Source organism: Ursus americanus, chromosome 5 (genome assembly GCF_024610735.1).
Source record: "Ursus americanus isolate L20-20 chromosome 5, mUrsAme1.1.p, whole genome shotgun sequence".
Taxonomy (NCBI): Eukaryota; Metazoa; Chordata; class Mammalia; order Carnivora; family Ursidae; genus Ursus; species Ursus americanus.
In genome coordinates this window covers 21,531,189-21,675,367 of record NC_142131.1, presented here as the reverse complement: position 1 = coordinate 21,675,367, position 144,179 = coordinate 21,531,189, and the positions used below count along the sequence as shown (strand labels likewise).

The window sequence follows — 144,179 nt, the reverse complement described above, 5'->3', positions numbered from 1 at the left end:
ATGCACTCATTAGGATGGTCACATCTGTTATCATTTGAAAAGAAATACACATATTCATAAAACATATAATAGAACCTTGATATTTTATTAGCTATAAACAGGAAAGCTCTCCTTTCAACTACCTTACCCTTAAATGCTAATAAAGGATGGCATGTTCTTTAAGGTCCCTCCCTCAAATTCCATGAATCTAAAATAAAAAAGGAGTGCTGAAATGGTAAAACTATAACTTATACATTTTCATTATATACATGTTTATATGAAAAAATGCTTTCTGTTAAAAATAGTTAACTGAATACTAGAAGAGAATAATAAAAATGAAACAGGTATATTAGCTTATTCTTGTGACTTTATATGTGGATATTTTCTAAAGCTCCTGAAACAATAGGATGGTAATATCTTACATATAATTTTTCCCCTAAACTTTCTAGAATGTCTGCTCCATATGGACTAGTGTATGTGTGTGTGTGTGTGTGTGTGTGTATACGCATATTTTTTTTTTCCTCTAATGTGTCCAAGTAATGAGACACATAATAAATAGCTGACTCTTAGGTAGAATTCTAAGATGGCCCTCCAAGATTCTTGGCCTCTGATGTGGGTATATCTTCTCCGCTTATTCACTCAAATACTAATCTATGTATTACTATGAAGGGATTTTACAGATGCAATTAATGCCCTTAATCTGTTGACCTTAAGATAGCAGGACCATCCTGGTGGGCCTGACCTGATCATATGAGTCTTTAAAAACAGAGTTTTCTCCGCTGATCACAGAAGAAGTCAGAGAGGCACATCCTGACTGGTCTAGAAGAATGTAACGTTCAGTTTGTGGATAAAGACCATGTGGCAGGGAACAATGGGCAGCCTCTAGGAGCTAAAAGACACCCCCAACTGAGGGCCAGCAGGAAAACAGGGACCTCAGTCCTGCAGCCACACAGAACTGAATTCCACCAACCACCTAGATGAGCTTGGAAGAGAACCTGAGCCCCATATAAGAAGTATAGCTCCAGCCAACGCCTTGGTTTTAGCTCAAGGAGACTGAGCAGACAATTCAGTCATGTTATGCCTGGACTTCTGACCTACAGAACCGTGAGTTAATAAGTTTGTGTTGTTTTAAGCTGCTACGCTTGTGATAATTTGTGATACAGCAATAGAAAACTAATATATTGCCCTACAGTAGGAATTCAGGATTTGTGGAAGAAATGAATAAAATTTTGATATGCTACATAATAAGGGTAAAATAATTTTATAGAAAGGGCAAAGTATAAGACTACGTAGAGAAATAAAGCAGAGAGTGAAGCCAGCTGGAGACCATGGAACAGCTTCAGAGCCCTGGTAGCCTTCATACTGCTACCTCTCTCTGTCACCTTTATCCCCTAAGTTCGGTGTGCTATGGCAGCTGCTCACTCCAAGCAGTGACTATGCTGGAGTCTGAGGAGATTGTAGCTAGAGCTGGAGCCAGACAAGGCACAAGCGTACTCACCATAAAATTCTTGGGATTTTATTTTATTATTATTTTTTTTAATGATTTTTTATTATATTATGTTAGTCACCATACAGTACATCCCCGGTTTCTGATGTAAAGCTCGATGATTCATTAGTTGCGTATAACACCCAGTGCACCATGCAATACGTGTCCTCCTTACTACCCATCACCAGTCTATCCCATTCCCCCACCCCCCTCCCCTCTGAGGCCCTCAGTTTGTTTCTCAGAGTCCATAGTCTCTCATGCTTCATTCCCCCTTCTGATCCCCCCCCCCCTTTCTTTATCCCTTTCTTCCCCTACCGATCTTCCTGGTTCTTATGTTCCATAGATGAGAGAAATCATATGATAATTGTCTTTCTCTGCTTGACTTATTTCACTTAGCATTATCTCCTCCAGTGCCGTCCATGTTGTAGCAAATGTTGAGAACTCGTTCTTTCTGATAGCTGAGTAATATTCCATTGTATATATGGACCACAACTTCTTAATCCAGTCATCTATTGAAGGGCATCTCGGCTAAAATTCTTGGGATTTTAGAACTAAGTTCTTGGTATTTTTAATAACCACACATCTTCTCCTATTCACAAACATTTATGTGACATGAATATATCATCTTTAAATAGAAAATAAATCCTAAATTAAAATATTAATGACAATACAAGGAAAAAGCATGTATTATAATAATAACTCCATCAATATTTTACATTTAAATGAAAGAAGCTCAGAGTAAGTAAGTCAGTCTACAATCCCATCTCAAATCTATTTTGAATATGGTTGAACTATAACTTTTATATATATCTGTAGGATGTGAAACAGGATTTATTTCATTTAGAATAGCTATACTACTAAATTCAAGGTTGAATTTGCAATCAGTATGCTGGACTTTTACCCTATCTCCTTTTCAAATATGGCATACCAAATTGGTTAAGATTCAAGTAAATATGCAATCCATGCTCTTAGAAATCAGTAAAGTCTCAAAGAGCCATCAACAAAAGTTTGACCATAAGTTGTTAGAAATTAAATCAGTGTTGGGTGGCTTGATGTTACATATAAAATGAGGTTACAGGATCAGAGTGGATTTTAAAAGATGATACATAGCACTTTTTAAATATTATTGGCTTCTCTAGTATTATAGGAAATTGATACCTGTTGGTTGGAACAGTATTTATTTATAGAACACTACTTTTCAAAGAGGATTTGAGGGGAAAAATTAAGTCATTCATAAAGTAAATTTGAATAAGCATAAATAAAAAATTGGAAATGATGAAAAGAAGCCAAAATGTACATTTCAATATCTAATATAGTTGTTATAATTGAGCATTAAATTTAGCTCTGGCTAAATATGTTGCAAATAAGGAGATATACTATTAAGGCATTATTAAAGAAAAAATATAAGTGATCATAAAAGTTCATTGTGATCTGGCCATTTCTGTGATTTCTGTCATTTTTTAATCATGAAAGAGGATATATCACCCTTGGCAGGTATATTTTGGGCAACTTTACAGGTAGCTATTAGGAAAAGAAGTCAAAGAACATGTTACGAAAGTAACAAAATGATGGAATAAGAAATGTTAATAAAACACCAAGGCAGAAAGAATTGTTAAAAAACATTCTGATAGGATATGCTTCACATAGTCTTGCCTAATACGAGCACCAGAAGATTATCTTAATTTAATTATTTAACTATAACAGGAAATACCTGGCTGAGTTCTTTAACTATGAATTTTATAAAGGAGAAAGAATCTGTTGAGATTCCTGAGGCTGTATAGAACAATAACTATATTCCACTACATAGTTCATGTAAGTATATATGTAATATATTGTTAATTTAATGTTATATATAATATATTTAGTGTAACATATTTATTTAATTTAGTATTATTTATACAAATGAATTAAGCATATTGACTTTAAAAGCTAATCTAATGGAGTCCTCAATTAAATAATACTTAAAACCCATCATTAAGGACAACTAAAGAATAATTTCTATTCTGGTCTTCTCTGAATTTCTCTTTTTGTACCATCAACCTTACATTGATTCACTTGTGGTTAATTCCCTAGCCTCATCTTATCTCTCATCATGATGATATTCATACTGCTTTGATTTTATTAAAATAAGGTTAATAATTGAAGAAAGAGTGTTTTGGCTGTAACCTGAGCTGTTAGTCTTTATCTACCATTATGCCCTATTGAACAATGTCTGTTTTGATTGGTTGTTACCCATGCATTACTAGTAGTCAAATATATTGACTGTAGTCACCTAGATATTAGTATCTTCAAATAGGCCTGGCCTACAAAAGCAGGTTATGAAAATAATATAGCAAATATGAAAGTATTTTGAAAAAAAAATTAAAATATTTAAAACAAAGGTATTATCAATATTGCATTTAAATGTATTATGTTGTCCCATTGTACCAGAAAGCTTACCTCTCACATTGAGGGAATCTAGCATTAAAGAAGCTTAAACCAAAGAGATCCTAAAAGGAAACTGAAACATTCCTAGGATAATATCAGAACAAAGTCAACAGAAAAGCACAAAGCATTGCTAGAGACAAAGAGGGAAATTTTATACCAATAAAGAGATTAACCTACCAGAATATCATAATTCAAAATTTGAATGCACCTAACCATATAGCTTTAAAATATATACAGCAAAAAGTGGGGTGCCTGGGTGGCTCAGTCAGTTAGTTAAGCATCTGATTCTTGATCTCAGCTCAGGTCTTGATCTCAGGGTCATAAGTTCAAGCCCCATGTTGGGTTCCATTCTGGGTGTGGAGCTTACTTAAAACAAAAATATCTATAAAGCAAAAAGTGATAAATCTCAAAGGAGAAATATATAAAACCACAGGCATAATAGGGTACTTTAATAAACCTCTCTCAAAAGCCAATAAAACTAGAAGACAAAATATCACTATGGGTGTCGAAAATTTAAACAAGACAATGAACAAACGAACTAACCAGCATAGATAGAACACTACATCCAACAACATTAGAATGCAAATGAGTGCCTGTGCAATAAAAATAAATAAAAGGCTCAAAGATCAGAAATAAATAAAACTGCTATTTGCAGATAATATGATCGTGTACATAGAATATCCAAAAGACTACATACCAAAATCAACCCCAGATGAATTGTAGAGCTAAACGTGAAAGGTAAATTATAAAGCTTTTAAAATAAAACATAGAAGAATATCATCATGTCTTTGGAGCAGGCAAAGCTTTCTTACAAGGGACACAAAAAGTAATAAACTGAAAGGAAATAAAAAGATATATTGGCCTAGGAGCACCTGGGTGGCTCTGTCGGTTAAGCATCTGCCTTCAGCTCAGGTCTTGATCCCAGGGTCCTGGGATCGAGTTCCGAGTTGGGCTCCCTGTCCCGTGGGGAGCCTGCTTCTCCCTCTGCCTCTCTCTCTCTCATGAATAAATAAATAAAAACATTAAAAAAAAGATATATTGGCCTACATTAAAGTTTAAAACTTCTTTTTATCAGAAGATACCATTAAGAAAGTAAAAAGGCAAGCTCTAGGGTTGGAAAATATATTTGTTTATATATTTAACATATAACTCATATCCATAATATATAAAGAACTCAGACAAGTAAAAAAAAAAAAAAAAAGACTGGTAATCCAATAGGTAAATGAACAGACGACTTAAAAAGCCCTTCACAAAAGAGTGTATCCAAATAGCCAATAAAATATGAAGATGGTTGGCAACTGAATTATTTGTCAGGCTGATGTACATTAAAACCATAAAGAGACACCGCTCCACATCTCTAACACTGCGAAGATTAAAAAGAGACAATATCAGGTGCTGGTGAAGATGTGGAGCAACTGGAACGCGTGTATGTTGCTGAGAGTGTAATTTGGAACACTGCTTCTTTTGGCATAAACCCAACAGAAATATGTACATATGTTCAACAAAAGACATGGGTAAAAATGTTCATAGCAGCACTGTTTGTAATAGCTAGAAATTGGAAACAAGCCAAATGTCCATCGACAGTGGAATAGATTATTCCATATTCATACCAGAGAATACTGTATGGCAATAAAAATTAATGAGCTCTAATTACCACAATGTAAATGGATCTCACAAACATGATGCTGAGTAAAAGAATCCAGATACCAAAGAGAATACACTGCTGAGTCCACTGACTAGGCTGAAAACAGGGGAAATGAATCTGGCCTGTTGGAAGTCAGGTTAGTGGGTACTACTGGGTAAGGGGTGTCGGAACTGGAAAGGGGTTTCTGAGATTCTGTTATTATTCTGCTTGTTGATCTGGTTGCTGATCACTTGGGAGTGCTCATTTTGTGAAAACGGACTGAGCGGTACAGCTATGATTTATACACTTCCGTGTATGTGTTATATGTCAGTAATACCTTATTGAAAAGCAAAACTCACCAACAAAAACCCTCAAAATAACAGCACTTCACTGACCTGTTTCTCTGTATCTGAAAATGTAAATTGACTAAAATTGACACTTAAAAGACTGTTAAGGCTATTGCTAAAACTTCAAATAAAACTACATAAGCACTAAATATCCACTTGAAGTTACGCCAATAACTTATAGATCGCTCACTCACACACACACATATAGTGTCATTCTTTTTTGGTGATTATTTATAATTATATAATATTTGGACATCAATTTGCATCTTAAACATGTGACTAAAATGTTACTATTATTTTTTTTAAAGATTTATTTATTATTTGAGAGAGAGAGAGAGAGCATGAAGGGGGGTAAGGAGAAGAGGGAGAGGAAGAGAGAGAATCCCAAGCATCCCCCACTGAGCACGGAGCCGACCTGGCGGCTGGATCTCATGCCAAATAAACGAATAAAATCTTTAAAAAATCATTAGAAAGGGAGAAAACCATGTGAGACTCTTAACTATAGGAAGCAAACTGAGGGTTGCTGGAGGGGAGGTGGGTGGAGGGATGGGGTAATTGGGTGACAGGCATTAAGGAGGGCAGGTGATGTGATGAGCACTGGGTGTTATACACAACTGATGAATTATTGAACACTACATCTGAAACTAATGATGTACTATATGTTGGCTAATTGAATTTAAATAAAAATAAAATAAATAAAATCTTAAAAGTATAAAAATAGAAACCCATTTGGAGTACCAATATTTTTACTTTTTATGCTAGAATAGTTCATTTTAAGAGAACCCATGCAAGACTGTTACTGAATTTTTCTGGTCTTTTACAAAAAGGATAACTCTAGAAATCATTTGCCAAAAAATATAAAGAATTATATCGTAGCTAACATACCTGTGAAACATAAGCTGTTATGAACTTGTTTAATAACTACAAGCATGTACACAGATCTTAGAGCTTAAATTGGATTCAACATTTCTAAAATAAAATGCGGCATTTTCTTCCCTGAAACAACTCTTCCTTCCTAATTTGTCTATTTTTATTCATGGCATCACCATCCTCCCGGTCACTAATAATAGAAACTTCAAAGTCATCTTCCATGCCCTTCCCTACCGTATTCCTATAACAAATAGAGTCACAAAGTTTAATATCATTCCCCTCGTTCATTAAACAAACATTTACCAAGGGCCTGCTGACTTTAGGCACCATGCCAGGCACCAGAACTGCCACAATGAGTAAGTCACCAGTGGTTTTACAATGTTTCCTGTAATTTCCATTCTCACTGCACCTGCTTTATATCAAAAGCTTAACTACTTGTCCTGCCTCAAAACCCTCCTTATATCTGGTTTGTTCTGCATCCTACTGCCAGATGAATCATTCATTCCTTCCCTTCCTGGGCACCGCTATGAAGCCATAACCTAAACGCTAAGACGACAGCAGTGAATTAGACAGCTGAAGCTCCCACCTCAGAAGAATATTTTCTAGTGCAGGAAGGAAGATACATATATAAAAGAGCATTTCATATAATATTTTGGAGTGGCAATTATTCTATAAAGTCTTTTTCCCCATGTCACTGTCTCAATCTTCATTTGCTCCTAATGCTTAAAATAGAAGTCCTTGACATTCAGAGCTGTCCTCAATGGGCTTTTTCCTCCTTTTGACGAAGAACCCCCTTGTTAGGCTAGCCTTCTCAGTTCTTCATTTTGCTGCTTCCATGCTCATGCCTATCTTTCTTCCCTCTCTTCTGGCTACCTTCTGCCCCACTACCTAATTCTACCTAGTTATTCTCACATTTGCTGTAAAGTCTTTCCTGACTAATTCAAACCAAGGTGCTTTTCCTCTTCTGACCTTCCCATAATATTTCTTATCTGTAACCATTGTTTTTTTTTTTAAACCACATATTTTCTGGTAATACAGTCGGCTGCTTTTTTGCAAGTATGTATATGTTTCATATTTCCACCAGATTTCCAGCTTTTTTAGGACAAAAACTGCCTATTTTGTATCTCAGTATCTTCAGTATGAGTTTCAACAAAGTTATGGATAAACTTCTCCTTCTTTAGAATTAACCTAGAATTAGTATTCAATATAGTTTGTTTAGACAGTAGTTATTCTCAGATAATGAAGCCATTTTATATACTATTTTTCCTCAAAAAGGGTAGAGTATTTCATGTAAAAAAATCAGAATCATGAATATTAAGAAAATGAAAAGTTTTTGAAAAAAAGTATTGATAAATTCCTACTGAAACGCTACAAAAATAACAAGACATCTGTGTCCAACCTATTTTTGTTCTCCAGAGTACACTCTTTCTAGAGTTTTGTAATCTTCAAAGCACCATGGCTTTGACACTGTGGTCACTCACCCCACTATCTGTATCAAGCACTAACCATACTCCAAGCCCTGTGCTGGGCATTTTATATAAATATTAACCTTCAAATATTATCCTTATCCTGTGATAGCCACTCATATCTCCATTTCACTTAGAAGAAGGCAGACTTTGACTACCAGCAACATGGCAATCTATATTTGAAAAACCTCCGAAGAAGACACCCAAAAAATCCTGGTAAAATGAAACAAACATCTTTTACGTGCATAGCTGAGCTTGCCGGAAAGTAAAGGAAATCTCCAGAGATCAAATGTGAAGAAAAAACTAAGAATTAGAGCTAAAAGTGTGAACTGATGGTAGAGTTGTCTTAGATTGGGGCATGGGAGGTATTCTCATTTGTTATAAGCATAGGCATATGGGGAGGCAAGGCTTGGATGAGGTCAGACGGGGGATTAGAACTGAGACCCTTTGTAAACAGGTGGACTCATTGCAATCCAGCAAAAAGGAAGTAGAAAAAAATTAACCCTATAACACCAAAGACAGAAAAGCTTGTCATCAACTGCATTCTGGGTCAGATAACGAAGTCTCAGAATTTGCCTTAAGACAGCATTCAGATTTGAGATTAGTATTTCTCTCTAGGGTCTAAAAACCTTTAAGCCAAGAAATTCCCAGCCTCAGTGCCGACTTCTTGCCTTTTATTCAGCTAAGGCCTACACTCTTCTCCGTGTTGTCCATTAATATCAAAGCCAGCAATACTCATGGGGAGAAATGTAGAAGCAAACACCGAATCAGTCTGTAAGGTGATTCTCTTTATCCTCTGTAATGTTCTTCGGTGTAAAGTCTATTTTGTCTGCTATTAATACAGCCACACCAACATTCTTATGGTTAGTATTGGCATGGTAGACTATTTTCTGTCCTTTTATCTTTATGTTTTATAGTTTAAAGTGGGATTCTTGTAGATAGTACATAGTTAGGTCTTATTTTTTTGGTCCAATCTGTCTAAACTTTGCCTTTTAATTAGCATGTTGGATGTGAGGAGACTGTCTACTGATCTCTGGAATTCTCTCTCTGCAGCTCTCCTCCTTGATATTCTGATTTGTAATCTCTAGCTTCCTTGGTCTTCCACATTCCCAATTCCATTTTTTCACTTCAAAAAAAAAAAAAAAAAAAAAAACCCTGCTAGGCCTTTTCTGTGTGCCTTTTCCCTGGAAACCGTCCTAATCATGGAGCTTACCTCATTTATTTCCCATCTCTGAAAGACCATTGTCCTCGTTGCTTAATGTGTGTTGTCTTTAAAAACTGTTGTTTCATATATTTTATCCAAAATTTTAGTTGTTTCAGGCAGGAGAGTAAATATAGTCCCCATTACTCCATCTTGCCCACATGTGAAAGTACAAACCATTCTAAAAGGACATCATGCAGGATTGCCGCAAATAAAGCTCTGATTCAAATGTACTGACTATCCATAATTACGAAATAAATGAGAAAAATCATCCATCATCAGTTTAAGTCAACACACACAACAAACAGCATACTTAGACCCCAAGAACTTTAGAAAGTAGAATTTTTAGATATTGACTTCAGCATAAGTATGTTCAAATGATTCAAGATTAAAAAAACTTAGAAAAACAAATGACATTCTCAAACAGTATCAGGGAATTTTGAAAAGAAAAATACCAAATGGAACTTCTAGAACTAAAAAATATAATCATTTAATTTACATATGTAGAAATAGAAGCCGTTAAGTTCGATTTGCCTAAAATCACCGGCCTTGTATGTGGTGGATCTGGAACACAAGCTGTTCTAGGCAAAAACAATGCCTGTGATCTTTTTACCAATACTGTATCGGAATTTAGTGGGAAAATGAATGAGCAATGAGAGTTTCCAATATATAGAGTCTTCTCCCAGTCTTTGATTTAACATTAACTAATATTTGAGTCACTGATAATAAAATTAACTTCACATCTTTTTAAATAGTGACCTTAAAAAGCAGCGTCAACACTCATGCTTTAGGCTAACGTGAGTGAAGCTCATTTTATTGAACTGGAAGTTGAAGGAATCTGGGCCTACTTTATTTCAACTTCAGATAGATTCATGTCAACCTAGAAACACATCCAAAATAAATACAGATATGACTCTAAAAGCATAGTATGCATATTCCAATCACTCTTCAAAACTTCATAAAAGTCTTCTTTATACATCTTCTTTTCCCCAAAATTCCTTGCTCTCCCTGCCAGCCAAAACAATACAAACAATAACAAAATACAATTCCCTTCCCCACCTTCATATTGTTTATTTTTTCTCTTATCTATTCCTTCTGTTTGCCATTTCTTTGTTACTTAAAATGAGTCATTTTGTATTACAGTTCTTCTCATTAACATCTTTGTGACATATTTGAAAATGATTTTGATTTGGTATGTGTCCTGGTCCCTTTCAGCCATTGTCTATTTTTAAAAAAATTTTTTTCTTTTCTTTCCTTTCTTTCTTTTTTGGGGGGCTGGGTGGAGATGAAGATGAGAATAAACATGATGTAACATTTGGCTTCAGTCACCTACAAGAGGGATCTGGCTTAGGAGGAAATCATACCACATTCACCATTTTTCTCTTGTTCTTTTAATCACATTTTTGCAGAACTCAATATTGATAAAAAATGAAGCTATAAGATTTAGAAAAATTTGAGTGAGAATTCAACACAAATGTGGCTTTAATGAACACCAAGATGTTTCACGTTTCATTCTTCATTTCAAATCAAAGAATATTTGAATCTTAGAAATGAAATGGAAATCAGAGGATAGATATATGATAATATATTATATAATTAATATATGATATTTAATATCATTTATATTTGTTAATTAACTAGTCCTTAATAATCTAAATGCCATGCCGTTTATATTTTAGATTCTAAATTTAGAACAGCTCAAAATGATAGTGAAGAGAAAGACCCTTTGTTCACAAAAGAAATAATAAATAGCTGCAAAACTATGACATAATGTCCTAAAAGTTGGGGTGTGATGTTGACTCATAACAACTAGTCAGCTACACTCATGGAGTGATGTAATACAACTTTAGTCTAATGGAAAGACATTGTTTTCAAGAATGTTTGATGTCTTCAGATTCATTCTGTATTACATTTTGAAGATTTTGTCCTGTTCTCCTTTCAGGCTTTTCCTTCCTCTTGGATGGACAAGGGTTATTTCCAAATGCTTGGGAAATGATAACTTTATTTCCAGGTGGTAGTTGATGTGAATGCATTCTTCTGAAGTGAGCCCTCCTCACCTCTTGCTGGAAGTTCCTCCCCCATTGTTCTAAGAATCTTTATAAAAAGTTAGGCATCAATGATTAATAAATATTTAAAATATCACTCTTTTCATTATGGAGCTTTTCAAATGTACATAAAAGCAGAAAGAATAGGATGATAAACCTCCAAGTACCATCATCACCCATCTTCAACAAGTATTTGTGTTTGCCAGTTTTGTAAAAAATTGTCTTTTCTCAAATCTATTAATAAGGGTTCCTGTTATTTTAAAGGGAATCTTCCTGTAAACTTATGTTCCTAACCTAGATCTTAACTCTGAATGGTTGTATTCTATTTCTATCTGTAAAGAGAACCATGATCCATTCAGAGGAAAAGGGGATATACGAAGCATATCTCCTCTATAAAAAGCAAGAAGTGATTCCTTCCTTTGTTAAAAATACAGGATTTAATTTAAAAAGGTCTCTGTTTAGCTTTTAAAAAGTATAGGGCCAGAAATCTCTTTGACACCCAAAAAATTTTCAACAAAAATTTGGATAAATCATCATATTTCACATATATTTGTGGAAGTTTCTTTTTTCCTCCTTGGTATTTTCACTCTAACGTGGATGTTTACATAAAGGGGAGGAAGGAAGAGGTATTTCTAGCAGGTTGTTCTTGATCTCCCATTATTCAAACTTTAAAATATAATAGAAGCTTTCCCTGAATGCCAAAGATAATTAAAATATGAGAGTCCTAATGTTACTTCCTCCTTTTAATAATACCTCACTCTGAGAATCAAAAATGTTTTAAACCAGGGTAAGTGTGTAATGGGAAAAAAAAGTAAAGACAATGACTAAGTGTATGAAAGGATGAAGTTATATTTAGAGAGAAAGAAAAAAAGGTGGATGACTATTTCACTCCTTATACCAAAATAAATTCCAAGTAAGTTAAAGATTTAAACAACCTAAAATTGGAAACCATAAAAACACCAGAAGATAACTAGAGAAATTTCTAAAATTGGTGCAACAATGAAGAAGGTCTTTTTAACTGTGACACAAATCCAGAAACCATTAAGGAACCCAAGTGGATCGTAGGTCATGTTGAGTTGCAAGGGTGGCTGGAAAATTAAGTGTCTGCTAAAGGGGAACAGGATTGCTAAAGAGTGGCTTGGAGCAGTTGGGATTCATTGCTCAGGCTAGAATCATTGCCATCCTAAACAAAATCAAAATTCAGTCAGCAAGAAAGGAGGTAGGAAGAAGTTCATGGATAAACAACTAACAAGACCTGCCATAATCACGGTGTTCTTTTCCTACAGAATCCATAAATCTTGTCATAGCATTGCCTGGTTTTATCTTCTCCTAACACTTTATTTTAATTAAAGAAGTAAAAATAAATGTTGATATATCAAAAATTAAAAATTTATGAAATATTTTCTGTAACAGAACATAAGACTAATATAAAGTTTTTAGAAATAAGTACTGTTATTATAACATGGAACAGCAGAAAAGTCTTAAAATATCTAGTCTATATAAAATGAAATGAAATGTTAATATTTTGTCTACTTATCAAAAAGAAAATTTCAAATCAATTTTAAAAATAAAAATAATTACTATAAGGGACAGCAAATTGTTTTAGATGAAAATGAATCACAAAGTTTTAGTCCTTTAATAAATGTTAGAACTTTTCTTCACATCAGATGAATGATATAAAGCCTTTATAGTTGCAGAATATAGAAAAAAAATAATACATACAACCACATAATCTTTCAAAACTTCTTTAATTAGGTGAATTTATTGCTGTAATGTTATAATTGGTTTAGTAGAACATTTCAAAAAGCTGAACATACTATATCATCTAAGAATGAAGATTATATAAGCAGCATATTGTCCATGATCTCAGTCAGAAAACTCAGGAAATAAGATCATCAATACATAATGCATTTAAGAAACTTCAGGCCAAAATCATCTCATGCCTTGGTTAATGCCAAGTTTTAAAAGACTGAATATTGTACTTGAGTAAAGCACAATTTTAAATAAGTCAACCTATATGCATAGGTCAGAAATTTTTAACTGACCAGGAAAATAACATGGCACTGTATTTTTTAACCTACTATATTTGTTTTGGTTTTTCTAATTAAAAAAAATCCTTGATATATTTTTCTAGTTGGTTCAAACATTTCCAAAGTATAGAAATTTAATGGATATCGTTTTTATTAGCCAAGACATAAAAAAATATTTATACTAAGTAACAAAGTACAGATTCAGAAACCCTCATCAGCTTTAAGACTTGTTAATAAGGCAAATGAGGAATGGCAAACTGAAAATAGAAAATCAATTCAAATACCTCAGTCCAAGAGAAGACACTCCTCATCCCAAACAAAAACCTAATTATCTATGCTATCTATCATGATTGTTCAAATTCTGTCTATAAATTAATGCATTTTGACCTAGCTATGGCTATGTAGACAGTTATCCACATAATTCAAATTTTAAAGGCTTTTTGTTCTTCAATAATCTTCATAATCTTACAGAAGATATTTTTGGTTGTTTCCAAATGGTAGCAAAAGCTTATTTATAATTCAGATTCTAGGCTATATAAACTTGTAGCATTTTTGATCTATTAGCATAATCCTAAATCACCATTACTTTTCATTGTATTTGATTTTGTGATAGACCCTTTGCCTTTATTAGTCAACTTTGCTTCAGTAACAAATGATACCAGAAATGTGTTACTTAAAATAACAATGACTTATTCCCTCCTCACATTACATGTTTGTCAACAAGTTTGCCTATGGTTTTGCTCCAATGTATCTTCTTATTCTGGGACCTTGACTGAAGGACTAATCTTTACATAGAACATTCTACTCTTCCTTCTTCCCTTCCTTCCTTCCTTTGAGAGAGAGAATGTGTGCACACAGGTGAGCCTGGTGGGGGAGAGAGGGGGTGAGGAGCAGAAGGGGAGGGAGAGGGACAAGGAGACTCTGCAGTGAGTGCAGAGCCCAAGGTAGGGCTCGATCCCAGGACCCTGAGATCACGACCTGAACCGAAACCAAGAGTTGGACATCCAATCAACTGAGCCACCCAGGCACCCCTACAACATTCTATTCTAATGGCAATGGGAAAGAGAAGATTATTGGCAGAAATATCCAGTGGTGTAAGTCATTTCTGTTTATATATCATTGGCCAAAGCAAATCACATGACCAAACCCGACAATGGGGCTAGAGAGGATACTCCATTGATAGGTAGGCACTACAAGTCACATGGTCATACGTGGGTACATATAATCTTCTTACAGATAGAGAGCAACTCGTGATCAATACAATCTACCAGTGCTATCTTAGACTTAATGTACTGGAGTCATTAAAAAGCAAAAACCCAAAAAACCTCTGTCTTTTTTGCTTCTCACATCCAGTCAGTTACCAATTCCTTTCAATTCCTAACCCCAGTTGACTCTGAGTAGGGTTTGATTGGAAATCAATTTGAGAAGGACCTGTGATCCAAGATAAGTTAGATAATATGAAAGGGGAACATGGTTGCTTAAAATGGGCTCCGTCATAAAAATTATGTGTTAATGTTAGTCTACTGAAAGAACTTACACATGTAATAATGGATTCCCTGATAAGTTGGATGAGTTATTGTAATAATTACAAGAGAAACCGGAAGGTAGGTGTTGGATACATGTTCTGACTGGAAGAGTACTGTGATACAGTGTGACTTTGGCAAGTAGTTTAAACTTTTAGAAGCTTTGATTTTCTTATTTACTGAATGGAAATAGTAATATCTATTCTATAAGGTCACTGACAGGATTAAATGAGTTGAGATGACATATAACACAGAATAGAATTTTTAAATATTAGCTCTTTCCTCTATTAAAAAAATTTTTTTACAGACATGCTTAATAATACACCAGTGCCTAAAAAAACTTTAGAAAACATTATTAACCAGTTGTTTTGAGTGTGGAATAAGTTATGATCATCAAGAAGAATTTCATAACAAGATATATCAAGCTCTCCTTTATTTTTTTTATAAAGTTGTTAAATTGATAGAAAAAGTGCTATAGACATTCTTTTTGAAATTAGCAAGGTATTTTTCAAAATCACTTGTAATACACGTAGAAATAAGATAAAGGTAGGCTAAGAGGATTTTTTGCTTGCTGAGCAAATACACCTAAATAGTATTAAATAATGGATTCATGTCCACATAGAGAGGTTGCTAGTTTTGTATTTGTTCTGTTCATCGTGTTACTGATTTGGATTTGGGTGATAATATATATGATTTGCTTTTCACATAATCAGGCATTGAATCAGTCAGGGTTCTCTAGAGAAACAGAACCAATAGGAGATAGATGATAGATAGATAGATCTATCTATCTACAGATATCTGCTCCTCTCTATATAGATAGACATATAGATATAGATACATATCTCAGAGAGAGAGAGATTTTTAAGGAATTTGCTTATACAGTTGTAGAGCTGGCAAGTTTGAAATCTGAAATGCAGGTCAGCAAACTGAAAACTTCGGAAGAGTTGACATCGCAATCTTGAGGCAGAATGTCTTCTCTAGGAAATGTCAGTTTTTGCTCATAAGGCCTTTAACTGATTGGATGAGGCCCATGCACCTTATTGATGGTAATCCCCTTTACTTATAATTAACTATTAACCACATCTTCAAAATACCTTCACAGGGACACCTAGATAGTATTGAATTAAATAACTGGCTAGTATAGCCTAGCCAAGCTGATACATAAGATAACCATCATAAATACCAAAAAGGTAGAAGAAATAGTCAAGATACTGTATTATATAATGTGGATTTTAAAAAAAAAATCTTGAAAGCTTGAAATAATAAATATTATTAAAAAATTAAGAATGCACCACATTAAATACTGAATTGTATGAATATAGCAGTGGGGAGAATTCATAGGGAAATATTTCAATGGTAATTGTTGTAAATGCAATGTTTTTCAACAGTGGGATATGAATTTCCAAAATTTCTAGCTCCTTCCTTCTTTCTTTTTTATCTGTTCTTTCCTTCCACAGAGATTTATTGAGCACTCACTATGTGGCAGATACTGCCCGAGGCAAGTGGAACATAGCAGTTAAGATAGGCAGAAATCCTGTCCTCATGAAGCTTATAATCTATTTGTGGAGACAGACAGAAAACAAGTAAACAAAAATACAGCATAACTTCAGGCACTGAAAAGCAGTAAGAAGAAAAATCAAACAGTGTAAGTGGAAGGTTTTTGTGGTTGGAGCAGTCAGTGAAGAACTTTATGAGGACATGATATTTGAGCGGTCTTGATGAAGGGACGTAAACCAGGCAAAACTCCACTGAAGAGGATTTCATACAGAGGGTATAATAAGTCTAAAGGCTCTGAGATAGTAGGATTCTTGGTATATTCAGGAAACAACCAGACATTCAGTGTAACAAGACTATAGGTGAGAGGTGGGGGGTGTGTGGTAGGCGGTGAGGTTTATGAGAGGCAGAGGCCAAGTCACGTAAGGCCTTATAGATCATGAGAAGAAGTTTGCATTTTATTACATGTGATGGGAGGATTTTAAAAAGTAATGTGAAGTGATTTGATTTGCATTTTAAAAAGGTCATTCTGGCTAATGCGTGTAGAATAGACAAGAGGAGGAAAAGTGGAAGCCGAAGACTGCCATACAATTCTATTATAGAAGGTGAGGTAAGAGATGTTGGTGGCTTAGACTGGGGTAGTCACAATTAAGATTGAAACGCAATGAAATATAGGATATATTTTGAAGGCAGAGCTGAGAGGATACACTGATAAATTAAATGTGGGATGTGAGAGAAAGAGGAATCAATGTTATCTAGTTTCCTGGCCATGAAGGAAATGGTTGATATTACCATTTACCACATGGGGATACTAGGGGAAGAAGTTTTATGTGTAGTAAATTCAAGACTTTTTTGTTGGAGATGAGATAGATGGAGATGCCAAGGGACAGTTTGGGCTAAGAGGAGAGGCTAGGGTTTGGAGATATTAATTTTGGAGTTATCTGCATATATATGGTTTTTAAAGTCATGAATCTGAATCAAATTATCTAGAAAGAGCAGTAGATAGGGAAGAAAGCCAAGGGTACTCCCAACATTTAGAATTTAGGAAGATGGCTTGAGGACTTATTAGTTATCTTCAAGTATTTTAAGGGCTCTGTGTTTAACATAAATATAGAAACATGAACTAGGACCAGTGTGAGGATGTCACCAGGAGCACATTTCTGCACATTTTCTAACACAGCTAATGCCATGTCTTATGAACATTGAATCACTGAAAATATTCACATTTCTACCAAGTCACAGACTTCTCTAGAAAGACCTTTTGTATTGGGTAGAACTTCTACAAGATGAACTCCAATGTCCCTTTCAAGATCTAAGACTTAATGTTTATCCTTAGATTTTTGTTACCATGATGGTCTTCCTTGTTCAGCCATCTTCAGAAGCTGCCTATTTGCCTGAAGATGAAATCCAAATGCCTCTGATTAGCTTTTTAAAACTTCCATAACTTTGCCCTAACTTATGACTTAACCTTCATCTTGCTTTCTGGTTATGAATTCACTGCTCTAGTAAGGAGGGCTACTTCCTTTTTTACCACAGAAAAAATGTTCATCTTGTCTTCTCACCTCTCCTTATCTCCTTGCCTGGGAGATCCAGTCACTCTTTTACTACTAAAGGAGTTAATAAAGTTAAATAGAAGCTCAAAAAAAAAAAAAAAGAAAAAAAAAAGAAAAAGAAAAAGAAACAAAAAAGCTTTGACCTTTTCTCTAGGGCACAAACTACTTGACTCTTCTGGACTACCACTGCAGTACTGTAACATGTTAGCTCATGTTAACAATTATATATTGAATTTTACATCATATTTATTATTATGTTACTATTTCATAAGTGCATATCTCATCCTCTCAACAAGACTTTTATCTATTGTAGTGGATACAATTTTTCGAGCTCCTATTTTGTTCCATTATGTTGGTATCTCAAATCCTCATAAAAACCTCCTAAAGGTGGGTTTAAAGGCTGTCAGTACCCCACCATGTTCCTTTGCCACCCACCATTCTAGCGCATGGTCATGGAATCTACCTGGTGACTAGGAGTTCTTTCCTGCCTGTGAGCATGGGACATCTCAGAAGTTTAGCAGTTTAAAGAATCTCACAGCAGCCTTCACCATAGATGGAAGGGAGTTGGAGAATAAGTACTCCCAGCTTATTGGGATCACCTCCCAAATAACCTACAAACCAATTCTAATATTGGGATCTGCCTCTGGAGGAACACAACCTAAGCCAACAGATATTGCTATCCATACATATAATAGATGTGAAAATTGAGACTCAGAGAAGTTAAGTAACTTGACCAGGGTTTTAGAGCTAGCAGTGGCAGAGGAAGGATTTAAATCCAGTCTTTCTGTCCCAGCATCCCAGTTTTGGGGCTGATACACTGTCTGTCCTATTATACCGTAACACTCTGTGAACACTCAACAAAGACTCTGTTGAATGACTGTAAAAACCATAAAGATTTCAAGTCATTTCAGCTTTTCTTTCCCTAATATAATTTACCTTAGTTTCATATGCTGCATTTATTTACGTGGCTAGTTGATGAAACGTCTGCTTCTCTCTAAACTGAATGCTCCATGAAAGCAAGGACCACACCTATTTTGGCTCACCACTGTTTCCCTGGCACTTAATAAATATTTCTAAGTGGAAGCAAGGAAGTTGTGGAAGCCACAAATAAGCAGGAATTATGAGATAGGCATGAAGAGAGCTGGTTAATACAGGAGGTATAATCAGAATCAGTAGAATCAGGGGCTATGTTGAGCAGAGAAACAGAATATAGTAGTGACTGAGCACTTGAGTCATGGGAATGATGCTGCCACTGAAGGAGATAATAACATGGTCCTCATTCTTCAGGCATTACCACAAACATTCCTGTTAGTTCCCTAGGGCTGCTTCTGGGTCCTGAACAATAAAGACATTACAGTTCCCTATGAGGCTAGACAGTTTATTGTGGGACAGTTTTTTTGTCCTACCATACTTCCCCAGGCATCCTTATAATGAACCACCATTACTTGAGGTGAATTGACCACACCTTTGGTACTCAAAAGCTTACAGATCTGTCAACTGAGAATAATAGTATTGTCATACTTTTTCAGAGTTGTGAGAAAGACAATGCATGAGAAAGCACTCGGATGACTTTAAAATTTTCTACAAATAAGAAGCCTGAATTTTGAACCACTTTTAATAAAGTAAAACATACTAGGGGTGCCTGGGTGGCTCAGTTGGTTAAGCGTCTGCCTTTGGCTCAGGTCCTGATCCCAGATTCATGGGATCGAGCCCTGGATCAGGCTCCTTGCTCAGCGGGAAGTCTGCTTCTCCCTCTCCCTCTCCTTCTGCCTGCAGCTACACTTGCTTGTGCTCTATCAAATAAATAAATAAAATCTTAAAAAAAGTAAAACATACTATCATATTATGTCTTAAAAATGCTAATTTAATATTCATAATAGTTTTTTTTTAGTTTTTTTTCCATTGGTTATCAATAAGCTATTTTATGTCCAATGCATAACCACCTTCGCTTCTGTTCTATAATCTAGATCAAAATACTTGTTAAAAAATAAGCGATATGTTTGATATCAAGCAATAAATGGAGAGTCTTAGAAAACCACTCCCTCTGATTAGCATTGTTCCAGGGATAATACGCATTACTGGGAAATGATGAGTTCTCGTTCCAGCTATACTATGATTAACACTGAAGAAGCCTCTTAGTCAGTTGTGCTAAATAAAGTTAGTAGGTCATAGAGTAGGATAAATTAAATATAAAATGGCTTAAGTGTAACAAATAACATTCCAGAGTACCTATATTTAACAGAAGTAAGTTCTTCATCACAGAGGTTTTCAAATCCCAGGACAGCAGGTACTGTCCTTACCAACTCCATACCCGTTTGACACTCACCTTTTCTCTGCATGTAATAGCCTTTCACTACAAACACCAGTTAACTCTCTACTTGAGAGCTTTCTCTAGCCCTGGGAGACACTCAGCTTGCAAAGAGAGCAGTGTAGAGGGGTTGGAGAGGAGATACTCTTAGGAGTAGCCCTCAATCAATGACAAATGGGAGCTGAAGAGCAAAAACCAGTTTCTTTGTCCCTCAGGTGTGACAATTCTCAGGGGTACTCTGCGTTGTCTCCCAGGGCTCCCTAGTGAGATTGAGCCCCAGTTGCTCATAGCAGTAACCTGCTCATTAACACATCTTGTACAGGCTTCCTTCCCTTCCCTACTCTCTGTCTGAAATTTCGTGATCACCTCCCAAATGACTTACCACTCAAGTCTTAATTCAGAGTCTGCTTTTGGAGAAGCCCAGACTAAGATACCTTGTCAGCAAACCAATGCCAATTTTTAATAAATCTGTGGGAAAATGAAAAAGGACATAATATTTGATGCACTTTTCATGAAGCTAAATTTATGTAATCAAAAGACTTTTTATTGAAATTAATTCCTTCCCCTTTTTTTCTCCCTCCCTCACCCTCCTTTCTTTCTGCCTTGAAATGTCCTTTCCTTGTATGAAATAGAGTGGTAGGAATTAGTAGTTAATAACAACAATAAAACCAAAAGTCAGCAACTTCATAACAATTTAGTAGTCTTTCAATTTTTGTTGAAGCGTTAGTAGTCTGTAAAATTCAGAAATCTAGAAATCACTGCTATTCTATGTGTTATGTTTGTTAACAATTAGATAAAGAATGAAGAGAAAGTTAAAAAATAAAGAAGTGTTAACAGGTTAACAGGTGAAGTTGAGAAGTGTTAACAGGTTAACAGGTGAAGTTGAAAATCTCTTCAAAGGAACATGAATTGAGAAGTAATTATAGTTGGCAATATTTAAGAAAGGTCATTTTAGTTTTGTAACGTTATGTTACTTACAACCTCTGATATACTTAAAACTCTCACCTTATTTTATCTATACTTAAGGCACGCTTAACCGTTTCATTGTAAAGAAACCTGTGTATTTGATGTGCTAACTGAATTTAGAGATGGAGAGGTTACCAGGGGATTTTCATGTAGACCTAAGGATGCAACCTGAATTAGAGATTCTGCAGAACTTCTAAAGTGAAGAGGCCAAAGATTAGTTGGATTTCCTGACTGTGCTTCAGGTGGTAAAATGTAGCTGACACAGGCAAAGTATGGGAGTATAATGATGAAGAACACATGGACCAGAGTCCTAGTCATCCTGACTCTCCCATTTCCCTTGCCCCGAAACCATTCCATTGCCTTTTTTCTTTCACTTCTCCCATAGAGCACTATCATGCAAAGGGACCAAGGTATAGTCAGGAAATACAGAAATGTTTCTGGTCAGAGGAAAACGGTAGGCAAAGAAAAAGGATTAGAAATAATGAAAGAGGAGAATTTCTGGTAAAGAATAATGAAAAATCAGCAAAATAAAGATAGAAGAATAAGAATAAACTAATAAGGGGCGCCTGGGTGGCACAGCGGTTGAGCATCTGCCTTCGGCTCGGGGCGTGATCCCGGCGTTGCGGGATCGAGCCCCACGTCAGGCTCCTCCACTATGAGCCTGCTTCTTCCTCTCCCACTCCCCCTGCTTGTGTTCCCTCTCTCGCTGGCTGTCTCTATCTCTGTCAAATAAATAAATAAAATCTTTAAAAAAAAAAAGAATAAACTAATAAAAAATAAAGACGTTTGTCAACTCTTCTTTCAAGAGAAAGAATATTTAGATCCAACTGCTCTAAGCTCCTTTAGCCATCAGAAGACGGCTTCTGATAATTTTCTTTGAAGTTTATTTTACAGCCTGAGATATCATACTATTATTTAATTTCTTCAGTGTTTATAATTTTCATAAATCTTATTTAGTTATTAAACCACATACTGTAATCTCCGCAGAGCTATTTATTTTTTCATTAAAATAATTTCCTTTAACCTGTATCTCCTCAATATTATTTTCTTAAAACAGCTCCCTAATCAGGAAATGTGTGCTCTTGAGGACTTTAAGATGAGGTCAGCTAATGAAGTAGGAATATTAGGGGTTAGCAGTAAAAGCTTCTTTTCAAGATTTTTTTGGGTCATTGAAACCTTTTGATTTTATTTAGATGAACTTGGAAGCCTGTTTGTGTAGCTGAGTATGTACCAGGGCATGAAACACAATTTGGGATTCTTCAAACACAGCTGTAAGTACTTTATCACTTCCAGCTTAGTTTTCCCCTCAGACACAACTCATATATTTGCTCTAAGCCCTTTGAGGTTCTTTAAAATTGTATTACTGCCTAAGAATTACCTTTTCACATACTGAGGTATCAAAACTGAAAAAATACATTGGAATGTATTGCATTCATACTTAAGTTGCCAATAAAATCAGAACGAGCCAAATTATTTTTTTAATTAAAAATGTTTAGATTCTTTTCACCCATAAGTCTTTGCCCAACATTTTTGATTATTTATTTTTCATTAAATACTGTATTTAATTCAATAACTGGATAAGTTTTCTAAAGTCATAGATATCAAAGATTGTTTTACTCAAGGTAAATGCTATTTTGAATTTTCCTCTTTTTTTGTATATTGTTCTGTTTTTTAGTACCTCCTAGTTTAATATTATCTGTGAATTTAATTAACAGACTGTTTACTTCCCTTTGTTAACTGATGTTACATAACACCACATCTAACATCAACTCCTGCAGAATCTCTGTAATGCCTCTCTCTACATAGATATTTCATAGTTTTTTTTTTGTTCTTTTACAGTGTTCTTCAGTTTTTGACTCATGAAAGTTTAAGGAGTATGACTCATGAAAGTTCAAGGAGTTAGGAAATACAGGGCTTGAAAGAACAGAAAAAGAAACACAGAAATAGAAATTGAGAAAGAAATTAGCAGGAGAAAAGAGAACATGGGACTATAAATGAGAGGACAGAAGGTCAAGGTGAGTAGAAAAAGAAAAAAGGCAACAGACAAAAAATGAGGTATAAACATATAACCCTTTTATAAAAATAAAATGTCACTGAAGAGAGACGACGGACTTGAGATTCAGGAAGCACACAAGGAATAGGAAAGATCAAAGCCTAGATCCGTCCAATAAAGGGAGTATATCAGGTATTTGGAAATACCTCATGAAAGATATGTGTTAATCTCTTTGGATAAAAAGGACAGCACAACTCTAAGATCGAATATATGGTAAGATATTGGTATTAGGCTGATATATGGACAAACATGGTAGGTTTTTTCCTACTAGTTGAGCAACTGATGTCCAAAGATGTGGGCTGATCTAATCCAGAATTTGTTAAAGGAATGGAGGCCTGTTCAAAGCCGTTGGCACGGATGCCTAGCACTGGGCTAGGCAGGATAGGCTACACGTATCTGCAGAGTAGGTTTGTAGGTACATACACCTGTAAGGAACTAGAAAACAATAGAACTCGGTCCATAATTGGTGTTGGACTGCATTAAATATTGGCCTTTATTTGCTAAAGAATTTTCAAGAGGGGAAAGAAGGCACTTTTGTGAATTAGGCAGCATACGTGTGAACACTCAGAGATCAGTGATAAGAGTTGGTGATAACCTGCTAGGCCAGTGTCCTACATTCAAAGGCTGAGGGTGGTATTTGGGGTGGGAGTGTTGGAGGACTGGGATGCTAACGCACTGTGGCTTTCAACCACAGACTACAAGAAAATTTGTTGCGAGTGGGTGGAATTGGTACTTTGAGATTCTCTTTTTTGAGGGTCTAAGTTTAAAAGAAAAAGAAAAATTGTTCCAGGGAGGCAACTGTAAGAAGTAGGATTGCATTATTCTCTTCAGTATTATGAAATTACTTCATTATGAATTTTCTCATTTCCCAACCACTTTTCTAGAATAGTACAGGGCTTAGCAACACAATACTTTTCTTATCCACCTACCTAATGAATGACATTGAGTTGGCTTTCTCATCTATTCTTTCTTTCAAAACCATTTTAGGTACTGTATACCTCCTTCTTGATTAGCATACTATAGTATAGTGGTTCTTAAATGTGTAAACTTGGAGGGACTATTAAAACAGATTTCTGCGAGTTCTGATTCAGAGAGTCTGGGATGGGGCCAAGAATTTGCACTAACAAGTTCCTAGAATAACACTGGTCTAACACCACTCTTGTGACTAATTCATCTTCGCTCTCTCAAGTGGTATACTAAGAGGTAAGCACCATGAAGGAGTCCTCAGGATTAAGCAAGTTTGTCACTGATTTGGCAAATAGGTTTGTGCAAACTTCTAAAGAAAAGGAAAATATCTTGTGTGCACCTTGCCACCTCTTTTGGTGGTCTTTTCCTTTTTTTCCTGGATCTCTGTTAAGAGTTCCTACTCATCCCCTTTGTGCTCCTCTGTTGGTTTCATCATCTTTAGCAGAAGAAACATTGAGCTCAAAGACCAATATTTAAAGGTATTCAATGTGGGATTCCTCCTGGGAGAATTTAAAAGAACAATATATGAATGCAAAGGGCAAATTATCCATACTGTAATCTCAAACAATAGGAATGAGTCCTCCACCTATATGAATGCACATAATAGTTTATATATATTCTAGCATAAAAGACAAAACAAAACCCATGTCTCCAGCTATATTTAGTGTGAGATTTCAGTTTATTGGTAATTTTTTGAAACTATGCATAATTGTATCTGGCACTTTGAAAACCTTGACATTTGCCTTGTTCAAGGTTCTCTATGCTTCACATATGCATCCTGGAACATGACCCGCCTTCTGCACACAAATGAGTGTTGTTTGTGGCACCCCTCCTCTACACACCTCATTAGTACCCAACAGACTTCCGATGGCACTATTAAGAGTGGGGGGGGAGGAAGGGAGGAGAGATAGGACAGAGAGGAGAGATGGCGATGTGAGTGAAGAAAACAGAATGTCTATACTCTTAGAAATGCGACTTTACAATCACCATTTCTACTAAAATTCTTAGCCCTCCCCGTGAGGCTCCCCTATTTCGTTTACTTCTCTTGAGTTTCAGAACGCAGTTTAAAATTTCATTTTTTTTTAAAGCACGGAATAATCATATAGTTATTGCATTTTCTCATTTCCCAACCACTTTTCTAGAATAGTACAGGGCTTAGCAACACAATACTTTTCTTATCCACCTACCTAATGAATGACATTGAGTTGGCTTTCTCATCTATTCTTCTAGTATGAAACGAAAACAAAAAAATTAGTAGTACTGCCTCGAACTTCGAAGCAATCCCCCTACCCCTGGGCCTTGGCCGTCTGGTTACTGCGCCGCTGACTAAAGGTGTTTTTTCTACCAGTCAAGAAGCAGGGAACTGGCTTCGCGGCATCTTCCTTTCCCTTTTCCTCGGTTCCTTCCTCTCCACCCCTCCGGGTCCGTCTCGTCTCTCCTGCTTTTACAGTGCCGAGCGGCCGCGTGCTCGGGTACCCACTCCTCCCCTCTGCACCCTCTGCCCGTCAAACAAAACCCAGGGAAGCAGGCGCGCGCCACCGTCCGCGACACCGACCGGAGAAACGGCGACGCCACCGCACGCTCTAAACCCAGCGAAACAGTGAGTACGGCCGCGCACGCGCGCCCCCGCCGCTTCCTTCCCTCCCGACTCTTCCTTTTCCTCCCTTCAGGCCCAGCACCCTCTCCCCGGCGCCAGGAACGCGCCTGCGCAGAAGTTGCCCTCGCCCTCCTCCCCCGCCCTTCCTTTCCTCGGCTCCTCCTCTGGTGCCCCGCCTTCCATTCTCTCTAGTCGGTTTCACTGAGCTCTCCAGGTTGGGAGCAGTTCAGTCGATTTCCCCACTACCCCGCCCCCCTTCCTCTTTTCTCCCCACCCCTCCCATCTCCAGCCTGGTGGAGGATGAAGCGGCTGCAGTGGCCCCAGCCCCAGCAGCGGCACCGGCGGTGGCTGCGGTGGGGGTGGCCGGAACTAGGGTGGTGAAGAAGCGGTGGCGGCGGCGGCGGTGGCTGAAGGAGCGGCAGCCGCCCCAGCCGCTTCCTCTGTGCTTCCCTTCCTCTTTAGTGCAGCCAGGAAGTTTTTTTACTTCGGTGCATGTGTATGTGCGTGAGTGTGGGTGTGTAAGGTGAAGGTTTGGGGCGGCGTTTGTGCAGGCGTTGGATTTTTTGCCCACTTCGCTTCCCGTAACCCGGGCAGCTCCGGAGCCTGGGCTGTGGCCCGAGGAGGGGGCGCGGCGGCGGGCTCTCTCCTTTTGTTGTTGTTTCCTCCGCCTGGGGAGCTGAAGGGGGACGCGCCTGGGTGGGGCGGCTCGGAGCCCGGGCCTGGTGGCCCCCGGGGCTCCCGGGCGGGTAGGGTAGGGTAGAGTAGAGCGGGCTTCAACATGATGGCGGCCGAGGCCGGCAGTGAGGAGGGCGGCCCGGTGACCGCCGCGGCAGCAGGAGGCGGCGCAGCGGCGGGCTCGAGTGCCTATCCGGCAGTGTGTAGAGTGAAGATACCACCGGCCCTGCCCGTGGCAGCCGTCCCTTATTCTGGGCTGACGGAGGCCGGAGTGGCCGGGACTCTGGCTGGCGGAGCCGCTTTGGGGTCAGGGTTTCTAGGAGCCGGGTCTGTGGCAGGAGCAATGGGGGAAGCCGGACTGTCAGGGGGAGGTGCTGCTGCTGGCGTGGCTGGTGCTGCCGCTGCCGCCGGACCTGGAGGAGAGATGGCTCTCGCCAAGGGGACCACTTCGTTGCCTGCTGAGACCTTCGGGGCAGGCGGCGGATTCCCTCCTCTGCCGCCGCCTCCTCAGCTGCCCCCTTTGGGCGCGGGCCTGGGAACAGTGGACGAAGGTGACTCTCTGGATGGACCAGAATACGAGGAAGAAGAAGTGGCCATCCCGCTGACTGCTCCTCCAACTAACCAGTAAGTCAAGACAGCTGTTCAGGGATTGGAGAAGCTGGCTCCTGGAAAGAAGTGGGAAAACTTACCTCGTTCTTTCAGTTGTGATTTGTTCTGAAAAGTTTTGAAGCTTCAGGTTCCGTGCGTAGGGATTTAATTTGATCATTCATCTTCCCTACGGACGTACCCCCTGGCGTCTTTGTATATTTATTGTTAACTGTGGGAAGATGTAAAGTTTTTGAGACTGAGAAGCATGGGAAAAATGTGTATCCATTGAGAACCGGATATAGTTCTGCCTCTTCCAAATTGAGGTTGGCGTCCTGGGATTCAGCTGAGCTTGCAGCTACCAAGGCAGTCGTAGTCTCTTTTAACCTTGTGTGCATTCCCTGTTGAAGCCAGATAATTAATAAGGAGCTTTGAGTATACAAGAATTTGAATGAGTTTTGTATTGATATCATTTGAAACATGCATTGGTCAGAATGCTTTGTTTTTGTGGCACTGCAAATCCCAACCTATGCCTTTAAAGCATAGCGATGCAGAAAAGTCTTCGAATCCCTTAGGAAGATGTGGGTCAGCGAGAAAGGAAAGGAGTTCTGTGAATTACAGGTGTGATTAAGGGCCTGTCTTCTAATAGTAACTGTAATTTATGCCATAGAATTCCCGTTTATTGATATTAGTGTAATCTTTTATAGTTGAGACTTTGTAAGTACAATTCTGAAGTAAAATAAAATTAACACTTAGACACTTTGTTGGTGGCCAGTACAGTATTCTGTTTGACAATTAGTTTTGACGGTATATTGTAGATTATATAGGGCAAATGGTTTTTTTCATACAGTTAGGACCTTCCCCTTACTTGTTCCCTTCGTAAGTGAACATAGGTATGTATTTATAAAGATGGACCTTGATGAGAGGAAAATGTTTATGGGAAGTGGTAATAGATGGCAAAACTGTTTTCGTGGAGCCCTCATATCAGTATTATTTGACCTTTAGAATTTTGACAACCTTGGTGTGGTGTATCAGAGGAAAAAATATTTGGTTCATATGTTGGCAGTCACTTGGAACAATTGAAAGTTCTTGTTTGTTTGTTTTGGATAAGCTCTGGAGGATTTAGAGAGGACTTACAAAATGAATTAGAAAAAGATTCTGTAATCATTTTTTACTTCAGGCTACATCTTTTGATGTAGGTGGAAAAGTAAAATTAGCCTTATTTATGCCAGCCATGGTATAACAGTGTTGCATTCCTTTTATATTGCTCAATAGGAGTTTAATTTTTTTGTCTAATTTTATTCTGACTTACCATATGATGTCTTTCTGTCTGTTCTGGGAGTGTTAAAAATTTTAATTTTACAGCACTGTTTACATACCTTCGAGCTTTTTTGAAAGAATCAGTCAAATATTTAAGTGCTCACTACATAGTCAGCACTGCTGTTTTAAAGTGCAACTTTTCATACTGAAAGAAGATAGTCTTATGTCAGTGTTGATAACTGAATTGTATTAGACATACTTGGCATATTGTAGTTCTAATTTTTTTTTGAAATGTTTATTTTGTAGAACAATTTTAGGTTCACAGCAAAATTGTGCAGAAAATGTAGAGCGTTCCCATTAAATTTTTAATAAACATGAATGAGTACTTAGAAATTGTGGGAAGTCTATTGTGTGAGATTTCCATCATTATTAATATGTATTTGGGAATAAAAATAATATTTGTATGACTGTGTGTCTAAGAATTGATCATGTTCTGAAAAGTATCCTCCATTTATAGTATGTTTTTTAAATTTGTCACTGAGAAGTACAAATTTCCCTCTATTCCTTATCTTAGATATCAACCCAGAGTCACTGCAGGCAATAGAGTGTAGTGTTTAAGCTTGCAAATTCTGAAGTTAGACAAGATTTGGGTTGGAATCCTGAGTCTGCCACTTATAGCTGTGTGATCTTGGAAAGGTCAGTTTCCCCATCTGTAAAATGGGGATAATACTGGTACCTCCATCATATGGTTGTTTTTAAAGTTTAATGAGAACCCGAAGTATTGAGCACAGTGCCTGGCACATAACAAGTGTTTGGTAAATAGTATCCCAAAGTAACAGTAATGTAATTTTATTGTCAATAAATTGCCTATTAATTCTATTGATACAGGGACTCCCTCACTAATAGTTACTTTAAAGAATGGTTGGAACGCCAAAGGCCTATCTACCATGATTAATTATATGAAAAATTGTGACTTTATAAAGTCTTCTGGCAGGTTAATTAAGTAGGTTTAGAGATGAAATTCAGATTTTTTCTATAAATTCCTATTTTTAAAGGGCTTTAATGACTTGGTTAAATAACGTCAAATCTTTTGTAAAATTATATAAGAAATGTTCTTGGACTAATTGAATATTTATTTACTAGTGAGTGGTCACTTTAGTTATTGGATAGCATGATATTAAGGAGGTTTGGGTCACAAGTTTGAGTCCACAGTGGTTTGTTAGAGTAGGGTTCCCTCGTCGTGGAGTTCAACCTTGTATCCATCTAGTTTGGTGCTGTTGGTCACAAGAGAGTCAAATGACAATATATAGATAGACAAGTGCAAATACATAAATGCCATTAGTATTTTGTACCTTGTTTTCCTGTGTGCACAGGGAGTCATTGTCTCATTTATCACTGAGTGTTTTCATTAGTTTGGTTAAGGCCAGAAAAGTTTGTATAATTTTAACGATTATATTTATTTGAATATTTCCCTTTTCTCAAATTTTGAGGAAGAAAATTTAAAAAGCAAAAAATTCTCCCTATGTATTTTTATGCTATAGAAGTTTCTGTATCTAAAACTGCCAACAGATTTGTTTTTCAAGAGAGAAAAAAGTTAAAGGAGTTTGTCACTGGTACACCTTCTAATTTTATGAACTTGCTTTTAGTGGTCCTGCTTTCTTTGGGGTAGATGTGAAGCTAATAGTAAAGAAGCATGTTACTTTCAGTTATATGTAGAGATTTTAAACTATGAGCCTGCTGTAGCAGGATGCCCTTGGACTGAATCCAATCCACAGATATATATATATATATATATATATTGCTTTCTCTTGGTGAATTTGGACCATTTAGTAATTACTCGCCACCATTTAAAAATAGGAAGACTTCATATTTAAGAAGTCTCACTTTCTAGCATCACTTGCAAAATCACAGGATTTGGCTCTACCTGGTTGCTGTTCCTGTTTGATTATATCTTGCTAGAGCTGAGTAGTAGTTGCCCCTTTTAGGTGAGTTCTGAGCTCTAGTTTGCTGTAGCCTCCACTAGGCTTGCTTTGCCTTTGATATGATTTTCCTGGCAGGTGACGTAGATCTTACCCTGGACCTAATTTGCAGGCTTCTCAAGCCTGAAACTTGAAGGAAAAGGAAATAAGGAATGTAAATGATGCCTTTCTTTTCCTTAAAAAACAGGTAACCATCTCTACAAAAATAAAATCATTCTTAATTAAGCCAAATAATTATTAGAGGTGAATGTTAGGACACGTAGTGTTCATTAACTTTGTCACTAATTGCATTATAACTATGGGTGAGTCATTATTTCTTAATAAACATGGGGGGTGAGAATTGCAAAGATTAGTTAGGTACAGAGTGCTTGCTGACCAGGACCCAGATATTTTTTTTACCGTATTTGTATGAATAGTGGATCAGTGTAGTAGGCGCTTAATTTAAGGGATACAAAAATGAGTAAGATGCCCATTTTCTCAAGTCTTTCTTCCAGGGCAGTTACAGATCTAATAGGAAATTAGGTAAACCAACTACTATGATTCAGGCTAGATTAAGATAAATATCATGAGTGAAGTATGAACAAAAGGTCACGGGCTTTAAAAGAATAAGACATTTATATAATTAGGATCAGTAAGTCCTTGAGAAGTAGCAAGTATGTTATCCCTGTTGCTTTTTTATTTTCTAAACAAGACCTTATTGGTCCCCACGCCCTTTGCCTAATGATTCTATCATGTAAAAAAGAATTACTAGTTAAAGGAGTATAAACTTTTGACCCTGAAAGAAGAGTCTGCCCTACTCAACTCTTAATTATTTGCCAGTGGTCTGGAAGGAGGGTGAAGGAGGTGCCTGTAGTTTCTGAGAATATAGAGCACAGCCAAAGGCTAGAATTGGTTTGGATCATTGATTAGGTACTCCACGGAAACCAGGCAAACATTATTGGCAGAGATAAAAAGAAAAATGACAGGGGTACCTGGGTGGCTCAGTGGGTTAAGTGTCCCACTCTTGATCTTGGCTCAGGTCTTGATCTCATGGTCTGAGTTGGAGCCCTGCATTGGGCTCCACCCTGTGTGTGGAGCCGGGGGTGGGGGAGGGGAATATAAAGGACAGCTGTTAATTAGGAAGAAGAAAGGGAAAGCAAAACGTAGGCCTTTCTGGTTGCTTTACTCCTGTCTCTTTACTGGCCCTTAGGAAAATGAGAGAATGCCCCTAAGAGCAGCTCTGATACCCAAAACAATACCTTGGTGGGGATGGAACTTAAAATAATTGTTAACAATAACTGTTGTTACTGCTGACATTTCTTGGTTGCTTACTACATAACAAGAACTGTTCTAATCGGCTTGCATGTGTTTAGTTATAGTTACACCTAAAACAATGTTTATTTGCTCTTTATTCTAAAAGTTGGGCAAGGCTTGATGGAGACTGCTCCGTGTGTCATCTGTTGGCTGTACCATCTAAGGTGGCTTCTTGATTCATAAATCTGATGCCTCAGCTGATATGGCTGGAACAACTGGTGGATACCTGAGAATATATGACTGCCTCTCTCCCTTTACCTCCCTCTATGTAGCCTCCCCACTTAATTAGCTTGAGTTTCTCCACAGCATGGAAGTTGGGTGTCATGAAGGAGGTGTCAAGAGGACAAGCCTCACTGTGCCAACACTTACCAAGTGTCTGCGTTCTTTGTGTTTGCTGATATACCAATGACCAGTGCTAACAGCGTGACCCAGTTCAGATTTAGTATGGATGGGGACTGTACAAGGGCATCGATACTGGGAGGTGAGATTTGTTGAGGGCACCAAAGTGACAACCTACCTCATGTGTTATTCATTTACATGTAATACCAGATAATACTAAGATAGGAGTGGTGAGGGATGAGATGGGAGAAAGGGCAAGTACTTACAGGTTCTTCCCTTAGGCTTAACATGGTAAATTGTTTTTCGCTAATGATTCAGATATCCTCACAATAGATTTTGCTTCTGACCATTATCTTAATTTTAAACTACGTTTATGGAGTATGGATGCTGGTTATGGCTCACAGTTTGAATGTGCCGTGTATGTGTGGTAGGTGTGTCATCTTGAAATCACCTGCAATACCTTTCAGTTGTGGGCTAAGTTAAAAACAGTTGTCATGTACAATTTATTGATAACTTCTCCGTGTGTCTAATCATATCTCAACAGGATTTGGGGTATGATTTTAGGCCTTTCAATGATTAAGTGATTTTTGTGAGTAAAACAATGAACATTTGGGGGAACAAAAATATAAAAGAATATACAGTCTACTTGGAAGATGAAGCATTAATAATAGAGAAGATGGTAAAATCTTACAGATGTGTTGTATAGATACATATTTCACATTGGAGGATAGTTGTGGAAGAGTTTAAATAATGAAAGTATTTGAAAGAATAAATTGAAATTTCATACCGTAATCCTCTTTTACTGGAGTTTTTTTAGAACGTTTGATTAGCTTTTGTAGTATTGGTGTTTGATATTATAGTCATGAGTGGTAGGCATAGATACACAGTATTTTAGTAATAGAGGAAACTCTCATCACCTAGATGCAGAAGCAGACTGACAGACTGCCCAGATACAGAAGTAGAGTAGTTTGGTTAAGGTCACATAGCTAGGTAGTGGTAGAACTGGGACAGATTCCAGTTCTCATAATTTTACAGATATGTTTAGATTTGAGTAATATTTATAATTAATTTTGGGGGCGGAGGGGATGAAAGGCGGAGGCCCAGGATTTACTAGTCCTTTACCATATGCTAGGTACTTTACATAGATTATATCTTTTATTTCTCACAGCTATACAGTGAGAATTGATATTCTCCTCATTTTTATTATTGGGAAAGCTGAGTGATAGAATTGGAATTCTGATGCAAATACCATACTTTTTCTTTGCTTTGCCCACTTCCATTAAGTATAATACACACACATATATATGTGCACTTATATAAAACATACTTCAGGGCTGGTTGGTCACTGGGTATTATGGACTGCATTTTGTCCCCCTAAAACTCATAGGTTGAAGCCCTAAGTTTCAGTGTGGCTGTATATGTATAGGTCCTTTAAAGACGCGATTAAGATTAAATGAGGTCATAAGCGTGGGCTCACAATTCTTTTGGACGTTATTAGAAGAGGAAGAGACACAGGAGTGCACATGCACAGAGAAAAGGCCATGTGAGTTAACAGTGAGAAGGTGGCCAGTGAGAAGGAAGCCAAGCAGAGTGGGCTCACTAAAAAGCACCTCTGCTGACTCTTTAATCTTGGACACAGCTTTCAAAACTGTGAGAAAATAAATTTCTGTGGTTTAAGCAATCCAGTGTGGTTTTTGTTATGGTAGTCTGAGCTGACTGATAACACTGGATAACCCTGTCTCTTTAAAAATGGCTTTGGGTGATTTTGATGCAGATCAGATGCACATTTACTACTTGAGAAACAGGGTCCTGATGTTTTTATTTCCTATCTTTCATTGTAGGAAAGAAAAACTTTCCTTATACTTTACCTTCTTTCCTTATATGTTAGTGATTTATCTCTCTCTTTTTATTTGGAGGGGGGCCATATGTGTGTTGAAATGGAAAAATTATTTAGGTGCCTGTCTGATTATTACAGTGTGAAAAGATCCTACATATGACCGTGGATGGTAGCCATGGAAAAGCCCGTGGGGGAGACATTACTCCAGCAAAATTTCTGTATTCATTCTGTGTTCATTATTGTAATATTCAGTGTTACACAATTTTGTGTGCATGTATGTGTATATTTTTTAAAATTATTTTGTCTATGTGTCAAGAAGATAAACACCTCCTCAAGCTTTATCAAGCTACATTATCAGCTTATTACAAAAGATATAACGCAGGAACAACCAACTGGAAGAGAAGCAGTGGGCAAGGAATGTGGAAAAGGGTCCGGAGCGTCCATGCTCTCTCTGGGAATGCCACTCTTCTAGCCACTCTCCCACCTCCATGTGTTCACCAATTGGAATCTCTCTTGCTGTTACTTTTAAAATTCCCTTTCTCTTATATATCTGTCTGAAGCATAAGGGAAAGACCTAGAGATTCTTCTTAACTCTTTTAAGACTTCTTTGTAGGTATAACCCATTAGACTGCGGGTTCACAGTTCAGACACTTACATCACTTTTTGCACCAGATTCTCCTCACCCATGTCTATCTACCTACCTAAATTTTGATTTATCTCTCAGATTTTTAAATTACATTTTATTTTGATGTAATTGTAGATTAACATTTAGTTGTAAGAAATAATACAGAAAGCATTTGTCCTTCACCCATTTTTTCCTCAGAGGCAACATCTGGTATGACAACCAGAAAGTTGACATTGATTTAATTTACATCTTCAGATTTCACTGGTTCTGCATAAAATTGTGTGTGTGTTCAGCATGCATTTAGTTCTATGCAGTTTTATCACATGTGTAGATTTGTGTAATCATCACTACAGTAAAGATACAGAACAGCTTCATCACCACCAGGATTCCTTTTGCCGCCCTTCTATAATCAAACTCACCTCCTTGCACCTCTCCCTTATTTGTGACTCCTGGCCACCACTAATCTGTTTTTCATTTTGTTGTTTCAAAAAACGTTATACAAACACCCCCCCCCCCATTGTACAGATGGAATCATATAGTATGTAACCTTTTGGGGTTAGCATTTGTTACTCAACATAATTCCTTCAAGATTCATCCCAGTCATTGCATGTATCAGTACTTTGTTCCTTTTCATTTGCTAAGGAGTATTTCATGGTATGGATGTAGGACAGCTTAGCCATTCACCTATTGGAGAACATTTGGATTATTTCCAGTTTCGACTATTAGGGGAAAAAAGCTGCTGTGAACATACGTGTTTATGTTTTTGTGTGAACATAAGTTTTCATTTTTGTCTAATAAATATCCAAGAGTGCAGTTGTTGGATTATGTGGCAGTTGCGTGTTCAGTTTTATAAGAAACTGCCAATCTGTTTTTTCGCGTGGCTGTATCCTTTTACATTCTCACCAGTAATGTATGAGCAATCCAGATTCTCTGTATTCTCACAAGCGTTTGATATTGTCATAAATTTTTATTTAAGCTATTCTCATTGGTGTCTAGTGATCTTCTTGAGGTTTTAATTTGTATTTCCCTAATGGCTCATGATGTCGAATATCTTTTCATATGCTAATTTGCTATCTGTATATCCTGTTTGGTGAAATGTTTGTTCGTGTCTTTTGCCCATTTCCCAATAGGATTGTTTTGTTGAGTTTTGAGAATTCTAAATATTACTCCGATGTCTGCTCTGTGCAAATACTTTCTCCCATTCTGTAGCTTCTCTTTTTTTCCTTTTAGCAAGATCTTTTTGTGCGCAAACGTCTTTAATTTTGTTGAGGCTTGATTTATTAATATTTCTTTTTGGAGGCAAGTCTGAGAACTCTTCACCTAGCATAGGTCTCAAAAATTTTCTACTGTGATAGCTTAATAAAAGTTTTATATTTTAATGGTTTATAGTTAAAATAGATCTATTTTTATTTTTATAGTTAAAAATAGATCTATTTTTATTTTTATAAAAGATAAATTGAAGTTCATATTCTTGCCTATGGATATCCAGTTGCTCCAGCACCATTTGTTGAAAAAGTAAATATCTTTTCTCTTTTGAATTGCTTTTTCACTTTTATAAAATATCAATTGGGCATATATGTATGTGTTTACTTCTGCGTTCTCACTTGAGTTCTGTTGGTTTATAAGTTTCCATTTGCTTATATCATACTGTTGATTACTGTAGCTATGTAGTAAGCCCGACCATCAGGTAGAGTGGTTCCTCTCACTTTTCAAGATGGTTTGAGTTATTCAAAGCCTTGTGATATTTACATAAAAATTTTAGAACAAGCTTGTCTATATTTACAAGTCCTATTGTACACCTCTTGTTAAATTTATACTTAATTTTTTTGTTTTCTGTGGAGGAATTTTGTGAATATTATGTTTTTTATTTCAGTTTCCACATGTTCATTATTAGTACATAGAAATGTGGTTGATTTTTGCATTGGTCCCGTATTCTTTGACCTTACTAAAATTACCTTTTAGTTTTTAGAGGCTTTTTACAGTATTCTTTCTAATCTCTATGCCTTTTATTTCTTGTCTTATTGCAGTGGCTAGAACTTCTAGTACTGTATCGACTCCAAGTGGTAAGAGTAGACATCCTTGCTTTGTTCCTTGTTTTAGGTGGAAAGCATTTAGTATTTCACCATTAAATATGATGCTAACTGTGTGTTTTTTGGGGGGATGTGGGTAATTGGATAGATACTCTATCAAGTAGATCACCTGTCTTCCTAGTTAACTGAGAGTTTTTATTACGAATGGGTGGTGGATTTTGCCAAATTCTTTTTCTGAGTCAGTTTATATGATCGAATTTTTTTTTCTTTAGCTTGTTGATATTGTAGATTACACTTTTTTTTTTTTTAATGTTGAACACTCCTTGCATATGTGGAATAAATTCCATGTCGGTATGATATGTAATGCTTTTCAAATATTGCTGAATTTAGGTTGTTTTGTTGAGAATTTGTGTCTAAGTTCATTAGAGATATGGTCTGCATCTTTCTTGTGGTATCTTTGTTTCATTTCAATATTTGGGTAATATTTACCTTACGGAATGAGGTAGGCCATGTTCCCTCCTTTTCTGCTCTTTGGTAGAGTTTGTGATGTTTTGGTATTCTTTAAATATTTGATAGAATTCTCTGGTGAAAACATCTCAGCCTGGGATTTTTTTTTTAGAATTAAAATTATGAATTCATTTTTTTAATGGTTGTGGGATTATATATTTATTTATTATTTACTTTGGTTGAAACTTGGTAGCACAAACAGTCCCTAACTTAAGGTTTTTTGTCTTTATGATGGTGTGAAAGTGATACACATTCAGTAAAAACCACACTTGGATTTTGAATTTTGATCTTTTCCCTGGGCTAACATTATGTGGTAAGATTCTCTATTATGATGCTGCAGCAAATCATAGCTCCCAGTCAGCAGTCACAAGGGTAAACAACCACAACCTATAACACTTAAAAGGATTCTGTACCCTTACAACTGTTCTGTTTTTCACTTTCAGTATTCAATAAATTACATGAGATATTCAACACTTTTTTTTTTTTAAATAAAATATGCTTTGCATTAGATGATTTTGCCCAACTGTAGGCTAATGTAAGTGTTCTGAGGAGGCTTAATGTAGGCGAGGCTAAGCTCTGATGTTTGGTAGCTTAGGTACATTAAATGCATTTTTGATTTGTGATATTTTCAAATTAAAATGGGTTAGCTGGATGTAGCCCTATTGTAAGAAGTGGAGGATTTGTATGTGGTTGATTGAGGAACTGATTCATTTCTTCTAATTAGTCTAATTTAGGAGTGTAAACTTCTTTGTATTATTTCCTAATTACCCTTTTAATGGCTCTAGAATGTTTAGTGGTACTTTCTTTTATTAATGATGTTGGTAATTTGTATCTTCTCTCCTTTTTGTTTTGCCAGTCTTGCTAATGATTTATCAATTTTATTTTTTCAAAAGATTTCAAGGGTTTTCTTGATTTCGGTTTTGTTGATTTTTGCTTTTATTTTTATTCTCTTCTGATTGCTTTGGGTTTATTTTCTTCTGTCTTTCTAGTTTCTTGAAGTAGAAATTTAAGATACTGATTTGAGACCTTTTCTGTTTGCTAATGTAAGCATTTTAATGCTATACCTTTTCCTCTTGGTACTGTTTTAGTCGTATCCCACATCTTTTGATGTCTTTTCTGTGTTGTCTTTTCGTTTTTACTCAATTCTGTGTTTCCTTTTTAACTTTACGTTGAGATGTATTTGATGCTTTGAGGATTCTTTGCTGATTTTCTGTTTAGTATTTCTGTGAGTCTCTGAGAGGGAAATCTTGAAGTTCCCAATCATAACTGAGAATTTGTCTATTTCTCCTGTTAGCTCTATCAGTTCTTCATGTATTTTGCTTGGTATGTACCATTTAGGATTGTTATGTATTCCTGTTGGACCCATCCTTTATCATTATATAATATTCCTCTTTTCTCTCTAGCAATTGTCTTTGCTCTAAAGTTTGTCCAAAATTGATATAGCCATTCCTGCTTTTATTTTGTTTACATGCATCTTTTCTGGTACTTTTTCACCTCTTATTTTAAGTGAGCCTGTAGTTGGGTCATTTTTCTTAAGTCCACATTGCCAATATTTGCCTTTATTTGGCATATTTTAACTATTTACATTTATTTTAATTATTGATATGTTAGAGCTTACTTTTTAAAGAAGTTTTTATTTTAATTCCAGTTAACATATAGTGTTATATTAGTTCGAATACAATGATTCAGTAATTCCATATACCACCTGGTGCTCATCACTACAGATGCACTCCTTAATCCCCATCACCTGTTTAACCCACCCTCCTCCCCACCTCCCTTACCTCTGGTGACCATTAGTTCTCTATAATTAATGGTCTCTATAATTAGTTCTCTATAATTAAGAGTCTGTTTCTTGGTTTGTCTCTCTTTTTTCCCCTTTCGTTTGTTTTGTTTCTTAAATTCCACATACGAATGAAATCATATGGTATTTGTCTTTCTCTGACTTATTTCTCTTAGCACAGTACTCTCTAGCTTCATCCATGTTATTGCAAATGGCAAGATTTCGTTCTTTTTATGACTAATATTCCATTGTATATAAATACTGCATTCATCCATCAGTCAATGGACACTTAGACTGCTTCCATATCTTGGCTATTGTAAATAATGCTGCCATAAATGCATGGGTGCATGTATCCCATTAAATTAATGTTTTTATATTCTTTGGGTATTCTTTGCACCCAGTAGTGCAGTTGTTGTATCATAGGGTAGTTCTTTTTTTAACCTTTTGAGGAACCTCTGTTCTGTTTTCCACAGTGGCTGCACCTGTTCGCATTCCCGCCAACAGTGCAGGAGTGTTCCTTTTTTCCACATCCTCACCAACACCTGTTGTTTCTTGTGTGGTTGCTTTTAACGATTCTGACAAATGTGAGGTGATACCTCATTGTAGTTTTGATTTGCATTTCCATGATGGTTATTAGGAACATATTTTCATGTCTTTTGGCCATGTGGATGTCTTTTTTGGAGAAATCTCTTTCCATGTCTTTTGCCCATTTTTAATTGGATTATTTGTTTTTTGGGTTTTGAGTTTTATAAGTTCTGTATTTATTTTGGATACTAACTCTTTATTGGATATGTCATTTGCTTTCAGGGCTTCTGCCATTTTATTTTCATTTTCTGTTTTCTTCTCTCTTGTTTCTCTGTTTCTCTTTTTTTAAAGATTTTATTTATTTTTTAGAAAGAGAGCTTGCATGAGCTGGAGGCAGGGGCAGAGGAAGAGGGAGAAGCAGACTCCCCACTGATGCAGGGCTCAATCCTAGGACCCTGGAATCATGACCTGAGCCGAAGGCAGATGCTTAACTGACTGAGCCACCCAGGTGTCCCTTCTCTTTTCTTTTTATGCATTACTTGAGCGTTGGTTAATATTTCATCCTGATTTATTTATAATATTTTTCAAATGTATCACTTTGTAGTGTTTTCTTAGTGGTTTTACTGGATATTAAAATATACATATGTAACTTACTGCAGTGTATTGGTAAAACAGTTCATCAGTTTGAGTGAAGTGTGGAAACTACCTTTCTGTTTAGACCCCTTTACTCTCCCACTTTGTAAATATCATTGTTTTGAATATTTCTTCTTCATACGTTGAACAGCTGATCAGATGGTGTTAATATTTTTTCCTATTATACTAAAATATATGTGACATAAAATTTACCATTTTAACCATTTTTAAGTGTACAGTTCTGTGATGTAAAGTATATTCACATTGTTGTGCAGCTGTTACCATCATCCATCCCCGGAACTTTTCCATCTTGCCTAACTGAAATCCTGGACCCATTAAACACTAACTCCCCATATCCCTTTCCCCCAGTTTCTGACATACACTATTTTACTTTCTGTTTTTATGAATTTGATTGCTCTAGGTACCTCATGTAAGTGGAATCATAAAATATTCTTTTATGACTGATTTATTTCACTTAGCGTAATGTCTGCAAGGTTTGTGTTGTAGCATTTATTGAAATTTTCCTTTTAAGTCTGAATACTATTCTAGTCTTTTCCCACATTTAGATTATGCATTTACCTACTGATGGACCCTTGGATTGCTTCCGGTCTTTTGGCTCTTGTGAGTGATGGCTGCTCAAACATAGCACACAAATATTTCTTCAAGTCCCTGCTTTCACTTTAAATATATACCTAGAAGTGGAATTGTTGGATCATATGGTAATTCTGTATTTAGGTGTTTGAAGAATTGTCATACCATCTATGATAGTGCCTATACCATTTTACAGTCCCACCAGCAATGCACAAGAATTCCAATAGCTCCACATTCTCACCATTACTTGTAATTTTCTGTTCCTTTCTCCTCCCCTTCCTCCTCCTTTTTCTTCTTCATAATAGTTATCCATGTGAGCTATCTCATTGTGATTTTGACTTGCATTTCCCTAATGAATGAGCATCTTTTCATGTGCTTATTGGCTGTTCATATATCTTACTTGGAGAAATGTCTATTAAAGTCTTTTGTCCATTTTTAAATCAGTTTGTTTCCTCTTGAATTACAGGAGTTCTTTGTATATTGTCATATAAATCCTTTTTCAGATAAGTGGTTTGCAGATATTTTCTCCCATTCTGTGCGTTGCCTTTGCACTCTTTTGATATTGTCTTTCAATGTACAGAGATTTTTAAAATTTTGATGAACTTTAACTTTTCTTTTTGTTGCCTGTATAATTTTTATTCCATCAACTATGATTTTAAAACTTCTTGCATAGAAGGGTAGTCTATTGAGTCTATAGTGTTTACCCATATTCTTGCTTTTTCCATGTTCTTTCTTCTTTCCTAATGTTAAAACATTCCTTCATTTATCATCTGAAAGAACTTCCTTGGCTATTCTTGAAGGATACATTTGCCAATGACAGATTTTTAGTGTTCCTTTGCCTGCTTATGTCTTTATTTCTCTTTCATTCCTGAAAGATAGTTTTGTCAGATATAGAATTCATGGTTGACAGTGCGTTCTTTGAGCTCTTGAAAAATTTTTGTTACTTTTGTCTGACCTTTGTGGTTTCATGTGAGAAGTCTGTCATTTGAATTCATGTTCCCTTATAGATAATGAATCCTTTCTTTGTGGTTGCTTTTAAGATTTTTCCTTTGTTTTCAGATATGAAATGATGATGTGGCAAGGTGTAATTTTTGTAGGTTTACCTGTTTGGGGTTCTCACTTGAATCTGTAGGTTTTTGTCTTTCTCCAAATTTGGAAGTTTTCAGCTATTATTTTTATGAATACTCTTTCAGTTGCACCTTCTTTTTCTTTCTTTATGGGACTCTAGTGATATGGGATTGAATCTTTTGTTATTGCCCCACGGATCTTTGAGTCTTTGTTCGTTTCTTTTCAGTCATGTTTCTCTTTTATTCAGATTGGGTAAATTCTGTTGATCTGTCCTCAAATTCACTAATCTGTGCTCTTTGTAATTCTTACTATTGATCCCATCCATTAAGTATTTTTTCTTATTGTAGTTTTCAGTTCTATAATTTCTAATTGGTTGCTTTTTATACTTCTATTTCTTGGCTTGGATTTCCTATTTTATTTGTCTTTTTCATGAGAATTTGTAATTGAGTGATGAATTTTCATGATGGCTGCTTTTACATCTTTGTTAGACAGTTGCAATATGTAATTCATTTCAGTGTTGGCATTTGTTGATTGTCTTTTTTTTCCTTTAAGTAATTTTCTTGGTTCTTGGTATGATGGGTGATTTTGATTATATGTTGTAGTTTTTGTCTATTGTGTAATTTTTTAAAAAATCACTTTTACCCCTAAGATTGATGAGTATATTTTTTTTGTAGAAAATTTGGAGACTTGGAAAATACAAAGAAAAAAAAAATCACTCTTTTATTGCCAAAGGTTGCTACTGTTAATTTTTTTTAGATTATATATATATATAAAATTTTTGGAAGGAAATATGTATATATTTCCACTTCTCCCATATAATTATAAATAACAGTTTTATATATGAGGAAATTGAAGTAAGGAGAGTTTTAGGTAACTTTCTCAGTTCACAAAGCTACCAAATAATTCAAAGCAAGCTTTTGACCCTTAGGTTTGTACTTTAAACCAGAATGGAATACTCACTCACTCTCTTTTTTTAAACCACTTAAGATAACTTTTCAATAGGAGCATGAACTTCTTGGAGGAGGAATCATCAAAAGATTAGTAGCATTCTTAAAATATTTTGAATAATGTTTTAGTAGTTCAGCATATATGTTTATAGATATTTGAGTTTGTTTAGATACATATATATATGTTTTGGTAGTAGAGAAAGGAGCTTTGATACCTCTGTTTATGCATTCACATGGATATTTAAAGAAATGAATATCTCCTTAAATTTGAATGGAAAGTAATGATAGGCCTTTTTTTTTCTTTATAAGTTTGTGTCTCCTTTCAGGAGCAATAGTGTTTTTTTGTTTTTCTATTTAGTTTTGTTTTAAAGCAGATCTTATTAACTTCCTTATTTATTGAGCAACAATGTATAGATATTCTTCCCCATATTATTTCACTTAAGGTCACTCATTTTTTACATAGAGTGAGCTTGGTTGGTCATCCATATCAGCTGAGTTTCGGCATGGCTGCCTCACCATGGATTTAGAGGAAATTCCTTTTTTTTTTTTTTTTTTTTTTTAAAGCTTTTATTTATTTATTTGACAGAGATAGAGACAGCCAGCGAGAGAGGGAACACAAGCAGGGGGAGTGGGAGAGGAAGAAGCAGGCTCATAGCGGAGGAGCCTGATGTGGGGCTCGATCCCATAACACTGGGATCACGCCCTGAGCCGAAGGCAGATGCTTAACCGCTGTGCCACCCAGGCGCCCTGATGAAACCATTTTTGATATAATTTTAGAAATGAATAGAAAATAGCTAATATTTTTATTATGACTTTTTTTTAAGGAACCTGTTCTATGTGATGTGATAAAATAACATTTAACACTATAGTGTCTGAAATCACAGTGCTGTGGAGTCCTTAATACCTTATAAGAAAGTAGTATTAATATTTATGGAAATGGTGTTGTTTGCCTAGTAACAAGGCCTGCGAATGCAATGAAGAAAAGTTGAAATATAATAGCTTGCAGACCTGTAAGATAGGCTTTGATTGGTACAGTGAGGGGCTTGTGCAATTTGGTAGAATCCAGAGGGAAATCCTTTGCTGCTTCTCAAAATAGTTTTTCTTGTTTTAAGATTTCAGTTATTCTGGCTTTCTTTTTCTCCTTCTCCCACTCCAATCTATAAACATCTACTAAGATTGTTTTCTACCTCCTAAAGTGCTTTCAGACCCAACATTTGTTTTCTTTTTCTTTTTTAAACCCTCTCTGGCTTCAGACCCTCATTTTCTCTTTCCTCCTTTGGGGTAGTTTGTTAATTTTCTCTCTGTCCTTGATCTCTTTTTCTTCCACTCTCCTTATCACAGACTTCCAAAAATTTCATTTCATCTAAGTAAAAATTAAGAAATTCATTGTGCCTTGTGATATAGAATTTATCTGGGTGTGTGTGTGAAACTACAAAACAATGAAACCAACATGCATGAAATATACCCTTCTTAATTACTACTTAGGATGTGTTCTGTTTTCTTTTTAACACTGTTCTATTCTCCTTAAACATACTGGCAGAGAGTAAATTTAATTCGAGACTCCCATGGGCTTGAAAAGCTGCTTTGTATTAACTGCCAGCACGATTTTGTAAAGACACATTTTACCGTATTCTTTCTTGAAACCTTTCCTTTCATGAGTCTCCATGATCTGGAGAGTAGTGGCTTTCAAATCTTATTTTGACCATGACTCACCAAAAGAAATAGATTTTACATCTGTGAGCCAGTACACACATATAAACAGACATTTGTAATGGAAACAAAAGTTTAATGAAAAAAATTTATCCTTACTGCCTGTGATGCACTCTATTTGCTGTTCTGTTCTCATCTTTTTCACTTAATTGAAAAAATGCTGATTGTGACCTACTAAATTGATTTCTTGACTCAGTGGCTTGAGACCTTCAGGATGAGACAAAAAAAAATTAAAGCTTACTTTAGTGTGACATACAACACCATCTTATCCTGTTCTCCAGTATTATATATTTCATCAATTCTGTACTATTTATTCCTTAAACTTTAAGTGGTATTTTGTTTCTCCAGTTTACTATTTCTTCTGTCTGGGGTACCCTTCTCTGTGTCTTGACTGTGTAACAAACTATCATTCATTTTTCTAAATACAGCTGAGATACTACCCAAAGTAGTGTATCATGATAGAAATGAAGGTTTTTTCTTAAGCTGTGACAACAGTCATTTCATCAAACAGACTTGGAAAGAAACATTTTCTCAGAGAATTAAACCACAGTATTTCAATTAAATTAACATGGGATGAGTGAAAGATGTTTCTGGTTAGGAAGATCTGACAGTAATGTGGTTGGTGCTATTAATATATTTAAAAATAATGGGGACTTAAGCAAATGACATAGTCATAATGGGTTCATAGAAAAATGGGCCATATTAAGGGTAAGCTTGTCAGTGATCATCTACGTTCAAAAGTGGGCTTTTTTTAAGCCCAAGGATGAAACCTGTTTATTCCTGGTGCAATTATTTTTATTATGTAAATACTTACATTAAATATATGAATTATCTATATTCTGAAATTAAGAGCTCCATGCTTCCCACTGAGCCAGCCAGCACCTCTGTTGAATTTTCTTTTTGTCCAGATTTTACGCTCAATGAGCAACCTCTTCTGTAAGTTTTTATGTTGAAAAATTTTATTTCTGCAAAAAAGTTGTAAGAACAGTGTACCAAGTAACCATATATCATTTACCTTACATCTTGCCACATTTCATTTATCTGTTTGCTTTTATACATACGTATTTCCACTCAACTATTTGTGAGTTACTTGCAGAGATCATATCCCTTCACTCTCAAATACTTCATCATGTGTTTTCTAAGAGTAATGACAGTAGCCTACATAGCCAAATATAATGAATTTAACACTAATATTCATATTTAGATAGCCACAGTTCTTATTTCCTTTATATCTAATTATTTTATTTCAATGAATTGTATTTTTTATGTCTTTAGTCTCCTTTAATCTAGAACAGTTCACCCACCATGGTTTTTTTTTTTTTTATGACATTGACATTTTTGAAGAGTCCAGGACTGTTGCTTTGGAGAATGTGTTTCAATTTGTATTTGTTTGTTCCCTCATAATTAGATTCAGGTGAACCATTCTTGGGAGAAATAACAGATCATGAGTTCTCCATATATCATATCTAGGGGAACATGATGTCAGTTGTCTTATTGATGTATAGAAGTTAGAACTTGGTTAAGATGGATCCCACCAGATTTTGCCATTAAAAAAAGCTAATTGGGGTTCCTTGGTGGTTCAGTCGGTTAAGCGTCTGCCTTCGGCTCAGGTCATGATCCCAGGGTCCTGGGATCGAGTCCCATGTTGGGCTCCCTGCTTAGTGGGGAGCCTGCTTTTCCCTCTCCCTCTGCCTGCCGCTTCCCCTGCCAGGTTGTGTGCTCGCTCTCTCTCAAATAAATAAAATCTTTTTTTAAAAGGTAATTAATAAATAATGAATACCCAGTGGTTTTAGTATTCTTTGATGAATTTTACCTGAATCAGTTGTTGCTCTGTTGCAATGGTATTGTAAGATGGGGTGTTTTTTCTTATTTATTATTACTTTGAAATGTCTTAGTTGACAGTCTTCTTTACACAGCCTTGTGATTAACAGTTTGGCTTCCCACTTAACAGGCTTTCTGCAGGAGAGTAAGCTGGGAAGAGATACATGCAGGCGTTTTTGTTATTAATAGAAAAATTATTGTGGATTCAATATTAGTCATTTCTGCATTTTGTTAGAATGGATCGACAACCTTGAGTCTAGTCAACTCTTGAAACTTAACTAACTTGAATTTTAAGGTGCAGACTGTAGAGAAGTCACCTCGCCTATTGCGATCTTACGAAGTGTCTTGGGAGCCAGCAAGTTAATTCTGTCCAGCACCCTTTCGTTTCATGTGTTTTTACAATGACCATTTCAAAGTAGTAAGAGTCGAGGGATGCATATCAGAAAGGGTGTTGGATTTTATTGGTTTAAGGTGATAAATATTTAATAGAAGTGCCGTTTGAGTAAAATGGTGAATGATTATAAATAAGCTTAAAGGAGTGTTATTTGAGCTCAATTTTTTTAAACTAATAAATTTATTTTTCAGAGAAATTTTAAGTTCAAGTCAAAAATTCAGTAGGAAGTACAGATAATTCTCATATCCTTGTGTCCATACATGTACAGTATCAATATCCCACATCGCAGTGGTACATTTGTTAAAATCCACAAACCTAAATTGACATGTCATTATCACCCAAAGTTTGTGGTTTACATTAGGGATCACTCTTGGTGCTCTGCATTTTATGGGTTTTAACAAATATAAAATGACATGTATCCACTCCTGTGGTATCACACAGAATAGTTCTACTGCCCTGAAAATCCTCTGTGCTCTGCCTTTTCATCCTTTCCTCCCCACCCCACCTCATGCCCGAAGTCCTGGCAGTCGTTTTACGTCTCCATAGCCTTGCCTTTTCCAGAATGATAGAGTTGGAATCATACAATATGTAGTCTTTCAGTTTGGCTTCTTAGACGTAGTAATAGGTAGTTAATGTTCCAATATGTCTTTTCATTGTTTGATAGCTCATATTTTTAGTGCTAAATATTATTCCATTTTCTGGATATCTCTCATTTTATTTATCCGTTCGCGTACTGAGGGCATCTTTGTTCTGCCCAAGTTTTGGAATAAATAAAACTGCTGTAAACATCTGTTGCAGGATTTGATGTGGCCATAGTTATCAGTTCATTTGGGAAAATATCAAGGAGTACAATTGGCTAGATTAAATGGTAATAGTGTATTTAGTTACTAAGAAACTTCCAGAGTGTCTTCCAGAGTTGCTGTACCATTTTGCATTTCCATCAGCAGTGAGTGGAGGTCTGTGTTGTTCTCTGTCCTCTCCAGTGTTTGGTGTCAGCTGTTTGGATTTTGGTCATTCTAATAGGTGTCAGTCCTTTGGTTACATTTGTCTTTTGCCAAATATTTTCTCCCAGTCTTTGTCAAGTATTCTCATTCCCAAGGTCATCTAAGTTTTTTCCCTACATTATCTTCTAGGAGTTTTGTAGTTTTGTATTTTACATTTGCATCTGAGATCGATTTTGAATTAATTTTTGTTAAGAATTTAAGGTCTATGTGTAGGATTTTCTTTTTCTTTTTCTTTGAATATCCAGTTGTTCCACCACTATTTGTTGAAAAGATTACCTTTGCTCTGTGTATTGCCTTTCCTCCTTTGTTCAAGACCTGTTCACTGTATTTTTGTGGGTCTATTTCTGGACCTGCTATTCTGTTCAGTTGATCTATTCATCTGTTTTTTCACCAGTAGCACTCTGTCTTTATTACTGTGGGTTTACCATGAATCTTGAAGTCAGGTAATATCAGTCTTCCGACTTTCTTCTTCTTTAATATTGAGTTGGTTATTCTGGGTCTTTGGCCTCTCCATGTAAACTTTAGAAGTAACTTCTTAGTTTTTACAAAGTAATTTGCTGGAGTTGTGATTTCAGTTGCCTAGATTATAGATCAAGTTGGGACGATATGACATATTGACAATAGTGAATCTTCCTATCTATGGACATGGAGATTGTCTCTCCATTTATTTAGCTTTTTGATTTTGTTGATCAGAGTTTTCTAGTTTTCCTCGTATATATCTTGTACATATTTTGTTAGATTTATAACTGGGTCTTTCATTTCTTTTGAGTGTTAAAATAAATGTTGATACGTTTTAATTTTCAAATTCCAATTGTTCATAGCTGGTAATAGGAAAGCTAATGGCTTTTGTATATTAACCCTATATCTTGCAACCTTGCTGTATAATCTCTGATTACAAGAGTTTGGTTTTTTTTTTTTTTTTCCTGATTCTTTTCAGTTTTCTCTACAGAAAATCATGTCATCTGAGAACATTGACAGTTTTATTTCTTCTTTCCTATTTCTATACCTTTTATTTCCTCTCATCTAATTTGTTAGTTAAGACTTTCCTGTATGATGAAAGGGCATTGTGAGAGAAGATATCCTTGCCTTATTCCTAGTCTTAGTGGGAAAAGTCAAGTTTCTTATCATTAAGGCATGTTGGATTTTGTCAGATTTTTTTGGCATCTGTTTGGATCATGTGATTTTCCTTTTTGACTTGTTGATGTGATAGATTACATTAATTGATTTTCAAATGTTGAATTACCCATGCATATCTGGGATAAATATTACTTGGTCATGATGTATATTTATTTTTGTACATTGTTGGATTTGATTTGCTAATATGTTGGTGAGGATTTTTGCATCTGTGTTAATGAGATACTGGTCTGCAGTTTTCCTGTAATTCTTTGTCTGGTTTTGATCTCATAGAATCAGTTAGGAATTATTCCCTCTACTTCTGTTTTTTGGGAGAGATTGTAGAGAATTGGTATTAATTTCTCCTTTAACGTTTGGTAGAATTCACCATTGAACCCACCTGGGCCTAGTGCTTTTTGTTTTGGAAGGTTATTAATTATTGATTTCTTTAATAAGTGCATTGTCTTTAGAACATCTGTTTCTTGTATGAGTTTGGGCAAATTGTGTTTTTCAAGTAATTGTTTTGTTTCATCTAGGTTTTTTATTGGTGGGCATAGAGTTGTTCATAGTGTTCCTTTGCAATCCTTTTAATGTTTATAGGATCTGTTTTGGTGTCCCCTCTTTATTTTATTTTTTATTTTTTTAAAAGATTTTACTTATTTATTTGACAGAGAGAGAGGCAGCGAGGGAGGGAACACAAGCAGGGGGAGTGGGAGAGGGAGAAGCAGGCTTCCTGCTGAGCAGGGAGCCGATGTGGGGCTGGATCCCAGAACACTGGGATCATGACCTGAGCTGAAGGCAGATGCTTAACGGCTGAGCCACCCAGGCGCCCCTTGGTGCCCCCTCTTTAATTTCTGATATTGGTAATTTGCATCTTCTTTCTTTTTTATCTTGACCCGGCAAGAGGCTTATCAAGTTTTTTATCTTTTCAAAGAATTAGTTTTTGGTTTCATTGATTTTTCTCTGTTGATTTGTTTTCAATTTCAAAATACTTAGTTTGGTCTAATTTTTACTGCTTTTGTGCTTGCTTTGGGTTTAATTTGCTCTTTTTCTAGTTTCTGAAGGTTGATGCTTAGGATACTGATTTTAAGTATTTTCTAATTTGTGCATTCAGTGCTATAAATTTCTCTCTAAGGATGGTTTTTGCTGCATCCCATAAATTTTAAATAAATTGTATTTTCATTTTTATTTAGTTAAAAATATTTAAAAATTTCTCTTGATATTTCTTCATTGATACATATGTTATTTAGAAATGTATTGTTTCACCTCCAAACATTTTGAGATTTTCAAACTATGTTTCTGTTTGTGATTTCTATTTTCATTCCACTGTTGTCTGAGACCAGACATTGGTCTCTATTTTAAATGTGTTACCTTTTTTTTTTTTTTATGGCCCATAATGTGGTGTATCTTGATAAATGTACCATGTGAGCTTGAGTAGAATATGTTATCTGCTGTTGTTAGATGAAATAGTCCATAGATGTCAGTTATTTCCAGTCCGTAGATGTCAGTTATTTCCAGATGGTGCTGAATTTAACTGTGTCCTTCCTTTCTTTCTTTCTTTCTTTCTTTCTTTCTTTCTTTCTTTCTTTCTTTCTTTCTTTCTTTCTTTCTTTTTTAAGATTTTATTTTTATTTGAGAGAAAGAGAGAGAGAGGAAGCACAAGTGGGAGGGGCAGAGGGAGGAGAAGGTGGGAGAATCTCAAGCAGACTCCCATGCTGAGTGTGGAGCTATGTGGAGCCCAATGTGGGGCTCAGTCCTAGGACCCTGAGACCTGAGCCGAAACTAAGAGTTGGATGCTTAACTGACTGTGCCGCTGAGATGCCCCTAACTATGTCCTTTCTGATTTTCTGCCTGCTGCATCTGTTCATTTCTTATAGAGGGTTGTTGCAGTTTCTAATTATAATTGTGAATTCATGTATTTCACTTTGCAGTACTGTCAGTTTTTGCTTCACATATTTCGTTACTCTCTTGTTAGGCACATACATGCTAAGGATTGTCCTGTCTTCTTCGAGTATTGACTCTTGTATCATTATGTAATGTTCTTCTTTAACTCTGATAACTGTGCTCTGAAGCTGTTCTGTTGGAAATTATTATAGCTACTCCAGCTTTTTAAAAAATTATTTTTATTTTTTTAAAGATTTTATTTATTTGAGAGCAAGAGAGAGAGCGTATGAATGGGGCAGGGGGAAGGGCAGAGAGGGAGAAGCAGACTCCCCACTGAGCAGGGAGCCTGATGTGGGGCTTGATCTCAGGACCTGAGCTGAAGGCAGATACTTAACTGACTGAGCGACCCAGGTGCCCCTAAAAATTATTATTATTATTATTATTTTTAAAGATTTTATTTATTTATTTGACAGAGATAGAGACAGCCAGCGAGAGAGGGAACACAAGCAGGGGAAGTGGGAGTGGAAGAAGCAGGCTCATAGCGGAGGAGCCTGATGTGGGGCTCGATCCCATAACGCCAGGATCACGCCCTGAGCCGAAGGCAGACGCTTAACCACTGTGCCAGCCAGGTGCCCCCCCTAAAAATTATTTTTTAAATAGTATTAGCCGGTGTATCTTTCTACACCTCTACCTTTTTTTTTTTTTTTTTTTAGTTACAGTGTTTTTTCTCACCCCCCCACCCCCCGAGGTGAGAACTTTTAAGGTCTCCATCTCTTTACTTTTCATATTTATGTATCTTTCTATTTAAAGTTGGTTTCTTGTAGATAACATTCAGTTGAGTCTTGCTATTTGATCCACTGTGGCAGTCTGTCTTTTAATTGGTACATTAGAACTTTGACCTTTAAAGTGATTATTGATACAGTTGGACTAATAGCCACTTTGTTACTGTGTTCCATTTGTTGCCCTTGTTTCTTGTTCCTGTTTTTGTCTAACATAATTTGCCTTTTGTGGTTTTAAGCATTTTATGTTTCCATTTTTTTCTTTTATTAGCATATCAATTATACTTAACATTTTACTTTTTCATTTTTTTCCCCTAGAGTTTGCAAATATAGATTTGCAAATAATCCAAGTCCATTTTCAAATACTGTACTGGTTCACTGATAATGCAGGTACTTTATATTCAAAATATTCTCAGTTCTTCCTTCTTGTCCCTTGTATCATTGCTGCTGTTCATTTCACTTATATATGTCTATATGGATATGTGATACATAGGTAAGGATATGTAATCAAATATATTGTTGCTGTTATTATTTTGAACAAACTTCTATCTGTTAGGTTGGTTAAGAATAAGACAAAACTTTATTTTACCTTCACTTAATCATTCTCAAATGTTCTTCTTTTCTTTATGTATATTTGACTTTTTTACCTGTATCAATTGTTTTTTCTCTGAAGAACTTCTTTTAACTTTTCATGCAAAGCAGATCTACTTTCAACCAATTCCCCTGTGCTGTTAAGTATAGTTTCACAGGGTATAGAATCTAGGTTGATGGTTTCTCTCAAGACTTCAAATATTTCATTCCACTCTCTTCTTTCTTTCATGGTTTCTGAGGAGAAGTTGGATTTAATTCTTATCTTTGCTCCTCTGTTGGTAAGGTGTTTTTTCTCCTTTGGCTTCTTTCAAGACTTTTTCTTTCCAAGATTTTTTTTTTTAATGTTTGATTTTTAAGTTTTGACTATGATATGATATGCCTAGGTATAGTTCTTTCAGTGTATGTCTTGCTTGGTATCTCTGAGTTTCCAGGATATGTGATGTCCGACATTGATTTGGGGAAATTTGCAGTCATTATTGCTTAAATGTTGCCTTTCTTCCTTTCTCTTTTTCTTCTCCTTTGGTGTTTTCAGTACATATATATTACATCTTCTGTAGCTCTCCTATAGTTCTTGGATGTTCTGTTCCATTCTTTTTTAAATGATTTTTCTTTTTGCTTTTCAGTTATGGAGTTTCTATTGTCATATAAAGTACATTAATTGTTTTCTATCATTTCCAATTTACTAATGAGTCCATCAAAGGCAATCTTCATTTGTTACAATGTTTTTTAATCTCTAACATTTCTTTTTGATTGTTTTGTAGAATTTACATTTCTTCATTTATATTGCCCCTCTGTTCTTGTCTACTTTTTCCATTAAAGCTCTTAGCATATTAATAACAGGTTAAAAGGAAAAGATTTCTGGTCTCATAATTCCACCATTCCTGCCACATTGTGCTCTGGTTCTGATGCTTACTCTGTCTTTCCAAATTGTGTTTTTTGCTTTTAGCATGTCTTGTAACTTTTTGTTGGAAGGTAGACTTGATGTACTGGATAAAAGTGACTGTGGTAGATAGGCCTTTAACAATGTAGTGCTGAAGTGTGGAGGGCAGGAAGTGTTCTATAGTCCTATTATTAGGTCTTAGTTCTTTGGTGATCCTGTGCCCCTGGACTGTGAACTTCAGCGTTTATCAGTTTATTTTTTATCCCTTTAGGTTGGACAGGATGGCTATAGAGGGCTAGAATATTTCCCTTTCCCTACATTGTAGACTAGAGCTGGCTTGAGTTGGGTATTTCCCTTCCTTTAGGTTGTTTGGACTCTTGATAAGACCCCAGCAGATTAGGCATTGATAAATTAATTTCTTTTGGGTACAGGCCTTGTTAAGAATAGATTGCTCTGAAATATTTCAAAGTTGTTCATTTCCCTCCCCCTCACAGAAGAATGAGGTGATTTTTCTCGGATATTTCCTGTGAGGACCTGGTAGAGGTCTTGAAAGTAAAACTCAGAAAGATGTTGCTTCCTCCCCTCTATTGCTGGGTCCCCCTGGATTTTTTAACTCTGAGAGTTGTCCACACTGAACATCCAGTAATTCCTCAATTGCAGTGTAGGTTTTCCTAGTCTGATGCTGTTTCTAGAGGGAGGTTTCTGCCCACGTAAGTTAGGATTCTCATTAATCACCTGTTTTTCCCCTCAATTTTGGGGGCAGTGGTTTGCCCTATTTCTCTGATACATCCATGAAGAATTGTTGACTTTTCAGTTTGTTCAGCTTTTAACTTGTCATTAGGACAGAGTAGCAACTTCTAAATTCCTTATATGTCTGATAAAAAATTGCAAGTGGCGCAAAGGGGTTTTAAGTTAAAAGTTTTAAAGAGCTTAAAATGAGTTTGGTGTATGGGAATTTTGAGGCTAAATCCTTCAAGAGAATGGTAGCAAAGTAGAAGGCATAGCAAAGTAGCAGCTTTTTCAAAATAGCAAAGAGAAGTAATTTGAATGAGAATAATTTTATTCCTAATAGTAAATATTTAGTTGTGTTTTTAACAGTCATTTAGCTTGGGTTTCTTGTTTTTACTTCACTGTATTCAAAAGTAAGTTATGCTTTATTTTAAAATATATTAATATATTTAATCAAAACCTACAAAATTAAGGTAGAGATTTTATCCCCCAAAAAAAGCAGTTTAAACAAGAGGAGAGAATTACTAACCAACCAGTGTCCACCTAAGTGTTTCATACCATTTCCTAAATTGTGCACTGCATTGTTCAGTCATAAGAATTAGTGTTCTGTGACTCTTTTGATAGTTAAATAATTTGGATCTATGTTCTTAGAAATACAGAATGCACATGGTGCAAGATTCCTAAGTTTTTATTATGATAAAAAAATTTTTTTCATTGAACTCTGCTTTTCTGAAACTTAATTACATGTTTAGTGAGCATTGATTGTGGAACATGTTGAGAAACAGTAATTTTAAGTAGCTAGGTTTCTATCCACCTGGTGCTTATAGGGGAAGTAGTACATAGAGGAAGAACCCATAGATTAGAGTTCGGAAAACCTGAGCCTCTGTTTTTTATGCTTTTAGTGAATCACTATTTTGGAAAATTTATTTAATTTCCTCTTGGTTCAGTTTTCCTTTTGTAAAATATGGTAGCTTTTCTCCTTTTCTAATTCCCTGTGATGTTGGTGTTTCATAGTTATAAAAACAGCTTTTGTAAAGCACTTCTATATAAGGTTTGTATGTGGTTCTTAGAGAAGAGAGTGAACATTTGACACCTACCTTAGGGAGGCAGGTGCCAATTGATGTGAATTGTCATAGAAATAAAAAACCTGTATAAATATTGAAATAGTAAATGAATCAAGTACGTAAGCAAGTTGCTTGTTAAATTTATGTATAGTCAGCAGTGCTGATAACTTGAGTTTTCATGTAGTTTTTTTTTTTTTTTGCACACAAAATAATATGTGGCTAGGATGAGATAACAATAAAGCAAGAATAAATATACATTTTAGTGTTACTTATTAAGATTTAGGTATAAGAGTAAATTTCCCAGCGGAAAATTTATTCTGCTTGTTAGAACATGACAGACTTTTTGGATAAAATCACATGCAGTTGTTTTTGAGATAATATTTGTATTTAGTTCATTTGCTTTATTTTAAGGAACTTAAAACTGTATGAGTTTTAGAACAATATTGATGGTAATAGGGGATGAAAAACTTTTTATATGAAGAGAGACCAAAGTATTCAGATTTTTTTTATTATTGAAAAGCTTAAAATGATATATATGATTAAAGTTTACATAATTAATAGAAAAAGTGAAAAATGGTGACAAAACCCTGAGACGTATAACAATACACACGCCAAAGAGGCAGAAGCATGCATTCTCATCATATCTCCGACCTCAGTGGTCATGTGTTGTTAGTCACAGGGAGACAGAACAGATGAGACAGGACTAGGTCCTGGCTCAGTCATCCATTGACTTAGCTGCTGGTACTGATCATAGAGTCTTAGGCTCTTGAGCAGAACATAACATAGCACAGTCTTGGCCTGGGCAAACATTTGGCAGTATTGAGGGTTAAGGGATATTGAGTCCATGATGATGTAATGGATGAGGAGGAGGGCAGCAGTTGGCAGTATACTGTAATGAGGTGTCTAATGTGGATATAACTTTGCCTAATATTGTTTGTGTATGTGTATTAAAATATATTTAAGCATGCTCCCTTTTAATGTTAAAATGAAAGTTTTAGTATAAAGAGTTTTCCTGTATTTGGATTACTTTTTTTACTTAAGTATGCAGTTAAGGATAACATATTGAAGTATACATAAAGTTTAGCATCATAAGTCTTCATCTCAGTGAATTTTAACAAGTAGACCTATGTATTAATACATAGTTATTGCAGTAATAGGTATCGTATATGTATGATACTATGTTAATTCCTATTAATATGTTATTACTATTACCATAATTCCTATGTAATCTGTCTTTATTTAATTTTTTCTAAAGATTTATTTATTTTAGAGGGAAAGAGAGAGTGTGTGAGGGGAGGGGCAGAGGGAAAGAAAGAATCTCAAGCAGACTCCTGAGCAGATGGGCTGGGCGAGGAGCAAGTTATGGGGTTTGATGACCCTGAGATCATGACCTGAGCCGAAGCCGAGTCGGATGCTTAATCGACTGAGCCACCCAGGTGCCCCTGTAATCCATCTTTAAATGTGAGAACAGAATATTATCACCGTCCAGAAGTCCTTTTGTGTCTGCTCCCAGTGTAACACCTATGCCACCTCTCCCAAAGATAAACATGAACCTAACTTTTTATACCATAGATTATTTTTGAATTTTTGATTCCATGTAAATTAGATTTTATAGAAGTTGAGTAATATAGTACGTATTCTTCTGTGTTTATAAACTTTTTACATTTGTGAGATTCTCCATGTTGTGCATGTAGCAGTATTTCATTCAGTCTCATCGCTTATACTGTTACATTGTGACTATACTGCAGTTTATTATCTTTTCTACTATTGACAGACATGATGTTTTGGTTGTTTCCAGTTCTGTCTTAGAAATAGTACTACTATGAATTTTCTTGTAATGTCTTTTGATCAACATATATATGCAGTTACATTAGTTCCATACCTACAATTAAGTTTCCTGGATCATAAGATATTCATATGGTAAGCGTGGTAGATATTGTTAAATAGTTCGCAAAGTGCCAGTACCAATTTGCATTCTTAGTAGGAATGTATGAGAATTCCAGTTACTCCACATTCTTGCCAACAGTTGATATTGTTTATCCTTTTCATTTTAGCTGTTTTTGTGGGTGACTGATGAAATAGCCCTTGTGGTTTTAATTTGTATTTCCCTGATGTGAGGAATAATGATGGTGTGTATCTTTTCATATTGACTGTTTTGATAACCTCTTTTATAAATTGTCTGTTCAAGTCTTGTGCTATTTTTCTGTCGGCTTTTTTTTTTTCCTTAGTGATTTCTACTTGTTCTTTGTCCTGGCTATGAATTTTTTGTTGGATGTATATCTTATAGAAATCAATTTGTATCTTACCTTTTTATTATCTTAATGCCATCTTTAACGAACAGTTCTTAATTTATATTAATTTATATCAATTTATACATGTCAGTTTTGGTTTTTTTTTTTCCTTTTTGATTGGTGCTTTTCTTTTTCTTTTGGACATGTTTAAGAAATCTTTGCCTGTCCTGCGGGCATAAATATATTTGCCTATCCTTTTTTCCAAACCTTTTTGTTTTATCTTTCACTTATCTATTAGATGTAACATACATATGGAATTGATTTTTGTGTATGGAGCAGGGAAGGGATAAACATTCCCCCCCCTTTTTAAAAATATGCATATCCTGTTAAGCCAGCAGCATTTTAACCAAAAAACTATCTTTTTCAGGTTTTATCATTGTCATAAATTAACATCAGTCTTCGAGTGAGTCTTTTAACATCTCAATTGTTTTCCTTTGGTTTACTTTATTATCTTTGCAATAAGTCTTGATAAATGATTGCATAAATAACTTTCCTGTAGGACCTATACAATTTTCTCCTTTTTATTATTGAAATTGACAATTTGTGACTTTTTCCCCCTGACTTATCTTGTAGAATTGTCAGTTTTACTGTCTTCCCAAAAATCAACTTTTGATTATTTTTCTGAAGTTTTATGTTATACCTTTGCTTTTGATTTCATTAATTCTGTTTTCTACTTTTTATTTGCTTTTTTTCATATTTAACTTTTTGTTCTTTTGCTGATTTTTTGATGTACTTAAATAATTACTGTCCATCTTCTTAACATAAGCCTTTAAGGTCACCTAGCTCCAAGTATAGCTTCAGTGGCATGTCACTCATAACTTTTATATGTCCATTTTTCATTATCATTCATTTGAATGTTTTTTTTTTCCATTGTGATTTCTACTTTGATTCAAGAGTTAATTTTCTTATAGTTGCTTAATTTCCACATAGTTGTTAATAGGTTTGTTTTTTATTTGTTCATTTGGTTTAGTGATTACTTGAATTCCACTGAGGCAAGAGAACATAGTCTGATTTCAGTCCTTTGAAATGAGGGTTTGGTTTTTTTTTTGATTCAGCATATGGCAGTTTTAATAAATGTACCATGTTGAAAGGAACATATACTCTTTTGTTACTGGATGCAGTTCTCTTTTTTATTTTTTATTTTTTTAAGATTTTTACTTATTTGAGAGAGGGGGAGAGAAAGTATGAGGGAGGGAGAGAGAGTGAGAGCACACAAGCAGGGGGAAGGGGTAGAGGGAGAAGCAGGGAGCTCGATATGGAACTTGATACCAGGACCCTGGGATCATGACCTGAGCCAAAGGCAGATGCCTAACCTACTGAGCCTCCCAGGTGCCCCTCGATACAGTTTTCTATATGGGTCATTACATTAAATTTATGAATCTTGGTCATATCTTTTTATATTTACTGATTTTTTCTTCTGTTTACTTCTTTAATCAGTTATTAACATAGAGAAGTATGTACACATTTTCCAACCTATAATGATTTATATTTTGATGTTATATTATTGGGTGTATTGCATTGTTAGCTTACATTCCTGGTGAATTGGTCCCTTTATTATTATGAAATGCCCTGAGTATGTCTAATAGTACTTCTTGTCTTAAAATCTAGTTTGGCTGACATCATTTTTCTTTTGATTAATGCTAGCGTGGAACACCTTTTTCTATCCTTTTACTTTTGACCTTTCTGTGTTCTTTTATTTAAGATGTATTTCTCACAAGTGTGTTTTATTTTTTATCCACTTTGAAATCTTGATCTTTTAGTGGTTGCCTTAGAGATTACAACACATACTGACTTATTGCAGTCTACTGAAAAAATTTACTTTTATCACTTCCCTACGAATGCTAAGAACTTGGAACACTTGAACTCTACTTATGCTTCTCCAGCTTTTTAACTATTGTCCTGAATTTTTGTTGCACATATGCTTTAATACTCAGTAGGTATTATTATTGGTTTATACAGTCAAGTGTTTGTTTAGATTTATGCATGTATTTACCTGCTTTACTTCATACTGCAGTTCCATGTTTTACTTTGAGAACCTTTTTTTTTTTTTTTTTTTTTGGCTTATAGAACTTCTTTTAGTATCTCTTTTGGTAAACATCTGTCAACAGATTTATTGTCTGCTTATCTGAAAATGTGCTGATTTTTGATTTTGAAGGATATTATTTTTGAGCATAAAATTCTAGGTTTGCAGTTATTTTCCTATGTAAAGATAATTTTATTCTCTCAGGCTTCCAGTATTTCTGTTGCAAAGTCAGCAAAGATTTTATTGTTATTTCTTTAAAGATAATGCATTTTTGTTCTGACTGCTATTAAAATGGGGTCTTGTCTTTGTTTTTTCATGTCTTTATTATGGTGTGCCTAGATGTGGCATTCTCTTTCTTTATTTTTTTCTTTGTTGGTATACTGAGCTTCTTGAATCTTTGGATTGATATCCTTACTTGGGTTTGAAAAATTCTTTGTTATTTTCTCTTTAGACTTTGCTTTTGTTTCATTCTCTTTTTTTCCCTCTGAGACTCCAAATATATATGTTAATCACTTTTTTAAAAAAATTGTGTCCTCTTCATTTCCTATGCTCTTTTCTGTATTTTTCATTTCTGTGTTCTTCTTGTGCTTCTGTATGGATATTTTCTATGAAAGCTACTCATTTATTAGCTTCTTAAAAATATGCCTAATCTGATACTAATCTCATATTATTTCTTAATTTTGTAAATTTGCTTTTTAATCATACCAATTTAATGGTTAAATTCTACCTTTTTATTTATTTTATCCTTTCCTATATTTTCTTGAATCACTACAGTCTCTATTTCAGATTTATTCACCTATGGGTCTGATATTGGTAATTTGTGGCTTTTTTTCCCTTCTGATCAGTTTTGCTAGAGTCTATTGATCTTATTAGTCTCTCTAAGAAACAACTTTGTTTTTGTCCTGAAGTTTATTGGGTTCTGTCTCATGATGTGCTCTTAATTTTTAATTAAATGCCAGACATTGTTTTTAACAGTTTATAGGGGATCTGAATGAAAATTTGCTACAGAGAATAGCCTACCCTTTTCTCTGGTAAGCAGATAGAATGCAGTCAGATCACTTTATTTTTAAAAAATTTTAAAAGATTTTATTTATTCATTTATTTGAGAGAGACAGCACATGGGGGCGGGGAGGAGCAGAGGGAGAGGGACAAGCAGGCTCCACACTGAGTGTGAAGCATTGGGCTCCCTCCATGACCTTGAGGTCATCACCAACCCGAAATCCAGAGTCTGATGCTCAACTCATTGAGCCACCCAGATGCCTTGCAGTCAAATCACTTTAATCACAAAATTTTCAAATGCTGCATTTTGCTATGCAGAGTCTTTGCTAAGTTTCATATCCCTATAGCTTCAGCATTTAGTAAATCTCTTCAGAGAGGAATTAGTTCAGCTTATCATTCAGGTCCTCTGTCTCTCCTTTATGACTGGAATCCTCTTCAAGTCTCTCATATGTGTTTTACCAGCTTTGTGAGACTATCAAAAGCTCCACTGGATTCTTTTCCTCCAAATAGGATCCAAGCAGAAGACGTGTGGGTCATTTACTTGTTTTTTTCAGCCCCTTTGTGACCCCAATTGGGAAATACTCTGAGGGAAAAAGTGGCATTGTGGCTGCTGATGGCATTCTACTTCCTGTGAAATTTGGGCTCCTCAGATTGTGAATGCCTCAGTAACTCTGGGATAACTTCAAACAGACAGACTTCTTTTTTTTTTCTTTGTTTTTTATTTGCTTTTTAAAGTTATTCTTGGTGGAAGGATTATTCTATTGTAAACAATGTTACAAGTATTAGATGAATACTTCTTGTAAAACAAACAAAAACCGAACAATAAACAGTTTCCACTCCTTTATACCTCCTTATGCTCAATATCTTACTAGTAACTGTTGCTATTATTTATAGATAGGTTTGTTCATAAATAGATATGTGTAGCATATATATATATATATATATATATATATATACACACACACACACACACACACACATATATATTGTTACGAGTGTTAAGATTGTTTTGATTGTTATGAGTGTTAAGATTATTAGTTTTTCCAATAGGCAGTTTATGTTTGCATGTAGGGAACATTGCAATATGTATAACAGAAATATGTAGAGCAAAAGACATTTGATTTTACTAATAAGTGGAATCTAAAAAACAAAACACATGAACAAACCAAAAAAAGCAGAAGTATGCCCATAAATACAGAGAACAAAATGATAGTTGTCAGAGGGGCAGTGGGTGAGAGTATGTGCAAAATGAGTGAAGGGGAGTTTGAAAATACAGGCTTTCAGTTGTGGAATCAATAAATCACAGAGATGAACGGTACAGCCTAGGGAACATAGTGGTACTGTAATAACTTTGTATGGTGACAAGTGGTAAGTACATTTGTGGTGAGCACAGCTTAATGTATAGTGTTGTCAAATCGCTGTGCTGTACACCTCAAGTATGTCAAATATACTTCAATAAAAATAAATAAGGAATAAATTTATTTTACTACAGGCTTTCAGTTCCCTAATTACGCTTTCTAAGGTCAACTATTTACCACTTTTTTGTATGTTTATTTAACAGATAAATTTTTTCAGAACCTGTCTTATACCAAACACTATTCTAAATGATTTAAGATAAATAAACAGATGAAGATAGCTTCCCCTTCGGGGTTTACATTTTGCTGGAAGTAGAAAGACAATAAATGTAATAAATAAATTACACAAAATGCTAGAGGTAATAAGTGCTAAGACAAAAAAAGAGGGAAAAGTTGCTCACGATGAAGGGGTATTGGTGGTGCCAGAAGGGAAGGTGTAATTTTAAATAGGTGGTCTGAATAGGACTCATTGAGGAGATTTTTTGTGCATTCTTTTAAGTAGCAACATAGTTTGCTATTGGATGTGCCTAATTTATTTAGTCAGTTTTTTTTTTTTGCTATGAAGAAGGACAAAGTATGGTAATTCAGACTTGAGTATTTAACAGACATTTTCATGAAAAAGAACAAAGTGAGCCTGTCACTTTAAGGAAAATAACTGACAGTATTTGGTGCTTTCAAGCAAATTTTGAGCTTTAAGTAAAAATTAGAATTTTCAGAACCTTTTATCTTTGAATTTGAGAACTTCTCATATACTTAATGACTTCTCTGATGATATTGATGGTTATTGTTTGAGGTTCCTAAAACTGCCCTCAGGTTCAGTGATTTTCTAGAAGGACTAACAGAAGTCAGCAAAGCTATTACACTCACAGTAACCATTTATTATACAAGAGGATATGGGTTAAAATCAGCAAAGGAAGAAAGTGCATACAGCAGAGTCAAGATGCAGGCTTCTAGTTTCCTCTGCCACTGGCGTCATACAGACAGTGCTTAATTCTCCCAACAGCAGTGTGTGACAATACCGATGAAGTATTGCCAGTCAAGAAACCTCACCTGAGTCTTGGGGTCCAGAATTTTTATTAAGGGTTGGTCCTATAGGTCTGGAGCCCCCCTGTGGCTGACCTTAGTTACTCCATCAGTTTAATTCCAGGCTCCCCACCATAAATCACTTTGTTATCATAAATAACCTGGTGTGGCCCAAGGTTCTTAGTAAACAAAGACACTCTTTTTAGGCAGGATATTTCAGAGGCTTAGAGGTTATCGCCTAGGAGCCAGGCAAGGGCCAGATGTGCATAGTTTGGACAGCCCTCAGGTGTGCTTTCTGTTTAGTGGTGTTAGAAAGAATGTGATGCTTTGATATTATAAAATATTAAAACTTGAAAGTTATAGTCCGTGAACCAGTATTGGCAAATGACTATTGCATGATGCTACAAAATATTCATGAGTAAATGATAGAGCAGTGGATTTTGATGGAGTATGGAACATTTATAGGTATGGTTATTCATCTAACTCTTAAGTAACTGCATTAAGAAACAGTCTGCATATGCTATGAATGAAAGCAATAACAGCAACTAATTAAATGCAGAAACAGATATGAGTATCCAGGTAATATTCTTAGTTTTATTTCTAATACTGCTAATATTGATATATATATAACCCACATACACAAATTTCTTTTGGATCCTGTGGTTTTTTAAATGTGATCTAGAGACCAAAAAGCTGGTCTGGAGGTAATAAAAGGATGAGATGAACAGCTGAACAAAGGGAAGGGTAGGCTTGTTAGTGGGATCTCAGAGAGAACTGGAATCAGGGATTTGAATGCAATCATGAGCCTCTTTTCTTTTTTTCTTTTCTTTTCTTTTCTTTTCTTTTCTTTTCTTTTCTTTTTTCTTTTCTTTTCTTTTCTCCTTTCTTTTCTTTTCTGTTTTCTTAAGATCCATGTGCACCACAGAGCCCAATGTGGCGCTCGCTCTCACAACCCTGAGATAATGACCTGAGCCAAAATCAAGAGTAGGACACTTAACTGACTGAGCCACCCAAGTACACCATTACTCTGCATGTCTGTCTCTGTATTTGTTTGGCCCTGTCAGCTTCATTTTTTCTTATAGACTGGCTCTTTGAAGTGATGGGAAATTTAGCAAACACACAAAAACCCTTCTTTTTGACCGTGTGTCCTATAGTGTATGCTATCAGAGAAAGGCTGACTCTTTCTTAATTCCATTATGAACAGAGTATTTGAAAAGAAACTATGATTCTGCTTGGTTCAGGTGCTCACCATGGAATGATGAATTTTGACTAGGCCAAGTTCTTCAAAGAAAATGAAAGCTTCCTCAGAAACCATGTTGTTGAAATTGGGGAAGAAAGACCTCCCAGAGAGGGCGTGGGAGTGTTTTCCCTGAATGGGATGGCTGCTGAACCAGCAGCTCCCAAGTCAGCATCTTTTGAGTTTCAGCAAGTTGTATGGATTGCAGGCATTATGGGAATTCAGAGTAAGGGTGGTTGGGGTGTACAGGTGAGGGAACACCATTTTCATAAATAAATACAGAATTATGTTGCAGCTCTTATTAATGGCCAGTAAACAAAAGCTTCCTTTTAGAAATCTAGTATTTTAAAAGAAGTATGCTATCTTCTGGGGTTTTCAGAGAACATCTCAATCTGGAGTAAGTATGGCTGACCCTTGAAGAACACAGGTTTAGCTCCACAACTCCACTAACATGTGGATTCTTTTCAGTAAATACAGTACAGTACCGTAAATGTTTTTTTCCCTATGATTTTCTTAATAACATTTTTAATTGTACGAATATAATGTAGAATACAAATTACATACATAATATTTTTTAATTGGCTGTTTATGTTATCAGTAAGTCTTCCCAGTTGAAAGTAGACTATTAGTAGTTAAGTATTGAGGGAGTCGAAAGTTATATGCAGATTTTCCACTGTGTGGGGTTGGTTCCCCTCTAACCCCTGCATTGTTTGGGGGCCAACTGTATAGAACACTGTTTGATATCTCATAGAATGCTTCATATAGGAGAGGATTGAACAATTGCTCCTGACATTATTGTGTTTCATGTACTATTAAATAAAAAGCAACCTGAGGGGGTGCCTGGGAGGCTCAGTCAGTTAAGCATCTGCCTTCTGCTCAGGTCTTGATCAAGCCCCACATCAGGCTCCCTGCTCAGCGGGGAGTCTGCTTCTCCCTCTGCCATTCACCCCTCTCATGTTCTGTCTTTCTCGCACGCGCTTTCTCTCTCTCTCAAATAAATAAAATCTTTTTTTTTTTTTTAAAAAGAAGCAACTTGAGAATAACAGCCTTGTTTTACATAGTTTTTATATGTATTGGTTATGAAGCAAATTAAATACTTCCTAGCAATTATGGTCATTTATTTTGCTTAAGAGACAATGTTGATATAAAATAGAATACACCCTAAGTCAAAAAAACCCCCTGATTTTAATAAATCAATATATAGGTTGATCCTTTGATTTCTTTTAATGAAAGTTCAGAATTTTAATAAAAATTTTCTGTGGCTTCTTAGACAATTTATTTGTAATTCATTAAAATTTAGCAAAAATTGGGATAGTAGATGTTCAAGTCTATCAGAGTAATACATTTTAAATTGACTTTTTTTGTGGATAGATTTCAAGGAACCATTAATATTTAATTTCTTTGTGGTAGAATGCCTCGAGACCAGATCTGTTTATCTGAAGAGACAAGTTAAAAGGGTATAAAGTTAAAGCCAATATAAAGAATAATTATTAGCTTGTGCCATGGCTCTCCTGCCTTTAACAAATACCCTCTAAGGTATCATTGTTCTGGCCATGGTACCTGGAAAACAATTCGTTCTTTAGACAGTTACTATGGTCATGCTCTTAAGGGCCTTTTGGTTTCATAATGCACTTGAGCAATATAAAGTATAGTTGTGGAAAAAATTTTAGAAGTCAGTGGATAGCTTATTCTCATTTCTAGATAAGCAATAGACAAATGTTAAATTTGATAACAACAAACATACTTCAAAATTTAAACCTCTTTTTCTTTTTTGTCTTTTTCTTCTCTAAACTCTATACCTCTCTCTCTCTTAAAGATAGACTGGAGCCTTTTGTGGTGGCCTTTGAATGCCAGGTTGAATAGTTTATACCTCATTTGGTACCAGATAGTCATTTGTAGACTTTTGAATTATTAGAGTGCCATGCTTAAGCCTATGGTTTAGAAGAGTCTATTGGGAAGATGAAATATTCCCCAGTTGTGGGAAGGGTTGAAATAGTGAGAAGAAAAGAGGGCTTGAGCTAGAGTAATGAGGAGGGAATGAAAAACTGGAGAATAATTTGTATATTGCAACTCCAGTGGTGTTGGAGGTGCGATATACAAGTTGGCGCTAGTATTATGGCTAGAGAGGTGGGAAGGAATAAGAGTTGTGAGTCTGAACATTAGGAAGGATGCTGGTGCCATAGAGACGTAAAGAGGGAGAGAGAGAGAGAGAGAGAGAGAGAGAGTGTGTGTGTGTGTGTGTGTGTGTGTGTGTTGGTAGGGGTAATTGCTAATTTTTTAGATTTGGCTATATTCACCTTAAGTTGAAAATTCTTAGCAGATACTTGTTAATTTAGGCCTGATGCTTAGGAAGAAAGTCAGGTTTAGCTAAAAGAATTTGGAAAATCATTCTCATAGAAGTTATAGTTTGAGCTGATACTGAAGTACTGATAGTTCCATGAGTAAGAATAGAGAATAGAAAATTTTGAGGAAAAAAAAAACTCTTAGGAAATGCTTTAATTTTAGGATGACCTTTGGCTAAATTGCATAATCTTTCCACCTATATTTTTTTTATGAAGTTATACTGGAAAAACATTTTGAGAAAGTTTAGAGGGGGACTGCCTAAAACATAGTAGGTGCTTAAGAAATACTTGTTGAATGAATAAATGTAATTTAGTCGGGATACAGGCATTTATAGGGGAATAAGTGGGCACATTGTGGAGAATTTTGAGCTATGGTATAATGCTCCCTCTCCCCATAGGGTTATGGCTGAGACCAGATTAGAGAATACAACTTAGACTATCTTGAACTTTTAAAAATGTTCTTTGAGATATATTTCTGAGAAATGAAAGAAGTTCAGAAAGTAAGGTTTTAAGTCTGGTCTAATTTGAAAGCATATATTCTTTACATTTTTTCTGCTAAGAAGTTGATATGTAAGGAATATTTTGAAAGTTGGAAGTATTCTTATGTTTTTATATCTGTAAGTAAACTTTTTTTTGCTTGTGATTTTTCCTCTGCCTAATGACATCTTTCTCACCTTCACAGTGCCTTTCTTTCTCTGAATCAGTTGCTACTCATCTTTTAAGTTTCCGTTTAGCCATCAGGTTTTTCAGGAAGTGTATTCTGTAATTCTAAGACTGATGTTTTTCTCTATGCCCCCACATTCTAGTAGTTACTGGAGCAGGTTGTAATTGCTAGTTTTTTCTATATTCTCCACCAGATCATAAATTTCTATGTCCTCATGTTCATTGGTGTTAACTTGTTTTCTACCGTGTAGCACAATGCTTGGTCATTGTTTGTTGGAGATGGACTAAATAAAAGGCAATGTAAGACTAAAGTTTGCTTTTAACCTTCAGATTCAGTGTTTTAAAGATCTATCTTGAAATACAGGTTAAGAAATGTTTTAGTGGCAGTGGGTAGCCACTGAATCAGCATTACCTCCAAAGTCTTAGAATGAGCATTGTGAAATTAAAGAAACAGTGTTCCTTTTTACATGAAGGATTGCTTCAAGGTGGTTTACAACTATGTTGCAGCACAGTGGCCACAAGTCATTTCCTCCTTTTGTTTTTCATGTGCTCAGTTACTGTTATGACACTAATTGTTGAGGTTCTAAGAAAAACTCAACCATAAGAATTGGGAGTTTTTGAGGAGTGAAATTACTCAGATAGAAGTGATTGACCATGGAGGTAGGAATTGATGCTAGCCTTCTGCTAGTAGGTATTGTGCTTTTTCTTTTTCTTTTCTTCCTCTTTTCTTTTCCTCATCATTTTTCCTTTTCTTTTTTTCTCTTTCTCTCTTTCTTTCTTTCTTTTTCTTTCTTTCTTTCTCTTTCTTTCTTTCTTTCTTTCTTTCTTTCTTTCTTTCTTTCTTTCTTTCTTTCTTTCTTTCTTTCTTTCTTAACATGTTTGATTAGTGCATAACATCTTTGGAGAGGATATGGCTTTTTCTATTCTTCCCTGTTATCTAGGGTAATGGGAGTTAAGGGTAATGAGAATGAGGCTATCTTGGTTGGATGCCTTTTAACATAAACTTTTGCCTATGTAAGCATTGTGTTGGTTTCCATCTTTCCTATATTAGTCTTCCAGAAGACTAAATTTTTGGTGGGTAGGTCACATGGCAGTGCTTTTCTTTAGAAATACTCCCAGGAACTAAAACCTCTTTTGGACTCTGTAAATATGCACTTGGAGCAAAAGGAAATAGAATTTCTACTCTTGGTTTGAGCTAATTTGATCTGAGACATAGAACTAAATACACACACACGATATTTGCCTGAACACATGAATATACTCAGGATACCCAACTTATACACATAAGCATTACGTATATCCACCATTTACATAAGCATTTTTTTCTCAAGTTTAAGTGATGTAGTTGGTCTGGGTAGAGGACATTTGAGGAGCCTTATAGGGGTATATTAAACCTGTTATGCTTATTAGTCTAGTGGTTGTTCAAATGAATTTACTAGTGACCAAATTTTAATCTCTCTGCATAATGATATGAAAATAAAAAGACCAAATAAAGTCACTGAGTAGAAAGCATGATTTCTTTACTTTCTCACTTAAAAAAGTCAGTTTTTCTTAACCATCAGCTCAGACTCAGTGACTGTAAGAACTCTGTTGAAAGGAAATATGGGGGCTTTAAGGGATGTATACTAGTTTTATCAGATTTTTTGTGTATATCATACCATCTTGAAATAACCAGTTCAATTTCAGAAAGGACAAACATATATAAGAAAATCTGATTAACATCTTTGAGAATTACAGAAACACTTTCAGAGTTTGTAGTATGATCAGACACACAGAATCCTAGGTGATTTAGGTGACAAAAGAGATTTCTTGGCAATTGGATATCTGCATATACATTTCTCTATAAGAACTTTGATGCCTGTCAGTGACATAATTAAGAGGAAGGGCATAGTGGAAAGTAAAAGTGAACTGGGAACTTCAGTTTAGTTTCCTTTTTAAAAGGAAGTGTGTTGATGGTGACAATGTTTTAATTGTTTTCTACTGTAGTAGACAGTTTCCATTTAGGAATGTCAGGTAATTTTTAAGCGTATAGTTTGAATGAAGTGTCTATCTTCACACCAGCTGGTTTTCTCATTGCATAGATTTCTGTATTATTTTTCCTGTCAGGAGAGACAAACTAAAGAGCACGAAAGCCTCTATAAGGTTTCTCAAAAGTCCTTTACCAATATACAATATAAATTTATAAATATAAATAATTCATGTTATTCCAAGTTTAAAAGTAAAATGATTCCTGCAACTTGTCCAACTTGTCTCTTTTATTGTTGACTTTTTAAATATATAGTATCATCTTGGATGGTAAGTTATCTTAGATAAATTGATTATGTAGTTTCTATTGAAATCAAGGGACTCTGTATCTGCCCGTAAGTTTTCTCAACTTTAAGAAACAAAACTAAGGAACGTGGGAAAAAAAGTGAGGAAAATCAAGAACAAACTTTTAACTGTAGAGAACAAACTGATGGTTGCCAGAGGGGAGGTGGGCCAGGGGATGGGTGGGATGGGTGAAATAGGTGATGGGGGTAAGGAGTGCACTTGTGATGAGCACCAGGTGATGTATGGAAGTGTTGAATCACTATATTGTGCACCTGAAACTAATATTATACTGTATGTTAACTAGAATTTAAATAAAAACTGGAGGAAAAAAGATTTCTCAACAAAAAAATTATAAGGCTAGCTGAAAAAAATATATTTACTTACTCAATTTCCTGCTGTTTTCTTTTTCCTACCTCCTTAAAAGAAAAAGAGAGGGGTACTTGACTTTTCAATAGGAGAACATTAGATACTTAATTATTAAAGTGCTATATTAGCAAAATTTAAGTCACAGTATCTCAGATGCATACTTTCTTTGTCATCCCTCCAAAGAATATATCCCCTGGAGAAAGACTGGGGCTGAGGGTTTTCTTCTGGAGATGGCAGGAGAAATGGAAGAATTTCTAGTTTATGAATACAGTGGCATCTCCAGTCCCACTTAATATGTATGATCTATAATGTTCAAAAAAGGAATTTGGGGAAAAGAAATTTTCTCTTAAAAATAAGGCTTTCACAGATACAAAGACTGGTTTCTTGTGTTGTCTTTCCAAAATTAGCTGGAAGGTGAAACAAGACTGGAAAATAGGAAGATAATTGGGGCTTACGTGATCTACAGATTAATCATCCATTAGGCCACAGTCATAAAATTTGGGATTTTCATTGATGAAATTGCTGTAATCAGTCCTGTAGTCTTTTATATGTTTATATAATTTTATATGTATTGTTTCATCTAATAATATTAAGTCAACCTACTATGAGGTAGATACTGTTATTATATGCCTTTTATAGAGGAGAAAACTCGAGGCTCAGAAATTAAGTCATTTGCCCACACTTGTACAGCCAGGTAGCAGAGCTACAATTCAAACAGAAACAGGGTGCCTCTGGAGTCTTTGCTTAACCATTATGCAATTATAGCCTATGTAGTAGTTTTTCATTTTTATATTTTTCTTTGAAGGAGTTTAGGACAATATGTAATATATTCTGAGGTTGAGATGGAGATTGTTTTCCTTATTTCATAAGTGATGGTAATAAGGTAACAAAATGTAGAGGCTTGACCAGAGTCGTGGAGGTTTCTGGTAAGTCTTCATCTTACCAGTTAGTTTTTAGTCTCTTCTGAAGATGTTTAGGAGGTGTCAGTGTAGCCATCCTCTTTAAGCTCTGTCAATCTAAATTATTTTCATATTTTTTTTAGACCTAGCTAGCAGTCCTCAAAGGTCAGAACTTGCTTATTCTGACATTGAAGAATTTTTTTTTTTTTTTTTACATTGGTGGGGAATTTGAACTAGACTTTAAAAAGTTTTTTCCAACATTATGCTTAAGATTTGACACTTCTTCCTTCTTTCAACAAATGGTTTTAGAATTAATATTACTATGTGCCTGGTAAATCCTGTGAGTTGAAATTGCCATAAATGTAATAAGCAGAGTAACAAATTTACCTTAGGTAATGGCACCCATAGATATTCAGTCATCTCATGTTGTACTCAGAATATCCTCGTACCTCAAAACAATACCAGTTATTCTGTGTTCCTTAGAGGTATTCTAGATTCAGTTGCATTTCTTCTTGTTGTTGTTGTTGTTTTAACTTACTTGAAAACAATCACCAGCAAAACTACCCTTAAGGAGATAAAATAAGACTTTGTAAAGAAATAGTGGGAATGATTAAATAGATTTCCTTGTAATATTGCTAGTATATGTACAGTCAGAAAATGTAACATTTTTGTTAAATGAATCTTAAACTGATATCCACTAGGACACATCTCCTCTAGGGGAGTTCACATCTTTGGTGTGAGGGTATGTTTTGAGAAGCCATATTCCACATAATTTTTTTTTTACTCCTGGGGTTAAACAAAATCTGTAATGATTCTCTGTGAGAAATTGACAACTTAAGTATTCTGAATTTCCTGGTAGGTGAAATTCTATGTTTATCAAAAAGTTCATGGGTTAAAAAAAGGGTTGAGAGACATTGTTTTAAAGACCCACGGACTAGTGCTCAGTGGATCTAGGGCTTAGGTTCTGTAAATCTGTGCAGTACTATAATCAAACCATATCACATTGGAATTGTGATCTACTTATAAAATACTCGTTTTAGCTACATATCATGATGCCATATGCATTTACAATAAAATTATTATTTTACCACTCATGATACTGGTTTTTTTATTTCCAAGTTTCTGAATGGGATGGAGATCGTGTATTGTAACAGCTTACTTGAAGTGCTTTTTATGCTTCAATAATAGCTTTAAAATAGATGTGCAGATACATATAAAATATTCTTGATAGTATGATTCACCTTAGTAATTTCAAATTAACAATAAAGATAATTCAAGAAAGTCTGAGTTTTGATTAAGACAAATTAGGTTTTTTTTTTGTAGAACAGCCAGTGACTTTTAACAATGGAATTTCAACACTAAGAGGATCCAGCTCAACTACATATGCTCATCCAGCCTAATACTGGATAACTTAATTTCACATTATAATCATAATCAATAATTGGCATTTTTTCACATTATAATCATATTCAGTAATTGACCTTTTTTAAACTATAGTTGACACACAATGTTACATTAGTTTCAGGTATACAACATAGTGATTTGACAAATTTATGCAGTATGCTGTGTTCACCACAAGTGTAGCTACCATCTGTCACCATACATTGCTAGTACAATATCTTTGACTGTATTAATTATGTTGTGCCTTTGTTCCTGTGACTTACTCATTTCATAACTGGAAGCCTGTATCTCCCACTCCCCTTCACCTGTTTTGCCCATCCCCCCCACTCCTCCCCTTTGTCAACCATCAGTTTGTTCTCTGTATTTACAAGTCTGATTCTGTTTTTTATTTATTTAAAAAATTTAAAAAAAAAAGAAAAAAATAATGAATTGACATGTTTTGCATCATATATTTGAAGATGAACGAGCTTTTGACATAAAGGAAATTATTAGTATTCAAGAAACAAAATTGTTTGCTTAAGGTAAAGTCTGTCTTAAACTGAATACCTGTGTTAAAGCCAGAATCTTACAGAAAGTACAGGGCTAAAAACTAAAAAAATCACAAATATATCTTTTATATATCAGTAAAAGTTTTTAATCAAGTATTTATTATAAATTAGTAATTAATTGTGTAACACCTCATGGTCTTCTGTATCGTCTCATGGTGGGTCCACAAGATGGAGATTAAATGAAAATTTTTAATCTTGACATTTTGGGTAAAACAAAAGAAATTAAATAAGTACATAAAATAGTTTTGCTTATAATTTTTAATTTTTGTCTCCTCAGTGTGTAAATTTGCTCTGTGGGATAGCTTCATTGCTTTAGGTAATAAAGAATGTACCAATTTTGTATTATAAGGACATGTCCCATGTATTTTCACAACTAAATAAATTTCTAAATGAATTTTTAAAAAATGGTAACTTTTTAAATCTTTATTTTTTAAAAGAATTTATTTATTCATTCATTCATTCATTCATTCATTAGAGAGCAAACACGAGCAGGGCTGGGATGGGTAGAGGGAAAGGGAGAAGCAGACTGCCCACTGAGCAGGGAACCCGATGTAGGACTCCATCCCAGGACCCTGAGATCACGACCTGAGCTGAAGGCAGACACTTCACTGAGCCACCCAGGCGCCCTTCTGAGTAAATTTTGTCCTGATCATATATGTTTAAACTTTAGCTCTTTCAAGGAACTTCTAATCATCATTAGTCTAAACTTTTCCTTTTAGATTAAAAAAAAGAGAAAACAGTTCCTGAAAGTTAAATTTACTTGTCAGTAGGCTCAAATATAATGATTGAACTGAGATTAGAATTTTAGAAGAATGCAGTGTTGCTTTTGCCTTCTTCCTCTAATACTAACAGTTTACAATTATGTTTTACCTATTAGGTTAAAATGAAGCTTTGTGATTTTTTTCATTATTTCATTTCAACCTTATGCACAGACTTCAAATAAGTGGGTTGGTTTTTAAAAGAAAATTGAAAATTCTTTTGATAACTTTTAAGTTTTTTTTTTTAACTAATTAGTCAAGAATAGTTAGCTTTCCTTACAGCAAGCTTACAAAAATAGTATTACAAAAATAGTCATAGGACTGTAATAGTTTTGACTGTTGACTTATGGCTATATGTTAAATATATCAATGCAATATGAATGTTTTATTCTTTTCCTCTGTTTCAAGAGAGCCTACAAGTATCAAGGATGAGTTCGGATGACTAACATACTGAAGGTGTAAAAATATTTCATAACAGTTACTTTGTAGATCTATTACCACAACCATGTGAAAATTCCAATATGATTCTAATATTTTTTTATATAGATCAATGAGTCTTTTATAGGCATAAATTGGTAGCATGGGTGATGCTAGAGTTATAGCGAGTCATTTAAGCAGATTATCTCGTAGTATGGTAGGTAGAACATATTTAAATTCAGAGTAGGAAAGTTAAAGGGACAAAGGTATTATTTATTTCTCACATGTTTGTTAAATAAATTTGAGGAATTAACATCAGATGTGTGGTTAGGGAGTAATCAGCTTCATGTTGAAATAGGAAATTAGAACGATAGTCTTTGACAATGTTTATTTTCCTGTTCAAGGACACAGACACTGAAATGGATTAAAGTTTTATTTTCTTACAGGTACCATGTGCCTTGCTTGTTATGTCAAGTGATATACTTAGGTTCTTTAGTATATAGAGAGGTAGTAATTGTTTCCATTTGTCCATCGTATTCTTATTTTTCTAAATAAAGATTTGATTGTAATAAGTGTTTATATCTTGACCAGGTAGACAATCCTAGAGGTAGAAAGATGGACAGAAATGGAACAGGTTCACGTGTGAGATGATTAGCCCTGAGTTTACAGAACAAATTAGAAACTGAATAAATGAATTTTTTTTTGAGACTGTAAAGTTAGAAACAATTGAGTTAAAATTGGAATAACCTGGGGCACCTGGGTGGCGCAGTAGTTAAGCATCTGCCTTCGGCTCAGGGCGTGATCCCGGCATTATGGCATCGAGCCCCGCATCAGGCTCCTCCGCTAGGAGCCTGCTTCTTCCTCTCCCACTCCCCCTGCTTTTTTTCCCTCTCTCTCTGGCGGTCTCTATCTCTGTCAAATAAATAAAAATAAAACAAAACAAAAACAAAAAAAAAATTGGAATAACCTATCAAGAGTAAAAGGTAAATGTTTAAGTTACATTTAGGTATTTAAAACTTCTAGTAGTAAGTTTTTCAACTGTCAGTATTAATTTTATGGTTGCTATTTGTATTCTAATCGCAGCTTTTTTCCTTTAGGTGGTATCATGGAAAACTTGATAGAACTATAGCAGAAGAACGCCTAAGGCAGGCAGGGAAGTCCGGCAGTTACCTTATAAGAGAGAGTGATCGGAGGCCAGGGTCCTTTGTACTTTCATTTCTTAGCCAGACAAATGTTGTCAACCATTTTAGGTAAGTCTTTATTTCTAATATGAGGCTAAATAATATAGTTACTTTGCTGTAGTGTTCTTAAATATACCTGCTTTATTAAAGGTGAATGATTCAGTGATATTTAAATGATGGGGAAAGTGATTTGTTTTCAGTTAAGTGATTTAATCAGGTGATTATAGAGTAGATATTATTGAATGCTTGCTTTTTTGTTTAAAAACAATATTATTGGGCATTACTGTGCTAATCTCAAATATAATTATCACTTTTAAAGTATAAAGAATTATGAGGAAACTTTGAGTGGTAAAGCAGAAATAAAGGAAATGTGTACTTTTAGACTACAGAGTAACAAAATATAGGAAACAAAGAGTCAAGATGTGTGCCCTTTAATTCATCTTGCTTCACTGTTGTGAAATTCTTTGCAAACATTCATGTCTAAGGTATGTAGATTTTCAAGTACAGATATCAAAGTCTCCATAAATATACATACCTTTATTATTGTCTTCAATTTCATTTTTATGGGAGATATTGAAAAAAATCATATATTGCCTATAATGTTAACTGATAAAAATGTTTGTATGCCCTGGACTTTCAGATAATAAAATAAGTTCTAAGAGTACTTTATACCACACGTAGAATGTGAAATTATTATAATACTCTAAATATTTTCAGATCTGCAAGCTACTTTTAGCCAGAGAAAACTTACTGAAATTGCTATTTAGTCTTAAATATGAAAAGTGAGCAGAGGTATTTGAAGATAGATTTATAAATATTGTAATGAATTATGTAATGGGGTAAGTCAGATATGTATTTCATATCTATCATATTGTATGCATATATATTTTTAGAAGAAATAACCTCAGGTAAATTTGCATTGGTGGAGATTAATCAGTAGTGTTTTAATACAAGGATATAGTTAAAAGAGTATGAAAATTAGGGATTTATAATTTCTTTAGAAATGGGTCTTCAGAATTGGCTCTAAAGGTTTTTGTTATACTGTATTTTTTTCCTTTACAAATAGGATTATTGCTATGTGTGGAGATTACTACATTGGTGGAAGACGTTTTTCTTCACTGTCAGACTTAATAGGTTATTACAGTCATGTTTCCTGTTTGCTTAAAGGAGAAAAATTGCTTTATCCAGTTGCACCACCAGAGGCAAGTAAAACTTAAATAAAATATTTTTCAAAAATTTATTATTTCACTTTACTAATGAGGTTAGCTCTTGTTCAGTTTCTTATGGTATTTATTATAATTCAAGAAATATTTGTTGTCTTAAACTTTAATTCTGGTTGTACTGTCAGCAAAACTGATATCCTCTTCAAAAAAAGAAAAATTTTCAGTAATTTTGTATTTAAGTTGCTAGACTTTTTCTCTTTTATAAAATACTGTATGGTGATAGCTTAACAAATATTTTTAAGTGAATGAACAGTAATGACCGATAGCATAGTGCTCACCCTGAAGTTGCTGTAAGATTCTGAAACGCCTCCTGCATCATCAGAGAAAGGTTAATTTATATATTCCATGTAGTTCATTTAAAATTAAATGGTTATTCATATTACTTGATAAAAACATAGGTTATACAGTTAAAAGAATGTCTGTAAAAAAAAGAAAACAACCAGAAACAAGACAAGTATTTCTAGGCTTTGAGTATTTAGAACCTTACTAAAAACGATTTGAATGATCTTATGTTCATAATGTGGATTTTTGTTGGTTTGAACTTTATGTGGACATACCTGATTTGACTTTGACATAAAAAGATTATCTTTTGTAAATCTTTTTTTTCTTATGATTCCCAGCCAGTAGAAGATAGAAGGCGTGTTCGAGCCATTCTACCTTACACAAAGGTTCCAGACACTGATGAAATAAGGTATTTTAGAATGTATTCTCATTTATAAGCATCTGAAATAGGCATTTGACAGACTTCAAAAACTTAGTACTCTTGAACTGGCAAGGTTTTGGACTTTGAGGAAATAGCATGCAGCAGAGTGAAAGTACCTTTAATATTGAGTTCATCATTCCTGTACTCCTGTGTTTGGCTTATTTGTTCAGAATATGGATTTGGATCAGAGTGGCCACAGGGAAGATGACAGGTGAAATAAATTCAGATTTTATTAGACTGTCTCTGACAAAGTAAGGATAATTGTTACATTCTGTACTCTATTTTAATTTTTATTAGTACATGGCATTTAGTCTCAACTGTAATTTGTACTTAAATGATGACTAAACTTCTATTTTACGTGATGGGTGAATAGTTTAAGTGTGACATAGAATACAGAACATGATAATTTTTAAAAATTACTTTCATATAATTTGATTTATATGTAACTTATTTTTATTATTTTCATATAATCTGATGTTTGATAATTATCAAATTATCAGTGTCTTTCTACAAGCTACTTTGCAATAGAAAATTTCTTTCTTACTGGTAAAATGTTTACTGATTCTGGTATACAGCTTCTCACTGAAATCAACAGCAGTATTTAAAAAACAGTAACTTTGGGAGGTACTGAAATTTCTGGAAATGTGGTATTTTATAAAATAAAGATTTAACTATCCGGAATCTCAGAATAAGGATTCTATTTTTATATGATTGTCCACAAAATAACAACTTCTCATTTAGTTTTTATTGGCATACCTTTATTTGTGATCTAAGCAGGAAAAGCCAATGAAATAAAGAGAAGGAATGAAATACATACAATAAAGAAGAACAGTGGTGAACTACCAATTCAGGAATTTTGAATAACTTGTAAATTCCCAGTGTATCCCCTGGGACAGCAGTGCTTAAAGTGTGATCCTTGTAACCTTGGGGCTACTTGAGACTCGTTTAGAGAATTCATGAGAGCAGAACTGTTTTCTTAATAAGACCAAGATGTAATTTGCCTTTTTTCACTGTGACATTTACATTGATGGTACAAAAGCAACAAGCAGTAAAACTGTTAGTGTGTTAGCACAAATCAAGGCAGTGGCACCAAAGTATACAGTATTCTTCGCTGCCACACACTTGGGGGTAAAAAGCTACAAAACAGCTTCCCCTCAAATTTTTCTTGCTGAGACCGTAAAAGGTATCTCACTAAATCTCAACCCTTTTAGTATTCTGTGTGATGAATATCTTTTTAATCTTCTGTGTGATGAAGAAAATTGATGAGTCTCTTTTAATATTCCGTGTGATGAAATGGGAAGTACGCACAAAGTATCTCGGCTGTGCACCACAGGTCCTTATCTTGAGAACAGTGAGTGGAGAGCTGAGCTAGCTTCTGCTTTTGTGTACACCATTTGTACTTAAGACTGACAGGCAAACTACTCAACTATGATTATTCAGACTAGAGTATTTGACTTTTTTTTTTTTTTTTTCTTCCTTTAAGAGTGAGTCTGTTATGTTAGTTACTTCAGGGGGAATAACTGGCAGTATTTGTTGCCAGTGACAAAATTTGAGCTTGCCAGCAAAAATGAGAGTATGAGAATTTTGGAAACCCTGTATCTGCCGTCAGGAGCTTGGCACCTTCCCACATACTTCCCGATTTTTCTGATGAGATTGGTGGTGATATTAAAGAATGTGATGTTTTGACTGTGTAAAATGTATTTACATCTGGATGATCTGCATAGCTCAGTGAACCAGTATTTTCTAAATGATCGATGCATGCTGTTAAAGAATTATGCCTGGGAAAGGTCCATTCAAAGTGCAAGATGGACAAATAGATAATACTGAAATGGGGTACAAAAGGTTCATTGATGCAGTTTTAGATTCCATATTACAACTAACCTTCAAGTATCAATTGTTGAGTTTTTGGTGTAATATCATAGGATATCTAATTATCTGAGAGGGTATTAAAATACTCTTCTTTTCACAACTACATATTTTTGTGAAGCCAGATTTTTCTTCGTATACTTCAAACAAAAAAAACCCCCTAAAACAACAGATTGAATGTAGAAAGAGAAGAATCTAGCAGTTTGCAGTTAAGCCAGATGTTGAGATTTGCAAAAATGTAAAACAATAATATTCTCACAAAACTTGTAAAAATAATACTTTTTCATATTCTTTATGTTATTGTGTGATGGGGTGTGTGTGTGTGTGTGTATATATATATATAATATATATATATAATATATATATAATATATATATATATTTTTTAAGATTTTATTTATTCGACAGAGATAGAGACAGCCAGCGAGAGAGGGAACACAAGCAGGGGGAGTGGGAGAGGCAGAAGCAGGCTCATAGCGGAGGAGCCTGATGTGGGGCTCGATCCCACAACGCCGGGATCAGGCCTGAGCCGAAGGCAGATGCCTAACCGCTGTGCCAGGCGCCCCAATGGGGTATATTTTTAAACAAATTAGTAAACACTTAAAACCATTTTAAATTCTAATATGGTAAATATTAATAGATATAATTCATATAAATAAAAGCCTTTTAGGGTGTCAGTTTTTGAGTATATAAAGGAGTCCTGAGAGACCTTCCAAACTGACAGTTATTATTCTAGGAAGATGGAAATTTAAACAAGAATTGGAATATATAAATTTTAATTTGATCATATAGATATATTTGAATGTATGAGTCCTTAAAAATCTGTGTGTATCTGTGAAGTTTTTTTTTTTTTTTTTTTTTAGGTAGAAACATCTGAAGATTAATGAGATTTAATAAGGCATTTTAACTTCTTTTAGGGAAAAATGCAAAATAAAGAATCTTATGATTATATTGTTTGTGTTAGTAATAAGCTTTTTATTTAAATTTTTTTTTGTTTTGCACCATATATTTAGTGTTCTAGCAACAACAGAAGTCAAAATTAAAAACAAAATTCTCTTATGACTGCTTTTGACCAAGAAATGAAACTTGTCACTTTTCATTTCTAAGTTTTGTCCGTATGTTCTCCGCTTTTACTCATAATTATTTTTTTAACGTAGTTATGTAGGAGATTGGTTCTAGAAAGGAGTAATTTATTTGGTTAAGTAGTTATGTCTGCTCCCAGTCAGCTGGTGAAATATTGGTCACTGTTAACAAGGATTGTAGAATCAAGATAGAATGCAGTATTACGTGCTCATCCAAATAGAATTCATCTAAAGTGTTGTGTATAAGTTTTTTTGGTCTTGAATTTGTCCAAGAAACAGTGAAGCTTGAGATATTCGGGAGAAAAACAGTTTTCAGAAGTAGAAGAGATTTACTGAATGGAACTTTGGTTTCTGAAAATTTAGACTGAAAGGGAACTTGATTAAAAAATATGTGATAGTTATGGATATAGATATAGGGTTAATAGCAGCAGCCAGTCAATCTTGAAACTTTGAACACTGGGAGGCATTCATTCAGGCCTAAAATGAAAAGTTCAGCGAATTACTGATGTTGAAAAATGGCATCAATATAAAACTAACTTACTCCTCCTGTGATTTTGTGGAGGTTGAGAACATATAGATCCCAAGGAAAAGAAACTAGTTTCTTTATGCGTCTCTCAGAAATTGTTAACAGAAAAAACATGCATACATTCTCCTGTCCTTTGATACCACTTTCGGAGAAAGAATGCTATGCTGTATCATGGATGTCTAAGTGAATTAAGTAAACGTTAATTTTTTTTATGAGAAAAATGTTAATTCTCATAAACATCTGATAAGGCCAATTGTGCTTATTTAAAATAAAGTTTTTCTAAAGTAACTATCTTGTGTGTGTGTAATGAGTTAATTATATTATAATTTTATATCTAACCTACATCTGAAAGAGTAATTACATAGAGGCTTAAATTTTTAAGTTTGGTTGTCTTGGAGTTATACCCTAAAGCCTATAATACATATGTAATTACTGTTTACACACATTCTAATTTGAATTTAAGAGTAATCCAATAATGTAGATAGTGCAGATACCATTATTAAATCCATTTTACACATCAGGGAATGATTCAGATTGTTAAGTATCTTTAGAGTTTTATATTTAGGTGATGCCAGAAACAGGACAAAAATCCAGGGTTTATGACTTTATGCATTTTCCAATATCATATTATCTCTGTAGTATGGCACATAATTACTCAAATTTCCATGTTTAAAATTTTAATTCAATTTTAATAACTTCATAAATGCTATTTTCAGTTTCCTAAAAGGAGATATGTTTATTGTTCATAATGAATTAGAAGATGGATGGATGTGGGTTACAAATCTAAGAACAGATGAACAGGGCCTTATTGTTGAAGACCTAGTGGAAGAGGTGGTAAGTTTTGTTCTTTTTTTCTCACTCTCAGAATGTTAAATATTTTGTATATTTTTGGAACTTATCCATAATAAGGCAAAATTAGTAATGGAACTGTTTAAAATTAAAAACCTCAATTCCTAAGTATAAGGAATTTTTCATTAAAATGTATTTACTGTAGTAAATGTTATTTATTTATAAAGAGTGTAACTAAGCTAGCATGTTTGAATCTTTGTCGATTTTCTGAAAGTTTTTTTTTTCCCAGAAAGTTTTTATGAGTTTCTAAGAATTAAAAACTCAATTTGTGCTTATTTGTATCTCTTTTTGTCTTCTTAGTGGTTTTCCTCATAAATGAGGCTATGAAAAAATGATCATGGAATCTGAATCAAACAGGGTTGCCCATGTTTGCTTTTCAGAATCTTTATCTCCCAAATATAGGTATAATTTTCTAGTAACCTTGGAAAAACTTAGTTATATTACACATATATTATCACGTTTCTACATTTCCAGTATTCCCATTTTCATTGTCACCACATAATACAGTATCAGTCGTCTTATCACACAGTATTGATAATTGTGTGTTTTTTGATAACAGGTCTGCATTCAAGCAGCATTTGCATTTCAGAGATAATAGTATCACTGAATCTTATCAAACATATTACAGTTTTGGAGTCCATCCTTCCCTTTTAGATTTGTTTAGTGTGATGAAATGGTTTCCTTTTATCCTTCACAACCCTCAGAGCTACTGTTTTTAAATTATGTCATGAACTTGGTAATATTCGGAAACCTGTGCTTTGATTATTTTCCGGGAAGATAGCAGTGGAGAATATTTTTCTTTGTTATTAATTCTCTTGATTAATAGATCTTGATATGTAGAAGTAAAACATACTGAGCAAAAGTGAAGGGCAGTTGAGGAAATGGTATATGATACATTGCGTACCCATAGTTACTTAGTGGAAGAACTGGGACCAGAACTCCTAATTCCTAGGTTAGTATTTGTTATTTTACAGTAGAGAGAGGTATTTATTTCATATGGGCCAGAAGTGTTCAAACTGAAGAATCTTACTATATTGGTTTTACTACAAAATTTCTTAGTTAAAACTTTTTTATGTTGGGTTTTTTTCCCTCCTTGCTGTAATCCTCCTGCCCCCATTTTTCTGATTATTGAAAGGATTTAAGAGTATAGTTTAACCTATCTCCAGCTCTTGGGTCATATTTAATGAGATTAACTTTAAGAAGAGTAAGTGAAAGTTATACAACGAGTATTGGGGAGGGGGAAGCCCTATTTAACATAAGGACACATGACCTGACATTGATAAATGGAAAAAAAATAAAAGAACAAGTTAACAAGTCAATATGAATGAAAAATGTGTTGTGGCTGCTAAAAAGGAATATAGTCATACTTTCAGTTAATAGTGGAATAGTTACAAGTTAGAATTAATAAAAATTTTTACTCTAATACTTAAATTAAGTTTTCATAATGATCTTCATTGGAGCCTAGTGATTCCTTGTAGCTTGAAAAGCCTTTTGGAGATTGTCTAGATTTCAGACATTAGGTCAGTGGTTGGATTTAAGGATTTTCCCACTCTGAAAGTCTAATTACTGTTCTCCAAGTACATTTATACTTTTATGCCTTAAATCTAGAATATAAGCTCTGTGAGGGTTTTTGTTTTGATTCAGTGATGTATTCCCATAGCATATAATAGTGTCTGACATTAGTAAGCATTCAGCAAATGTTTGTTGAATGAATTTCTTTATGCCTACACTTTCCCGGCACTACTGGCCTGCTAGACTACTACCATGTAAAATTTAATTCATCTTTATCAATTTAGCTCAGATACTGTCCCTGTTTTCACAGAGGATTTATGCCTTTCTTAGGCTAAATTGTTTCCCCTCGTGTTTCTATAGCACCTTGTTAATTCTGTATTTTATTACATTGTATAAAATTAATTTATGGTGTAAACCTATTCTATAGAGATTACCTCCTTTTGGGCAATGATTATGCATTTTGTATTTGTGTAATTTTTTTTTTTTTTTTTTTTAGCATTCTGCTTTGTTTTATAGTAGACATTCAGTGGGTATTTGATTTTAATTTGGTTAGATATCTGATGATTCAGGAACAAATTGAGAGAGGTAAATCTTTGTATACTAAGAGTACAGTCTAGTAAGTGTTCAGTGAAAATTATATTGTGCTAGTGGTTGTGGTAGTGGTTGGGTGTTAAAGAAGAGTTAAGATCTTAAGGTGCTTATAGCCACTATTAAGTAATGACTAACATCAGTGTATCTTAAATAATAGGCATGCCAAATAGAGTAAGGTAAAATTCAGAAGGTGATAAAAGAAGTATGTCCTTTCTATTCAAAGTAGAAGTTTATATTTATGTTTTAGGGACTCAGTATTTTACTGAGGACTAGTATTTGAAGAAGATCCTTTCTGGATAGTTTAGGTTAACAGACAGGTAGGAAGCGATGAGTGGAAAAGAAATTCTAAGTTAAAAAGAACAAGCCAGTGGTGTTGACAATATAGATAAACAAATTGGTAGTTATTTGGGTCCGTTGTATAGCTACCTAAAGAGAATTGGTAGTACGAGATAGGAAATGTAGACTTGAGTGATAGGATAAAGGATTTTGGTTTTATCAAAGGAGCAATTTGTAGGGGGCAGAGAGGTATTAAAAGTTTGGTTTTTAAATTTTGTTCTTTTTGTCTTGTTTGGTGTTCTTAGTGCAGGAGAAAGTTGCAGTTGAAACTGATGAGTCCAGATTGGAGTGGTGAGATGATGGGGTAGGACAGGGCACAGAGGTAATTAAAACTCATTGAGCTGAGTTTGAGGAAAGGGAGGAAAAGGGCCTGAATTACAGTAACCACAACAAGAGGAGAGGAGTAGTAATGGTAAGGGAGAGAGTTTTAGAAGATGCTTCTTGAACTGATAACATCTTTTCTTGTATATACATAAGTAAATATGAGGGCCAGGGTAGAGATGTGTTTGAAGATATGATTTTTATTAATTTTAATAAAAATAGATTAATGGTTAAAATTATATAAAATACTGTCTTAATGTCTTACCCTTTAGGGCCGGGAAGAAGATCCACATGAAGGCAAAATGTGAGTTTGTGTTAATTACTAAAAAAAAAAAAAAAAAAGAAAATGCGTTATAAGACTGCAAATTGGAAAACTTAGGCCAAAATTTATTTTAAAAGAAAACTGCTACTTTTGGGGCTGTCTTAAGAATTGTTTTTATTTGGCTCAGGAACTGATATGTTAATATTTTCTTTAGCATCTATTGATAGTCTTATTTTTAAATAATGAAGGTATCTTTTACCTATATGCAACTCTTCTATCACTAAAGGCTTTTCTATAAACATTAATGACATTATGAATGTCATGATTCCTATTTTTCTTTACTTTCTTACTGATACATTTATAGCATTTCTTGTTTTTGTAACGACATCTTTTAGGTATTTTATGTTTCAGTTTTTTCAGTCTTTTTTGTATGGGTGTGTGTGTGTGTGTAAGAGAGAGAGATAGAAAAAGAGAGAACTTTTCTCCAACATCAGGGTTCTTTTCTTTTCTTTTTTTTTGAAAGATTTTATTTATTCATTTGACAGAGAGTGAGCATAGGCAGGAGGGACGGCAAGCAGAAGGAGAGGGAGAAGCTGTGGGGCTCTATCCCAGAACCCCGGGATTATGACCTGAGCTGAAGGCAGACGCTTAACCATCTGAGCCACACAGGCGCCCCCCTCATTTATTTGTATATGAATTTTCTTCTGAAGATGTTAACTCTCAATCCCAATTCTATTTTACTCATATGATTTTAATAGAAGCTGTTCATCTTTTGATCTCTTTTCACTGGAACATTTTTTTTCTTACCATCCTGTTAGAATTTACAAATGGAATTTAAGGCTTGCCTCTCAAGTGGTGGTTATTGTTTTCTAACCATTAGAACACAAAAACATGAAGCTGAATACTCTACTTTCAGTACACCTCGTTTAGTTCCCCACCCTGCCTTAGGTGGAGCGTATGAGATGTTTTCTGAGTTCATTTTCCTTACTGTTCGATGTAGCTGTGTAACTGTAAAATAGGCTCCATGAGTGAGACCATACCTTGTTGATTCTGTTAGTGTGAAGTCTTCCAACTACCTCTATCAGAGTACGAATTCTAATTAATGAGTGAAGGAGGCTTACCGATAATGTAAGCAAATGAAGTGGGTCAGGTGTAAATGCTCCTATTTTTCTCAAATTACAATAATCTTGATCTTTCTTATTTTACCTCTTTGATGGAGATTAAGGTACATGGAACTATTTCCCTACAGTACAAACAACAGTGCAAAGTGTTACAATAAATGGCAACTAACATTCTCTCTTTGTATTAGAGAGTAGGAAGCCAAAAACTAGAAAGTGTTTGCCTACAGGAAGGTGACTGCTCTAATTGCTGTGTGTAAGAATGGGAGTCCAGTGTTATGAAATCCTCCTGATTTTTAAGATAGTTACAAATCTGTATTTTTTTCTCTACTGAAAATAATACCATAAATTTATTTTTAAAAGAAGAAAAAATATAGGTCAATGCCAGTAAATATTTAAAGTTACATCCAGTTTTCTCATAGTGTAAAGTATAAATCCCACTTTTGCTGGGAATGTTTTTTAGTTAATACCGTTGTGATTGTTCCATTTTTGAACTTTATATTTTCTCCTCATTTGCTGTTTAGCATAAGCTAAATTTGCACTGTTGATTTATTTTGTGTATTCTCAGCTCCCTCTAATTTCTTAAGGTGGAGACTTTCACTGCCATTGAAAGTGGTATAACTTAAACTGTGTTTCTCTCAGGCTCCCTATTTCCAGTGCAATAGGTACCAAGTCCTGATAATTTTGTTTTCTCAAGTATTTCTTGAACGTGTCTTTTCTTTGCAATTTTAAGCAACCATATTCTAATTAAGGCCATTTTTCTTTCTTTTTTTATATTAAAAATTTTTGAGTATAGTTGACAACACAGTGTTACATTAGTTTCACACGTACAGCATAGTAATTCAACAACTCCATATATTATGCTGTGCTCACCACAAGCGTAGCTACCATCTGTCACCATATAGCGTTAGTATGGAATCATTGACTATATTCATTATGCTGTGCCTTTTGTTCCTGTAACTTATTCATTCCATAACTGGAAGCCTGTATTTCCCACTCCCCTTAACTCATTTTGCCTACCCTCCCCTCTGGCAAGCATCTAGTTTGTTATCTGTATTTATAGGTCTGTCCTTTTTATTTCTTAACAGGACTTGGTGTAGCAATAACCTCCACATTGGTCTTTGATTCTTTAGTCTCCTTAAATCCTTTCTTCCAGCAGTCAGAATAATCTACCTAAAACCCGTATCTGACCGTATCACTTTTTCACTTAAAAGTCTTAACTTTTTTTCTACCATCTTTACCTTAGCAGAGCCTAAAATGATCCTGGGATTTGATGACTGCGTGTGTCCTTCACTAGTCCTATCTCTTGTCATTTTTAGATGTATACTCTACTCTCCAGCTTGTAGATCTTTAAATGCATAATACTGTTTTTCACCTTTGCCTAAGCTAGTTCCTAGGCCAGAATTCTTCTGCATTATGTTTGGTTAATTTCTATTCTTACTTAATACGACCTAACTTATTTATCACTTCCCAAGAAGTCTTCCTTTATCTTCTCCCTCACATGTTCCACAGAACTGGCACCCTTCTCTTTTATTCAGAAAATGCCCTCTGTGAATATCTATTAGTGCACTTTATTATATTTTTGGCATTGTTTTTGTAGTTATACAGTATGTGTGTCCCTTTTTCTTACTGTAATAGGACTTTGTAAGAGCAGAGGCTCCCCTTTGTATCATTGGTATACACCACGTGTTTGAAATATATGCTTTTTACATATAGGTAATGTCAGAATAAGGAAACTCAGATCTAATACTTTCACAAAAACATATTACCAGTTTGTTTTCTAAGTCCCATTTGTTGCTTTCCCCCTTTGAGTTCCCTGTTTTTTCCCTTCGTTTTTGCGATCAAAATATAGGATTAACCTTCAAGGTTATCTAATTAAGTTTCCCCCATAATATAAAAACCCTATTCTAGCATTTGTTAGTAAATGGTCATTTAGACTATATTCAATATGATATGGAACCTTACTTTTAAGGCAGGCTGGATGGCTGCAGTTGTATGCTTACTTTATATTATTTGTAATTTGCACTGAATTAGTGAGTTAATGGTTGGAGTAAAGAGGGAATTTAAAAGTTTAAAATTTCATTCATGTGAAAAGGTAAACATTCAGTTATATTTTATATTTGGACCAGTAATAGTATGGATAATTTAAAACAGTAAAAACAGCTTCTAAGCCTGTAACATTGGATTTTAGAGCACTTAACGTGTTTTAGTCTTGTAGTATTTTTACTTACAGTTTTTTTGTATACGTTTATTCACTGAAATAACACTTAGTGTTATTGTGCCTTTCCAGAATGTATTAAATACTGCACAGTGTTCTGAACACATTGATTTAGTGAATTAACACTGTATTTGTTAACATATACAATTAGGTTTTTTTTTCCGTAGAGGAATTTTTCATTTTTATTAAAAAAACTTTTAAATGGAGTATAATTAAATGCACTTACATTTGTTTCAGAATTGATTCAACAGTTCCATACATTACTCAGTGTTCATCACAATAAGTATACTCTTAATCCCCCTTATCTATTTCACCCGTCCTCCTGCCTACCTCCCTCTGGCAACCATCAGTTTGTTCTCTGTATTTAAGAGTGTTTTTGCTTATCTCTTTTTTTGTTTGTTCGTTTTGTTTCTTAAATTCCAGACCTGAGTGAAATCATATGATATTTGTCTTTCTCTAACTTACTTCATTCAGCATTATACCTCTAGGTACATCCATGTTGTTACAGATGGCAAAATCTCATTCTTTTTTTTAATGGCTGAGTAATATTCCATTACACACACACACACACACACACACACACACACACACATACATATACACACATACACACACACCCCATCTTTTTTTATCCATTTATCTGTCTTGGCTACTGTAAATAGTGCAGCAGTAAACATGGGAGTGGATATATGTTTTTAAATTAGTGTTTTCATTTTCTGTGGGTAGATACCCAGTAATGGAATTACTGGATATGATGATTCTGTTTTTAATTTTTTGAGGAACCTCCATACTGTTTTCCTCATAGTGACTGCACAAATTGGCATTCCCACCGACAGTGCACGAGGATACTTTTTCTCTACATCCTTGCCAGTATTTATTTATTTATTTATTTATTTTTTTTTTAAAGATTTTATTTATTTATTTGACAGAGAGAGAGACAGCCAGTGAGAGAGGGAACACAAGCAGGGGAAGTGGAAGAGGAAGAAGCAGGCTCCTAGTGGAGGAGCCTGATGTGGGGCTCGATCCCATAGCGCCGGGATCACGCCCTGAGCCGAAGGCAGACGCTTAACCGCTGTGCCACCCAGGCGCCCCCTTGCCAGTATTTATTATTTCTTGTCTTTTTGATTCTAGCCGTTCTGATAGGTATGAGCTGATATCTCATTGTGCTTTTTTTTTGATGATTTTTTAAAAAATAATTCTTGACATATAATTTTTATTTGTTTCAGGGGTACAGGTCTGTGATTCATCAGTCTTACACAACACACAGTGCTCACTACAACACATACCCTCCCCAGTGTCCATCACCCAACCACCCCATCCCCCCACCTGCCTGGCCTCTAGCAACTCTCAGTTTGTTTCCTAAGATTAAGAGTCTCTTAATGGTTTGTCTCCCTCTCTGGTTTCATCTTGTTTCATTCTTTCCTCTTTTCCCCTATGGTCCTCTGCATTGTTTCTTAAATTCCACATACCAGTGAGATCATATGATAATTGTCTTCTCTGATTGACTTATTTTGCTTAGCATAATACCCTTTAGTTCTATCCACGTTGTTGCAAATGGCAAGAGTTCCTTTTTTGATGGCTGAGTAATATTCCATTGTGTATATATATACACCACATCATCTTTATCCATTCATCTGTCCATGGACATCTGGGCTCTTTCCATACTTTGGCTATTGTTGACATTGCTGCTATACATTGGGGTGCAGGTGCCCCTTCGGATCACTACATTTGTATCTTTTGGGTAAATACTGAGTAGTACAATTGCCGGGTTGTAGGGTAGCTCTATTTTCAACTTTTTGAGGAACCTGCATACCGTTTTCCAGAGTGGCTACGCCAGCTTGCATTCTTACCAACAGTGTAGGAGGGTTCCCCTTTCTCTGCCTCCTTGCCCACATCTGTTGTTTCCTAATTTGTTAATTTGAGCCATTCTGATTGGTGTGAGGTGGTATCTCATTGTGGTTTTTATTTGTATTTCCCCAATGGCAAGTGATATGGAGCACTTTTTCATATGTCTGTTGGCCGTTTGGATGTCTTCTTTGCAGAAATGTATGTTCATGTCTTCTGCCTATTTCTTGATTGGATTATTTGTTCTTTGGGTGTTGAGTTTGAGAAGTTCTTTATAGATTTTGGATACTAACCCTTTATCTGATATGTCATTTACAAATATCTTCTCCCATTCTATTGGTTGTGTTTTGGTTTTGTTGATTGTTTCCTTTGCTGTGCAAAAGCTTTTTATCTTGATGAAGTCCCAGTAATTCATTTTTACCTTTGTTTCCCTTGCCTTTGGAGATGTGTCTAGCAAGACGTTGCTGTGGCCAAGGTTGAAGAGTTGCTGCCTGTGTTCTCCTCTAGGATTTTGATGGATTCCTGTCCCACATTTAGGTCTTTCATTCATTTTTAGTCTATTTTTGTGTATGGTTTAAGAGAATGGTCCAGTTTAATACTTCTGCACGTGGCTGTCCAATTTTCCCAGCACCATTTGTTGAAGAGACTGTTTTTTTTCAATTGGATATTCTTTCCTGTTTTGTCAAAGATTAGTTGACCATAGAGTTGAGGGTCCGTTTCTGAGTTCTCTATTCTGTTTCATGGATCGTGTGTCTCTTTTTGTGCCAGTACCATACTGTCTTGATGATGACAGCTTTGGAATAGAGCTTGAAGTCCGGAATTGTGATGCCTCCAGCTTTGGTTTTCTGTTTCAACATTCCTGTGGTTATTTGGGGTCTTTTCTGGTTCCATACAAATTTTAGGATTATTTGTTCAATTTCTGTGAAAAAAGTTGATGGTATTTTGATAGGGATTATGTTAAATGTGTAGATTGCTCTAGGTAGCATAGACATTTTAACAATATTTGTTCTTCCAATCCATGAGCATGGAATGTCTTTCCATTTCTTTGTGTCTTTCTAAATTTCTTTCATGAGTGTTCTGTAGTTTTCCGAGTACAGATTCTTTGCCTCTTCGGTTAGATTTAGTCCTAGGTGTCTTATGGTTTTGGGTGCAATTGGAATTGGGATTGACTCCTTAATTTCTCTTTCTTCTGTCTTGTTGGTGTACAGAAATGCAACTGATTTCTGTGCATTGACTTTATATCCTTTACTGAATTCCTGTATGAGTTCTAGCAGTTTTGGGGTGGAGTCTTTTGGGTTTTCCACATAAAGTATCGTATCATCTGCAAAAAGTGAGAGTTTGACTTTTTCTTTGCCGATTCAGATGCCTTTTATTTCTTTTTGTTGTCTGATTGCTGAGGCTAGGACTTCTAGTACTGTGTTCAAGAGCATGGTGATAGTGGACATCCCTGCCGTGTTCCTGACCTTAGGGGAAAAGCTTTCAATTTTTCCCCATTGAGAATGATATTCGCTGTGGGTTTTTCATAGATGGCTTTTATGATATTGAGGTATGTGCCCTCTGCCCCTACACTGTGAAGAGTTTTAATCAGGAGAGGATGTTGTACTTTGTCAAATGCTTTTTCTGCATCTATTGAGAGATCATATGGTTCTTGACCTTTCTTTTATTAATATATTGTATCACATTGGTTGATTTGTGGATGTTGAACCAACCTTGCAGCCCAGGAGTAAATCCCACTTGGTCGTGGTGAATAATCCTTTTAATGTACTCTTGGATCCTGTTGGCTAGTATTTTGGTGAGAATTTATGCATCCGTGTTCGTCAGGGTATTGGTCTGTAACTCTCCTTTTTGGTGGTGGGGTCTTTGTCTGGTTTTGGGATCAAGGTAATGCCGGCCTCATAAAAAGAGTTTGAAAGTTTTCCTTCCATTTCTATTTTTTTTGGAACAGTTTCAGAAAAATAGGTATTAATTCTTCTCTATTTATTTTTTATTTTTTTAAAGATTTTATTTATTTATTTGACAGAGATGGAGACAGCCAGCGAGAGAGGGAACACAACCAGGGGGAGTGGGAGAGGAAGAAGCAGGCTCATAGCAGAGGAGCCTGATGTGGGGCTCGATCCCATAACGTCAGGATCACACCCTGAGCCGAAGGCAGACGCTTAACAAGGCGCCCCTAATTCTTCTTTAAATGTTTGGTAGAATTCCTGTGGGAAGCCATCTGGTCCTGGGCTCTTGTTTGTTGGGGGATTCATGAATGAAAGAGGAGAGATCACAACCAACACTGAAGAAACACAAACAATTACAAGAACTTATTATGAGCAACTATAAGCAAAATTGGCAGCTATATGCCAGTTTTGTCAAATTAGACAATCTGGAAGAAATGGTTGCATTCCTAGAGACGTATAAACTACCAAAACTGAACCAGGAAGATATAGAAAACCTGAACAGCCCCATAACAAGCAAGGAAATTGAAGCAGTAATCTCACTGTGCTTTTGATTTGCATTTCCCTGATGATAAGTGATGTTGAGCGTCTTTTCATGTGTCTATTGGTTATTTGTGTATCTTCTTTGGAAAAATGTCTATTCAGGCTCTCTGCCCATGTTTTTTTTTTTTAAAGATTTTATTTATTTATTCGACAGAGAGAGACACAGCCAGCAAGAGAGGGAACACAAGCAGGGGGAGTGGGAGAGGAAGAAGCAGGCTCCCAGTGGAGCAGGGAGCCTGATGCGGGGCTCGATCCCAGGACCCTGGGATCACGCCCTGGGCCAAAGGCAGATGCTTAACAACTGAGCCACCCAGGCGCCCCTCTCTGCCCATTTTTTAATTGAATTGTTTATTTTTTGGTGTTAAGTTTTAGAAGTTCTTTATATATTTTGGATATTAACCCCTTATCAGATATCTCCTTTGCCAATATCTTCTCTCATTCAGTAGGTTGCCTTGTCATTTTAGTGATGATTTTTTTCACTGTGCAGAAACTTTATTTTGATGTAGTCCCAGCAGTTTATTTTTGCTTTTGTTTCCTTTGCCTGAGGAGATATATCTAGAAAAATGTATCTGTGGCTGATGTCAAAGAAATTACTGCCTATGATGTTTTCTTTAAGGAGTTTTTTGGTTTCAGGTCTCACTTTTAGGTCTCTAATCCATTTGGAATTCATTTTTGTATACGGTGTAGATAAGTGGCCCAGTTTCATTCTTTTGCATATGGCTATCCTTTTTTTTAAAAATAAATTATTATAAATTATTTGTTGAACAGAATGTTCTTTTCTCCATTCTATATTCTTGCTTCCTGTGTCATAGATTAATTGACCATATGATCGTGGGTTTATTTCTGGGCTCTCTGTTCTCTTCCATTGACCTATGGGTCTGTTTTCTTTTAATTACTACAGCTTTGTAGTATATTTTAAAATCTGGGATTGTGGTAACTCCAGCTTTGTTCTTCATTTTCAAGATTGCTTTGGCTATTCAGGATGTTATGTGGTTGCATACAAACTTAAGGATTGTTCTAGTTCTGTGAAAAATGCTGTTGGTATTTTGATATGGGTTGTGTTGAATCTCTAGATTACTTTGGGTAATATGGACATTTTAACGTTTGTTCTTCAATGCATGAACGTGGAATATCTTTTAATTTGTTTGTCTCATCTTCAGTTTCTTTAATTGTTTTATAGATTTTGGAATACAGTCTTTCACCTCTTTGGTTGAAGTTTATTTGTAGGTATTTTATTATTTTTGATGCAATTGTAAATAGGATTGTTTTCTTAATTTTTCTTTCTCCTACTTTTTATTAGTGTATAGACATGCAATGGATTTCTCTGTATTGATTTTGTATTCTGTGACTTACTGAATTTATTTATCAGTTCTAGTAGTTTTTTGGTGGAGTCTTTAGGGTTTTTCTTATAGTATCATTGTCATCTGCAAATATAGTGAAAGTTTTACTTCTTTCTTACCAGTTTGGATGCCTTTTTTTCTATTTTTCTTGTCTGATTGCTGCAGTTAGGACTTCTGGTACTCCACTGAATAAAAGTGGTAAGAGTAGACATCCTTGTCTTGTTCCTGATCTTAAGGGAAAAGCTTTTAGTTTGTAACTATTGAGTATGATATTAGCTGTGGGTTTTCCATCTATGGCCTTTATATTGTTGGGGTACATCCCCCCAAACCTACTTTGTTGAGAGTTTTATCATGAATTGATGTTGTACTTTGTGAAATGTTTTTTCTGCATTTATTGAGATGATCATATGGTTTTTATCATTTCTCTTATTACTCTGATGTATCATGTTGATTGATTTGCAAATATTGAATCATACTTGCATCCGTGGAATCAGGGATGCACCTAATTGATGTAAATGGGATGTTTAAGTCTCCTACTGTTTCTGTATTACTGTTAGTTTCTTCCTTTATGTCTGTTAATAGCTGCTCTGTGTATTTAGGAGCTCCCATGTTAGGTGCATTAAGTATTTATAATTGTTGTATCTTCATGTTGGATTGTTCCTTTTATCATCTTATAATGTCTTTCTTTTCTCCTGTCACAGTCTTTGTTTTTAAAGCCTATTTTGTCTGCTATAAGTACTGCTACCCCAGCTTTCTTTTCACTTCCATTTGCCTGATAAATGTTTTTTTGTCCCTTCACTTCACTCTGCATGTGTCTTTAGGTCCGAAGTGAGTCTCTTGTAGGCAGTGTATGGATGGGTCTTGCTTCTTCTTTTGTTTTAGTCTTGTATTATTTTTACTTTCCAAGTTGCTTTTTGATCCACTATCGAAACTAATAGAGTATATCCCATGAATTGTGGCATAGTGATAGAGGGGTGATTTGGAGTTGTCAGCCTGGCATTAAGAGATATTAATCCGCGAGCTAGATAATAGTCCTTCAGGTAAATGAGAGGAGATTTTAAGAAATTTATTACCAATAATTAATTTTTAAAATCAGATGTGTCATTTTATTCTAAGGTAAAATTTAAATACTTTAGTTATTATATGTAGTGGATCTTGACTATAATGCCATTTATGATAATTTCTAAATGCTTAAGTATACAGAAACTAAATACTCTAGCCATGTAATTTGTTACGGCATTAGCTCAAATAGAATTAGGAATGCTAAGTCATTCTTTAATTTCAGTCCTTGATGCTGATACTTATTCTCTGTCATCACTCAATCTTACTTTCTGACTTTAAGGAAAGTATCAGTCAGCCATGTCTATTTTCTTTCAAGAGAGAACTTACCTCCTATTGTAGGGAAAGTTCACTTTGAGAGTAATGAGAGGAAAATTCATTTGCTGATTTCTTTTTCTGGATAATTCTGTAGTGGGCTCTACCTGTACCAGCCCTCCCTCCTAATACAAAGAAAAGGGAACACTAGCTATGGTGTAAACATGTAACAGTTTCTCATTATCAGAATTAAAATCATTACTGTCCTTGTATTGTTAATTAATATGGAAATTATAATTCATATTAGTCCCTTATTTTTCTATATTTTGTTGAAATTATGTATGTTTACAAAGTGCAATAACATAAATGTAAAAGGGATGAGATAATTTGATCAGTTGTATTTGCTTTTATTTCATTATATCAGCTTGAATTAAACTTGTGCTGGTTGTTTAGTTTTGATTGTATAACAGCAAAAAGGACGTTAGATTTACATATTTAATTTGTTCTCTTTTTAAGATGGTTCCATGGGAAAATTTCCAAACAAGAAGCTTATAACTTACTAATGACAGGTACTTGTATATTCACTCTTTATTTAAAAACTGACCACTTATCATCCATTTTGCCTTTAGCACTCATTTGGTATCTAAACATACTGTAAATTCTTGTGCACCACAGAGAAACTGGTGTATTTGTTATCTGGTGTTTTTTAGTTGAACACATACATGCAGTATAAAACTCAGTGAAGTGTGTTTCTTTCTATCGCAGTCGTGTTCTCTTCCCTACAAGCAGCACCAGATTTGAGTTTTTTTCCTGTATTTTTATAAATTTTCAGTGTCCGTTTATATCTCCCATCCACGCTCCTAAACATACCCCTACACACACACACTCATAGGAGCATGCGATACACTTTCTTCATGTTAGGATACATTTTGGGAGATCATTCTGTGTCTGCTTATATAAGTTTTCATTATTCTTTTGAATGACCATAAGTTTCTGTTATATAAAAACCGTAATTTATTATCTATATTTAGAGTAATGTGTAGTTTTATTTTTTTGCCGTTCAGCTGCAGCAAATGTTCTTGCATTTATCTTTGTGCACTTGTGAAATTATAGAATTGGGCCTTATTTAAATTTTAACATTTCTTTAAAGTTTGGTTATAGAGATATGCAAAGTAAAATTTGACTTGTATTGTGGGTTTATTATTTAAACTAAAAACCATTCTGTCATCATTTATCCTACCATTTAAGATGGAATTAATATAACTACTAAGTATCTTTTTTTTTTTTTTTTTTTTTTTTTTGAGAGAGAGCCAGTGAGAGAGGGAACACAGGCAGAGGGAGTGGGAGAGGGAGAAGCAGGCTTCCAGCGGAGGAGCCTGATGTGGGGCTCGATCCCAGAACGCCGGGATCACGCCCTGAGCCGAAGGCAGATGCTTAATGACCGAGCCACCCAGGCGCCCTCTAAATATCTTTTTCATAAGCCATACATTATGACACAAGTTTAAGCCATAATCTATAATGTAGAAATCCTAGATCTTTAAAAACAACCAATATTTGATAGCTTCTGTATATGGTGAGTAAACTACTGATTATTAAAGATGTTATCTGAATTACTGTTTTGAACTGTAGCATTGGAGTTTAATGTAATAAATACTTGGCCCTTTTGGAAGATTTAAGGCAGTTTTAAAATCTTTTGATTTTATTGTGAAGATGTAGGTTAAGTAGGTTAAAACTAAGGAACATCATGATGGAATATGGTAGTAATAGAGACCAGATGCTCAACCGAAATGGCATGCTATCAGCTTTGAGAGTGGGACCAAAATATTTATTTTAGTGAATTTACTGAATTTTGAATATAAGTTTATATTTTTGAACTTGGATGACCAAATACTTGAGGGACTCATTCTTGTTTAATGAACTTCAAGTTGAAAGGAGCTAAATTTAATTTCTTTGTGTTACTTTTTATTTTCTTTGGGTCATGTGCTCTTCTAAGAATCTGGTGATTTTCTCCTGTTAACAGTACACATAAGCACTTGCATGCACAATTTTGCATGAATTCCTATTTTTTGTATTAAACATGAAATTACTTGGTAGTAAGTGCCTTGGATTGGAACGCTTAGTAATTTACATAAGAATTGCATCTGATATTCTAAGTGTTCAATGTGTTTTCCTAAAAGCAGTCAAGTTTTGATCTTTTCTATGTCATTAGTACTTAAGGCAGAGGAAAGACAAAGCGTTTTGGTGTTGAGTCACTGCCAACTGAAGATATCAAAAAACCTTCTCTAAAGTTAGTGTGAAAATCTTTAATATATGATAATTTGTTTCTATATGACTTTTCAGGTTCTTACCTATTAAATGAAAGGTAGTGTACATGTATTTATTTTAATAAGGTACACACATATTTCATTTTGAATCTACCTTTGTAAGTGTTGGTACTGTTTTATTACAGTTATTACTTTTTAATATTTAATCAGAAGTATTAAATACAGAGTATTCCTAAACAAAATTAACTTTTTTTAGACTTTTCTTATTAAGAGGATTTACAAATAGAATGTACCCATTTAGCCAGTGTCCTCCACCTGTGGTTAGATTATTCTTTCGAAGTCATGACAGGTATAGACATTATTAACCAGAAATCACAGCTGCAGACTTATTTTTACATAATACACACATGCAACATCATGGGTGGTTGTGACTCATAAACTAGAAAATATAAAAATGTATTAAAATTGTCTTTATTATAAAACAAGTTCCTGGTGAAAAGTTATATATGTTTATGACTTTTAAATGTACTTTATAATTACATTACTTAACACTATTTCTTTTTTTATTTGATAATTAGGAAATAAAACTAACAGCTTAATTTTTACAGTTGGCCAAGTATGCAGTTTTCTTGTGAGGCCCTCAGATAATACTCCTGGTGACTATTCACTTTACTTTCGGACCAATGAAAATATTCAGCGATTTAAAATATGTCCAACACCAAACAATCAGTTTATGATGGGAGGCCGATATTATAACAGGTGAGTTGTGAGAAATTTTAGTTATCTTTTACTTTTGGTAAAAATAGTTGAAATTTCAATAACACAGTGTATCAGATTCAAAATTGTATAAAAGTGTCTGACTTTTTAGAATTTAAAATTATAAGGCCTTTAATATAATTTAGTAGTAGTCATGTCCAAGGATTCTTCACAGTGTCAAACATGAATATAAGTTAATAACTATAATTTGTTTTCTTCCGATATAATTTATGTGCTTGTTGATTTTATGCAGACTATTTATACCAAATTTGCTAAGTTCTTAACTGTAGTATAGCAAAACATTTGTTCTAAGAAAAAGAAAATATATTACATTCATTTATTAGACATTTTATTTTATTTTTTTTCAAGATTTTATTCATTTATTTGAGAGAGAGAGAGTACAAGCAAGGGGAAGCAGCAGGCAGAGGGAGAGTGGGGAGCCTGATGTGGGGCTCAATCCCAGGACCCTGAATCTGGGATGCTTAACTGCCTGAGCCACCCAGGCGCCCCAAGACATTTTAATAGGAAGAAAAAGTTCTTGAAGAGTAAACAGGGACTTTACTACAAATATTTCCCACGTAATTGGGTTGTTCTCAAGTTGATATTTCTTGTTTGTGATTACTGGTTCCTACTTTTTATTTTAAAAATTATAGTGAACTCATTGATTATCCCAAAGCTCAGAATGAACTTCAGTCACTGAAGCAGGAAAATAAGTTAATAGAGAAGCCATATGATAGAGTCTCAGCTTTTTTTTTTTTTTTATTAGAAGGAAATCTTTCATTTTTTATTTTTCCTAATGTAAAGAATTTTCCATACTAGATAACTCTAGAGTGGCATTGTCTTCCTCTTTTGGAGGCTTTTAGAAACTAAAATGATGGTATTTGCCTAGTTTAATCCCTTAATACCACAGCAGTATTCTCCATCCCATTTAGAATTTCTCTTAATTCCAGCTTGACCTTTGAGGGTATAGAGATCCAGCAGCTGGTTTATCTTAGAAAACAAAACAAACAAACAAAAAAACAAGTTGTAGTTGCTTGCCAGAAGGCCCACGGTTATGAGAACAGTTAGGAGACATCAAGTGGAAGATGTGAGTCTAGACATTTGGGTTCTTTTGCACATCATCATACAAAAAAGCTGCTTGAGTGGTTTCTACATTAATAGTCCAATCTGGACATCCTCAGTGAAAATCTAGCTAGCTGCAATTTTAGCTCTTTATGAAGGTAAATTACTTTTTCCCGTTTTCCAGTTTTCTGGGGACTTGGAATATATAAAACTGTAAATTGAAAACATATTCTTAACTGAATTGATAAATATCTACCTGGAAACTTTTAAAGATAAAATAATTTACATAGATTTATTTTCAGGGAAGTTTACTGACTTAAATTTCCTTATGATATGCATTCTGCCAAATGAAAATTCTTCCTACATAATGGAAGCAAGTCTATAAAATATATAAAGGTTGACCTTTTTATTGGTAAAGACCAGAATGAAGCGGGAAGAAAGAAATATTTGAAGTATATTTCTTTCTAAATTACTGCAAAATTATTAGTCTGCTTACAAAATGATGACTTAAAAATTTTTAAATACGTGTTAATTTTGTGGCCATGATCATTAACCCTAACCCCCCAATTTTTTCTTTTTTAAAAAACATTTATTTATTTATTTTAGATATCTAGCAAGCGATTGAGAGCATGTACAAGTAGGGGTAGGGGCAGAGAGAGAATCTTTCAAGCAGACTCCCCACCGAGTGTGATGCCCAATGTGGGGCTTGATCTCACGACTCATGAGATCATAACCTGAGCTGAAGCCAAGAATCTGATGCTCAACTGACTGAGCCACCCAGGTGCTCCCCCACACACGAATTTTCTTTATAGATATGTTCATTTGGTTAAGTTCAGAAGTATTGTTTCTAGTATTAATATTGTTTTTCAAAGAAAGCTACAATTATGTAAATCTGATGCTGGAAAAGGGCAGTTTTACAGTTGTTTGGAAATACATATTTCAGCATGGAAATATATTCCATTACAGAATTAGTGTCAGTTTTAATAAAGTAAATCTCAGAAGATAAACCTTTGTGGGGTGTTTGGCTGACTCAGTTAAGAAGAGCATGCCACTCTTGATCTCAGGGTTGTGAGTTCAAACCTCACATTGGGTGTAGAGATTACTAAGAAGAAATAAATGAACTTAAATAGATAGACATTTGTGATTATCACTTACTTTTTAGATATGTAAGTGTTAAGTTGGATTATCCAATAAATCTATATAACAGAGCCACACTCTACTGTCTTTTCTCCCCATTAATTCTACATTAGTCTTTTGGTAAAGAGCAGTAGCACTTAAGTCTGTTTCATTTAGAAACTGCTTTGTCGAGACATAACTTATCATTCCTATATTATAACTTAGAAAAGCAGGAGAAGCATTTAACAGCAGGTATAATTCAAACATTTATTAACGAGTTTACTTTTTGAAATATATTGTACAGACCCTGTGCACATACATTAAAGAGAAAGGTCTGTGAGGTACAGGTCTATGAGAACAGATGGTTGGCTGACTGTGATGAGTTCAGGGCTGTACACATGGGCATAAGAGACTCAGTGGAAAGAGAGCAGTTGAGGTAGTGATGAGAAGGGAGAGAGAGGAAGGATTTTGGTCAGACCTTGAAGATTACTAACATTTATCTAGGAGGTTCAAGGAGAGACATGGTTTCATTTTTATTTTAAATTACTAAAATGAAAGTATAGGATATAGTATCTCTAGAAAATCACATTTATTTCACAGATGGATAGTGAACATGTTTTAGTTTTCTGAGATGTAAATCTATCTGATTTCATATCTAAAACTTTCAAGGAATGTCTAGGAAATTCTGGGTTGTTGTGACTGTTAGGTATATCTGGGCAGAATATGAACTAAAGTAACTTTTTAAAAAAATATCTTGAAAGTCCAGCTCATTGGTAAAAATATATCTGATTGGTTGTCAGGTACTTTTAAATTTGCTCTTGGGCAGTCTGAACTGTACTCCACAACAGTGTCCTGTTCTTTCAGCTCGTGGACAAGAATTACATTGAAACGCTGAGATGCTCCACAGGGTCAATTGCATTTTACAGTTACTGAGTCAAACCTTTGATATTTACTGTTTTTTTTATAGATTTGATGCTTTTTGCTTTGAAACATGTAGTCATCTCTGATTTTCTTTTTGCTTTCAACATTTTTGGATTTATATGTTTTATTACATTTTTCCTTTAAACACTCAGAACTCTCCTTGTCTTTTTTAATGTGAATACCTTTTTACTTGTCTCATTTTGTGCCCCTCCCCCTTGCGTAAAATGCTGCCTCTGGTATTTAGTTCATATCCATTCATACTTGTTTTTTCATTAATCATTTCAGGTCTTCTCTTTTGCTATTTTTAACATTATATTCGGTTTAAATTAATTTTGTAGCACAGCAAAGACATTTTATCTTCGGAGACATATATGTGTGTGTATATATGTATCTTTGGAGAGAGGGGTGTGCGTATGTGTATATACACATATATATCTAAAGATAAAATATGTTTCAATTCCATCAGAAGAAGTGTGGAAAAAATCAAGTGGAAGGTTAAACAACATCTGTTTTGAGAAATGTTTCCTATCTGTACCTAAAATAGCCATTCCTCCAGTATATTAAACGAAAGTTTAAAAGTCTGGGATTTAAATATTCAGGACAATAAAATGACCTACTGATTATACAGAAACACTTTTATATTGGAAAACTCATTATGCCCTGCTAAAATACGTCTTAAAGTACATTATATAATGCCATTTTATTTTCAGTTTTATTAGTAAAATTTCCCAGATAGTAAGAATATTTTATAGCATTGTTTATCAAAATCATCTATAAGCCTTTCCTGTGGCAGCAATAATCCTACATGTAAAATTAGCTCCTGGTCTTCTGTTTGTTTCTGCTTTTACTTGCTGTTAATGTTTTATGATGTAACTTCATCTGATTGTTATGAAAGCAGAATGTGTGTTTTGATGACAAAAATTCTTAAAATCTACCTGAACTTGCTATATAAATGCCATTTCTCTATCAGTTCTTTCTCAATTCCTCAGAAATACTCTTTAAAAAAAAAAAGGTAGATTTTTATTCTTTCCTTACTTATACTGACTCTGAGTATGTGTATGCAAAATTGGAATCCCTGACCCAGGTATTCTGACCTGTAAATGAATTCTTGCTTTTTTAAAATAATGTGACTATTATAATCATATATACTGTTGATGTAGTTGGGTTATATGCTTTGGAAAACACTTGCAAATACATAATCCTTGCTAACAAGGTCTTTGTGTATGTTGAAGATTTGCATTTTTTGTAAGACAAATTATGTCAATGTCAGTAATTTTTATTTTAACAGCATTGGGGACATCATAGATCACTATCGAAAAGAACAAATTGTTGAAGGGTATTATCTTAAGGAACCTGTACCAATGCAGGTCAGTGTTGTTTTTCTTTTTGCAGTAATAAGCATTTCATTTTAAAATGCATTTTTGGTGGTATGTTTTATGCACACATTCATGCCTTTAAAATTGGATAAAATTTAAAACTGCCATTAGATTCTTTCAGAAAGTAAATTGTAAGAGAAACACTTAGTTTTAATTTATGTTGATTCTAGCCTTTGTGGCTTTTTGAGAACAGAAGCAGTGGTGGGGCAGAAGCCATGTTACCTCGGGTCAGAGAGTGAGCTTGTTGGAGGCAGAAGTGGAGAGACAGCAAGGATAAATCACAGCTGGGCTTACATAGGTGAGCTTGGTAAATAAAATAAAAATGAACTCTAGAAGAAGATACAGGGCTGAGATTATTGTTTATTTGGCTATAGGTTTATGGTGAGAGCGTCTTGTGCACGTCTGTATACTCTGCATAAAGCCACTAGTAGTGAGGAGAGCGACAGTGGTGGGTGAGACGGGGTAGTGGCAGTACCTGATGTACAAGGTCCTAGGAAAGGCAAGAGTGGCTAAAAGCCACAATATAGGAAGGAAGATTGGTCTTGAACAAGAGGGCCTGTTGAATATTAGCTGCTTAATGCGTAGGGTTATTGCATTTCTTATACTTTCTGAAGAGTGGTAGGCAAAGTTTGTAGCAGAGGTTAGGAACAGGTATTTCAAAAGAGTGATTAAGAATTTTCTATGTGGAAAACGGAGGTATTGATACTCCAGGGACATAAAGAAGGGTTTTTGGGTGCCCAACTAAACTTCCACAGTGACTGGTTATGTCTCTAGCTTCTCAGTTTTTCCTCCTCCTAACAAGTTAGTTTCAGATGGTTGTACCTGCTCTCCGCTGTAGTTGCTGAGGTGGGGGATCATTATTCTGATGCTTAATTTCAATTCAAGAATCATCATGATTTTGTCACACTTATTATAGCTTCATTTCCTCATACTTTTCTGGTAGAATGTGTGGTCCACGAGAGCAGGGGTGTTGTGTTCCCAGTGCCTAGACTAGCATCAGGGTTACTGAGTGAACGACTGTCTGCTCTCCAGTAGGAAGCACCTACTTCATCCCTTCTGTATTATCGCTACTGTGTCTTAACCTCCTCGTGCTTGTTGCTGTCTCCATGTCCACCCTTTCCTCTCGGACTGTCTAAGCACTGCTAGTTCCAGATCCATCTCAAGTTTCACTTTCTCCTTGACACCTTCCTAATAACCGTAGTCAGCCCTAATGTCCCTCTTTTGTTGGCAGTTCTGACAGACATTGTTCATTATTCTACTTACTGCATATTAAAATGAACTTTTTTAAAAAAGATTTTATTTATTTATTTGAGAGAGAGTGAGGCAGGGGGAGTGGCAGCCAGAGGGGGAGGGAGAGGCAGGCTCCCCGCTGAGCAAGGAGCCCAATGCAGGGCTCAGTCCCAACCATGACCTGAGCCAAAGGCAGACTCTTTTTTTTTTTTTTATAATTTTTATTTTGTTATATTAGTCACCATACAGTATATCCCCAGTTTTTGATGCAATGTTCCATGATTCATTATTTGCATATAACACCCAGTGCACTATGCGCCCTCCATAATACCCATCACCGGCCTATCCCAATCCCCCACCCCCTCCCCTCTGAAGCCCTCAGTTTGTTTCCCAGAGTCCACAGTCTCTCATGGTTCATTCCCCCTCTGTTTACCCCCCATCATTCTTCCCTTCCTTCTCCTACCGATTTTCCTATTTCTTATATTCCATAAATGAGAGAAACCATATGATAATTGTCTTTCTCTGCTTGACTTATTTCACTTAGCATAATCTCCACCAGTCCCGTCCATGTTGCTGCAAATGTTGGGTAATCGTTCTTTCTGATGGCTGAGTAATATTCCATTGTATATATGGACCACATCTTAGTCTAGTCATCTGTTGAAGGGCATCTCGGTTCCTTCCACAATTTAGGTATTGTGGACAATGTAGTGAAGAGAAGGGCCATATGCACCCCAATGTTCAAAGGCAGACTCTTAATGGAGTGAGCCACCTAAGCACCCTCCCCACCCTCTGTTTTTTTTTCTTTTAATCACATAGTTTGGTACATGTTTTCTATAAGCACTGCTCAGGGTCTTTTTATTCGGGGGTCGGAGGTGCCTTTACCTCCAGATTCTGTCACTGTGTCCCACTGCTGTATCCTGAATTCTAATTCACATTGGTTTTTAGAGTTAATGGCGGTTTTGTTTCAGAAGTCTACAGATTTTATTTTGTCTACAAATTAAGTCCTACATTTTCCCATCTTGAAATTGTGCTTAGAATTTTTTAATTTAATTTTTTTAGAAAGATTTACTTTTGTAGAATAAAAACTCTTAGCACAAGTAAGTAGTATTTGACATGTAAACTTTGGTATTTAAGTTATAAAGTTGTTTAAAGAATTACTTCAAATATATAGTCTGCCGTACTCCCATGTTGCAATTTCTTAATTCAGCAAACCCCACATTGTTGTCATTTGCAAAAGTGCCAGTTAAGGCCTTGAATATTTCAGAAATAACTGATGCCAATCACAAAGCAATTTGATTACTACATAAAAACCATTAAGTGCTATTTGAAGTCTATTAATTAGGGCCTGGAGTAAAAAAGTAGGTTACTGTAGAAGTTTGGGAATCATAATACTTACCTATCCTTCCCAGCAGGATTCTATTGCGGAACAGAAAGTGTAATAATAACCTTTTATTAATGGAAAAACTGATTAGCTTAACCCCCCCCCCCCCCCCGTGACCCTGCATACCCCACGCAGAGTAAGACACTGGGATGGAAAGAGCGGTCCTAGGTAGATCTGCTTTCTGTGTGGAGCTAACACTTCTCGAGACAGATGTTAGAAGCAAAGGAGCCTGTTGAGACAGTGAAGCCCACGATAAAATAGGCAGCATTTTTTAAGCAGTATGTTTTAGACACTGTTCTTACTAGTTTTTAAAATTTTTCAACAGCTTGATGAGGTCGCTACTGTACAGTAGGGAAATTGAGACTGGAGAGGGTAATGAGCTAGGGCACTGAGTCATCCTTGACTCTTCTTTCTCTCCTATGCTTTGTATCCACACTGTCAGAAACCTCATGCTGACTCTGCCTTCCAAATAAATGTAGCACATGACCACCGTCAGAATCTGACTTTGGTCTCCCTGTTTCCACCTTTGCCCCTTGACACTGCACGACAGTCAGAGGGATCCATTTAAAATGTGTCAGATCATTTCACTCTTCTCTTTAATACCTGCACACGTTCTATATTTCATTCAGAGTGAAAGCCAAAGTCCTTACAGTGGCCTCTCAGACCATAGATGTCGTCTCATTGGTCCTCTGAACTCCTGTCTTTATACCATTTCTCTCTCACTTTCTCCACTCATACTGGCTTCTCTGCTGACTTTTAAAATATGCCAGGCTCTCTCCTGCTTTAGGATCTTTGCTTAAGCTGTTGACTCTGCCCAAAACGATTTTTTTTCTCAAATATCCACTTGCGTCATTCTCTTATTCCTTTTGCTCAGAAATTAGCTTCACAATGAGATTGACCCATACACCTTATTTAATACTGCTACTTGCCCTACCCTGTAAAGTGCTTACCATTTCTTAACATACAGTATGATTTATGTATTATGTTTATTATCTTTCCCTCATTAGAATATATGTTCTTTGGGGTTAAGGATCTTTGATTTGTTCACTGATATATCTCAAGAACTAGAACAGACCCTGGCACTCAACAAACATTTATTGAATTAAATGTACGGGAACATTTAAGACTTCTCCAGAACTGTGCAGAGAGTAGGCCCTAAAGCCTTCGTTTTGTCATCCAGTGATTTACTGGAGTTCGGAAAGTGAAGTTCTCTCCTTGGCCATAGTGTCTTCTAATATATTGGAATCCTTTAGAAATTGTAGATAAGTTTATCAGCCCCTACCTTAATACAGTTTGGAAAAGAGCTATGGAAATCATCCTGAAATCAGATATTTAAATCCAAATATTAGTGTAGTTATGTCTTAAAGAACAAACTACAAATATGCCCCATTCTGTAGCCAATACTAAATATTATCATCATTATTATTTTTAAAGATTTTATTTATTAGAGAGCAAGCATGAGCTGGGGGGGATGCAGATGGAGAGGGAGAGGCAGAATTCCCCACTGAGCAGGGAGGCCAAAGCCGGGCTCTATCCCAGGACTTTGGGATTATGACCTGAGCAGAAGGCAGATGCTTAACTGACTGAGCTACCCAGGTGCCCCTAAATATTATCATTATTGAAATAAAAGACTGATAAGTACAAATCTATATAACCAGGAAAGTAGTCATCACTATTTATCATCTGGGTCCAGTGTATCCTTTTAATTTTTTTATTTTTAAGTCATTTTATGAATAATTCTTAGAAGTAGGAATAAAGGTATAGTCCAAAAAAGGTTATTAGAAAATTTAATAAGAATTTAAACACAGCAAACTCAAATGTTTTTCCATATTTCCTTGGTTATAAAGGCTTGAAATAAGCAGTTGTTAATTCACTGTCATGCATGGACCTGGAACATACCCATCTTGTAAATCCTAATTCCAGATTTCAGACACATCTCTAATTAATTCTTGCTTTGTAATTACTCTGGTTATTCTTCCCACACTTTCCCTGTCAGAATCCAATACTGATTCCAGATGTAAATATCTCTGTACTGGGCTTTAGATTATGATTCTTGCTTTTTGTTCATGTACTTGAATCATCAAATGGAATAATTTTGAAAACTTGGATGGCTTATGATTTTGTTGGGAGAGTACAGCCTTCTTTGCCCCATAAGGGTAAAATATTTTTCTGTTTAGATTTTTAAACATCAATTTCAGTGATAAATATGGTGAATTTTAAAATTTCTACGTATGTTTCCTTCTACAACCTTTGGATGCAAAGTACCTTTTGTACACTTATAAATCATATTAAGTAAATCTTGGTGCACAAACATAAAAATTAAAAGAACCCTTCTTTTTAGCAAAACGGGACAGTCGAGATTCTTGTCACAATACAGTGTGATGACATCCTTCCTATTAAATGTCTGACTAGGTAGAAACTCCATACTGCCCTCCTCCCCCGCAAAATATACCATTTACTCAGTGTTTCTTGAGTTTGAGAAAGTTTAAGGATACTGTCATCTGAAGAATTATAGTGTGAGATTTTTGCTTATCAAAAATCAATTTTATCATCACAGTAGATCACAAAGTGCTTCTGCCTCTTGCATTCATCTTTTGATTCTTCTAATAATTGTCAAACTCTTCCTATGTCAACTTTTTCTCTTTGCTGTTAGCAGAAAATCAAGAGTTCTGGGCTGTGCTCAATGAAAGCTAATGGTGGGCTTTTATACTTTTTTGAAAGATGCTGCAACATTTGGCAACACTGTTTGAAAAAAAAAACCCAACAAAGGATGATGCAATAGAAATATTTATTTCACTCTTGCACCATCCTGTAAGCTAATGGCTGGCAAATGTTTCTGTAAAGGGCTAGATTATAAATATTTTAGGTTTTGCAGTCCCTTCAGTCTCCATCTGAGCTGTTGAACTCTGCCTTTGTAGTGAGAAAGAAACCACAGACAAAACATAAAGGAATGAGTGTGGGTGTGTTTCGATAAAACTTTATGTCCAGCACCAGGCAGTGGGCTGGATTTGGCGCCTGTGCCATGGTTTGCCAACCCCTGATCTTTAGTGTACTTGAGAAGTAATTTTTGAATAATGATGAAATGATTCCTAGGATGATGAAATAGCAGAATGTTTCAAGATAGAGGAAAAATATGATTTATGAAAATCTCATATCTTAGATTTATAAAAGGATCAGATGGACCCATGAAGTCTCTAAGAAAATCGTCATAAAATATTAATCCTAGCAAATAGTAAGAACTACTCAAAAAAGAAATTAAGAAACTGAAATTGAATCCAGTGGATTCCAGTGGTAATACTGATGACAGATTAGTTTTGGAAAGATCATTATAAAGACACTCTTCTCTTTATATTCTTCCTGACATCAGAATTCTTTTTGTTACTTGGGAGGATTTAGCACTTAAGACACATGTGTCCATTCCTGAAAGTCAGAGTTATGTAAAACCATAATGAAAACCACAAAGGTTATGGGATGGTAAGGTTAGGGGTATAACACTCCAGAACCTCATCAGTAACATGTAACAGTAAGAACCTAATAAAATGTAGCATAGTTTTTTCTGTGCTAAATGGTTAAGAAATACTTAACTACTACATAAATATGGCACTTTACCTTGAAAAAGACCTGAAGTTTACTTGTCAAAGAGGCTGTCAGAAGGGTTGTGATTATTGTAAGGTGGTAGAAGGATTATTTGAAATCAGATGGTGTTCTAATCCCAGGTGTGGACGGGTGGTGTGGCATATTACACTTGGTGAATTGAGCGGGCTATGAGGTACTGGAGGTGTGTTTTGTATATTCCCGTGCATCTCATATCGGCTAAGTGCAGTTTTCTGCATTCACCTAGTGCATCTCATAGACATAACTGTGCATAAGCTACCAGGAATTAGTTTTATGCTTAAATTCGTTCCCAGTTTATCAGTTCTGTTGGGACAAATTCATGTTGTCAGTGTTACTTGCTATAACAAACAAGGCAACATAACAAAACTGTATTTTTGAGACTTTCTTTGGAAAGCAAAGGATCTCTTAATATATGTTACATTATTTTAGAATTCAGCCTTAAAAACTTTATTTAAATGTTCTAGACAGACATATAACTTGGCTTTTAATTGGTAATTTAGTAGATTTTATTTAATTTCCATCAAGAATTTGTGAAATAATTTTAATGTTTTTAAAAATTCAGGATCAAGAACAAGTTCTCAATGATACAGTAGATGGCAAGGAAATCTATAATACAATTCGTCGAAAAACAAAGGATGCCTTTTATAAAAATATTGTTAAAAAAGGTTATCTTCTAAAAAAGGGTAAGTATTAACTGTAAAGATTCAATTTCAGTATTTTCCATTACTATTTAGTAGAAACAGTGTAAATATTGGGCATAAAACTTCCCACTGATGTATTTAATAAGTTGTTTCAACATGAATTATTAGTAATTGACCCTTGCTTAAAGCTTTTATATCTAAATATCCTTCAAAATCTAGTCTAGGATAAAGAAGGTGTGGTATATATGCACAATGGAATACTACTCAGCCATCAAAAAATGAAATCTTGCCATTTGCAATGACGTGGATGGAACTAGGGTACTATGCCAAGCGAAATAAGTCAGTCAGAGAAAGATAATTATCATATGCTCTCACTCATATGTGGAATTTAAGAAACAAAACAGGATCATGGGGAAGAGAGGAAAAAGTAAAACAAGATGAAATCAGAGAGGGAGACAAACCATGAGAAACTTAATCATAGGAAACAGGATTGCTGGAGGGGAAGGAGGCAGGGGGGATGGGGTGACTAGGTGATGGACATTAGGGCACGTGATGTAATGAGCACTGGGTATTATATAAGATCAATGACCTCTGCCACTGACACTAATAATATAGGTTAATTAATTGAGTTTAAATACAATCTAGAGTCTAGTATATTAAGTCCACATTTTCAAGCAAAGTTTCATGAAACAAGCTTACGTATTTCCAAATATGTCTTTCATTCTTGAGGTCAATTCCAGTGCGAGGTATTTGATTTTTTGCCCCCTGTCTACTCCGTACTTCATTATTTTCTTCCTTTTTAAAGAGAGACTTCTGATGACACTTGTCACATTCATTGTTTTGATGTTTCTGTTTTATAGATTTGCCTCAATTTAACATTAAGAAATGTTAGGGGGTTGGTTGTTAGGGTGTGGGGTGGAAGAGTTTTTTCTTATGATTAAAAAAGAATTATTCCTAAGCAAAAATTTTAAAGATTTTATCTTAATGAAACTTTAAAAGATATAGTTATGGTACCATTGTCATTTACTCTGTGATCCATTAAAACAAGCAGTATAACAAAAGGCATTTTTCTACAGATAAATTTAATAGGCATTTTCTTATTTTGTAAGGATTGGTATATTACTGAAGCTTTGGAATAAAAATGGAAATATGATTTTTATTTTCAGCAACAATTTTTATGATATATATATACATGACTTCATAGTTTATTATTTGGCTAAGGGAAAGCACTTTTTTTTTTTTTTTTTTTTTTAACCAGGCAAAGGAAAACGGTGGAAAAACTTATATTTTATCTTAGAGGGCAGTGATGCCCAACTTATTTATTTTGAAAGTGAAAAACGAGCTACCAAACCAAAAGGATTAATAGATCTCAGCGTATGTTCTGTCTATGTTGTTCATGATAGTCTCTTTGGCAGGTAAGAAATTGGTTTCATATTTCTTTTTGGAATTGTTTTAATAATAAAATACTGTGGATATATTCAGATCATTTTTCAAAGCATAGTGAATTTTTGAGAGTCCTAAAATCATCTGAAAATGTCAGATTTACTTTCTAGGGGTAACTTCTGTCTTCCTTATTTATTTTAGACTAACCTGTGCATGAAATTCCACTTTTGTATTATATAGAAATCTTTGGAATGACATTTCCTGTAGTAAAATAAGACCTGTATATCGCATGTTTCCTCCCTCCCCTACTCCCAATCTTTTGAATGACTGACTTTGTGTCTTGTCCTCTTTCCCGTTTTATCAAATTCTCTAACTCATTGCATCTGATAGTTCTGAGTACACTCGGTTGTATTAACAACCTGATAGGCAGGTTCCTAAAAAAATTTGACATTAAGAAACAATTCTGGGGCGCCTGGGTGGCACAGCGGTTAAACGTCTGCCTTCGGCTCAGGGAGTGATCCCAGCGTTGTGGGATCGAGCCCCACATCAGGCTCCTCCGCTATGAGCCTGCTTCTTCCTCTCCCACTCCCCCTGCTTGTGTTCCCTTTCTCGCTGGCTGTCTCTATCTCTGTCAAATAAATAAATAAAATCTTTAAAAAAAAAAAAAAAAGAATTCTAATAAAATAATTGCTTCAGTAGGAAAAAGGAGAGTATTTCAGATTTGGAGTCAAAACATTTTTTCTTACATTAATTTCAAAGTTTTTTAAAAAGTAAATATAAATGTATAAGTTAAAGGTGAATCGTGACCATCACAAAGCTCATCCAGCTCTTGATTACTTCTGATGAGGAACAATGGCCTTTCTTTACCTGTCACCATCAGTATTATTAATAATTGAATCTAGAATCTTTTTAGATAAACTTACCCTTTTTAATATATATTAATATATATATTAATACCAATATATAAATATTGGTATTAATAAAACACAAGACAATTAAAAACAAATGCTTTTTACAACTTTTTTTTCTGCTGCAAGATGGCATTTCTACTAAGCAAGTCTAGCTTTATCCTGTTTAAGTTCAGGAAACTTCAAAACAAATAGCTGTAGAACATACAACCTTGTCATTTCTTTTCTCCAAACTGTGTTTAGGATATCACATTGGTGTTATTTGTAATTTTAACAGTCAGTTTGTTTTAAATGGTCAGGGTTTGAGAAATGCTGAATTGAACACATAGTTTATTACCTTAAAGCAGGGCTTTTTGGAATCTCTGCTAGTATTTATATTCTGCATCACTAAGAGGGAATATAATATGAAATATTTCATGAATCCTTTGACCTTGATAACCCCCCCTTTTTTTTTCAAACACTTCCTAATATCTCATAAAAACAGCTCTTCCAAAAAACAAGCAAAAATTTTTTGGGTAAGATAGGATATCCTAAATTTTGTTTTTCCTTCCTTAACAATATGAGAACCTTGGCCTTTGGGTGTGGTTAGATCAGACCTCTGGCTCTTTTCTTTTCATCTTTCTGCTCTGCCTGCCTTTGCGTGTACTGAATTATTCCTCACAAAACAGTTTTTCCTTCATGGTACCAAAATGGCCTACAGTACCCAGAGAAGGAAAAAGTAAGCATTCCCTCTGGTAATGATTGAAAATCCTGAGAATGCACTGTTGAGCCACCTCTCAATCAGTGTGTAGTTGTGGCTTACCTGAAGTAGCAAAGGAATGGGATTACCTTTTATAAACGGAGGCTATTGGGTGCCCAAACCCCGTTGCTGAGGATGAGCCCACTGAAATAGAGACTGCTATGTATTCTCTCTGGGAGAGGGAAATGGATGTTGGGGAGACAACCACACTATTCACCACCAAACATGGTTTATTTGTGCTATAAATAGCTGCAAGAGGGAAGAGATTTTGGGGACAAGCATATTGAAATAAGTAATATGAAATAGGTGGTTCTTAAGCTGAGCCGTGGAAGATGGGTATAAATTCATTTAGATAATTAGATCAGAGCTTTCCCAATCTGCGTGCCACGAATAGGTTATGGGTGTCCCTTGAGGTTGGTGGTTATAAAAATGTTACTGTAATAAAAATATTAAATGTTTTAAGTTTCAGCATTTCATTATTGTAAAATATATAAGGGAGTTCTTCAAAAAATGTAACTTTAGATATATTTTTTAGATATTTAGATTTCTTTTCATTGTTACTTCTTCAATTGGCTTTAGTGTGTAGTTATTTTCCCACCATCAAGGGCAATTTGGTGATTAAAGCTGAAAAGTCATTAAAATCGCAAGATAAAAACAGTAGCCTTAAAAATTCAACCTATTAATTAGGCCACTTAAGAAATGTATTGGGATAACTAAATCCAGTAAATCTTCTCTTCCTCAGCCTAAATATTTTGCATATAAGTTGAATAAATCAGTGGTGCCAGGCACACTGTGTTGGCACCATACCACTAAAGAACTAAGTTTTAAATAAAAGTCCCTCTGCCCCCATAGGTTCCCCTCCCAATCCCCTCCTTTCCATAGATCTGTTCCTACAAAATCAAATTATACTCTGGAAGCTTGTTAGGAGATCTTGGAATTAATAGCTAAAGCTAAAGCCAAAATGCTTCTCACGGAGTTGGAGAACTTCCTTGTTGAATCAGTCTGTGTGGAAATTGCCACTTGTATGTTTGGAACCAAAAAGCAAAAGCAATAAAAGAGATACTGTTTTCAGATAGTATTAGATTGTGTTCAGATAGTATTATCAGGAAATGCATCGGTGAATCAAATGATAGGCTGTATACAGATCCAGAGATTACATTTTCACTGTATACTGATGAATCTGCAAACATTAGAGAAATACTTGGACGTAAATTATTGGTCATTCAAAGAGGTACCAAAAGAAAATATTAAAGATAAAGTATTCAAAAAGTAAAGGAATCCTTTGGAACAACGAAGATACTGTAGAAATAGTATTTATGATCAGTGATGAAGCTTCATGATAGGAACATTTAAAGGTTTTACATCAAAAATTCATTTTGGAAAATAAGCAATACAGAGAGACTCTTACATGTAAAAGTCGGTTTGTAGACCAGAATTCCACATGAAATGTTATAAAATGGAGTCTAATAAATGCAAGCTGCATCAGCTGCATGTTTTCAGTTTTATGGGAGGAAATGGGATCAGAATACCACTGTACTGTTTGATACCAGAGTCCGTAAGCTGTCCAAAAGAAGAGCTTTGCGGAAGCTTATGATGTACAAGAAAAAAACTTCTTGGCAAATGATTTGCACTTAGCAGATTAGTTGAAGAATGGGTAAAACTTCCTCAGAATTAGAAGTACAACACAAAAATATATTAATGTGCTCTGATAGCTTATAGATTCAAAGCAGAAATTCAACTTTGGAAAAATGAGGTTAAAAATGATTCCCCAGTGATACTTAAAATTTGAATAACAAGAATCTTAAAAGAATTATTAAGACTAATAAAAGTACATCTGTGTAAATTTGGGTGGGGGAAAAAGCTGTAACATTATTTTTGACATATTTTCTATGAACAGGCACTAGTGGACCGAAAACCAGTTTGCAGTATCAAAAAGAAAGGTCAATGTTACACTTGCCAATTAAAGAAAATGACTGTAGGGTTAAAGATCAGGTCTTCTAATGCAGTTTAAAGAGACTGAATTATTTCTTTTATGGTTAACATCAAGAAAGGCGTTTGAGGAAGCAGTAAAGCAGTAAAAATACATTTACCATTTGCTATAGGATCACAGCTTGCTTCTTGTGCAGAGTTTCTTGTTGAAGGTGGCTTTTAAGACTCTGACATTGTATTTAATGATACCAAGTCTAAACCTGGTATGAAAAAGTTATGTTCATGGGAACTAAGGTACAAGTCTTTTATTTTAAAGAACTGAGTTTTTTCCAAAGTATGCCAGTTTACCATCATCAACTATATTTTTGACGGCCTTACTATGGAAGAGTTGGGAAGTACCAAGAAAGAGCAGATCCCAAGAAAAACAGCATCAGCAAAGTATATTTCAAGGAAATGAAAGACACCTCTACCAGATAGTAGGACTAATGAAAAATAGGTTGACATCAAATTATGTATCATGGAATGTAAATATCATAGTATGAAAGGGGGAATCATGGATGAATGCAGTTCTTTTTCTTTGAAATATATGGCTGGCGCTGAACATTTCTTGCTTTTTGTATGCATAGAACCCAATACACTGACTGACCTGCATTTGAATGAAATGTAATGTGAAAGTTAACAACAGCTCCTTGCAACAGAGGTGAACAGCATGCTTGCTCTTGCCATGGTGAAGGGTAGCATTGCTCATTTGCCTGTTTTCTCAAACTGCTTTAGCTTCACAGCTATGCAATTTTTTCCAGATTATTTTCAGTATTAAGAGGTCACTAAATACTTTCTTTATATTAAACTTCTAACTTCTAATATTGCTTTACTTTAAATAGAATCATTTCAGAAGCATGGGCTGAAAGATATTTCAGTGATAGAGTTACTGTAGTGAGTAATATATGGGAATGTTTACACCTTTTCATAGGCTGAATCTTTCATTGTGGTGGTATTTACTATCTTCACTTAGGAATGATGTTTTCACTGGATATTAAATTTTAGGTTGACAATTATTTTCTTTCAGTGTTTTAAAGATTATTTATGAGTGAGTGAGAGCAAAAGACTGAGAGAATGAGTAGGAGGGGCAAAGGGAGAAGCAGACTCCCTGTGGAGCAGGGAGCCCCACGTGGGGCTCTATCCCAGGATCCTGGGATCATGACCTGAGCCAAAGCAGATGCTTAAACAACTGAGCCACCCAGGCGCCCTTCTTTCAGCATTTTAAACAATGTTTTCTGCCTTCCACCTTTTTCTTTTTTTCTGATTATTTCTCTTTTAGAGATAATATATCTTTTTTTCTCTTTCAGGTGTACTATATTTCATCTTTTTCTGGTTACTTGGAGATTTTTCTTTAGATTTTTAGCAGTTAAACAAAAATGTGCCTACTATAAATTTTCCTCAAAAACTTTATCCTAATTATTTGCAGAGCTTCTTCAGTTTGATACCTGATGTCTTTTTTGAGTTCTAGGAAAGTCTTGGTTACTATCTCTTTAAACAGTTCTTCCGCCACATTTTCTTTCATCTTCTGTGATTCCTGTTACATGTTATATCTTTTTTAAAGATTTATTTAGAGAGAGAGCGGCTGGGGGCAGGAGGAGAGGAAGAGAGAGAGAATTTCAAGCAGATTCCCCGCTGAGTGCAGAGCACGACACAGGGCTTGATATCATGACCTGAGCCGAAATCAAGAGTCGCTTCACCGACTGAGCCGCTGAGGCGCCCCAGCATGTTAAATCTTTTACTAGGTCCCATGTGCCTATTACATAGTTTTCTGTTCTGTGTTTGTCATAATTTTTTTTTATGTGCCCTAGACTGGATATTCTGATTTGTCTTCCAGTTCACAAATACACTCTTCTGCAGTTAAATGCATTTCTTGAGGTCTTAATTTAATTAATTACATTTTTCAGTTTAGAGTTTCCATTTGATTCTTTTATAGATGTAGTTAGCTGGCAAAATTATCTATTTTGTTACCTATTTTCTTAAACGTTTTAATTACAGTTATTTGAATGTTGTATCTAACAATATCTGGATTATATGTAGGTCTTTCCCCTTCGTTTGTTTTCTTAGATTGGCTTTTCAGTTGGTTGAATCACGATTCCTGTGATACGTACTTATGTTTGACTGAATGGTGGACATTGTGTATGAAAGATTGTAGAAGCTATGGATAATGTTATTGCCTCCAGAAAGCGCTGTTCTGCCAGATAAGTCCCCTCAGGGATCAAATGGAGGTATTGGTGAAGGCTGTTCTATTTTCTGGTTTGCCCTTCTTTTGAAGGCATGGGTAGGGGTCTCAGATGAAAGCCTTCTCTTTTAAAGGCCCTAAAATCATTTGTCTCTCCTAGCAGTATGAAACTGCTGTGCTGGTTAGTTTTGGGGCCTCTTAGATGCTGCTTCCTTCTGCTAGGCTTCTCAGCTTCTTGCCCTGTGCAGTTTAGGAATTGGCAAATGCCTTGAAAGGAAAAGCTGTGGAGAAGTTCAGGCTTACCTCACTATGATCTTGGCCTCTTAAGTCTTAGTTGCTCTGTTGTTCTCCAGTGATTTCCAACAGTTGTCTTTTGTTTTATTTATATTTTATGGAGCCAGGAAGGCCATTGTGATTCAAGCCACTTTCAGAAGCTGAAGTTTCCAACTTGTATTTGTATTATTTTATAGCATTCTCAAAGCATGAAAGGATGGTTTTTAAGTAAATATTAAGCTTGTACTGTGGGTATTTTGCTATGGCCTCCTAACGCTGAAGTAAGAGATATAATCTGGTTAATGCAAGAAATAGGAATAACATTTATTGAGTTTTGAGTTTCAAAAACATGAAGGCCTTTATTTAGTAAAGATTTTATTTACTTATTTATTTGAGAGAGTGAGAGAGAACACAGCAGGGTGAAGGGCAGAGGGAGAGGCAGACTCCCTGCCGAGCAGGGAGCCCCATGTAGGACTTGATCCTGGGACTCCCAGATCATGACCTGAGCTGAAGGCAGACGCTCAACCAACTGAGCTACCCAGGCGCCCTGGTCCTTACTTACTTACTTTACCTATTTATTTATCTACCTACCTACCTACCTACCTACCTATCATTAATTATGTTCAGTTAGCCAACATCATTAGTTTTTGATCTAGTGTTCATTAGTTGCACATAACACCCAGTGCTCATCATAACACATGCCCTCCTTAACACCCATCACCCGGCCCCCCAGCCCTCCATGCACCCACCCCCCTTCTGAAACCCTCAGTTTGTTTCCCAGAGTCCAGAGTCTCTCATGGTTTGTCTTCCTGTCTGATTTCTCCCCCTTCAGTTTTCCTACCCTTCCCCTATGGTCCTCTGCTATTCCATATGTTCCACATGAGTGAAACCATACGATTTTTGTCTTTCTCTTCTTATTTCACTTAGCATAATCCCCTCCAGTTCCATCCATGTCGATGCAAATGGTGGGTATTAGTCCTTTCTGATGGCTGAGTAATATTCATTGTATATATGTATCACATCTTCTTTATCCATTCATCTACTGAAGGGCATCTCGGCTCCTTCCACAGTTTGGCTATTGTGGACACTGCTGCTATGAACATTGGAGTGGCCCTTATTAAACATTTATAATCCTTTTCAGGTCTAGTTGGAAAGACAACAAACACATCTTCAAAAAAGATATAAACTATTTTAGTATGGTGCATACTATTGGAGGACAAGAACTGATATGTACTGTATACCATTGTTGGGTTATTTAATCATCAGAACAAGCATATGTGTGAGCAGATGTTTCCATTTTAACAGATGAGGAAAAATTGTAAAAAAAAAAAAATTGAAAATACATATAAAAATAGATTTTAAAAAATCACCCACAATCTACCTGTGAGAGATAACCACTAAGAACATTTTGGTCTAGGAACATGTCTAGTCTTTTTCCAGCACTTATGAATGTATAATATATATTACTATGAAGTAATGAGTTTATAACATTTTGCTTTAAAAAGTGTTTAGATTAGCTATATGCAATTCTAGCATAAAACATTTTTAAACTTTGCAAGGATTGATAGAATTTCAGTGGTGCTGACAAAAAGTTCTTAAAAATATATGCGGCTGATATTTTCTTTTCAGTAATGCTTTGGACAGTGGAGTATTGGTTCTCTAAATTAAGAATGATGTCAATTGAAATACATTATATATGTTGTGATTTTTGGTGTGTTTTAATGCTTTTTGTTAAGCTTCCTAATCACTTTTCTGTTTATATTTTAAAGGCCAAACTGTTTTCAGATAGTGGTTCAGCACTTTAGTGAAGAACATTACATTTTTTACTTTGCAGGAGAAACTCCAGAACAAGCAGAGGTAAGTTAATTGTTTTCTCAACGACTGCTAACCTTTATTTAGCTCATGTTTTCTTTTTAACTAAGAAACTATTGCATATATGATAAAGTAATACAAAGGAAGACTGAAATTGAATACTCTTTTTATTTCAAGGAATGAGAACTCTGATGTGTAAAATTTTTTTTGAAAGAAATGCAGCAAAAAACTCAGTGAAGGGCTATTAGGAATGAGAACTCCATTTTAAATTGATCTTTAAATACTCTGATGTTGAGTCCAACTGAGAATGCTCATTTAAAATCCTCTCTGCAGAAAGGTTATAGATATTCTCAGTACAATTGAAAGGTAAGCCAGTTAGTTTTGCAAACAAGCATTGTTATTCTTTACTGGTTGAACTTCATGTCTAAAAACAGAAGTTCAGTCATCAAAAATAAAAGTATTTGAGCAACTTTGTTTTTCTCTAAACCTACATATGATGCCTACTTTCAGCACTAGGCATTGATCCACATGCAGTGCCCTTCTTATTTTATTAAACTTTCAGCAGTGCTGTGACAAGAGAATCTTTTCCAAAAACTCTTTTTAAAAATACTTTGATTTCTTTGAACCATAATATATCAGGGGTGTTTACTGGTATTTTATACAAATATGGTGATACTTCTTCTGCTTATACTCTACGGGAAGAATCTGAAGGTGGTTAAGAGGTCAAAGAAAACAACTTTTTGTAAATAGAAGATACTGTGCCAACTCTGGATATGAGGCAGAAGCTTTTAAAACTGGATCCTGGCATGCGTCCCTGATTCATAAATTATGAAAATATCTTAGACTGTAGAATTGACGAATGAGCCACATAATGTTTTGTGGTTCACAATTGAATGTCATGTTTCAAATCTTGGCAAAATATTTCAAATAAACATTATTAACATATAACACAAAAAACCTGGTTTTGTGGGTATTATCCCTACTATTTAGATGCAAAAAGTAGAGTTCAAAACATTTTGTTAACAGTTTTTTTTTTTTTTTTGAATGCTAGAAATTGAGTTAGGAAAGAAATTTAAACTTCAGTTTCCTATCCTCCAATTATTTCACCAGGTTCCCTCTTTCTAAATAAAGGTATGTTATATACCTTGATGACATTTCAGTATAAATAGAACATTTTCTTATATTTATATGTAAGCTTTACATATTCTTTATTTCCATATACCACTTGAAGTCCAAAAATACTATTGGTATTTCCAGTTTTTGTTACTTGGATGGCCTTTGGGATCGGTGGTTACTCTCTTCTAGTTCTAAAAGCTATGGTATTTGATTAGGTCTTAATTTGTTCTGTAAAGACGTCCTCTAAACATTCAGAGTTCAGACTGAAATAGTCAACAAGCTAAAGATAAACTGAGTAAAGCAGTAGTGCACAGCTTTGTGGAAATAAGTAAGCTAAAGTGAAATATTTAGCTTTATTTTTGATAAACCTAAGATTTCTCCAAACCACTAGATAAACATTTGAAAATATAGCTTCTTGAATATTAGCCTGAAAACTGTTTTGAATCTAATGTTACATTTGAAAGGCTTACAAATAACCCAGACCCCCTTACACATTCTACCCTTATCATGGTCTAAGGTAAGAGTAGGTGCTGGTCATCAAGTCAGTCATCACATGATCAGTTGGTTTTGCAATCAGCCCTCCTTTCACAAAATATAACTGTTTAATAATTTTACATGGATTTTATTTTTTGGCTAATTAATGGTCACTCATGGTATACTTAACATTAATTTAGGGATTCAACAAAAATACAATTTGAAGGATGATTATAATTGTTTTGGTCATCGTTTTATTTTGTGGGGCCCCCAGTGTAAAAGTGCAGCACACTCTGAGTATAGCAGTGGCCATCTGGAGCAGGAAAGAACTGAATTTGGGGGAAAAAATCCTGATGATTGGAAACTGAATAAACTAGTGTATATTTCTTTGAAATGCTGTTATTTTTTGTAGGACTGGATGAAAGGTCTGCAGGCATTTTGCAGTTTACGGAAAAGTAGTCCAGGGTCATCCAATAAACGCCTGCGTCAGGTGAAACTTGATTTTCTTTGATTTGATGTTATCACGTTTCACTTTATTACTTTGCTCTTTATTTCTATCAGAACTGTTTTGGGCTACATTTCAAACTCTTCTGAGTACTTTTTTGTTTGTTTTTTAAAATATTTATTTATTTATTTATTTTTATAATATTCAGTTAGCCAACATACAGTGCATCATTAGGTTTTGTACGTATATACAATGGAATATTACTCAGCCATCAGAAAGGATGAATACCCACCATTTGCATCAACATGGATGGAACTGGAGGGGATTATGCTAAGTGAAGTAAGTTAAGCAGAGAAAGACAGTTATCGTATGGTTTCACTCATGTGTGGAACATAAGAAATAACACTTCTGAGTTCTTAAGAGAAGTTTATCTTTTCAGGCATTTTAAAGCCATGCTTCCACTTTGTTCAGTAGCAGGAGAAATATTTATGAAAAAGAAGTTTCTTTATATACATGCTGGGTACTTAGTCCATAATGCCATCTTTTGAATACATACCAAGGATTTTTTTTTCTTTGACTTAAAATAACAATACCAACCAACAACAATAGAAACCATTCTGTTAGGCACTTTCATTCGTTTTTTTCTTGAAAGAATTATTTTGGCCTATTTCAAAAAGTACAACTAAAGGTAATTATTGAAAAGATCATCTGACTTTAAGTATTAATCCAAATAAACTTTACGGTTTTTTGCTTTGTAGTCTATTGTGTAACTGTTAGCTAGTGTCCTGTCTTATTTGAACCGTAACATGTTGTACGTGTTCATTTTATAGAGTTAAGCTGGGCTTTTTCTTTCTTTCTAGGTATGTATAGTCAACTCTGTACCCTCCATATCTTTGCTTTTTTTTTTTTTTTTCTGTATTGTTATCCCTAGATAGTTGGAAAAAATAATTTTAATATTCTTGAGTTTTGAGGAACATTACTACAGTATTTATTGACCAAAGGTGATTCTTGTTTTATTTATGGAAATTTCCAATAAGCTTTGTGAATTTAATATATTGTTCTATTGCAAGTCAATAAATGGTTAATATTTAGTCAATAAATGGTTAATATAAGTTACATTTCCTGTAACCAAAAGTCTGACCCTTTCCCCAAGGACATTTAATTATACACATAATTGTGTTCTCAGATCTTTTTTTTAACGTTTTTGTAAACTGTAAAAAAAAAATCAGACTGAGTTTTTGCAGATTGTGTCTTGTGTGAAACTTTAGCTATGAAGTTATCATTTTTAGCTATAATACTACAGAATAAGAAATAATAAAATCATAGCTAACATCTCTTGAGCCCTTTTGCTGGTACTCTGCTGTATGCTTTTACATGTATTATTTCGAATCTTTACAACAACTTGCAGTGTAGACTTTATCCTAATTTTTTGAGGAGTTGAGGCTCAGAGAGGCTGACTTGTCCTACACCATAGAAGCAGTATGTGGCAAGGGGGAAAGAGAACCTGATACTAGAAAGTGAATGATCTCAGTTTTGGCATCAAAACTGACAAATAGCTTCTTTGGATTTGTATCTTTTTCTGTAAAATGAGAAGGCAGGATCAGTGTTGTAAACATATTTTCTAGCTGTGGAAGTTTATAGATAAATCTCCCAGGTGAGCTTTATATAACCTACAGGATTTTGATTTGGGTGGTGACAGTTTTTTACTTAAGTCAAAATAAAATCCTCTATTTCCATTTTCTCTGAACTATTTTTTAGTAAAAAAGGTGCATTTCATTAAACTGCTACAAGAATGTAATTGGAGGAATAACTTAAAACGGCACTTTTTTTAAAAAAAAAGAATTATTTTAAATGCTTGAATGTTGTATTTTATACATCACATAAAAAGGAAAATATAATTACAGGTCATAATGTCTGAAGAAAGGGGAAAAATTAGTCAGTTTTGGGTTATTTTTAAATAGTAATTACTTTTGAAACCTAATGCATAATTCTTGAAATCTGGGGTAACAATTTTTTGTGTTTTCTTTAGGTCAGCAGTCTTGTTTTACACATTGAAGAGGCCCATAAACTCCCTGTAAAACATTTTACTAATCCATATTGTAACATCTACCTGAATAGTGTCCAAGTAGCAAAAACTCATGCAAGGGAAGGGCAAAACCCTGTATGGTCGGAAGAGTTTGTCTTTGAGTAAGTCTGATTTTATCATTACATTAAATCTTTTTCTTTTACCCTTTTGCCCCTGCATTCTCTCTCTCTTTTTGTCTCCGTCTCTGAACTACCAGAACAAAGGGCTGAGTCCAGGCATTTTAGTAGTACTTATATATTTTTTCCCTGCTTTTATTACTGAAGTGCTGTGTTCTTGGTTTTTCACCTAGTTATTAATAGGAATTAGTGTTAACTGACAAGTTCAGAAACATTTACTTAAGAGACATATAAAAAACGTTTACAATAGTTTCCAGGATTTACTTGAGGAGGTTAAAGATAGTAGGAAAAGTATGATTTGCTTGTCTGCATTCCTGTATTCCAAATAATAATACGTTTTGAATCCAGCATGCATGTTCAGATTGTTTAATAGCAGAAATAAGGGACTTATTCGATAGTAGAAATAAAAGACTTAGAATTTGATGCCAGGGTATTTTGTTAATTCTTTTTCTTTTTGGTCCTCTAGTGATCTTCCTCCTGACATCAACAGATTTGAGATAACTCTTAGTAATAAAACAAAGAAAAGCAAAGATCCTGATATTTGTAAGTTGATACAGAAATTTTACTTTTTTAAACTCATAATGTAGTCTAAAAAAGTGCAAATAATATATAATTTGACATAGTTTCTTTTTGTACTTCTAAAAGTTTTGATTGTTGAGGAAGAGTTTCATAAGATAAAAAGACCAAAATGGCTAAATAGTACATATTGTAAACTTAAACTCTTGATTTAATCTTTCATCTTCCCTTCCCTCCCCAGTGGACAGGAACAAGAGAACAGTAAGAGTGGCCATATTTCTATGGTGCTTCCACTATCCCTTCTTTGTACTTTGTAGGTTTTTCCTGTTTTCGTATAGTTTTATGTAAGTGGATAAAATCACTCTATTAAAAATTTTTCTTTAAATTTATTCATTTCTGGTGAACCTTTTCCATTCTTATTCTCAGTAGCACACCTTCACCCAGCCTGTTGCTGAAACAGGTGGCAGTGAGATTTAGCCGTTCACATCAGAGTGAATTAGGTTAATACCTTCTTAAAAGTCAGCCTTAGGGAAAGAAGTGATATACATGAACAGATCAAAGCCTGAATTTTCCTCTACAAAATATTCTGTCGGTTCTGTACTATTTAAATGCTTAACACTTTTTTAGTGGTTCCCTGTTACTTTTAAAATAAAATCCAAACCTGTAGTAAACACAGAAGAAAGGCCCTTTCCTGATCTACTCCTCCACCATGTTGCTTTCATAGTGTGTCTCTGGTATATCCTCTCTCTAGTTATACCAGCTTTCTTTGTAGCTCTGAAGCGATCCATGGATTTTAAAAGTGCCCATCATACCTTCTGTTTGGACTATGCTCTTTTTCTCTGCCTTTCTACGTAGCTACACCTCCACAGCCTGTTAAGTGTCAGCTTAAGGGTTACCTGTTTGGAATGGATTTTTCCATGGGCTGAATTACTTATTTCTTTTACTTCGGTAGCATTAGCCACTGTTAACAGCACTCACCACGCTGTATTGTACCATGATTGATTTCTTGCCTTACTGTGACCTCCATGCAGCTCATAGACCGTGTCTTAATCATGTCTGTATCCCATGTCCCTGCCTACCATAGTCTGGCACAAAATGGGCACTGAGTAAATGCATGAAGTAAGTATCAAGTATTGAATTTGTGTTGCTACTGAAAACTTCTTTAAAGCATTTAACACTACAGAGAAGACAAAATGTCAGGAAAATTTAGTGGTATGACGAATTATAGTGTCCTCTTTTTAGACAGTAATCATCTGATGTTTTTCTATTAAAGTATTTATGCGCTGCCAGTTGAGCCGGTTACAGAAAGGGCATGCCACAGATGAATGGTTTTTGCTCAGCTCCCATATACCATTAAAAGGTATTGAACCAGGATCCCTGCGTGTCCGAGCACGATATTCTATGGAAAAAATCATGCCAGAAGAAGAGTACAGTGAATTTAAAGAGGTATTAAGTTATTTACCAGTCTAATTATTTTTGATGGAATTAACAGTAAACATTTAAACAAAAAATTCCTTAAGTTAAACATAGTAATGTCATACTTAGTGCACCAGTGATGGGCATAGAAGGTTAAAATTAAAAAACCTTGCAGTAGTATGATGTTGGTCTTAAGAGACTATAAATATGCAGGCTGTAAACTCATTCTATTTTTAATAAATGTATTGAATAGAACATATTTCTAAATAGAAGAACATAAGAGAATTCCTGTTCATCTCATTGAGAACATTTAATGCTGTGTACTTACAATAATCTTTCTCGATGTCATTTTTAGCTTATACTGCAAAAGGAGCTTCATGTAGTCTATGCTTTATCACATGTATGTGGACAGGACCGAACACTACTGGCTAGCATCCTACTAAGGATTTTTCTTCATGAAAAGCTTGAATCATTGTTGTTGTGTACACTAAATGACAGAGAAATAAGCATGGAAGGTAAATAAGCTACTCTGTTTTTCTTCATTAAAAATTAAAGTCGGAATGTCAGTTCTGATCCTTGTGCTGGCTAACATTTGGCAGTTTCTGTCATGGTAAATTATTCCACTAGAAGCCATAAGAAAGTGACTTCTTTATCCCTATCAGTGGCTTATGGTGCTTGATTATTAAGAATAGTTTGGTGTACCTACCATATTCTCTCATTTATATTTTACTTATTCTTTGCACAAAAGTTAGGTGACAGCTGCATTTTATTTCTAGCTTCTATAGATAGGTAGTTCCCAGGTAATAGAGCTGGACACATGGTGCTTTGTAACAGCTTACAGATTTGTCACAGTTAACCCCTTTCCAGCTAGCACTTTGGCTCAGTAACAGTGCTTGCTTCTAGGTTCTCCAATAAACTATAAAAGCTAAAACTATTTCCTCCTAATCATAGAAAATGTGAAAGATAGATTTGTCAGGAAAGATAAAGTGATGGTCCAGATGTTACACCGAGACTGTCTTTTTTTGGCAATATTTGTGTTTTTTAACGTAATAATTTATACTGGGATTTTGTGGGTTTTTTTTTTTTCATTTTCTTCATTAAAAAAAATTGGAAGTATAATTGACATACAATATCCTGTTAGCTTCAGGTATGTATCATAGTGATTTGGTATTTTTATACTTTTCAAAATGATCCCTATGATAAGTCTATTTATACCACTATGTTATATTCTTATTTGGAAATTAACTCAGAATTTCCAAAGTGTGGGCTCAGTGGATAGCAGAGCTGAAGTCTGATCTTATTTTTGTCACTCACTGGCTCTTTGGTCTTAACAAGTCCTGTACCCATTCTAAGCCTTTGTTTTTTCTTATGAATATGGCAGTGTCAGCACCTCCTGTTGATCTAATGAATAAAGTCCTTTGAAGAGTTAAGTTTATAGAAATAGAGGGTGTCATTATAATTCATACTTCAGTGCTGGATGCAAATAAGCATACTTACATGGGTATAATGTTTGAGGAAAAAATGAGTTCATTTAATTTCTAATCTGGTTTCACATTAGTATAATCCTTTATATAACTAATCTTTTAATATAAATATTTATGTAGATGAAGCCACTACTCTCTTTCGAGCTACAACACTTGCAAGCACCTTGATGGAGCAGTACATGAAAGCCACTGCGACACAGTTCGTTCATCATGCGTTGAAAGACTCTATTTTAAAGATAATGGAAAGCAAGCAGTCTTGCGAGGTACGAATTTCATGTTTTAAGTATTTCAGCAAAGAGCATATTTCAATAGGTGATGCTTTATAGCTAATTACATTTTAAGGAAAATATATTAGCTTTTTAAAATTATTCATCAGGGCATTTACACATTTTGCAATACATTCAGAAAAATGTTAGACAAAATAAACTTTTTAAAAAAGATGTATTTTGAGATTAAAAACCTCAAATTCCACCAGAAATTAATGAAAGTACTTTCTCATTTATCCTGCTCTACTAATAATAAAGTGTATGCTGCTTTCAGAAAGTGTACATAACATAAATTGAAGTGTTTGCTAGAGACTTTGGTTGTATAACCCAGTTAAGGTCGATGAAGCACTTCCTAATAACAGCCAGGGGTATCCTTGAAGGTTTTGGGGGTAAAGAAGTACAACATATTCCACTCAAAAGCAAATAAAAACATCCTTTTAAGATTATTAAGGTTTCAGTGTAAATTCATAATAAACATTAAGAGAAAGAGTGGAATCTCACATGGTTCTTCTCTTATTTTGAAGATAGAGTGACTACAGAAGGAAGATATTAAATACATTTTTTAGATCTGATACAAAATTAATAAAACAAGTAATTGCTTTTGGTAATGTACACTGGGAGCTGTCAAATGTTAATTTTGCACTACAGTGGTCAGTTTTTACTAATTAACCTAAAGGGAAGAAATTGAGGATCCAGTGTTGAACACCTGGGGTAATGCCGTAGTTGGCCTAACTGAAATGGATACAGAAATCCAGCAAGTCTGCACAGTGTTCGTGGGCACTAGATCAGGCTAGGGAAGTCAGACTTACATAGATAAATCTATTCCACTGATTCTAGATCAGAATTCTTAGATTTCAAGGGTTACTGAAAATGTTTTGAGAAAGGTTCATTATTCTGTCTACGGCATTCAGAAAAGCCTTTCTATTTTAATCGGTATTTGTTTTCAAATAAATACAATTAAAGATAGGTTTTATAATACATGGTGATCATTATTTAAATACTAGTATATTTGTGATCATATATATATATCACATATACCTAGTATATGTGATCAGTAAAGCTGGGTTTTTGTCTTCTAGTTGAGAATATAATTTTGAAAATAAAGGCTAATCCATTTTCTGTGGCTGTAAAAATCTATGGTAAAGCATGGTAAATGAATAAAAGAGAATTTTAACACTGGTATTAATCCCAGAGCAAATGAAACGTGCTGAATAATCACTGCTTATTGTATTGTTTTGTTGAATAATTGGGAAGTAATGGTAAATGAGGAGTTCCGTAGAGCAAACTACTTAAAAATTTCCATTTATATCCAACCCCCCAAGACTAAAACAGATTGAAAAGTGGAAAAACAGAGAACCTTGAAAACTACTGTTTGATTACCTTGATTCATTTTATCATTGCCAAGATGCATTTATATTACTTTATTCCTTCTCTTAGTTAAGTCCATCAAAGTTAGAAAAAAATGAAGATGTGAACACTAATTTAGCACACCTATTGAACATACTTTCAGAGCTTGTGGAGAAAATATTCATGGCTTCAGAAATACTTCCACCGTAAGTGGTGAAATTTTAATTTGACAAGAAACTGTGTATCTGCATTTTGAAAAATTTGTATTTCTAAAATGTGTAAGCTTTTCCACTGTCCTAATAAATGTTTTTACACTCTGAAAAAGGGTTTTTCAGTCTTCCAAGGTGAATTGTGTTTAAGGCAAAAGAGTGACTTGAAGAAACCACAGTGGTGAAATACATTAAAATAAAAACAAAATTATGTTTTTACACAGACTAACATATCTGGTTTATACAGTAACTTGGGTAATGAATAGAGACTTATAATCTCAGATTTGAGATCATTAATATCTTGGTTAAATGTACACCAGACAGTTAGTACCTGCTTAACTGCTTTTAGTAAAAGTGAACTCACTCAGGTAGAAGTTATCATAAGTCAAAATCCATCTCCCTGGAATCTGAACTTAGTATTTCCTTTGTATCCTCATTCCAGTACTTTTTTTCTTATTTTTCATTAATACAGAAGCAATGTAAAAATGGTCAGATTCTTCCAAAGTAAACGTAAAGAATTGACTAAATGATGATGAAAACTATTTGTTTTCCTTATCCCTTGCCAAATGTTTCCTTCACTCCTTGTAGCAGAGTACTTTTTGGGGGGTAAGGGCCAGTTGCATTAAAATGTGTATTTGGCAAATTAAGCTTTTGGCTCGGTGATCAGCATTTTCCCTTGCTTTATGTATTGAGATGTTGTGTTGTTTTGGCAGGACACTGAGATATATTTATGGGTGTTTACAGAAATCTGTCCAGCACAAGTGGCCTACAAATACCACCATGAGAACAAGAGTTGTTAGGTAAGGCTCATCAATCCATTTGTTAAATCACTGTGGATAGCGTGCACTGATAGTCAGGTGGGTGACTGTGAAAATCGGAAGAGTAACAGTATATAATTCCAGACTTTTTTCTTTTACTTTCATGTCAGAACCCTGTTGAATATTTTCTGAGTTCAGATGGCTACTACAATTTAACTTTACTGTTTGGTGTTTTTTTTTTTTTGGAAGTTATTAAGAGATACTTAGCTACCTTGTGCATTTTCTAAAAACCTGAACACCCATGTATGATCAGAAAGAATGAGGTTAAAAGTTCTATAATCAGCAAAATCTGTAGCTAACATTCTATAGTACTCTTCATACACACTATGCATTACCTGCGTGCATATATGCATATACCTCTCAGGAAGGAAAGAAGAGGGAGGGTGGGGAGAGTGGGAGGAGTGAAAGGGGGATTGACGTGGTGCTAAGAAGGAAGAGCAGTCAGTGCTAAGAACTGACGAGCTACTGACTGGTGGGTTTGTGGCAGTCTGACTCGGGGCTAATCTCCAGCCAGAGCCTCTTGCTCTGAAGCTGTTTCAGTGCACTCGCTGTGCAGTAATTAGGAGGAACCGCTTTGGCAAGTTGCAGAATGTTGTACCTTGTATACAGGGGGACTTCATGATCACTATTTTAACTTATTTTTCCAATGAGGAAGCAAATCTGTAGAGGTAAAAATGGTTTGCTTAAGGTTATAAAGAAAGGTTGTGCTAAGGCAGAACTAAAGGCCAACCTTCTAAGGTCCAGTCAGCTCTCTAACACTATTATAGACTTTTGTTAAGTACACCCGTGCCCGCTGAAGACAACTGGAAATTCAGTGCAAAAGCATCAGAGAATATAGCAGTCTGCTGATACTTTATGTAGAATACATATGCCAGTCATGTCATATCACCTTAAAAAAAAATAAGACAACCACTAAAGATACTAATACTGTACAGTTAGTTGTGAAAAATGTGTGTCAATCCTGCCTGCAACCTAAGTTTTGTAAAGAGGCTTCTACTCTTCTTGTAGATAAAATTTCTCTTGGTTAGTAATGATAGGACATAAGTATTAAAGAATGGTAGATTCTTTATTTCTTCTCTTTAGTAGTGATTGAGAGGAATTAGAATTAGCATTAAGTTTCAGCACAATTTTGTGTGGGATGTAAATTAAAGCCTCTGTAAACTCTGTTTCAAACGAGTATAACTGTTAAGCAAACAGCAGGAATTTTTGCTGTGTGAATTTCTGACACTACAGAGTTTTTAAGGGGCACTTATGACCAAAGTGATGATTTCTGTCCCTACTTTTAAATATATGTGTAGGTACCTAGCATCCCTTTTAAATTTAAAATCACTTCTAAAAATTCAGAGAAAGTAGATTTGCATACTGAAATTCTTTCATGATTAAATGTTGGTAGGTTATATTTCAGATTCAAACACTTATGTATCAAAATGTTTTCAAGCAAAATTTATGCAAGATTCTTCACAAATTAGTTTAAAAGAGGTATTTAAAGAGCTGATAATTGTGTATTGTAATTGCAATAAATGCTATATGAGAAGTAACATTCATTTCTAAGAGTCCAGAAAGTAGTAAACTGTCATTAGATTGGAAAGTAAATGCTGAGAAGTTGGTTTAACCGCTCTGTAATGGAAAAGGTGAAAGGTGAGGTCTTTTTCTTTATTGCCATAGAAGCTCTATAGCATTCGATTGTATACATTTTCATTTATCAAGAAATCACTTTTCTCTATAGAACGGATTCTTTTTAGGATTCATCAGCAAAATCAGTATAATTAACTTGATTTATAACAGACTTTATTGGGCTTATTCTGTTTAAAGAAAGAAAGAAGTGAGAGAAAGCGAGTTTTAGGACCATACAGGCCTGTATCTCTATGAAAAGGTTTTTTTATACTCCTATAGTATTTCAGAAATTCCTAGTGTTCCTAAGGCTATTGCTTCCTCAAAGTAAGTATATTGGAATAAAGAGTTGCCAAGACCATAAATGTTACAGATATAACTTAAATGTTCCCAAAATCAACTGAAAATTCCAAATTTGGGAAAAGCAAACAGTGTAAGAAGCAGAGATACATGTTCTTAAAGTAAGATACTTTAGCTTACTATTTTCTTGAAGCTGTGTTTGGGCTTCTTTACATCAGTTCAAAGTTCATGGTTCTACAAGTATTAAAATTTGTTTATTTTTATGTAACATATATAGTAGTTTTCTAAAAAAAAAAAATTTCCCTCCCATTCAGTGGTTTTGTTTTTCTTCGACTTATCTGTCCTGCCATCCTGAATCCACGGATGTTTAATATCATCTCAGGTAATCAGCTTTTGATAAACTTTTGGAATTAAAAAAATTAGAATAAAATTTGGTATTATTTGGTAAGGTTATTCATTTTTTCTTTTACATCTGATTTTTTATTATCTAGTTCTAAGACTTGATATAAAACATTCCAAAGCGCCCTTTTCTTCTTCCCTCCTTTTGCTACTTTACCTTCTCTGTTTTGCTTCTTTTCTTTCCATCCAGTATCTGAAGCCTGAGGCGGCAATGATTAGACACGTATCACTTCTACCCCATCGCTACCTGTGTCTCAAGCTCTCATTATGACTTTTTCAATCTACAACCTGGCTTTTTCAGTTGGGAAGAGGTTTCTGTGTGCTTTTAGCCCATACTAGCCCTATCGCTACCACTGCAAGTTGTATTTTAAGATCAAATTAAAATGATAACTACGGTTGCAGTAGTGCTCTGTGAATACCTGACTGTGGTCCCTTAGAGATGGAGAGGTTTGTCACCAGTTAGATCATGTTACTTGGCCGGTTTAAACTCCAACAAACCAGATTTGGTTTTACGTATTGCCTATATGTCCATTATGCAAGGACTTTCAGATGTCATAGGCATTTTTTAAAGAAAGGAGAACAGTGATATTTGTGACTACAAATGTAATAATGAGCCATTATTAACAAAAGGAACCTGAACCATTTTTCTTTTAATAATTAGAAGCTCAAAGTTGTATTTAAAAATCCTTTGGACTAAATCTTAAGTTTTACCTTATTATAGTTATAGTCCTCGTGTCTCTGTCATTATCTTCTGTTGCTACTAAAATGGTTACATCTATGGTTCTATTAAGAATTAAGGGTGTAGAATTCTGGAGAGATTGTTTATCTGAATGTTGGTCTCTGAACCACTAGGCAGTACTCATTTATAGTTCAACAGCTTAAGATACAAAGATAACATTCTAAAATTAGGCAGTCAGCTAGACTTACCTATATGTTTTTACTGTTAAATAATTCTGTTATGTCTCAAGGCTTGTATGTAATAGCTGCATATGATTTTCATTTACACCCTACTATGCATATTCTACAGGGAAATGTTTCCTGACCAGTCTTTATTATAGTTTATTCTCTAATATTCTAAGTTTATTAAATTGTTTTTCCCCCCTCACTGTAAAGCAGAAGTCCCAGGCTTTATCGTTGTTACTGAGCTTTAAAGTGATTTATTTATGTAGTCATTGGAGGTTCGTAGTAGGGACTTGCTCACATTGCAAACTGCTAACCTGCAGGGGGTTGAAATTAGCTTTGTGAACTGTCATGAAGCAGGTGTGTGGAGTGACAGTCTTTTTAGCGATAAAGTTAAAGCTCTAAGGTATTGTGAAATATCAACCAGTTGAGAATTGCTGAGTCTCGCGGCAGCACCCTTTTCACAAACTAGAAGTTTTGATAAGTGTATTTAACTTTCCCCCTTTAACTCAAGTTTTTTGAATTATACAGGTCATATCATTTCCAAGAATGTCAGTATTTTTAGCAGTAAAGAAATATTAAAGTGCTAACTCTGTACTGCTTTACCTGAAAGTGCCTTTGGAGTCAGTGTCATTACCGGTGCCCAATTCTCTCTTACAGATTCCCCATCGCCTATTGCTGCCAGAACACTGATATTAGTGGCTAAATCTGTGCAGAACTTAGCAAATCTTGTGGAATTTGGAGCTAAGGTAAAAACATTTTGATACTGGAAAATGTCATTTACCAGTGAAACCTTGAGATACAACCATAGAATAAAGATATAAAGTTTTCAGTAGTGTCTATTTCATAAACATCGTTATATTTTTGTTGGTATGTGTGTCTTCTTAAAAATATTTAAAAATTTTACATTTTAATGAAATTTTTAAAACCGCTGTTTTAGTGAGTATAGAAAACTATATTTTCTATTTCCAATATAGTAAAATTCTCCTCGTAAATATAAAAATCAGTAAGCATATTTTTAAATGTACTCAAGTCCATTTTATTTATTTCATCATAAACATTTACTGTAAATAACTTGGATGAGTTCTTACTGTAAATAACTCGGACGAGTTCTTAAAACACCCACATGTGCTCCCACTACCTAACGATAAGGATTGTTAATATTCTGGTAGTGATTGTACCGTGTTGCCTGATTTTGTCAATATTGAACAAACCTCTTGCCTGGAAATGTAACTATTTTGTTATTCTTAATGATGATTATTCCATCATGTAGCTGTTAAGTACTCTTCTACTCAACAGTTAGATGCTGCCAACTTATCACTGTTACAAATACTGCTGTAACAAGTATCCATATATATTTCCTTTCAAATTTGTCCAGTTGTTTCAAACTAATTTTGGAGGAAAATCCTAAGTAATACTTCTCTGCTCCCCAGAGCCTTGCCCAAACTCATTATTATTCGGTTTAATTTTTGCCAACCTGCTGGGCAGAATGTTACTTTGATTTTTTGTGTCAGTTTCTTTGGAATTGACTGATGAGGTCTTTATCATCGTTTGTTTATTGGCTTTAAAAGAGCTTGTGATAATATTAAACATTTTCTGTTTTACAACATAGCACATTTTAAAATAGGCTTAATATTTTAATACGAAGAGCAGTTTATAGTAAGGCTTAGCTTTTGAATTTATCTGAATAGGCAGGCAGGTTGTGATACGTATTCCTGTTGCAGTCGTTAGCACGCTGTAGCTTACTTACTTATATTCTCTGCTAGATTCTAACCTCTGGGTTAGGCCCAGGTTTATCTTGGCAGGTGGCAAATAATAGTTTCTCAGTAATTATTTTTGAATGAATTACAGTTGACCCTTGACACACAGGTTCAAACTGCATGGGTCCACTTATTCATGGTTTTTACAATACTGTAAATGTATTTTCTCTTATGATTTTAATATTTTTTTCTCTAGCTTACTCTATTGTAATAATACAGAATAGAATATATGTAACACACAAAATATGTGTCAACTGACTGTTATCCGTAATAAGGCTTCTGGTCAACAACAGGTTTTCAGTCACATTTTTGAGGAATTAAGTTATTTATGGATTTCAACCAGTTGGCGTTCTTGCTTTGGGTTTTTTTTTTCATCCACAATTTCTTACTCTTTCATGGAAATATTCCTGTTCTTCGGTTTAGCTATTTGCTTTTATTGGAAGGAAATTTATATGATTAAACTAATTCTTGTGAACATGTATTGCTGTTGATGGACATAATTAATTAGATTTATAAGAATCCTTGCTACGTAAGTGGTGGTAGTAGATCGGTGTTTGTTTTTGATACATATATGGTAAATGTTTTGTTTTTAGGAGCCCTATATGGAAGGTGTCAATCCATTTATCAAAAGTAATAAACATCGTATGATCATGTTTTTAGATGAACTTGGGGTATGTATATATTTCTTCAAGTGCTTTGAGACCTAAATTTAATATCGCTGAGAATTAATTCATTTAAGCAACAACTTAGATTTTTATCCAAAACTTAAAAAACAAAAACAAAAAAATGGGCCTCTGGATGGCTCAGTTGGTTAAGCCTCCAACTCTTGATCTTAGGCTGGTGAGTTCAGGCCCCACATTGGGCTCCACTTTAAAAAAAAAAAAAAAAGCCTGTTTTGTCTACCTTTGTAAACAAATTGATTGTAACATTTATTCTTAACACTAAATGGTTTATACCAAGTACTCATTATTGTGGCTTTTGTACTTCTTGTGTTTTTCATTATCCTTTTAGCTGCTCCATCTCCTTACTGTGATACTCTGTTGCTGCTTTTACTTAGCTGCTGGTGTATGGAACTTGAAACAAGATAGATGACCCAGATCTGACCAGGTTATATAAGTAAATGGACTGCAGAGTGTTCTTGGGGCTTGACTAGGAATAAAATACATGGATTTAGTATTATACTTCATTCAGTAGGACTACTGATGTCTTATTCGGGGCCTTTTTAATTGTGATTATAAAATTAATAGAAATTGTATATAAAAATTCCCTAAGAAAGACCCTGTAAAGTTGAATTTTCTTGTTACAAATTTACAGATAATGGATTAAAAACTAAAATATATTAGTAATTCAGTTCATATATAAAAACAAAGGTTTATCAAAAAGGTTATCAGTTTAGCCAGGTGTATGGTGTTAGGGAATCCTAGGGTAGGAGACTGAGGTGCCCAGGTTCTGCCTTAATGTATTCAGATCCAGTTAAAACCACAACCACACCCGTGTGCAATGCAAGTAACTAGCACTTCCTGAGGGCCCCTACTTTGCTACCTCAGGGATAAAAACCAGTGTGAAAGAAGTTATTTACAACATAGGTCCATACTTAGGATAAAAATGAGAAAAAAAGGGGCAAAGGCTAAATGTCTATGTTTCATATATATATATGAGCTCAGGGACGTTTAAGAGGTAAAAAAAAAAATTCCTTACTACCAAAAAACACAGTTGGGTCAGTGATTGAAAAAATTCTTACTATAGTATTGTTTAAAGAACTGTGAAAACTGTACAATATTTAAAGCTACTGAGCTTTGACTTAGGCTATATACTTCTAGGTTTTTAGATTCAAGGTTAGGACTCCATTTATTTTCCATAATCACAGCTGTCTACAGTTCAGCTTTCTTATCACTTTCCTAGTTAGGCCTCACAGTGTAGTCTTTTAAACTGCTTAGAATTCCCAGTATTCTATTCTTCCTGCCTCATGTTCTTGTATTCCTTTACCACATGTATAAATCAGATTCTTTTCAGACTCACTTCAAATATCTCCTTCAGAAGGGCTTTGATGAGCACTAAACCTGAGTCAAAAACCTTTTCTTCTGCTTCTGAAATATTCTCTGCGTATCTGTGTTGCTATGTCTTCTAGAGAGACTACGAGCTCTCTGAAGGCAAATACTAGTGTCTTTTACCTCTATAATCCTTCATTCACCAAATGAATGGGTAACAGAGTTAATTAAGAAGAATGAACTATATTTCAGTTGTTTGTTCATGCCATAGAAACTGAGTGTTTTGCAGTTTTTAGGAATGTACAGCAAATTAATTATCACAATTACGGAGAGGAGTGGATTTATTCAAAACTACCAGCAATCTGCATCCATGCTGAATTTTATTCTGAGGCTCAAACTAATACTGGTATTTAGTGCTAATAAAGCACGAAGTCATTTAATGAACCTTACCTGAAGATACCATAATTAACACTGATCATTCCCACACATTATCAAGTGTTTTGGGCATAGTCCATAGATAATCATTAAGCCTGACAAGTTCTCCTCACACTTCCATAGTGTAATTCCTTACATACATATACTGATAAATTGGGACAGACTATAGCAGCTAAATAATGAGTCCAAGAAAGTGGAGGAATTTTAAGTTAAAAGTTTCACTTGCATTTAATCCAGATTAGCAGTTACACTATTTTCTTTTTGTTTGTTATTGTTTTGCTCTATGTGCCAGATCAAAAAAAAAACCCCAAAACTCTCTAAGAATTTAGGAAGCCCACTTATTTAGAATAACTAATACTGTACAATATTCTGCCATACTTTGTAAGAAAATTGGAACCTGGATTTTATGTGAATACTGAGGTCATAGAACCTTTGTTTTATCAGAAATAGCACTGAATGTTACATAGCATCTTAGACTCTTGAGAAATTTAAGAGAACATTAAAAATTCCGTTTACTATAAGCATTAAGAAGATCTTTTCAGAAGTGACTTTAAAGATTTGTATTTCTAAATGCAGTTTTATCATTCTCTTAAAGAATGTACCTGAACTTCCAGACACTACAGAGCATTCTAGAACTGACCTGTCTCGTGATTTAGCAGCACTGCATGAGATTTGTGTGGCCCATTCAGATGAACTGCGAACGCTTAGCAATGAACGTGGTGCACAGCAGGTAGGGTATTTTTGCCAGCCTTCATTTAAGTGACGTTGGATTAGCACTTAAGCAGAACGTCAGTATAAGACTCTGAGAGGTAACTAGCTGAATTATGGTCAACATTATTTTATCAGTTATATTTTTAAGAATCTGAAGCCTCCTCCCCAAAGATCTTGGCGGAGGAATAATGGACCCAGACTAAAATTATGTGTTTGACACTGCATAGTATGAACTCTACTGAAAAATGGTGGTGTTACACACTTCAGAGATGTGGCCTGATGTACACAGCGCATGGCCCAGTGACTTGCAAACTCCAGATTCGGAGATTCTGGAGTATGGCCTTGAAAACGGTCATTTCTAATCAGCTCCTCCTGAGTACTGTCACTGTACTGGCCAACCATTTGGCAGGGGCCTTGTAGAAGAGATTAAAATTAAAGCACTGTGTTTGTTTGTGGATTCTGAGTTTTCTTCAACCAGAGATTCTAAAATCCTCAAGTTTAGGTAATCCTCTGGCTCATTAAGATTCCAGTCACTTTAGCAGCTTAGGCCGAATGTGTGCCATTGGCCTGTTTATGTGTCCCTGGTATATATATAATGCCTTCCTGCTACACTGGGGCTGAGTTTGTTACGATTTGCCTTAAATTACAAATGAAATTCTTACTGGAGAATTTGGCCTAATTAATTTTAGGCCCAGTGTAGTCTAGTCCTGTTTCTTCCATGATACTTGATAGTGTTCACTGGGCTGCAAGCTGATTGGTTGATCTTATGGGGCTTAAGATGATTTGTAATGATCAGCCTATCTTCTGTCCTAAGTAGATGTGAAAATGCCAAATAAATGAAATTCTGTTTGGTGTACAAAAATTGTATCTTGACCAAAAAAATTGAGTCATGGACTGAATAATAGAAACGTTCACAGTTTTATGCTTTTGTGTAGAATGGTTAATATTAATTCATGTGGCTTTTTACAAAATCCAGGTTCCCTGAAGTTTCTGACTAAACTTTCATTTATTTACTAATTGTTTTCTTACTATTTTTCCTTGTTTAGCACGTACTGAAAAAGCTGCTGGCTATAACAGAACTGCTTCAGCAAAAACAAAACCAGTATACAAAAACTAACGATGTCAGGTAGCAGCCTTCGCCCAAGTGTTCTGCTTGGCTTCAGCATGCCCAACACGGTAATTCACATCAGTATCATGTCTCCTTTGCTCTTGCCAAAAAATAGCACACCTTTCCACATTCCAGTGATGTGTGAGCTATGCAAACAAAATCCAAGATTCTGCTGGTGAGTACATGTGCCAGCAGCTTTGTAAGCTATCTGTGCAGGAAATTTGCACTTTTTCCACATACGGAATCAGTCTTTACCAACTTCTGAGCCTTTGGTGTACCGATCACCTTTCACGCAACAAAATGCGAAGACTATTTCTTGAACTTGGAAAATATGTTTTCAATACATCCAATTGCCAAAGTTTTGCTCCGTCTTCGAAAAAGAACTATGAAATCAACTGACAAGAAAAAAAAGCATTCTGAGTATAACTGGATTGCTGACTGTTCTTACTGTAACTTCCTCCCGATTAGGAATACGACCGTTTGACTGTTTAATGACTATTTGTATTTACAGTTTCCAGAGTCTGACACTCTAATTAGGAACAATCTTTCTTTCTTTGCTGTATACTTTTTTAAAATACTGTGCTTTCTCTTGAACTGTTGAAAACTTTTTTAAAATACTGTGCTTTCTCTTGAACTGTTGAAAAAAAAAATATATAGAATGGATCTATTGCTCATCAGCTTTATTTTTTAAACATACCACTTATTTTGTTGTAATTGTCAAAGGCTGTATTTAGATCTCATGATGCTTTCGTTAAATGTTTACAACAGTAAATAGTTTGAATTCAATAAATATTATTGGTCGTTGTACTGATCAATGCATGTTACCTATTCATCCATTCTATAGATTACCATTTTATGTGTCTAAAAATATCTGGAATGCTTTTGTTGAAAGTACTCATTTCCAAATAATTGATTTTTTACACAGCTATCCATCCATCTCTGAACTTCTGACTACTTGTTCTATCTGCTGCATAGTTTGTATTATAGTTTTATTTGCTTCTGTATATGTATTTTTGTGAAGTATTCACAAGGGTTTAAGTTAAAATAAAACCAAGGGATATCTTGAATAATTAATTCTGTCTAAATACAGCTATGCATTCAATTTCATTATTTTCTTCCTCCTTTTAGGGGCAGTTCAAAGTTAGTTAGTACCAGAGCAAGGCCCAGGGAGAAGAAAGTAACAATTCCTTCCCTGCCATAATTGTGCAGGAGAGGGAGAAGGCATACCGAAAAGTACACAGCAGAAAAGCATTTTCCACGATAAAAGAAAAAATAATTTTCTAAAGGACTGGATCCCAAGAGCAACACTTCAGTTAACAAATACTTTAAAATACAGAAATAAAGAACAAGGATTTGTAAGATTGATGCATAGCAAAGTTTTAAGCTATTTATTAGAGGCTGTTGCTTCTGTGGAAGCAGGTGAACATTGGTGTTCAACAGCCAAACACCCAGTCTACTCTCCTGTGCCCCTTTTCCTTGGTGTCAGTTCAATTCCTGTTACTTTTCCCTCACTCCTGCATTACAGCTGGACGACCATGGCAGTATCCCATTTGGGTTACAGGACAGAGTGGAAGGGATATGGACTAGTGACATCTCCAAAAACATTTAAACACTATCCAAAGAGGTCCAAATTGTAGGGCGAGGCAACTTAGTCCTCCCCCCTCAGTCTTCAGCCATACTGACCAGGCTGAAATTTCCTCTTCTACCTTTTATATTTTAATGCCATCTTTCTCTCTTAAGCTGAAATAGGAAAGGTGTCATTTACCTTTGTACTCCTTGCAGTAACTAGTTGGGTCAAAGAGGAAGTAAAACCTCAAACTTTCTTAATGGTGCACCTTGCTCTGATACCAAAGTTTAGGGACTTAAAAGACAAACAAGATAAATTATGAACACTCTGCAATGCTGTCTAGAGGCTAGCAGCACTGCTACTTAACTTGGACTGCACTGGAAGATTGTCAACTTTGGCCTCTTCCAGTCCACGTTTGTAAAATCACACTTCATCAATGTCATTCCTCATTCCACAAGGAGAAGGAACTAAAACCACAAACTTCAAACCTAAAATGTAAAGAAGTATTAGAATATGCATATAGTAAATACCGCCTTCACGTACGGAGATTGGAATTGGCACGTGCAGCCTGGGATGCACGGACACTGAGGATAGCTGTGTATCCACCAAATTCAGGTTTACAGGGCTACTGAGTTCCTCAGAATTCCTGCAACCCAGTTTTCTAGAAAAAATTCAACAGACATTCATGATTTGGTTCCAACTTAGAAACCAAATAAGATCACAGTTAAATACTTTAATGTGCAACACTTACTGAACACTTAGTATATGCAAGCACTTTCCCATTAATCCTGGAAAAAGTAGGCATTATTTTTCCCATTTGCACCTTGGGAAATTAGCACAGAGAGCTTTAGAACTTGACCAGAGTCATGAAGTGAAATAGCCAAGATCATACCCAAGTGTTTTTAGTACCACAGTCTGCAGTTACATCTTTTATCAACTCATTTCAATTTGAATTTCTTGAACATATTTAATTTGATAAGTTCTTAATAACTATAACACCTATTTATATGGATTCACCTGAATAATGTGTTAGTTTTGAAACTGAATATTCAATTTGCGACTATCTGCCGACCTACAGCAACTTAATCTTTTTATCTAGACCTCTATTCAAGACAGCGTGTTTGATTTCTGCTTTAGAACATACTTGGTAATGTTTTCGGGTAACTGAGGACAACACATACGGATTATGATTACCTTAGGTAACTAGCTTTCAGTTTCACAGGTGAAGCACTTGCCAGTTGAAGTACATTTTGTAGTTCAGTAGTTACATACAAGAAAGCTAAGTATATCACGATGACATTTGAGAAGGCATTTATAAAGGTTTCTAGAGGACGAAAAACATTCCCTAGCATGGTTAAAGCTGATTACTCGGTTTTATTTTTTGTGACTTTTGGTGCCTTTTTTCCTAAAAAAATAGGTTTCGTTTAAAACAATATAGGCAAATAAATTACAGCTTTGACTACTGTATTATGACTGATTTGATATGAGTCATGATGGGGCAAGACTGGCTAAACCTGGTGCAATTCTGGCTCCTTCCACAGGTTTTATTTCACATAAAGCTATACTGAAAGGAAAAAAAAATTTAAATAGAAAAGTTTAATATATTTGATGCTTTCACATTATTTCATTTTTCAATAAAGTTAAATGCCAGGTATGCTTCATCCTTCTGTTGATTAGTTAGCACTGGAAAGTCAATTTCAGATGGTTAGAGAGAATCTACCAGGTCATCGTCAGTCCATTCTTCCTAAGAAGGAAAGAAAACGTAGTAAGAATAACATTATACTGATGCTTAACAGCACTGTTTACCTCCTTTTACTCTGATTACAGGAAGGTAATAAACCAGGACAATTTGTAGTAGGTTCAATCTTACAGTAATATGGCTTGGTCTCACGAGACTACACCAGTGTCAGGAGTAAAGGTTACAGTTGTGACCTTCTGCCTCTTATTATTTATATCTGACGTGTAAGGTACAATTTTTTTGAAATGGGTAAGAGAAGAATCCTTGGAGAATCAAAAACAGAGGAGAAATTTAGCATGTTATATCTACTTCTGGTGCCTTCCATAACCATAGGAAGGATTCGTCGTCAATTAACTATCATACCCCCTTCAGAACAGGGTAAGAAAGAAGTGAGAAAAATCCCATAATAGCAAGACAATATACGCCAAGAAGGATGCAAAAAACAAAAATGAAGGCTTCAAAGCCCACATCTCTGTAATACTTGCATTCTGGAAAAATAAAATCTTAACAGTATGGATTATACAATAAGAATAACTTAAAATTTACCTTTGAAGAACATACCTCTTCATGTTTGGGTTTCTTTGAGACGTAATCATCATCTTCATAGCCTTTCCTCTTCTTCCTGTAATTGAACAGCCATCAATAAGTTATCTATAACTGGCAACAGAAACTATAAAATAAACTAGCAAGGCTATATATATATATACGTATGTATATATATGTGAAATACATATATATTAAATATGAAATTATATATATATATATAAATCTACTGAAGAACAAAGGTATGGTAGTTGGAAAGAGATGAATTATGGAGAGGAGACAGAATTGCACTGAACTTTTAACGATAACTAAAATTCTAATAAAATTTCTCATGGAACCTGTCAAGTATAACTGATATGCAAGACTATGCAAAAATAGCAAAAAGAATCTGAAAGGATAAAGTGTGGGGCCCCTGTCCCAGTTATCATCAAAACACTATAAAAGATGAAATAATTTAATGTATTACCAAGAATTGGATCAATGATCAATCAGAGCAGATAGGCAAAAAACAACGATGTATATATAGGAATTTAATCTACGATGACTATGTAACTGGGGAAAATTACAAATTTTTAAAAAACGGATAGATAACATTTTTTTTATTTGAAAAAAATTAGTATTATAAGATGTGTACCTCATGTCATTCACAAATAATTCTAAATGGTTTTAACAGCTGAACACAAAGCAAAATAAAGATTAACTTTAGGGTAAGAAAAGGTATTCCAACGTAAAAGCATAAAACAGAACACAAATCTCCTCAATATCATGTAAGTTGAAAGAAACAAGAAAATCGCTGTAGAATATATAGGAAAAGACAAGTATATAAAATATGTAAAAAAACTCCAACTCAGGAAAGTAACACCAGAAAACTGCACAAGGATTGTAAGCAGGCAATACAGAAGAAGAAATAAAAATGACTGTTAAAGCAGAAACACCAATGCCTCATAGTAATAGGAAAATTACAAATTAAAATAACCAGCGTGATACTGTTTTCTCACCTAAACTGGCAAAAGTTAAAGACTGATACTATAAAAGTTGTACAGTATGTATGAAAGCACTAATAAAGAGAAAAAACTTATTTCACACACACATGCACAGAAAAGATTGGCCAAGGTAAAGCAACTAAATATTACCTCTGAAGTCACAACTGGATTTGGGCTTTGGTCAAAGGGAACTTTGGTTTACCTGTACTGACTTTAGTAATGACAATATAGTTAACTGTTTAATGAGAAAGAAAGAAAAAGGAATTTTATTTTGTCCTAACGTAGTGCCTGTCAGTGTGGTCCACGGACCAGCCATGAACCATTTTCAGTTTGCAGTAAGGTGAAGTACAGAAACAGACTGTGTTTAGAAAATTTTATAGCAATTCCATCGATTAATTTTATGACTGCTGAAAATCTAATAAAGTTTCAGCTTATATTTTATCTATTTCATTCTAGTAATTTGTTATTTATTGCATTTTATCCTAGATTTTTAAAAAAGTCCTTTTTAGACAGTCTGAAAAGCCCCTCCCAAGTACTCACGGAGATGCAGAATTTGCCTGACACAGTACGAACGCACACAGTCAGAAGAGGTGCTCTGGCAATTAGAGGTTTTGGGTTATGGTCTGTTCAGTCACCCAGCTAGAAGGGTAGATTAATAGTTCAATGGTCTGATCCAGAGGGTGATACATTTCTTTATATGCTCAGATATAAATACTCTACACTTACAGGCGATACAGTCTGTGTCACAACTACCGAACTCCTGGTGCGGTGTGAAAAGAGCCATAGACAGTCTGCAAACTAATGGGTATGTCTCTGTTCCAGTACAAGTCTTTCTAAAAACAGGTAGTAGTTCACATTTGGCCTGTGGGCCAGAGTTTGCCAACCCTTGGTCTAAGCCCATTTCAAAATCAATGTGAAAAGAATATAATCAGTGCTGCAATACTTTGATTTATTCAAGTTGACATTTCTTCACTTCTCTGTAACCACTCTTTCATTTCTGTGAAATTCTGTCTCTTCCATTTGTGTACCACAAACCCACGAGTGAGATGTACCAATTTTAAATTCTAAGCTAAGCCATGCTTTGCAGTGATGGCTAGGATATAATAAAGTAGTCCCACATTTTGCATGTTTCATAAATCCTTGCATATTCACCTCCTGTGGCTGTGTAAAGAATTGGATCCGAAGGCCATGGAACACTGTTCTGGTTTCTCAGACATGATGCAGTACAGTATATTCACCAGTTATAAAAACATCTCAGATGCATCTTAACTGTAAGATGGCAGTGCTAACTCCCACTAAATATTAACAAATAAGGTAGAGCTTTTGAATCAGAATGTATTCCACAGAAAGGAGAAAACAATAGTTTTCCCATTCTTATTACTGGCCCAGACCCCCAACTTGTTTAAACTTCTAAAAGATGAGGTTTGAGTGGATCCTTCAATTTGCAAAGCATAAAGAACCCGAATTCTGTGATTTCCACATTCAGCCTACAAATAAGAGACCTTATAGACAGATGTTCCTTATGGCTGCCAAGAAAATATCTAACAGCACATTTTCCTACTTATTCTGTCTTCAATTTAAAGTTTATCCCCGAAATAGGCCATCTTTCCCTGCTCTAGCTAACAGAACTAAGTCTGAAACAGTATACTTGTTCTCTCAGACAAGACCTGTAGAGAACCCAAACATTAAAAGGGCAAAAGAGGTTCAGAGATACCCTAGAAAGACTCCAGAGGTCATGAGGAGTAACGGGAGAAGGCCTGCAAGCCAAAGAACACATCAGTCATAGGAGGAGAACTGTATTATGAAAGCCAAACTGTTATCTCATGTATAAGCCTGTTAGAAATGTCCACTCAATTAAAAATACTGAATGGGTATTTTGTCCTAAAGTAGTGCCTGTCAGTGTGGTCAGGTGGTCAAGTGGGTCATTACCCGACTTAATAGGTAAGTCATTTTTCCCCACAAAAGCAAACATCTACCAATTAAGTGATTTGAGGACGAGCAAGCCTCAATAACAATTATATCTATCCTTGACTAACACTCCCATCTACTTACGTAATTGCGTTAAGGGCAAGCTCAGCAGAGTGACATCTCTCCAACTTCTGTTTCAGAACAGCAACTTCTTCAGGTCTGGGAGGCTCGTATTTTTTTACCAAGTTTCTCATACCTATGTGGAGATAAAAAAAAGATTCACACTAGATAATAAAAAGTCCTGTTCCCATAGAGAGCTGAGTATTTTCCCA

General features: G+C 35.0%; 2 protein-coding genes across 7 annotated transcripts in view; one reads left to right on the top strand and one right to left on the bottom strand.

The window, feature by feature from the left end:
- Positions 1-26,116: 26,116 nt before the first annotated feature.
- On the top strand, positions 26,117-138,193 carry RASA1 (RAS p21 protein activator 1). 4 transcript variants are annotated; one of them, XM_045796317.2, is made up of 25 exons: positions 26,117-27,234; positions 74,308-74,460; positions 75,458-75,593; positions 76,235-76,305; positions 80,507-80,624; positions 83,672-83,703; positions 94,496-94,548; positions 96,852-97,002; positions 101,387-101,465; positions 108,263-108,383; positions 109,600-109,756; positions 117,561-117,648; positions 119,606-119,683; positions 121,668-121,825; positions 122,307-122,383; positions 123,630-123,802; positions 124,128-124,287; positions 125,377-125,519; positions 126,960-127,075; positions 127,792-127,878; positions 130,122-130,189; positions 131,767-131,855; positions 133,460-133,537; positions 135,885-136,019; positions 137,047-138,193. In XM_045796317.2, the coding sequence occupies exons 1-25, from the start codon at positions 26,714-26,716 to the stop codon at positions 137,128-137,130; spliced, it is 3,126 nt and encodes a 1,041-aa protein (XP_045652273.2). In that variant the 5' UTR covers positions 26,117-26,713; the 3' UTR covers positions 137,131-138,193. The 4 variants fall into 4 exon arrangements, with proteins under 4 accessions (XP_045652273.2, XP_087718129.1, XP_087718130.1 ...); XM_087862003.1 differs by having other exon boundaries at positions 75,458-75,597; positions 76,239-76,305; XM_087862004.1 differs by lacking the exon at positions 119,606-119,683.
- A 2,059-nt stretch (positions 138,194-140,252) lies between these two features.
- CCNH (cyclin H) overlaps positions 140,253-144,179 on the bottom strand; it is a 20,285-nt gene continuing 16,358 nt past the window's right edge. For 2 of the 3 annotated variants that reach the window (XM_045796320.2, XM_045796318.2), the window contains 3 exons: positions 143,992-144,103; positions 140,960-141,035; positions 140,253-140,419 (listed from right to left, as the gene is read on the bottom strand). In XM_045796320.2, coding sequence (XP_045652276.1) covers positions 140,381-140,419; positions 140,960-141,035; positions 143,992-144,103 — 227 coding nt within the window. In that variant the 3' untranslated portion in view covers positions 140,253-140,380. The remainder of the gene's footprint in view (positions 140,420-140,959; positions 141,036-143,991; positions 144,104-144,179) is intronic. The other variant, XM_045796319.2, reaches the window with a different exon arrangement.

Coding starts and splice junctions, on each gene's coding strand:
- RASA1 (XM_045796317.2), top strand. CDS start 26,714: ATGATGGCGGCCGAGGCCGGCAGTGAGGAGGGCGGCCCGGTGACCGCC. Junction 97,003..101,386: donor GGAGGCCGATATTATAACAG/GTGAGTTGTGAG, acceptor TTATTTTAACAG/CATTGGGGACATCATAGATC. Junction 123,803..124,127: donor AGTACAGTGAATTTAAAGAG/GTATTAAGTTAT, acceptor TGTCATTTTTAG/CTTATACTGCAAAAGGAGCT.